Genomic DNA, 144,179 nt, shown 5'->3' with positions numbered 1-144,179 from the left:
TCTTTTTTATGAATAAACTTATGAAATACCAGAAATTATATCTTTACCAATTACGTACATCCAGTATATTTTCTCATCGCCTTTCTTGCTATATCCGATAAGTTTCAGAAACACAGTTATAACAGCCAGAGAAACATTAAGATAAAAGTGTTAAACTAAACTAAAGCAGCCTCTGATCTCTACGATGGTGAGGTCAAATGAAACATTTTTAATAAAAAATATATAAACCTCTGTTAATTATCAAATATTCTTGCAGATATGACAGAAATGAAGTCAAAGTGTTATCAGTGAAGCTGGTAATGCTGTTTGTGGAGTCGTTTAATCCTTGGTTTTAATTCGTTGGTTTTGTGTGAGGCTATGGCTGTAGTTTTATTTCTTGTTCTTTCTTTCAGTGATTGTGCTTGTTAACAGCAGGTCTTCATCAGTGTCTGAATTCACTCATTTGTGGTCATTCACATTGTCTAGTGGACTAAACTAATTGACTAATTTAGGGACTAATGAATGAGAGTGTATGGTGTTAATCAAGCTGTTAATCATTTAACTGATTTTCACTGTAGATGGTACAGACTTTTATTGTTAAAATCATGGACATTTATACAGTGTATGCTGAAAGTGCCAGCAAATAGTTTACCTCAGATCTTGAAAATAAAATGTTAAAATTGTAAAGAAAATCAAACATATTTATTCCATAACAAATGTGGTATAAGTTACTTTAGCATGAACATTTAGTAATTTCAAAACCCTGACCTGATGTAGGATACATATGCAAAACATGCAATTCACAAAAGAGAAAAATTGCAAGAACAACTTTGTTTGCTTATGTATCCCATGTCAGATTAGAGTGCCATTTTACTAATGCCAATATGCCTTATTATAAGCACTCCCTGACCTGACACGGTGGTTTTGGTTTCCTTGTTGAACTTTAAATGTATTGTATCATCATACAATGTATCAAAAATATCTTCATTTGCACTTTGAAGGTACACAAAGGTCTCAGGAGGAATGACATGAGGGTGAGTAATTACACTCGTTTCGAATGTTATCACTCGACTGAATGGGCATTATCAGTGATTATCAGCTGATAGATATGGGCCAGTAGGGACCAATTTGAGGTGGTGCAGTAGCGCAATAAAATAAAGATATTTTATATTCAATGCACACCTGTTCGTTTTTCCGTTTTTTTCATGCCCAACATATAGGTCTGGACATATCTCTCTGCCAACCCATTGGATGTCTAGGTACCCCAGTACTATGCAACACACCATTCCTTCTTACAAATCTCTGAAATCCATCTGAAGTAAAAGTGATTGCATTGTTCGTCACAATGTGTTCTGGCAATCGATATGCTGAAAACAATCGCTTAAGTCTGGTATTTGTAGCTTGAGATGTAATGTGTGACATTCGGAAGACTTCTAACCACTTTGAATAAGGAAGGGCTAGACATTAGTAAAATACAATTAATGGGAAATTTAATAAATAATATGAATAATTCTCATGGCTAATTAGCTATACTAATAGAGAAGACTCCAGATCCAGATCTGTTTTTACATTACTGTGACGGTTGGGTTTAGGGTTGGGGTAGCAGACCTGTAGCCAGCCTATTTTAAGCACTAATATTTGCTGGATTAGCTTGCCGGTTGGTGATCATAACCACACTTTTAGATGCAGCAAAAATATTTCCTACATTTTTGTCAAAGTGCCCATGCCATTTTAACACAAAGTGTTTATTTACAAATGTGCATTTAAACTGTACGTTACTACACTTTTATAAATAACGTAATGCGATTAAAATGTTAAAAAAATTAACATTAAAAAAACAAAAACATTAAAATGTTAAAACATTTTGAACAAAGAAAAATGAAAAAATGCTCATTTTTAAAATACTAATTTATTATTTTTATCCATCATAAAAAAAACAATTAACAATCTGTTCAAACTTGTTTTAAATTAAAAACTGAAGCCTATAGACAAATAACAAACTCTCCAGCTCATTTCCTCAGTCAGAATGTGCCTATTAAGCCGAAGTCTATTAGTCCATTAGTCCCTTTATCAATCTGGAGAGGAATGAACCACCAATTTGTCAATTTGAATAACAAATTGTTTTTTATTTGTCTTAAAGCCTTCTTCTATTGGATATTTTCACAATTTATGATGGCATACTGTCACAAATGGGACAAATGAGCAGCTTTGACTTTGTCAGTGGGGGGGTCTTTTGAACCACTTGAACACCCCGTGGCTACGGGCCTGGACGTTAATAAAACACAATAATGGGAAATTTAATAAATAATGTGAATATTTCTCATTAACTTCCGGCCGCAGACAAATGTGATCTATAGCTGATTCTGAGCTTACCAATATCTATCAGCTGATAACCACTGATAACGCCCATTAAATCAAGCAATAACATTCAAATCGGCTGGTCATTAATAACATGATTTTGGGTGAACGAATACTTTAACACTATCAAGCAAAAAAAGAAAAAGTCAAACCTTCCCAGCTTGTTAGAATAAACTTATCAAGTCTGTACGTAAGCAGTCTTTTACAGTCCTTTTAGAATCTGATGTAAATGCATAATGTATGCAATAGTAAGTGTGGTGGTGCCTTTGCGCTGTTACTCTGGGACAGCTTTATATCACACTATATTCACCACAAAAAAAACAGAATACACCATTGTCAAGCACAGCTTTATTCCATGTTCACAGTACAAAAGAAAATCCTGGTACTCTATACGTTTCACGAGTGTTACCTTTCCTGCACTCACTGTCATGTGAGACTGTCAGAGCTCATTCCTTCAGCTATTAGTGACTGTAAAGAATCACATGAGTGCTCTAATCCTAATGTTCAGAGAAAGGGCCTTACATAACTCTACAAAACCTGAATGGACTTTTTTTTTAAGTGGATAGGAATTTGTGAGGCCCACACACAGTCATGTGTAACACGAATACTTAAATCTGTAAAAGCGACCCTGTTATACAGTAAGTGTACAAAGCTCATTGGACAAAAGTTAATCTGAAACCCTGAATACCCTAAAGTTAAAGTATTTACTACAGTCATTCTTGTGGGAAAATCTTGCATTGTCGTTTACTATAACAGCAATCAATCTTAACCCAAACGTCATTTGTCATAGTTTCTAGGTGCTTCAGATGCTTCATAAGTATTTACATTTATAATAACATGTTAATAATACTATTAATACAGTAATGCTATTGCAAACCATGATCATAGTGCTTATATCCATACCCCAGTTAAATAGTCAGACTTTTTAACTTTCAGATTGTATCATAAGTCATTAAAATTATTGTGTCTAGATTTGTAGCAAACACCATGATTTAAAAAAAAAAAAAAGATCAATTTTGATGTGTGATATGCATAACATAACATGCATTCATTCACTGTCCTTTAGCTTAGTTTCTATTTCAGAGGTCGCCACAGTAAAATGAACCGCCAACTATTCCAGCATATGTTTTGCACAGTAGATGCCTTCCAGCCGCAACCCAGTATTGAGAAGCACCCATGCACACTCATTCACACACACACACACACACACCTATACACTACACACTGTAAAAAAAAAACCTAATTTTACAGAAAATATCTCTAAATTTTTTACAGTATTTTTTTGTCATTTCAAATTAAATGAAAAACTTAGTAAAATGACAAACAATCTTTCTAAATTAACAGTTTGACTGTCATTTTAGGTACTTTATCATTAAAAACTAATTACTGACATTTTTGTTTTTTATACAGGGAAATTACAGTTTTATTTATACAGTATTTTTTCTGTTATTTTAAATTATATTCAAAAGTCCGTAAAAATTACAAACAATATTTGTAAATTAACAGCTTGACTGTTATTTTATGTACTATATAATTAATGACAAATTACAGCAATTTTCCTGTTTTATACAATACAATTGCCATATTATTTACACTGTGTTTTTTCCAGTTTTTTTGAAGTACATTTAAAATTACGTAAAATTAAAGTAATAAATTGTAATTACTTGCTCTGTAAAAAAAAATAAGAAATCTTTTAAAAAAGGTCAAATGACTGGCAGCTACGGCTGCCAAACAAGAACCATAAAATTACGGTAAAATTTCTTTGCTGAAATAAAGTGCAAAAAATAATAAATCTACAGCTATTTTCATGAAAATGTTTACAGAAAAACATTGTTATTTTACAGACTTTTCCTAGATTATTACGATCAATTCTGTTCAATAAATAAAATAGATAAATTCCGCTCACATGCACCTGTTCCGGATTCCGCTGATTACACACACACAGTCGGAGGATCGTTAGGAACTGATTACATGAACTTTAAAAGCAGCACAGACGCACGCACCAATCGCTTAGTCTTGTTTTACTGTTACTGTGAACATTATGATGCGGTTCTCTTCTTTTGCCCTGCTTTGTTTGTTAATTGTTTATGTGGTTTGATGCCGGGACTGAGCATTTGGCTGTTATTTGACCATGACTCTGGATTCCCTGCATACATCTGTTTGCCCCTGTGTTGACTGTTGCTTGCCTGACCATCTCTGTGTAATAAACCTGCATTTGGATCTGCACTCCTTTGTCAGCATCCCCTTCACATTACAGTTCCATTTTATTTAAGATTTGTAACTGAATTATTCCATATAAATTAAACCTCTACATGTTTGATATAAATACTATTCAATAAAATGCAACAACTGTAACTTAAAGTTGTGAGAATTTTATTCAGTTGTATCTCGTTTGTTGTTTTTTCCAGACATTTTTGATCCAAAATAAAACTGTTCAATTACGACCATGAGCATGTCTTGACATTTTATTAAAGGTGTTTAATTGTAATGGTTGAGAGATAAAATTCTTTTAAATAACATAGTTTTCTCTTGAAATTTTAGTGCAGTCACTTTATTGATGGTGTTCGATCATAATAATCTAGGAAAAGTTTGTGAAATAACAGTGTTTCTCTGTAAAACTCTTATTGTGTAACTTTTTTGAACAGATTTGATCGTAATAATCTAGGAAAAGTCTGTAAAATAACAGTGTTTTTCTGTAAACATTTTAATGAAAATATCTGTAGATTTATTATTTTTTTGCACTTTATTTCAACAAAGAAATTTTACCGTAATATTATGGTTTTTGTTTGGCAGCCGTAGCTGCCAGTCATTTGACCTTTTTTTTACGATATTTTTTTTTACAGTGCAGACAATTTGGTTTATTCAATTCACCTATACCTATGTTTTTGCACTGTAGGGAAAACTGCAGCACTGGTCCAGCCAGGACTCAAACCAGCGACCTTCTTGCTGTGAGGTGACAGTGCTAACCACTGAGCCACCATGCCACCCATATGCCAGTGCTCATGAACTGCTTTTTTCTGGAAGCTTGAACCTGCAAACACTATTCCATAAGTCACAACTTAACAAGCGGCTAAACATAGCCAAGCATATACTCACATGACCAGTGGTGTGTAGTTAGTCAAGTTACGTCAGTAACGTACAGTATTGCATGGTTGGATGTGTGAATGTGCATAGATGGTCTAGTAAATGGTTCATTTAGTGTAAAGGAATGCACTATGAGTAGGAACTCCATTTTGGCTGTGATTTTAGCAGTAAAAAATTGTAAAAATGCTAAAGTTAAAATCTGTTACCTGGTAAGTTTTCTTAATACATAAGTTGAATAACTGTACATTGACTTTCCCAGATGTTATGTTTTTTGTTGACATTACTATGGTTCTTTTTAATATTTTTCTTCATTAGAGATGTAGATTGGAGTTTGTGCTATAATAATGTTAATTGCATTATTTTTGTGCCATGTTTTATTACTGTGATAATGTTTAGGAGTTGAGTAAATGACACTGAGCACCTTCTATATATTCTAAGGTGTTTGTAATCAACATTAGCTCATCATATGTCTCGTCACCTCCTGCATTAAGTTATGCATTAGTCTGTAACAAATGTACCAATGCGTAGTCTAAATGCGTAGATGTTTATACTTGTATTAACACAGTATAAAGTAATGAAATATGGTGGTTTACTGATTTTTTTTTCCCCTTAGGGGGCTAATTATTTTGTCTTCAACTGTAAATACTGTGTGTTCTGATAAGAATTTACTTGCATGTGACAAATCCACTTGGATACTGAACTTAGAAGACATTCAACAGCCGTGAAAACACCACAAAACTACATTTAAAATGATTTTAGTGGTACTTATCTGCTTCATGTAGGATTCAATTTAACACATCAGTTATCGTGACTAATTATTACCGCTCTGTTTCATCTTAACAGGACTGAATGCAATTCACCAAAAATACACTATTTAAATAATTAATAAATAAAATTATATAATAAGTTATTATTTTAATTTATTCATAAGTTATATTATGAATAAATAAATAAATAAATAAATAAATAAATAAATAAATAAAACATGATTTAAACATCCCATTTCAACAGAAGCTACATAAATAAATCCTGATGATCATGTTGATGGATGATTTGAGACTCTACCGCAGCTTGTTCCTCAAATAAAAACAGAACATCTGACCGTCTCCACAGAGATCAAATGCTAGATGCCAAAAAGGTTCCTATTGCACTAGTGACCTGGAAATACGGAAAAATAAATGGTCAGTTTCTGCATCCTGAGTAATCAATGAACTGCAATGGATTACAGCTTTAAATGGTCAATTATTTCCCTGTTTTGGAAGTGTTTGTTGAATATGCAGATGGGTTGATCAACATGTAATATAGAGGTTTATATTACTGAAGGCTGTGGCATTTGCTGTGTCAGTCAGTGGTGTCTGAGTGATATTTAAACCAGGTTACAGTAAGAAAGAGAGAGAGAGATAGGAGAGAGAGAGAGAGAGACAGAGAGAGAGAGAGAGAGAGAGAGAGAGAGAGACTGTGCGTGTGAGTGCTGGCAGTGGGTCGTGACTGCATTCCTCTACAGCAGCAGGAGATTTTCCACCAGACTTCAGAGCGCTCTCACGCTCAAACTTACACACACAAATGTCTAATCAGAAAATACACATACTGTACAGTGTACACAACAGAGAAATATAGTTTACAGAATAAAAAGATTATTCCTTTAAAAATGACCAATTAGGTTTGTGCATGCAGTCTACTACAACCTAGTTACATTTCAAAGTTATTCAGCTTTTATAATATGAACACACACACAATAAAACAAGCAACATGTAATCTCAGAAATAAACATACAAAATCTGGTACTTTATGAAAAAAAATATAAAAAATGTTATGTACTAATATGTAAGGTACAAATATATGTCTTTAAATATTGACTGTTTAGGTACAAATGTTTAGATTTATTTCTGTGAGTATATCTAATATTAATGTATTAACTATTTCTATTTGTAACACGTGGATGACAGAGACAACGTTAGATCCAAGTGCAGGTTTATTCAGTAGTCAGGCAAGCAAGGGTCAACACAGGTGCAAACAGATGAATAAAGGCAAATCCAGAATTATAACAGGCAAGAGGTTGGGAGGAAGGCAGTGAACATGGACAAATAGACAAACTTGGCAAGGGACAAAACACAAAGAAACAAGACTAAGGAAAACGTGTTGAATTGTCACTTTACAGGTAAACAAGACTCTGCAAGGAAGTGAGTGTGTGTGCTGTTAAAGTAGTGTGTGTAATCAGTCCAGAAGCTGCATCAGCTGTGGGAGTCTAATCAGTGGACACTTGAAGCAGGTGTGTGTGTGGCATGACTGAATATGTAGTCCATACATTGTAGTCCATGTGATCCAGCGATTATGAGGGAGGGATTATGATCCAGGGAGTATGATCGCTGGAAATAGTGACACTATTGAAAAAAAATGGTGGTGTAAAAGTAAATACAGTGTTGTGATGTATACCAAAAAGTGATATTGTTGAAATACAATGTGTGGACCAATGTGTGGACTTTAATATGGGTCCTTACAGCCTAGAATTCGATTACTAATACACAAAATTGAAATGTTTACATGCAGGTTTTGAAACATAATTTGCAGTCTATTTAAGTTCCATTTTTCCATTGTGTGGTTCCTGAGGCCAAAATTGCACTATAGAAAAATGCTGAATCAATTGAGCTAAAAAAAAACTCAAAATTTTTGCATAGATCATACACTGGTGCAATGTGGGAGCTCAAGTCTCACCAACCCACCCATTTGGAGTGGATCTGCACATATAAAAGCTGGCTCTGACCTCCATTTAAATTATTTCATAATTTGGGTTGATGCAAAACCCCTCTCTCTCTCTCTCTAAAAAAAAGCAGAGTGCTCTGATATCAGGCTTCAAAATATGCTTATAACAATTTTTGTTTTTCTTTCTGAAAACGCTATGGCCACCTGTGCATTAATAGCGGCATCGCTTTTATTTGATCAGTTAAAGTCCAAGACAATGCTCAGGAACATCATTATTAAATCATAACCAATGATATTTCAAGCATTTTCAGGTTTTTATATCAAAACAGCATCTTCAAGACATAGACTCAAAAATAAAGTTACATAAATTCTCATCTTCTTTCTTTGTGCACAATTTAAAGGTGGCATCAGGCCAATGTTTAAAATTTTGTCATAGATATTAAATCATAACTAGATTTGGATCCATGTGATTTAGATTGATCTGTAATCTGTCATATGTTTCAATGAATATGTCCCTCTTATTATATTATACATTTGCAAATCTTAAATGCACAGATAGATTACACACTATAAGGAAAATATTATGAAGCAAAATGGAGGGTCCCCACTTTAAAACACAACTTCCCTTGATTTCCCCCCTACTTTCTCTGACTAAAAAGCTGAATTTTCTTAATGAAAAAAAATATTAATAAGCAGCTGTTGAGCTGTGCAGACAGTATTTTACTGGTGCAGACAGTATTTTACCTGGTGGCTGCATTTTGATTAACTGATTGCCAGTTGACAAGTGAGAAAAGAAGAATAGCCTAACCATCACAAGTAAAACACGATAAGCCAAGCAATACAGACAACTTACATATCATATTCTATGATTTGGGCAAAACAAATATTTATAAAATTCCCTAACTCCAGTGTTTGGAACAGACATTTTAAAATTCCAGAAAATTCCAGAAAAACTTCTTTGGAACCCGGATAATATTAGCGATAAGATTTTTAATATTAGATAAAAAGTGATGAAGTACCTATGTCATACCCCAAATATTAAAATGACTATAAAAATAAATGGCTAAAGTGTGTGTTTAAATGTATTTTGGGTTGCTACATGTACATTCACATTATGCACGCAACTATAGGCAGACATATACTGTATATAGGCTCTATATCCTTTTAGTCCTCCATCTGGATAGTTAAACAGATGGATGAAGTGGCGGTGGAATTACAGATTCTCCGTAAATGGGATTACGCAAGCTTATTCCCTGTTCATTGAGATCTCATCACATTCATCATGACACGAAACCATTCATTCAATAACAGAAATTGCAGTCTAAAACACCCAAAGCCAACAAGATTAAAAATAAACAGATTATATCTACATCACGTTTAGGATTTATTCACAGTGAATACACCTTCACACGTTTCAAAGCTCCTTCTAGAGAATGAATGAAAGGTGGCAGAAGGGTATGAATGAACAACAGGAGACGTGTGATGGGGGTTATTTCTGAATGAACAGATTGCTTCAGGTGAGGGGATTGTAGGAATATTGTGTCCCACAAGACAGATGGACCACCAAACACACGCATGACATCTGGATGCCGCATAATGACGCAAAAAGAAGATTAAACCTCAGACACTTTTAGGAAGTATTATCAGTATAGTACATTAAACCCATCACAACATATTATTATTATTATTATTATTATTATTATTAATAATAATAATAACAATAATAATAATAATAATAATAATAATAATAATAATAATAATAATAATAATATAGTGATTATAGTAATTATTATTACCTAGATACTTAAATTTATCATGAGAGTGTCTGTCCTTATGCAGATCAAATGTTAAAACCATGAATATGACTTTTATATATTTGCAGAATTAATATATACTTTCTGAATATGTACAGCGCTCAGCATAACTGAGTACACATTGAGTATACATATACATATACAGTTGAAGTCAGAATTGTTAGCCCCCCTTTTTAATTTTTTTTTCTTATTTAAATATTTCCCAAATGATGTTAAACAGAGCAAGGAAATTTTCACAGTATGTCTGGTTATATTCTTTCTTCTGGACAAAGTCTTATTTGTTTTATTTTGTCTAGAATAAAAGCAGTTTAGTTTAGTTTTTTAAAAGGTAAAAACTATTAGCCCCTTTAACTACATTTTCTTTTGATAGTCTACAGAACTATTGTTATACAATAACTTGCCTAATTACCCTAACCTGTCTAGTTAACCTAGTTAAGCATTTAAATGTCACTTTAAGCTGTATAGAAGTGTCTTAAAAAATATTTAGTCAAATATTATTTACTGTCATCATGGCAAAGATAAAATAAATTAGTTATTAGAAATGATCCGAATTATAAACTATTATGAGAAAAGTGTTGAAAAAATCTTCTCTCCGTTAATTAATGATTCTGACTTCAGTTGTACATTGAGTAAATTTTAGAAAATTAATATTTGTATCCATTTCTCAGTGAATATGTATTTGGGTGCATTTAAACAAAGCAGATTTATTAAACCGATATATTCATTAAAATAATATTTTAGTCACCAAAAATATTTAAAAACAGAAAGATAATAGAATATAATTCTAGCAAAATATTGCAAAAAAAAAAAAATTACAAAATTTCAACAAATTTTTTTTTTTTTTTGCTTCTCTTAATTTTTCTTCTTTTTTAAATTTGTATTTAATATTTTTCTATAACATATAAATTTGGGCAACACAGTGGAGCAGTAGGTAGTGCTGTCACCTCACAGCAAGAAGGTCACTGGTTCGAACCTTGACTGGGTCAGTTGGCATTTCTGTGTAGAGTTTGCATGTTCTCCCTGCGTTCGTGTGGTTTTCCTTTGGGTGCTCTGGTTTCCCCCACAGTGCAAAGACATGTGGTATAGATGGATTGGGTAGGCTAAATTGTCCGTAGTGTATGAGTGTAAATGAGTCTGTATGGATGTTTCCCAGAGATGGGTTGCATCTGCTGCGTAAAAAAACATGTGCTGGATAAGTTGGCAGTTCATTCCACTGTGGTGACCCCAGATTAATAAAGGGACTAAGCCGAAAATAAAATGAATGAGTGAATGAATAAATAAATTTGGATGTATTAGTTTTTGGATCGTTATCGTAGGTTATTTTGTGAGATAAGCTCCAGATTTGGCTTCAGTACTGACTAATCTAATGTACTTTATACTGTATGCCCAAATATAATATTGTATAGCTTCCTATTAAAAATATGAACGTAAAAGATAGATTTGTGAGGGGTGTACTCATATATGCTGAGCACTGTGTGCACTGATTTTAGTATTAGGTTCTTCTGAGAAAACGCAGCCTAAAAATTTCAAGGACTGGATTTTCAAATTGTAACTCAAATGTATTTTTTTAACTGAAAACAGCAAATTCAAAAGCCTTTACTACCACATTATAAAAATGTAACTTTTATACATTTTATATCATAGTTTTTATAATTTTTTTTATCATAATCATGAGCTTACATTTCACAATTCTCAGAATTGCAAGATATAAACTTTAATTCTCGCCTGTAAAGAAAAAATTGGATTTCAGATTTTATATTAGACAGATCTGACTTTTAAGCTATGTAATTCTGACTTTTTGTTTATCAGAATTATGAAAGAATAGTACAAAACAAAGTATCTATTAAAAGTGTGATGTAAACTTTTAACAACAGAAGGTCAATTGTCCAAAAAATGTTATAATAATAATAATAATAATAATAATAATAAGAATAATAATAATAATAATAATAATGGGGCGACGCAGTGGAACAGTAGGTAGTGCTGTCGCCTCACAGCAAGAAGGTCGCTGGTTCAAGCCTCGGCTGGGTTAGTTAGCGTTTCTGTGTGGAGTTTGCGTGTTCTCCCTGCCTTTGTGTGGGTTTCCTCCAGGTGCTCCGGTTTCCCCCACAGTCCAAAGACATGCGGTACAGGTAAATTGGGTAGACTAAATTGTCCATAGTGTATGTATGTGAATAATTGTCCCAGTGATGGGTTGCAGCTGGAAGGGCATCCGCTGCATAAAACAAATGCTGGATAAGTTTAGGATACTAAAGGGAGTAAGCCAAAAGAAAATGAATGAATGAATAATAATAATAATAATAATAATAATAATAATAATAATAATAATAATAATAATAATAATAATAATAATAATTTAGAGCTTCACAATTTTTCCAGCCTCTCTAGAAAAAAAGTACATTTGAAATGTATAACAACAGGTTATTTTAATATGGGCTGCTTTTGGAGCTTCACACATTTTTTTTAAAGGTTATGTTTTCTTTCAAGAATAAGGTCCAAGATTTAGAATAAAAGTTAATTCATTCATTTCTTTTTGGCTTAGTCCCTTTATTAATCTGGGGTCACCACAGCGGAATGAACCGCCAACTTATCCAGCATATGTTTTACACAGCGGATCCCCTTCCAGCCACAACGCAACACTGGGAAGCACCCATACACTCCTGCATTCATGCACATACACTACAGACAATTTAGCTTACCTAATTCACCTGTAGCGCATATCTTTGGAGAGAACATGCAAACTCCACACAGAAATGCCAACTGACCCAGCCAGGGCTTGAACCAGCGACCTTCTTGCAACTTTCTGCGCCACAGTGACGCCCTAGAATAAAAGTTACTTATAAAATGCAGTAGCGAAAGATGACTTCACTTACACCTGAGTGTATGTTTTCCTGCACAGCTGGATGTTGGAGTCCTGAAAAATAATTGTTTGCATTAGCCAAAACTAATTAAATTAAGTCACACCAGAATTCGACTTGGTCTTAAAGCCTTTTTTGATGGGTTATTTTCACTATTTATGATGGCATATCAGTCAAAACAGACAAATGAGCACATGAACGGGACAAATTCATGATTTTTGTCAGTGAGGGATGGTTTTCTGAACCACCCGAACCCCCCCTGGCTACGGGCCTGAGTTAATCCCACCAGGGCCAATTAAATAGACAGTAGCATCATCACACAACAAACAACCTTCTACAAACTTTCGAACAAACTTTCTAAAGTAAAATGTACAATTAGATTATGTTGTTTGGGGCCAACAATATTTCTATAAGAATTATTCAGTTATTCGTTCATTTCTCTGCAGGAAGTTTAAAACCAAAAGTATATTTGTCAATTAACTAAAATAATAAAAGTAATCTTACTATTATGACACTCAGTGGTTGTGTTTACCCTGCTAAAATAGATGTCTCACTGGGGGAGCATCTTGTGGACGTGCATTAGGAAAATTAGGCCTGTTGATTTAGTTTCTCTTCCACATTTAAAACTAATAATAGCTTCATCTCCCACGGAGGGGTCTTTTGACAGCTGGTGTTGTGAATGCTCTTCACTGCTTGTTTAATGGCATGTGTTGTTTCCAAAGTTCATTCTTGACACAACAGGTCAGTCTTTTCCCTTGGTGGTTCAAAGCTGTTTCTGTGAGAACCTGTCAGTTGGAGAGCTCCGATCAATCCTGCTGGAACCTGAAATCAGTGCAGTCATGAGGCAGAGGAATGAGCTTCACAGATGTTCACAGTCTGCTATGTTCTTTTGTCATCACTTTTGAGTACATGAATTCATGAATTTTTTTTTTCTTGACTGAAGAATACAAATAAAAGTGTAATCTGCCTAAGAATTGCCCAAAGTGACTCAATGTCAAATGTGCCATTTGGCTCATCGTTTATTTGACGCATATACTGCACACAATAATTTGTTGTTAAGTCAAAGTCATGTTTTAGATTTCTTTAACTTTGCAAAGTCTCTGAGAATCTGACATCTTTTACTTCTGACTCCAGTGACCCATTTCCACTGAACGATATGATTTGGTACAGTACACTTTTTTGTCCATTTCCATTGTCAAAGGTACCAAAAAAGCAAATGGTACTGTACCACTTTTTGGTTACCCCAGGTACCTTTACCAAAGTGTACCAGCTCAATAGAACGGTACCAAAACATTTAAATGAAACTTTGAATTAAAAATTTTAAATACACAGTCAAGACATGACACTATATTCAAGAGTTCCCACTTAGCTGATTGGTAATAAGCTAGTTTGGCATGCTGTCCCGGGAGAGAGCCCTGAGCTCATGAGATCCTCGAGCCGGGGGCTCCCTCCCGTTTGCAGGGCGAGGGGGGAGTTTGAGCTCAGGTAGATCTCGAGAAGCATTAAGGAGGATCTGCTTAAGGATTGCTAAGGTGGTGTGTTGCTGGAGGAATTTGAATATGGTGCTGATTTGGTTTAGTCAATTTACTTATGTCTCATGTTTTTGGACTGTGGGAGGAAATCGGAGGACCCGGGGAAAACCCACACAAGCACGGGGAGAACATGAACTCCACACGGAAATGCTGTCCGGCCGGGTAGAGACCCGAGCCAGAGGTATTCTTGCTGTGGGGCCACAGTGCTGGCCACTGGGCCGCCATGCTGCCCTATAGAGGAAAAGAGGAGGATAGGGGGTGGAAGGGGGGATTCTTTGAGACGAAGATGACTAAAGGTAAGATGCTTGGTTATTTATACTGAGTTAGGAATCATCTGATTGGTAGTTTGTACATTAGCTTGACTCGGGGCCAGCCGAGTCAATCATAAGCACGTGATCCTCTCGAAATTAGTTTATAAATAAACTTCACTTAATACATACACCCAGGCTCAAACAAAAACAAACCAAGAACAGAATTTGCCATGTGTTCTCCAATAATGGACAGTACTGGCTCTCTAAAAGTGTGTGGAAAGCACGAGTGGTTTAACTTTCATTATTTGTGTGCGCTTGCTGCGTGTCTACATTTGAAATAATTAATTTGAGCTCATACTACTAACTTACACAATTATTAAAGTGCTTACAGTGCATTTAAAAATAGAAAAACATGAGAGTCAAGCATGAATAAAAGACAAATTATTCTTTTAAATGTACTAAACCGAACCGACCAATAAAAGCAAATGAGGCTGTCACGCTCACCAGCCATCCAGCCTGTGCAGATCAAATTTGCCACTTTAAAAAAACTACATATTTAGTCATGCACCACTCGCATACACCTGTTCCTTATTCGATTGATTAAACACGCATGACTGGGAGCTGCTCATGAACTGATTAGATGGATATTATAAACAGCACACACACACACTTCAGTGCTGAGTCTTGTTATCTGTTACATTATGACGCACTTGCCTTGCTTTGTTAGACCTTTGCTGTTTTATTGTTTATTTCTGTCTCTTGTCTGCCTTTTGACAATCCGCCAGTTTACTGACCATGACTCTGGATTTGCCTGTATACATCTGTTTCCCCGTGTTAACTGTTGCTTGCCTGACCATTCTATGCTGAATTTGGTTCCGCACTTCAGTAGTTAGCATCCAACACATTACAGAGGCACAGTAGGTTCCTTCCTTGTCATGCATATACTACCTTGAGATCATCTGACCTAAAATCTTCTCTAAACCCAAACAATAGTGTTTTCAAAAGCAAAATAATTACCTTGCGATTGACTGACCTAAACTCTTCCTTAAACCTAAGTAATAGTGTTTCAAAAGCAAACATCAAGAGAAATTGCATAGCCTCCACATACATTTACCATGATTTTACATCGCTTTTACCTGTTATAAGAACCATCCTTCATCAGACTCAAACCTGGTTGCTCCCCATTCTAAGTATGACGCTGTACAAGGTGAGCTACTGAGCAAACTGACCACAGCAGAATTGTTTTCCATACAGAAGGAAACAGGTAAGTTAAAAGCATTTAATTACAAGTCATAAAGGCTTTTAATATGTTTTTTGGCATCATAATGCCCCAGACCATTCCTTTTACCTACAAACCAGCATAAGTATATGTAGCCCAAGGCATGTATTTCCAATGAGCCTATATCGACACGTACAGTACAAACAAGTCCAATCAATATCTATGGCTTTTCATGACACAATGATGTCTGGTAAAGTGAGACGATTGGTCTGTGTAGGAAATTTAACATTACTCACATTTGAATATTATTTAGCTATAATATTCTAAAAATATACTAAAAGATCGGAGAAATCCTCCAATAGTTACTAGAGTCTATTAAATTGTTCCTTCAGTGCAATAGCTTAGTTCCTATAAGGTGTAATCTCTCTGGATCAGGGGCAACTCAAGACTCACCACCACCTTCTGCCAATACATCTAAGAAACAATGATAACAATCCTTTAGTGCATAAGCCTCCAAGGTGTAGTCATTTTGCATCATTGATCATTGGTGTTGCAAGCTGGAGGTGCAGAATCCACAAGACCATAGAGATTTGGAGAGTTCAAGTTTTGGGAGCACCATAACCTGATCTTTACTGAGCAGCAACCCACCCAAAGCAACATCTTCCACCCAGCCCAATTTCCCTACTACACCAATGCTTTGAATAAAAGCATTTGCTAAATGTATAAATAAATGTTAAAAATGAATGGCTTTATGTCTAGTATTCCACTTTTAAATGCTGACCTAAAAATGAGCTTACTACTGACAAGCTTGGTATTGTTCAAAAAAGTAATGCAACCCATATAATTTTAATGCATCTGGTTCACACAATGACCCCCTGCTGAACTTGATGTGTGTGTGTATGAAAGCTTTAGGTGACTGGGACTTTCAGGCAAATGGAAAGTCCACTAGTCTTGTTTCTATGGTTACTGGTGGCTCTTCTGCTGTTTGATATGGAGAGTTCCGGCAAATGGATTTAGCGCTTGTTACTCAATCTCCACTTAACCTGAATCTCCTTTGTGCTCTTGTGCTAAAGGTCAAGAGTCTCTGGACTTATTCACACTGACAAGTTAGAAGCACTCAAACAGGACATAGTCTTTAATTCATAAACAGTGTGGGAATATATTTGTAAAAATTAAATCAGCTTTATTCAAAGACATTCTCATGTTTATACTGTATAGAGAAAATCAAGATTTTAAAGAGTTTACTCAAGGATGAAAGCTCTTCCATCTTTTTTAAATGTCATTTGACTTTCTTTTCTTTTTTTTGTAAAACATAAATAAGACATTCTGGAGAATGTTGGTTTTTGAATATTGATTTTTGATTATTTTCATTTCTGAAACATTTTGCAACATCCACTCAAAACTTTCAAAACTTCTCTTGGAATCTTAATAAAATTAATAAAATACATGAAAATGTATAATATTTTTTATAATTTTTCATTTTTTTTCTTCTTGTCTGTTTATCATAATTGCTTTTTCCAAGTAATAAATGTGTTCCACCACCAGATTGCTGAGCAAGCAATGCTAAGTATATTCTAAATATGTGACAAACTGCAGGTATGAATGGCACGGACAGACTTGGCTGTAAAGGACAGTCAGATTTAATTGCAAATGACTTATTTTAAATAAATATAATATAAAACAACAGCAAACTAAATAAGCACTCCAACTACACATTAAACAATTGATAAGATCTGACAAATATTACTGACAAATTCCTACAGGTTTATAGTACATTCCATTTGCTCTCTGTAACTCAGTGGAACGGCAATAACCTGGATTTAAAAGGGTCAAACAGTAGTAATACTGTATTTTTTTTATATAATGTATTGATTTTAGTAGTAAGACAATGTATAGACCATTTCAAGGTGGTGATGCCATTGGCCCATGAACCTTTCCTGCTTGTTATCAAACTATTTCATATCTATAACAAGAGGCAATTCAATCATCACTTGATGTTATAACAGCAATCATAGCATTATTTATCAATATGTGGAACTTTTTGGATTTCAAGAAACTATAGAAATTAAATAAACAGGAAATACGTCAGAATCGTTGTTATTGTTTACATCTCTCAAAATGGTCTATATGATCAAATGGCTGTCTAGAACTTGGTTTTGATTGGCCAGTCGCGACATTCCAAGGTATGTTATGTTATGTTAATTAGGTATAAAGTACATTCAAGACTGAAGGGCTCTATTCTGAGAAAAAACAAACATCCTGAATGTACTTTATCTCTCTTATTGCATGGCTTCTTGCCAAAAAACAAAAAATTGACAGGAAACTTTGTTCTGAGCCATAATAGCTTATTCATTCTTTAACTAAATGCAAAGCTGACAGAAACAAAAATAGCTGGTGGAGTATACACTAACTTTCACATTATTCAGTCAAAAACACAAAGCTGACAGAGACGAAACCAGATGAATAGAGCATAAACCATCGCCAAACAGTCAAAAACCGAGGCGTAAGAGACAAGCAGATACATATGAATGTGGATGTTAGTACTGTATATGGATTTGAACATATTCACTGAAGGTCTTGGTGATTTGAAGTTCCCTGATGAACCAGCATTATTCAGCACGTGTTTTCTAGCACAGAGGGTTGTATGCACAGTGCTGGTTTGCAGCTGGATGGGCATACGCCAGTAAAACCAGTGTAATTGGTGGTTCATTCCACTGTGGTGATCCCTGATAAAGCAGGGAACAATCCAATAGAAAGTGAATGAGTGTTTTTATTCTGCATCTGTAAACCTAAATGTCATATTTTCTATTTGAACTGTACAAAATTGTATATTGTGGATGAAGTTCAATAATTTCATTCATTCATTTTCCTTTGGCTTAATCCCTTTATTTATCAGGGACCAGCGATAACCACTGAGCCACCGCATCGCGTTTTATCATTTTTTAATTGTAAATGAGAAAAATAAATATTATTTAATTTCTACAAACCTACCGTCAAGACAGATGCTTCATCTAAAGTGTCTAACATGTTTTCTTAAAGACATGACCCCAGGAAACTCCATTTCAACTTTATGGTGACATTTTCTAAGACATATTTCAGACATGACTCGAATGTACCAATAATACTAACAAAATATATGTATTTTTTTACAGATCTATTAAAAGCTTAAAAAAAGCTACATCTTTTTCTGGTTTTATGTCTTTGTAGTGTAAATAAAACAAAAGCAAGCGACCCGATGTCTCTGAATTCACATTTATAGTAGTTGCCAAATGTCTGTGTGTGATCTGAGTAGTACATGTACTGTACGACAGAAGTCATAGTATTCACAAAACGGGTTGAAAGTAAATTGATTACATAATACTTTCACTGAAATATATAAAATGGGCACTTTTAAACATGAAGTAACGCAACTGAAACATATAGGTTATATAACAGCTGCAACAAGACATGAAGTAGGCTACATTCACACACATTCAAACATACATAGATAGTAGGATGGGACAATTCATAAGAAAATGTAACTGTTCGTTCGTTATACATACATACATATATATAAGTTGCTGGGGAAGCAAGTGATTGGAGTGTTTCTGACTGTAATATGTTATCCTACAGTATGGATAGCTGCTGGCTGCAGCGCTCTCTGTGTTTAAAGTAATTTGTGGAAGAATTATTTAAGTGACAGCAGCCAACATTAACGCATTGACATCATTACCATTAATTAACAACATAAGATTTTTTTTTAAACTGAAAAACTCAAAATCGAATAGCTTGTCATTGAGAAGACTTTTTCTAAAAATACAGTGAATGGTAGATTATAAAGGCTTGTATTTTATGCTTATGTATGGTATTTCTAAATGGCATGTAAGTGTTACAAAACGGGATTTCTTTTACAATGTAAACCGAATCCAACCGAAAACTGACCACAGACAATTTTGTGAACCGTCCCACACAAGATACATATATAGGAAATACTTTTTTAATGGTCATAAGATAAGATACAAATGCCTAGTATTTTAATAACAATAAAGTTTGTAACTTCAAAGATATATATAAACCATTACAGCTGGTAGCGCCCAAGATAATGAGATCAAATCAGATTAGTCTGTCTGGTAATTCTGATATCTGACATGCCCCTCAATGAAAGTCACTTTGTCTGGCAGATCATGTCTGGTCTTCTTAAATGTGCTGTGTAAAGTTCGTTCAACGTTACCATGCTAATTTTCATTGTCTGAATCAGAAAGAGACTAACCACTAAACACTGAAATTTCTTTCACTGAAAAAGGCTTGTTTGCACTGCTATCGTTTGCCTGCACACAGGCTGCCTGTAAGAGAGACATTGTATTAGAACTGTGCTTCAATTGCTATGCTAATTGTAAGCTTATCCACCATGCACTAATTGTGATGCAGATGTGAAGAGACAGACCGGTAGAGGATTTGAAACACTGTGTACCGAACGGCCAGACAGAAACAGATGACAAGTCTGAACACTCAAAATGACTGTCCGGCTGGAAATAAAATTTGCTTTAAACTCACGCCAGACCTCCGAATAGACAGAAAACCTGGAAATAGAATAAAGTGTCTGCGGAAAATCATAAAAAGGCAAGCCACATTGATTTTACACTCTAAATCTTTCAGATGTATAGTACCGTGTAATTTGAAGTATGTCATTTTCTACACCATTGGAATTAAAATACGTTTTTTAATTTGTTTTGAGGAATGTGTATCTGGTATTTGTCTATACCACAATGCTGCCATGATAATAAAATGTGGTTGCTTTAAAATGCACTGCTATAATTCTAAACATTACATTAATATGTATTTAAGTTAAGACTTTCTCATGATATGCAATGCTGCAGTTCAAATCATCAGAATGGAGAAGAAAGGTGATTTAAGTGACTTTGAACATGGCATGGTTGTTGGTCCCACACGGGCTGGTCTGAGTATTTCAGAAACTGCTGATCTACTGGGATTTTTACACAAAACCATGTCTAGGGTTTACAGAGAATGGTCCGAAAAAGAGAAAATATCCAGTGAGCGGCAGTTCTGTGGGTACAAATGCCTTGTTGATACCAGAGGTCAGAGAATGGCCAGACTGGTTCAAGCTGATATAAAGACAACAGTAACTCAAATAACCACTTGTTACAACTGAAGTATGCAGAAGAGCATCTCTGAATGCACAACACATCAAAACCTTGAGGCGGATGGGCTACAGCAGCAGAAGATTAAACCGGGTGCCACTCCTGTCAGCTAAGAACAGGAAACTGAGGCTACAATTCACACATGCTCACCAAAGTTGGACAATAGAACATTGAAAAACGTCTGGTCTGATGAGTCTCGATTTCTGCGGTGACATTCGGATGGTAGGGTTAGAATTTGGCATCAACAACATGAAAGCTTTTGGATTTAGTACCAATTGAGCATTGTGTCAACGCCACAGCCTACCTGAGTATTGTTGCTGACCATGTCTATCCCTGTAATACCACAGTGTAGTGGTAATACCCACTTCCAGCAGGATGACGCACCATGTCATAAAGCACGAATCATCTCAGACTGGTTTCTTGAACATGACAATGAGTTCACTGTACTGAAATGTCCTCCACAGTCACCAGATCTTAATCCAACAGTGCACCTTTAGAATGTGGTAGAACCGTTTCTGTGTGGAGTTTGCATGTTCTCCCTGCGTTCGCGAGGGTTTCCTCCGAGTGCTCCGGTTTCCCCCACAGGTGAATTGGGTAGGCTAAATTGTCCGAAGTGTATGAGTGTGAATGAGTATGCATGTATGTTTCCCAGAGATGGGTTGCAGCTGGAAGGGCATCTGCTGCGTGAAACATGTGCTGGATAAGTTGGCGGTTCATTCCCCTGTAGCGACCCTGGAGTAATAAAGGTACTATCTATCTATATATATATATATATATATATATATATATATATATATAACAATTGACAGACATTTAGGGATAATGTATAAACTTTTAAGATCCCATAAATTCACATTATTTAAACTTTAAACTTATTCTTAATAGTCCATTAATAGCAGAATCTTAAGTGAAAAAAAAACATATCTATGATGCTGTACATACTAATGTACTCAGCCCTGACATATTGGAAGTTTGTTGTACATACATTTTAGTTACTTGTCCCTCTTGTAATTAGATTACAAATTATAAACACTGTTACTGTAGGTTGTTTTGTGGTATTTATTTGATATTGTGCAAAGAACAAAACAATAATCGTTTAGTAATGGATAATATATCCCTGTAACTAGTGGTAGGAAAAGCTATGTTTCTAAATGGCAAACCCACGTGATCCTACTGGATTGCAGTTCCTGAGACGCCTATTGAGCTGGGCAGTCCCAATGCTTTAAACTGTTTTGTTTGAGAAAGGCAAAGACTTGTTTGTAGACAACATGTTCTAGTGTTTCTGAAATAAATGGCAGGAAGGAGTCTGTAATTGCCTATTATAGCTTTTTTTTATCTAATTTGACTTTAATGTAGCATTTTAATATTACTTTAGAAAAGCTCAACCATCTACTATAATCCATAAAGAGATGATGGGTTATGTAATAAGTCATGAGGTGAATATTAAAGGCAATTATCACTACCAGAGGAAGTCTGAGATTCACTGATCAAAGCATGGCAGATGATTCCTGCTCTGGGTAATGTTCATTACTGATAACATGCTGACAGCAGTTAGAGTCATTAACTTTCACAACATTCTGTCCTAAGGAGAAATACAAGAATGTTCTGCAAAAAGTGGGGATTGCTGCAACATCCTCCTTTGAAGCACTAATGGACGGAACGTTCTGGTCTGTGGTCAACACTGCAGAAATACACATAATGACGAAATTATTTTCATTTTATTGTGTGCACTTGTTGTGTACTTCAAATAGATGAATATATAGCTGACGCCAAAATTAATAGTCTGTGAAGTTTTATTTCTTTTTCAAAAATTTCCAGAGTGCTTTTTGAAAAAAAAAAAAAATATATATATAAATTCACAGTATATTCCATTATATGTTTTCCTTTGAGGAAAGTGTTTTATTTTTGTTTGGATGGAATAAAAGCAGTTTTAACATTGTAAAAATATAATTTTAAGGTCAATATTATTAGCCCCCTTAAGAAAATATTACAGAACAAACCATTCTTGTCCGATGTCTTGCCTAGTTTACCTAATTAACCTACTTAAGCCTTTAAATGGTACTTTAAATACTAGTATATTGCGAAAATAACCAGTAAAATAGTATGTACTCTTATCATGATTGAGAAATAAATTAATTACTAAAATTGTTATTTTTAGAAAGGTTCAAAAAAACTTTAAAAATAAAATAAAATTTTACTGGAGGCCTAAAAGTTTTGTCTTCAGCTGTATAAATGTTTCAAATTGCAACGTCATAAGCTATCAAAAATATCAAATTAAATTGTTTAATATCAAATTATCAAATTATTTGAACATAATATTATATATTCAGCTCACATCTAGACTTTTGCAATGCACTTTGTGTTGGAATTAAAACTGGTGCAAAATGCTGCTGCTCTCATGTTGACCCATAGTCACAAATGTGAACACATCACACCCATCCTTACTCTCTTCACTGGCTGCATTAAATTTAGAATTGATTTTAAACTACTGTTGTTTGTTCCTAATGCAGTTTATGGTCTTGCACCTTCATATTTATGTGACATTTTAAATTTGCTTTTGATATTCGTTAGTATAAAATGCTGTTTTATTGACATGTGTGTTCTTACTATCTTACTGTATGTGTTTTAATGTTTCATTTTGCTTTTAGTACTGTAACACACTTTGGGAAGCCTCCTGGTTGTAATAAGGTGCTATAAGAGGATGACTAAGAATTCATGGGGTGTCTTTCCATTTCTTAGCTGATGACACCCAGATTTACTTACCTATTAAGAGGAATGACCCTTACCCTCTTAGTACCTTACTAAGGTGCTTAGATGAGATTAAAATCTGGCTGTCCCACAATTTTTTAACATTAAATGATGATAAGACAGATGTCATTGTCTTCAGCCCTACTGATAATGTTTAGGCCACATGCCTGGGCTGCTTATCTGCCTTCAGATCCCCCCGTGTGCGAAATCTGGGTGTCATCCTTGATGAGTCATTGAAACTAGACAAACAGATCAGTTTGGTTATTGGCTCCAGTTTTTATCAACTTTGTTTGCTGTCTAAAGTCAAACATTTCTTAAATCCCACCACACTAGAGATTTATTTTGTAATAGCAGAAAATATGACCGCATTACCCCTCTTCTAAGGGGCCTGCATTGGCTGCCCATCCAATTCAGAATTGATTTTAATGTGCTTTTATTGGAACTGTATATAAATCCCTTCATAATCTAGCCCCAACCAATCTCTCAGAGCTGTTGCAGTTTTACACTCCCGTGAGATCTCTTAGATCTAGCGATCAAAATCTTCTTTTAGTTTCTCAGTCCAGACTAAAATATAGAGGGGACAGAGCTTTCTCTGTGGCGGGTCCTCGATTATAGAACACCCTGCCCCTTGAGATTAGAATGGCTCCATCACTATCTATTTCTAAATCACTTCTAAAAACTTACCTTTTTAGCTTGGCTTTTTAATATTATTTTAATAGTCCTTTCTACTGCTACATTTTTACATCTTATTTCTATGTTTTTATATTCTGTCTTTGTATTTTACTTTGTCTTGTGTACAGCACTTTGGTCAGTCTTGTGACGGTTTTGAAATGTGCTCTATAAAGAAATGAACTTGAACTATATAAATAAAGTTTGAATGATTGATTAATAAAATGACCTCAAATAAATATAAAAAATGACATCAGAGCATATATTTGTTAGCCTTTAAGTATAGATTCAACAATTTACTTTAACTATTTTTCAAAGACAATATAACCTATTTAAAATTTAAATGTAAATATGCATTTAAGCCCCATTTAAGTTGATCAAAACACTCTCAGTTTCTCTAAAAGCATATATATATATATATATATATATATATATATATATATATATATATATATATATATATATATATATATATATATATATATATATATATATATATATATATATATTAACTACTACTATTATTATTATTAATTGTAACATTTAAACTATTATTTTATTTTTTAAATCTCTAAAATATTTTCATTCACAATTGAACATGCGATTCACGTTTTGCTTTTTACTCAGCCATTACTTTTTCACAAGACTTGCAGTTGGAATCAACTGAAATATTTTCTCTTATCCTAGTTCAATATGCAAAGTCAGAAACCAAAAATAGCTTTAATTAAGCTATTTAAAGGTTAACTTCTTTGCAAAAGAATAAATCTGACCAACATGTCATTGAGACTTTGCCTCAACTAATGTCATGGGTTCAGTGCAGCACGGTTTGTTTTTTTCTAACCAATTTAACAAGGGATTATTTAAAAAGTACACTTTAAAATGCATTCATTCAACTCTTTTATCAAAATGGACCTTCTAACTTAAAGAACTAATACTGTGTGAAGGCTGTACTGTTCTTGAATGGCCAAAGAATGATCTGTCACTGTACACTTAACCTCTATGTCATGTCTGAGTATCTCAGACGGTCAGTTCAGCTGGCAACACACACATGCTGTGTCACAGTACACAGTACAGTGTGTCAGGTGATAAGTCCATTATACAGGGATCGGACTGCTACAAATAACCTGGATTTATCCAGTCAGGTGACCTATAGATGCATGGAGAGGAACTAGCTTGAGGGAACACAATGGATAAATGAATGAATGGAGAGATGGCGCTAAGGAGTGGAAATGTGCTGATTGAAGAAGATGGAAGCAGGAAGGATTATTTCAGTGTTGGTGTCACACTACAGCAGAACATCCAGTCGCTAATGGTGGCTCATAAGGCCTGAGTCATCAGGCCACTATAGCATAAGCGGAGCGGGCATTACAGCGTGACTAAAAGACAGGAAGATGACACTGCAAATACAAGTCCTCCATGACGCCACTCATTACACCCAGTGATTGCCTTTCGTATATAATATTAACAGAGACAAACCAAACACTGTTCATGCATCAGCTGTGCAGTGTATAGCTCAGCACAGCCTAAGGGAAATACATTGCATAATGAATATTCTGAATCAAATACTGATTGTTGTACACCAATACTTCAAAAAGTACACTGAAAAAAATGATTAATTGGATTTACTAACTTTTTTAAGGTAAGTGGCTGCAAACAATTTATATGGGTGAATTTAAACAAACTAATTAAGTTGAACATTACTAAATTTAATTTGTTTGTTTAAATTCAGCCCATATAAATTGTTTACAGTCACTTACCTTTAAAAAAATTGTAATTACAATTAATCTCTTTTTTTTTTTCAATTTTGTATGGTTTTCTTCTTAAATTCCTTAGGAGAAATAATAGCCAGTGGTGTAAAGTAACAAATTACAAATACTCAAATTACTGTAACTGAGTACTTTTTCTCAGAAATTGTAATTTTAAAAATGTGTACTTTCCCTTGAGTACATTTTCGATACTTCGATCGATACTTTTACTCCACTACTTTCCTTCAACCTGCAGTCACTACTTTATCTTTTCTTGTCTATGGGGATTAGAAAAATCGGTCCTGTGATTCCAGTCCAATCACATGAACTACCTCAAGACATGGGCGATTTATAATTGCAGCAAACTGTTTGGAAGCATTAAAAGTGTCCAAGAAGATGTCCAAAATCATTACACGCAATGACCCAGAGACTGTTTAGATGCACGTCACTGATGAGAAGATGACGGATGTATACTGTATGATGATCGAAAAGGCGTTAAACACCCAGCAGGCACAAGACGTCAACATGATGCCAGATTGACATTGTACCCCAACATTTGGACATTGCATTTTGTTTGGGAATGAAAATCTGGTTGACGTCAGAACCCAATGTCAGGCCGACGTCGGTGTCCAACGTTCAACCTAAATTCAACCAAATATCAATGTCTAATGATGTTACAGCTTGACGTGTAGACGTTGCCACTATGCCGTCTATCAGATGTTGGATTTTGGTTGCCATATCTGATGAATAAATGTCAGTATTTGACATCAAGATGTTGGTATTAGATGTTGGTTTAAGATATTGGCTCGATGTTTGATTTTGGTCACACAACCTAAAATCAACCAAATATCAACATCATTTTACGTCGTTATTGGACATCAAAATAACATTGTCCCTAGATGTTGGCTATAGAACTTGAATTTTGGTCACCTGACATCACAACCTAAATTCAACCTAACATTAACATCTTATGACATTGTGTGCCCGCTGGGCAAGAACTAAATGCACTACAGAATGTTACGATTACACACATCCACAAATTACATGTAAATGCATCAGCTTTTTACAGCATAATACTCACTACTCTCAAGTACTTTAGCTCATACTTTTATTAATATTTACAACAGATACTTTTACTCTACTTGCACTACATTTTTAGGCAAGTAATGGTACTTTTATTTGAGTATGATTTTTCAGTACTCTAATAGCTCATGATATTTTGCCTATAGACATCATTCAAAATGTACTGTAGAATTCAGAAGTGTAAAAAGAGCAATAATATGGCCTTGATGGGAAACATTGAATCTGTACTTTCTGAGAAATGTTGAGATCTTTAGAGGAGATGTGAGATTACTATGCTTTTTTTTCTGGACAAACATCTGTGAAGCTTGAAGTGAAGTGCAGCTGTATTAAAGCATTTTCATCATGTTATTGTTTATTTTTTTAAAGTGAATGAGAAATTGTTGAGAGTTGACAACAATGAATCGAATATTGGTCATCCCAAACATTTAGTAAAAATAAATGAAAGAAAAATAAATGACGTGTCAGTTAGTTTCCCACTACAGGAACTAAAAACACTATTTATATCAGTGCTTTAAAGGCTGTTATACCTTTTTTCTAGGTGATGTAACAGAGTTGACCAGAATTTAGGAATAGACATTATTTTTAATATAACTGAAATGATAACACAGAAATAAAGATAGAAATGCTTTCTAACTAAGTAAAGTAAACACACAACGAATCTGAAAATTAGACCTAATTAATAATTCATTTTCTTTTGGCTTAGTCCCTTTAGTAATCTGGGGTCGCCACAGCGGAATGAACCGCCAACTTATCCAGCACATGTTTTACACAGCGGATGCCCTCCCACCTGCAACCCATCACTGGGAAACAGCCATACACTCTCATTCATACACATACACTACAGACAATTTTAGCCTACCCAATTCTCCTATACCACATGTTTTTGGACTTGTGGGGGAAACCGGAGCACCCGGAGGAAACCCATGCGAACACAGGGAGAACATGCAAACTGCACACAGATATGCCAACTGACCCAGCCGAGGCTCGAACCAGCGACCTTCTTGCTGTGAGGCGACAGCACTACCTACTGCGCCACCGCGTCGCTCTTTAGACTTAATTATTTCATGATGATTAAAGCTGAATATAAGACTCTGGACGTAGAACAAAAAGGTGTAGTGGAATTCTTTAAGTTCATTTTCATTATACAAACATTATTTTTTACAGATAATAGTAATTCTAGCAATAATCATACTGGCAAAAAACACGTGTAATGCCAGTGTGAAAAGATCTGCAAACGACCTATGAGGTCTGGCAAGGTCTTGATTTAAATTGCATTACAAGCCATCCAAACACTGGCAATACAAAAAAAGTGATTCATACATACAATACTTACATACAGCTCATTAAGGCCATAAATAGGGCCAGACAGAATCTGCTGAAATTTTTTGCTATTTCTGCACAGAATTTTGTAAAAAACTGAACTGTTATTATTGAACAGTTGATGGTAATGATCAAATGTTGGTAAAAGCCTTGTTGGTGAAATCAAGTGTGCATTGCATGTCCTGAAAAGGGATGGAAAAACATTTTGAGCACACCCTGGTGGCTGAATGCATATAGGTCAAATATTTCTTATCATACAAAAGTATGCTCTAGTCTTATTTTCAAAAATATTTGCTTTTTATAGTTATAATTTATATATATATACATAAAAATTGGGATGGGCTTTTATCATGGTTGTGCACCAATGCTTCTGCAGGAACTAAGTTGGGATTTTAACAACACAACAAGTTCAGTGCAGACTCTGGCTCCAAATTTAAAAAAGATATCAACTAAGTTGATACAATTTGGCTTCACTTTTTCTGCAAGAATCTAGAGATGTGTTGTCTATATTTTTTCACAGTCTAAAATGCCTGTGTTTTAGATGATTGTGTCCAATGTGCAGACTATACACAAGTTTAAACATTATTTCAAATGTCTTCTTTCTAGAGTTCCCACTTAGATATGCTTAGCGTTAATAGCAGGTTTGGCATGCTGTCCCAGGAGAGAACCCTGAGCTCGGAGATACTTGAACCCAAGCCTCCCGCCCAGTCAATAAGCATATAAGGGGATCCAAGATCAGGTAGGTCTCGAGAGTCCCCCTTATAAAAGGAAGGAAAAGGAGGAGATGGGGTGGAAGGGGGGATTTTTCCAACACTAAGATAGAGCAGTAGGAAGAAAACGATCCATTAAGCTTGGGTCACTCTGATTGGATTATTACTGATTACAGATGAGAAGCCAGTTGTGCTCAATCATATCACATGCTCCCCTCGAAATTAGTTTGTGAAACTTCACTTCATATTCTACAGAAGAAATGAAGACAAATGATGACAGAACTGTTAGTTTTGGGTGAACGCAGGAAACAAAACGCCACTAAAAACAAAGCTGTGAAAGAAAACAGTTGAATTATCAGCTTGTAACAGCCTGCAGGAGAGAAAAAGAGTGTGAAAAAGAAACTCTTGAGACAATATGAACCTGACTCTAGTTTCTCTTGTGTTCAGGGCCTGCTATGACACCATGCTACGAGACCTGTGTGCTTGTTTTTGCCTCATTTAATTTAATACACTGATAAGGTCAGCTGACTGGAATTTTATGAACCCTGATTATACGTCAATAAGACCTTAAACCGTTGATCTGCAAGTTTCCAAATCTTCCCAATGTTCTCCAGTTACACATGCAGCTGTGTACACGACTATCAGCAGTTCACCTCCCTGTGTCTCGCAGGGCATTCAGTGGAAAATTGACATCAAGGTCAACATGTTTCTGGTGTTATATTGAAACATTGCACTGGTGTTATATTGAAACACTGGCTTATTCAGGTGATTATGGGCACTAATGGTCAGATATCATAGATGTATTGTTGTATTCAGTTACTGAATATTCTATCTGTCTTGTTTTATTAGCTCTATTTTTATACACAATACTCTGTAATTCAGTTGGACTTTTATAGAAGTCATAAATTAAACTACTAACAAACAATGAAATGTGCTTTGTTTAGTGTGATCTTAAGTTCATATTACTAGGTTTTATTGTAAAAATTTGTAAAAGTGTTTTATTATAAGATAATGAGATACTCATTATATTTTTTTATTAATATTTCTAAGCTATTTGTAATTTTATGTTTTCCATTTTTTAAATAAATAAAACATTTAAAATGGCGTGTCTGTGTATACATAATAGTTTTAATAAAATAATGTTTTTATAGATAATATACATAATAAAAAAATGTTAATAAAACTTAAATAATTGAAAAAAAAAATGTAAAAACTAATTTAGGAACATAATAACCTAACCCCAAAATGGGTTTTATGTTTTAGTTAAGTTTGCTCAGGCTGTAACAAATCTGTAACAAACCAAATTGTGAACTAGTTGGGTCACAAAGTTTCAGCTGCCACAGATATATCACTATGTATTAAATGCTCAATCACTGAATGTTCTGTACTGCCTTGTATAATTGCAGTGTTTGTTAAAACAGTATTTGCAAAATTCCGTGACAGAACATCAATGAATCACCTTCTCCTAAATCAGTTTGTGCCCTCTTGCCCTTCATGTTGTTAAACACTGTGTTCCTCCCCCATTTTTTATCTGATGAGAGTTTGCCACACTCACACAAAGCCATCATTCACTGGCCTGCTTATGTAACTCCACGCTAAAGCAACTGCATTTATTCCGAGGCTGTGAGTAAATATAGTCTGAGCCAGTTGTGCATCATTTAACCTCCAGAATTAAAGTCACTGCAGGTGAATAGTGTACAAAATGTAATACTTATCAATATACTTCCTTAGTTGATTGATTGCATTAGGAATCAGTTTTCTACCTACCCTAGTTTCCTAACATGTTGTTTAAATATGGAAATAAAATTATGCACTTATTTACATAAATTTCTAGCACAAATATCAGATGAATTCAGGTTAAAAACTTTTGTTACATTTTTTATTTATTTTTTTGACAGTAGAATCAAAGATTTTACGGAGGGATTTTGGGAATCTCTTTTAATCATACTGTATATGTATATTATCAGGCAATTATGAAGATATTTTACTTTGTAAAACAAATATCAATAAAACTTTATAATAAAACCTGTTACTGTTTGTAAGTACTGCTGGAGATTTAGCTTCAGCACTTTTAGAAATAAAGGTAAAAGAGGTCATTTTTGATCCTAACTGGTCTGTAAAGGTACATATCAATACCCAAAATGTATAAATGTGTACTTTATAGTACCTTACAGGTACAAAAGTGAACCTTATAGGTAGGGATGTCTCGATCAGATTTTTTTGCCCTCGAGTCTGAGTCATTTGATTTTGAGTATCTACCGATACCGAAACTTGATCCGATACTTCTATAATACATAAAAAAAGAATAAAAAAGAGTGAAGAAATAGATCCAGGATGTTCCTTATTTTTTATTTAATTCACCTTATTTTAACGTTCAACAATTCTGTTAACAATCAGAGCACTTCTGTGAGGTAGCTTGAACAATCACGTAATAAATAACATCAATTCTTCACTTTTGGACTTTAGTGCAACAGTAAATATAAAATAATCTAATATAAAAACAAATATCACCTCAACTTAAAATACCCGGCAGACAATCCCAAGTTTACAGATCTTACAGTTTGCTAGGGCAATGTTGTCGTCATCAACTTTATAATATCTCCAGACCGCGGACACACTCGCGCTTTCCGCTTCAAGCTGCTTCCGTGTTCTACAGGATTTAAACAAGGTGAAGTGTAGATCAGATACGCGGCTGACTGGAAATGCGATATGCACATCAATTATAGCAGAATTTTTTTTGACACTGAATAACAATAATTAATATTTTTTTAAGTACTGTGACAGTTGGGTTTAGGGTTGGGGTGAGGGTAAGCGTTAAAAAATACAATTTATTGGGTAATTTAATAGATAGCATAAATAATACTCTGTACAGCTACTGTTTTTACATTACTGTGACGGTTGGGTTTAGGGTTGCGGTATGGGTAGATGTTAATGAAATACAATAAATGGAAAATTTAATAAATAATATAAATAATTCTCTTAAACTTTCAGGTGCCACCATATCCGATCTAGCAACAACCTTTTAACAATAGCGCCTCTGCAACACAGTGACGTCATGCCGCACGCATTGCTGTTTCTGTGTGAAGTCAAGAAAGAGGTCTAACTCTGTGCCATCACATAACTGTGTTAAAATATTGACAGTATGTAATATACATACATATTCGAGTCCTGATTGGGAAGTAACATTCGATACCGAGTCTGAAACTGCACGTGATCGGATCTGAACATCCCTACTTAGGGTACAAATGTGTACCCTAAATGTTCTAATGTCCACCTGTATGGTACAAAAGTTTTGAAAAGGTACCACCCCAGTGACAGATTTTGTTCCTTTTTTTCTGAGTGTGAGGGGAAAAACTCATTTTAAGATAACAGCCTTTAAAAAATGCTATCTACAAACCCAAATTGATAAATGCAACAACAGAAATAGGTGGCACGATGGTTCAGTGGTTAGCACGGTCGCCTCATAGCAAGAAGGTTGCTGGTTTGAGTCCTGACTGGGCCATGAGGCATTTCTGTGTGGAGTTTGTATGTTCTCCCAGTGTGCGTGTGGGTTTCCTCTGAATTCTGGAGTGAATTGGATGAACTAAAATTGTCTGTAGTATATGAGACAATGAGTGTATATGTGTGTATATGTGTGAAGAAAAAAAAAACTCAAAAAGGTTTGGAACAAGTGGAGGATGAGTAACGTGACAGAATTTTCATTTTTGGATGAACCATCACTTTAAATGTGTGTCTAGCGTGTTTTACATTACAAAACACACATGCACATGCACACACATGCACAAAAACTTTTATGCACACTCTCAAAAAGCCTTAAATCTCAAAATTGACAGGCATGATGCATGGAAAAACCCGCAGTGTCATGCTTTATACCAGCATCTATTAGGTTCTTGGAAAGTGACGTCTGACCTCGAGGTCATTGCTGCTGTCAGCAGGGTAAGTCCTACTGTAGGCGAAGTGCGTCACTTTAGCTGCGTTAGCTAGATTACTGCTCTTAATGGCCTGCAGAGAGAGACATCATCCGTCCTCTGGTCAGACAGCTCTAATCCAGCAACTATTTTAATGGCTCTTTTTTTCTGCGACTGGCTCATTAGAGACTTTTTGCGAAAGTTTATTAGAGAAGAACTTCTTAACTGGTGTGTCAGTGTATAAGACAGAAATATATTCCAGATCTGTTTCTAAAAGTTCAAGTGAAGTCAAGGGCTGACCTCGGAAACACTGCTCAATTCAGCTACATTGAAACAAATGAAATCCCCACATCATTAACTCTTTATAGGGCACTTATTGAAATACTAATCGGAAAATCCCTGGCATGTTCCTTGAGGTTATTACAAGACTTTTAAAATATATATATTGTAAGCAATGTCAATAAAATTGAAAATCATGGTCATTATTTAGTTTTTATAGTATTGAAGTAGTATTTTCACTACCGTAAATTATTGTGGGTTTAATAAATAAACATAATAACATGAAATTTAAATGCATACAATGTGCATAATAAACATACACTGAACTTGATATCATATAAAAGTTTTTATATTTGAGTCAGGTGTTTATATTATATATTCTAGGCTTGAACCAAACCATTAATTTAAAGTCCCCAAGAAATCAAATCTAACCATATGATTTTGTTAGCTCACATTGCTATAGTTTTATGGTGAACAACTCATCTGTGCATGTCATTAAGGGAAAAAAATGGTTTGCCCTTTTAATCTTTATTTGAAATCTGTAAAAGCACTTCCTGTTTGTTTTCAGTTAATTTGTCAGATAATGTATGTTAGGAATTGGGCGTGGCTAACGTATTTAACCACACTGCTGCAACTCTAAGTTTTGACAACAGACAGAAATGGTGAGGAGGAGTCTGTTAGGTTGTAATAATTCTTCTAAAACCCCTCTCCCGATCTTTCTGAATGAAATGCCTACTTTTCTACATCCATTCAGCTTGCAAGAAAAACAAGCCACGGCCACTGTTTGCTCATTTAATATTCGGTTTCCCTAGGATCACTGGATCACATTACGAAAAAAATAACGGTCGCAGCTTCCGGTTCATGGGGACTTTAAGATAGCCTACAATGAGAACTAATATGTACTATGAAAACTAAAATATTAATTTTGAATAAATGTAGATGGCTGTATATAGGCACTGGTGGGAGGCGTGCCTTATACAGCAATATCGCACTGCTACGAGTGTGATATTGCATTTATACAACAGTTCGACGGCATAATTGTGTATAAAAAAGAATATCAAAATTCTTTTGTATGAGGATCTACTTTCTTTCGCCATTCATTCACATCTGCAGCTGACGTCAGAACAGCAGAAACCGTTACTAAGTCACGACGTCACTTTAGAGCTAGTATTTGAGTGATTCTTATAATATCTAAAGTGATGACAAAACAGGGGATTTTACTCACATTTTAAGATTATAAGGCTGAACGGCATGAAATGCGATCAGTCTAGAAACATTTCCCAGTATTTCTCTGTTGCAATCGGGATTTCACAATAATTAACCCCGAAAAAACAAAGCATTGCAATCACTACCAGATTACTGTTGTGATTGCGATAAGGAAAAAAACGCTAAACACATGCAGGCATTTCTTCTTTCTTTCGTTTTACTGAACTAGTCTACAGTAACTAAAACATGAGACGCATTAGAAACAAACAGATGGCTGTCAACGTGTATCTAAGAAATTATAAATATTTAAAATACGCACCCTCCTTGTAAATAAATTGCATTTGCAATCTAAACAACTACATTCTCGATCATTATGTTGTCCAGCAGCTTGTCAAACTGTAGTGAGTTTATTGATCTGCTGTTACTCTATGTGGGCAGAGTAATACACAAGGGTGAGGAGGCTGTATGAGTTCTGATATTGCAAAATATCAGTCAAACAGCTATCAGCCAATCAGATTCTATAACCAGACAGAACTGTGGTGTGTATATGTATATATATATATATATATATATATACATATATATATATATACTATTATGTTTAGACACATATATAAACAGAATAGTTTTAATAACTCATTTCTAATAACTGATTTATTTTATCTTTGCCATGATGACAGTAAATAATATTTGACTAGATATTTTTGAAGACACATTTTGACCTTAAAATGGTACATAAAAAATTAAAAACTGTTTTTATTCTAGTCGATACCAAAACTACCAAAACTATGTTAAATACAGGTTGATTTAATCAGCTTTGAATGTTGAAATGTTAAGCAGACCTTGGATTTTTTTTTTAAAGCAATTAAATAAAGACTAAGAAAGTGAAAGTCTGTAGGCAGAGGGGAGTTTGCTGCAACTCCATCTGCACAAGAGCTTGATTTCATGACACAACACTGATGTCTGATTCTTGGCACAGTTGTATGTTGTCCCAATTTAGCTGTGTTGGCACAGTGCTGTGCGCTCTCATATTGCTGTGTGGCTGTCTGTGTTGTCTTATTCAAACCCTATGTGTCAACCTAAACCTTCCTCGTGTTTCAGCTTCAAAAACACTGGGCCATTGTGCTGCTGTCATGAAGGGCACATTTGCATAACCACTTGTAGAATGAGTGGACAAACAGTGACAGTCGGTGAGTGCAGAGACAGAAGGCACAGATTTCTCCTTGTCCTCTACTGGCAATACTGAGTTTGATTAGCACGAATTCTGGCTCTAATGCCTGTATTACTCAGCTCCATGTGTTAATTTGTGTGTAAAAGCCAAAAAATCATCTTCCAGAACTTTTACCTTTGTTCCTTGCTGGTGGATCGATCTGCATTCCTGACTATATATTTAAGAGATGGCTGAAAACTCTTAACTGCATAGCCTATTCTGAAGAAGACAAAGAAAGAAGAAAAAAACTTTAAAAAATAAATAATAATAATAATAATAATAATAATAATAATAATAATAATAATAATAATCTATAAACTACCAGTGCAAATGTCACAACTGTTTTCTAAAACTTACTATTCTACTCAAATATGATATTTGTTGAGAAGAGTCAATAGTAGATAGAAGATAGTATAGTAGATAGTATATACAAAGAACATTTGTATTGATACAGTACGTTTTACTTTGTACTAATTAACTATGTGTAAAGTGAAATCTTGCTTGTCCAATTACTGTACATTTCATATGCCTTACCACAATTAGCTGCAAAATAGCATTTGTTACAGTTTTTCTCGATTGCTTTAGCTCTATGGGCTATATGCACGTAACAGCAGGGAAATTTTCACAGTATTTATTCATTCATTCATTTTCGGCTTAGTCCCTTTATTAATCTGTGGTCACCACAGTGGAATGAACCGCCAACTTATCCAGCTTATGTTTTACGCAGCGGATGCCCTTCCAGCTGCAACCCATCTCTGGGAAACATCCATACACACCCATTCACACTCATACACTATGGACAATTTAGCCTACCCAATTCACCTGTAACGCATGTCTTTGGACTGTGGGGGAAACCAGAGCATTCGGAGGAAACCCACACGAACGTGGGGAGAACATGCAAACTCCACACAGAAACGCCAACTGACCCAGCCGAGGCTCGAACCAGCGACCTTCTTGCTGTGATGCAACTGCGTCACCTTTTTATAGTATTTCTGATAATATTTTTTCTTCTGTAGAAAGTCTTATTTGTTTTATTTTGGCTAGAATAAAAGCAGTCTTTAGTTTTTTAATGCCATTGTAAAGTCAAAATTATTAGCCCCTTTAAGCTATATATTTTTTGATTGTCTAGAGAAGGCAAAAGCCAACAAGAGCAACAGGGTGTCCACCAAGAATAATTTTTTTCATGGATGATATTGTGTAGTTTTTGTGTATTTGTGGTAACATAAGAAATATGAAATATACAATACAGCAATTGGACAAGCAAGATTGCACTTTGCATGTAATACTTTGTACACAAATAAATGTACTGTATAAATACAAATGTTCATTTATTTTTTATTTTATCTATACTGTTCACTTCTCTCAACAAATATCAGATTTTTTTAAACCTTAATTTCCATGGTTGACTGTCATATTGAAAAAACAACTAATGGTTTTGAGCAGTGTGGCTCTTATACAAATACAGTTTATGTTTTGCTGGCCTTGGCCAAATTAGTGACACAATAATTAGGTTTTGAAGCATGAATGAAATGTTTTAGGTGAGTAACTACATTTTAAACACATGCAATAAAGTTCTGAAATTTCAGCATACAGTTTTGTGATTTAGACTCACAGTTTCGAGAATATAAGACTGTTTTGAAAAAAAAAAAATGTGCCAAAGCAATTGAGAAAAACTGTAAACCTAAACTGTAAAACTGAAAAAAATAAAAAATAAAATAATAATAATAATAATATATATATATATATATATATATATATATAACTTTCGCTCTTGTTGGTCAGGTGAAAGATTTTCATCAACATTAGATTTGATATTTTCTATTGGCCTACACCCAAACCCTGCATTAATCAGCGGTGATGTCATCACATGCAGAGACATCAGAACTCCACTATTATCCCTTCTGATTCTTATGGATTTATTTTTCATCACTTCACAAAAGTTTTGATGTGTCTGTTTATGCTAAACATTATTTTAATTCCATTTGAGAATTTTTTATTTAAATTGTGGTGAAATAGCTGTTGGGACCTTCCTTTAGTTCCTCTCTCTCTCTCTCTCTCTCTCTCTCTCTCTCTCTCTCTCTCTCTCTCTCTCTCTCTCTCTCTCTCTCTCTCTCTCAATTCAATTAAAAAATTGCTTTATTGGCCTGACAAATGTTACAAATGTATTGCCAAAGCAGTTATAAAGTTTACATAAAAATAAAAGAACATACATATTTAATAAAAACACAGTAAACAGTAGTAGTAGTAGTAGTAAAAAAATGTATGCATATAATAATTAAATAAAAATATAAGTAATATATCATATTATTCAATATATCATATTATTATTTAATACATCATATTATTATTCAATATATCATTCATGTCATATTATTCATTTATAACAATAAAAATATTACTAGATTAGAATAAACTGTGCATTTAACAATCAACACATTAGGATAAAACAGTAATAACAGTAATAATAATACTATATTTACAATGATTCATTTATAATAATCTAGAGGTGTGTGTTTGTGTGTCTGTGTGTGTGTGTGTGGGGGGGGGGGGGGGGGGGGGGATACTTTTGCCTATACATGTTATTCATAATAAAATGGCGCTTGGACATCTCGTGTTTATGTGAAACTAGACTTTTTGATCATGACACTAAATTCCAAGACTCTCAGCAAGGAAACTACTGGATTGCCATTCTGTATATGACAGACAGACAGACAGACAGATAGGTAGGTAGGTAGGAAGGTAGGTAGGTAAGCAGATAGATAATGCCATGACTTAACGAGTAAAGTTTGGATTAGGCTATTTTATGTGTGATGCCAGCATGATTAATAGTGTTATGCTGCCCTCTTATGAGTAAACAGTGGGATTTTTCCATCGCCTCATTATACGAGCAGACAACTACACCTCACAGGTCTAGGTACAGTTCTAAATATAAAAGAATCAAAATTTTGAAATGATTCAAATTCACTGGAATCTGCAGGTTATTGTTAATTGTAGGCTACACATTGTATACCCTAATACATGAAGATATGTTGCTATGCTGTGAAAAATATTTCAAAATTGTGAATTTACGACAAGCCAATGATTATGCTAAAATCTCAAAGTCACTGCAGACCACTTTGACATAGAAAAATGAAGATTATTCTGTAACTGCCAATGTGCTGTAGGCTTAAGCAAATAATATAATTTGGTAGCTAATAAAATGTCTTAATAGCATTTGAAAGTTTGTGAAACCCATAAACCTGCATTGCATAGCTATTGTTATCTAGTTAATATAAACAGATTTGCACAACGTTGCAGAACAATGCGTCAAAACAAACAAAATAAACAAACAATTCCAGTAAATGATTTCGTTACAATACTGTATAGCCACTCAGTCATCTTACGGTAGAATGTTCACTTAAAATATTTAAGCTTTCTGTACTTCCCTGTGCTGTTCAGATGGTGGCAGTAACGCGCCAAATGCCCTGACCATGAGTGTCCGAAGAAGAAAAGGCGCCTTTCTGATGACGTGTTTTCCGGCTCGTTCTTTCACTGGGGAACTGCTGTGTGAGCTGGAGCTGTTTCGTTGCGTCTGTATTTAAAGGTGAGATTTGATTTTTAGTGTAGAGATGTTTCAGCATTATGCTTATTGTTTGTCTGGTTTAAAATTGTATGCAGGTATACAATGTTTTAAAGTTAGTTTTGCATGTAGCAATGTATATGCATTTAATTCAGTCATTAATTATAACGTTAATCAGTTTTAAGTCATTATTGTAAACGTGTTTTACTTCACCTGTTTAATGTAGTCTTATTTTAGGATTATTTGTAGATTTTAATAAGTTTTTCCGAGATATGCACGTGGCCACAAGCGTCCACGTGGGCCACACAGGCTATGCTTATTCGATAATTCGATTTAAATCTTTTTTTTTTTTTTTGATAGCTCAATTTTGCATAAAGAATTAATGTATTTTAAATCGTATGATTTGGATTAATAACCCTTATGCATATTTCTGGATAGATGTCCAGTTTATTAGTGATCTTTTTCAGCATCTTAGCAAACAATTGTTAGCCTCCATTGAACATTAATATTTCACTCTCATTTGCTTTCATTCATTTCGATCTAGGAAATGTTACAAAAAATGTCTCCAATCAAACAAAGAAACAAATAACACCTGCTTACCCGTAGTAATATGAAAAATACTACATTGTTAAATTATATAAACCGTTTAAAGTGTAAAATGATGATTTTTGAAACATTCTTTGTTGTGATTGAAGCTTGTAGTTGTAAGTTGGGGAATTGTGCTGTACTTCTGCAGGCTGTTCAGCGAGGCTGAGTCTGTTGTGACTCTGTCCTTTCCTTTATGTCTGCTAGATAGACGTGGAGTGGTTTGAGACCCTGTTGTCTACTAAATACAGCATGGTTATAGAAACTCCAGACAAACAGTCCTAAAGAAATGGGATTTAATGTCTCACCTTTGCTTGTGAAGTTATTCACTGAAGTTGTCTTTTCTCTTACAGCACACAATTTCCCCGAATTCTGTGCAGGACATCCTTTCTTAAGGATTGGTTACAAGTTGGTGAATCTCAGTTGCTGTGGGAAGAAGTAAGTCTGCTAAGTATTAGTTTATTATTATTTTAAAAAGTTGTTGCAGGCTGTTCAGCGAGGTTGAGTCTTTGTGACTCTTGCCTTTCCTTTAATGTCTGCTAGAGAGATTTGAGGTGGTTTGAGGCCTACTGGGATCCCCTTCCCAGTTTGGTTATGTAATCTTCAAACATTTGTAGTGTATAATTATGTGTGAATTGATCATACGATAAGATGTTACAGTTTTCTTCTTTCTTTTACAGTGAAAAAACTTTGGCTTTGCTGAGATGTTGGATCACAAATAGGTAATCGAGTAAGAGTGAATATTGTTGCATACTGTGAAATTGTTTATAAAATAATAATAATTATTATTTTTTGCATAATGTGTTGATTTTTAAATAGAAAGTTATATAGCAAGAAATATGTAATGTTAAATTAATTGCAAAGAGATGATTGTGTGGGTTAAGTTTTGCTGATGAAACTGTTCAAATAAAGGAGAAAAAATTTAAAAAGTTGCTTGTTCTCTGCTTTTTCCCCTTACAATTAAAAACATGTTTAAGTTGGATTTCTTCCTTCTGCATCTTTATCAAAAGTTTGTCTTGTTTTTGTAATCGTATGAGCTGACTTATGAATACAGTCTAACATTTTGGCAAACAAATGTGAAATTGAAGTTACATTCATGGTCTTCACCATGTAATATATCAAAGTGTCAATATTTTACACACATCAGGCAATTACTATAAGTAGGCATGGGCCAGTCTAAAATTCTGATAGTATGATAACCTTGGATAAACATATCATGGTTTCACGGTATTGTGATTACTGCTCTAAAATATATACTAGTCTGGGGAAGAAAAAAAAATGTTTTCCCCTTTGAACATTTATTTTTTTAGGAACATTTAAAAATATTTTGGAACTGTAAACATGTCAAGAGAAGTAATTCAAATGAGTCATTGACTTCTGCTGTCTTCATTAGTTTCAAAAACACTGATTTCTTTACAATTTAAAACAACATGTTTAGATATCTTTTCTGCTGGAGAAACTGTTCTAAAAAAATCTAAAAAATAAATGTAATAAAAAAAATCTTGCATATACCAACGGAACGAGTAGCAGTACAATTGGGAGGTTTTAAAATCTTGGCTTTCCCATTCCGAGTTATTGAAAACAGTTATCGCCCCATGCCTGAAAATGGTTAATACTTCAACTACAACAGTCACTGTATCCTAATTTTACATTGTGGATCCTGCAATAGAGCAGTCCTTTTTTTTTTTTTTTTAATGCACCACAGTTCCAGTTCTCTCCAGTGTGAGACTCTTCAGATCTGAGCCCAAAACAGAACAACTTTCCTTTAATAATTATAGAGCTTGTAGAGCATTTAAAATCTTGGCTGGCAACTTGGTATCATGGATTTAAATTGAGCACACAAGTCACAAAGGAATTGTATTCAAGTGAGCTGCAGGTTTTTTTTTCTACAAAAAAGTAAGAGGAGCTGGAAACCATGGGGCACAAATTACGGTAATGATCTACTTATGTACACTCGCTGTAGTTTCATCAATCCACAATGAGGATCTTACAGTTAATCAGTGGAATACCCCATTATTAGTTATAGCTCTTTTTTTTTTTTTTTTTTGGACCTGGTGTTATACTTTATGTATTTTATCCCTTTGCAAAATACTGTGAAATGTAGTACTTTGTTACACAGTATTACTGTTTAAGGATATTCTCAAACCAGAGTTCTACTGCACTAATCTGGTTTTGCTTACAGTACACACCGCCATCTAGTGGTGTTTGGGTGATGTTTATTAAAAATCTATATTAAAACCGTACTGTTTATTTTTACTCCGTAAGCTAGACATAACGTACAAAAGTGTTATTTGGGGTAAAACTACTTTATTTAAATGTGGCCAAGGGAAGATATAACAGGTGATGAATTTTACAAAATCAACTTAATCGTTTAAAATGTTGGATTAACTTTAGTGTAGATGACAATGAGGGAAAAGTGGTTATTTTTTATATACTTTAACATTGTTTTCTTTACAATAATTATTTTGATGACTGCCAAAATATATAAATTCAAATAATTTTATTCCTTTAAATTTGTAACTTATGTATCTTAAGCTAAAGGTTTAGTGGCTTTTATTTAGATCCTTTTCAATCTTGGGTAAGTCATTGATCAAATGCATTTATGGAAATTTTAATGCATTAGCTTTTTTTTTTTTTTTTTGCTAAATATATTTGGCTTTTTAGTCAAAGTTAATTATGTACGTATTAGGCCAGTGTTTTTCAACCCTGCTCCTGAAGGCACACCAACAGTCCACATTTTCAACCTCTCCCTAATCAAACACACCTGAATCATCTTATCATAACATCAGAAGAGACTCCAAAACCTGAAGTTAATGGGTCAGATAACGGAGACATCCAAAATATGTACTGTTGGTGTGCCTCCAGGAACAGGGTTGGGAAACACTGTATTAGGCTACTACGACCAATATCCTTAATAAATAAACGCACAATGGTTACCATTTTACTAAAACAGAAAGAGCACTATTTTGTAAATAATTTAAAGTAGACTACATAAGTGAACATTTTATAGGGTTTTTTTTTTTTTGTTTGTTGTCTGGCAAGTGGTAGCCTTTTTGTGAGTTTTCTACATCCCTATATAGTAAAAAGCTTATTCGCCCTTTGTCCTCCATTCCGCTGCAGATTCAAATACACACAGCTCATTAAAGGAAGTTACTCGTAATTTTTCTGTGAACTCAGGCACGCCCCTTTGTTGTCGTGACGCTCTGAGCAACGCAATTTCACTTTCGCTTCAAAACGAGGGAGTATTGCTTAGATTTTTCATCCTGGCGAACGAATTTATACAATCAACCACAGGTAAATTTCTAAATCTGGAATCCACCAAGAATCACCGTTCACTTTTACTTGTAAAACTATGGGATTTCCTCTTTCTATGGCGGTGTGTTATGGTGGAACGCCAGCTGTAAACTAGTTTGGCTCGTTTTATATCCCACCAGCTTTCTTTTTCTGTTACCTTAGCAACTAATTTGCGATCTACTCATAATTTAAACTATAATCAATCTCATTCAGTAATGTAACTAACAACAGAATTCTGAAATGTAAACAAACATGCACTAGCCACTCAAGGTCTACCATGCGACCTTACTGATGGGATTAGGTACATTCTGTTTCGTGTTGCTGAATTGTCGAAGAATTTAGAGTTTGTGAGGTAAATAAAGTTATTAATTTAATATTTTTTAATATTTGCACAAATGCCTTATTTTCTGAATACATTCAAACTGGTTTCCATTGTAATTAGTTTATTTATATTTTTTGTTTGTTGTTTAGACTATGAACATTAAATTTAGAAAGTATTCCCTTTGGCATTCAGCAATACTTTTTTTCCAATTAATTTTCCATACTATAAACAGATACCTAAACCTTTTTAACTAAAGAAAAAATATTGTTTATGTGTTGTAATAACGGATCATTTGTAACTTTTATTCACAATCATACACAATTATTTATTGCTCTAGTTCTAGGATGGACATGACAGAAATGGTTATTGAAGTGAATGGGCTCCCAGACAACTACCGAGAAGATGCTATGATTGACAAATTAACTATACATTTTCTGAGGCGCTGTAACAAAGGAGGAGATGTTTTAACAGTGATTTATCCCACTTCCAACAAGGGCCAGGCTTATGTAGTCTTTGAATCAGAAGAGGGTATGATACTATCCATTGTTATATTTTTTACCATATTCCCTGACAAACAAGTCTTGTGTTTTATTATTATTATTATTGGTGTTGTTGTATTATTGATATTATATCCAATATTTAGTTTCTGGAGTCTTGGAACACACACATGTTTTGCAAGTGGAGAGTCAGTTTTACCCACTGGTTGTTAAGCAGGTGGACCAGCCTCTGGTAAGACATTTATGTTTTAATAAATCATACAGAATTATGCATTTTACAACTTAATGTAGTAGTCAGCATGTCTCACATAATTTACTACTAATTCCTGATTATCATCTTGTTTTACTGTACATGTATTCTAAAACTAAAGTAATAGTAGATCAATAATTGCAAATATGTTTATCTGACATGCTTATGTTCCATTCATTTTCTCAGCTGGACATGCCGGCCGAAACATTTCTCGATATGAACCTGTTCTCCAGCCACAAGAAGATTGGAGAACTTCTTTATAACCATGGCTTTCGGGTGACACCAAACAGATCAGGGCAGCTGCATTTACAGGGTTCCTTTCTCAAGCTACAACTCATCTATCCAAAACTGATGCAGATTCTTGCAGAAGAAACCCACTCTCAAAGGACACCTCATTACACTAATGGCTACTCAGACTCTGCCTCCAGAGCTGGCTCAAGTGACTATGAATATAAATCCAGATACAATGTCTCATCAAGAAACAGTCCCAATAATGGCAGCTCAGTGTATGCTATGTCCAGAGGCACATCTTCAGGAGTGAAGTCCCCAAACAAGATGGCATTTTTGCAGACTTCCTCAGTTCACAATGGAAGCTCCAGCACAGATAGTTCTTTAAACAGTCCCTCCAGGAACTATAAAGATTCACCCATAAGCGTTCAGCGCTTGTCTCCCAGGAAAACAGAGGATTCCTTCCATGCAGATCCAGATGTGATGGAATACATAATGCATTTCAAGGAAGATTCTGTCGAAAAAATACAGTCAAATTACCACACTCGTATTAGTTATGATTCAGTTGTTGATTCAGAGGTTGTTATGGTTAAACTCTCTAGAGGAGACTGTGAGGAAGCAGCAAAAGAATTGCGTGAATTGATAGAAAACTTCAGGTCTTCTCTATGCACACAAGAAATAGATCTGAATGAACTGGATGACAGTCATAAAAAAGAGATTATCCAGAAAGCAAATTTAGTCCAAAAGATCTACCAAGTTTTAATTAGGCAGAAAGGTAGCATTATTAAAGTGGTAGGGTCATCGCAAAACAGTTATGAAGCAAAGCAAAGGCTTCTTAGAGAGAAGGTTGAAATTGGACCAGCAAAACCAATGGAGAAGAACTTTTTGCGACGCAGCAGTTCTTTGACAAGAAAAAACACAAGGCAGAGAATGGAGAATCTTGAACTTGAACGTCCTGTTGCTGTGAACGCTACTACTGTGAGTAGCTCTTCTTCCTCACGTTTTCAAAAGGACTCTGAGTTGCAGCTAGAAGTACCACAGGAAAGAGGTCGAACACCTAAATCCACGACACAACGCGGACGCTCACAGAGCGCCACTCGATCAAAACACAAATCTCAAGGTAATCAAGTAAACCGAGAGCCGTCAAATTATGATCAGCAGGATTCAAAACCATCTAATGAAGCCAAGAAATCTAACCCAATACCTAAACTCTTAGCTGCTCTTCGACCTGAAACAAATACAAAAAATCATCTAAAAATTTTCAAAAACACTAAATATAATAAATAAGACGTACATTGATGACGACTTCATTTTACAGGCAATATTTATTTGTTGTCTTAATTTGTAATGTTGCTGTGGCAAAGTTACAAAGCTCAAATATCAACTCCAAAGTGAGGTATTCCTTTTAAAAGAAAACCGTTTTGTGGCTTGTTTGGACGCCAATGCTTATTTTTTTTGGATTTGTGAATTCCAAAAGCCCTTCATTTGATAATTTTAGCTAACCAAACACACAAAAGAGGAAGGACTTGGTTAATCTAACAGTCTTTTAGGTTTTAGACATGTGTTGGTATCATGTTTAATTGCTTTTTTCACACTGGATTCAGAAGCAGATTGGTAGCAATGCAAAAATGTACATATACCAAACAAAAACAGCATGTGTAACATCTGTCACACACAGTTGCTCTGCAGCTTGTGTAATAGTCAGTCTGTTCTATCACCTTTTCATTACGTTTTGAATACTCTGTTTTGATGCAGTCTTGTTTCCCTTCCAATGACCAACACATAGACCTATATACTGTAGAACAGGCATGTCCAAACTCGGTCCTGGAGGGCCGGTGTCCTGCAAAGTTTAGTCCCAACCCCAATCAGACACACCTGAGCTAGCTAATCAAGCTCTTACTAGACTTTCTAGAAACATCCTTGCAGGTGTGTTGAGGCAAGTTGGAGCTAAAATCTGCAGGACACCGGCCCTCCAGAACCGAGTTTGGACACCCCTGCTGTAGAAAGATCTCTGTGATCTCCATGATTAATTTTACATGATCATAATAATCTTAAAGTTAAGGTATACAGTTGAAGTCAGAATTATTAGTCCCCCTGAATTATTAACCCCCCTGTTTATTTTTTCCCCCCAATTTCTGTTTAATGGAGAGATTTTTTTCAACACATTTCTAAACATAATAGTTTTAATAACTAATTTCTAATAACTGATTTATTTTATCTTTGCCATGATGACAGTAAATAATTTCTATACAGCTTAAAGTAACATTTAAAGGCTTAACTCGGTTAACTAGGTTAACTAGGCAGGTTAGGGTAATTAGGCAAGTTATTAAGCTTAAATTGGTTTAAAGGGGCTAATAATTGTTTAAAAACATTTTTTTTATGTTTTTAAAAATTAAAACTGCTTTTATTCTAGCTGAAATAAGACTTTCTCCAGAATAAAAAATATTATTAGACATGTTGTGAAAATTTCCTTGCTTTGTTAAACATCATTTGGGAAATATTTAAAAAAGGGGAAAAAAACAAAGGGGGCCTAATAATTCTGACTTCAACTGTACCTCTAGTTTCAATCATTCAGACATGCCATTTAGGTTAAGCCAAAAACCATAATTAGCACACTAAGCCAGCTAACCAAACAGAGCACATTTAGTTTTTTGGAAAGTGGGCATTCATAAAAACTGGAACTAAATGTATTTGAGTATTTGAGGCACACTGACAGGAGAGGTACTACAATATTGTTGAAAAATAATGCATTTTTGAAACAGCCAACCATTGAAATCCATTCCAGTGCACCCCAAAAACAAAATCAAAACTTTTTAAAAATACTTAAAAGGATACTTAACCCAAAAATGAAGGTTTTGTCTTCATTTACTCACTTCTTTTTTTTTCTTGAACACAAAAGAATAATAATTTTGGAAAGCCGTAATTTCTAAATATGTTTGGTGACTAAAATATCATTTTCATAAATGTATTTTTTTAATAAATCTGTTTTGTTTAAATGCACCAAAATACATTGCCTTTATTCACTAAGAAATATTTATATTGAGTTCAACAGAATAAAAACAAACCGAAATGATGACAGAATGGTCATATTTGGGTAAACTATCTCTTTAAAACAAACTCTTTTTTTTGTTATTATTATTATTAAGATTGGCCAGACCTTATACCTAATTAACCACACTTTCTCTCCACCCTCTCACTATTGTTAAATTAACGGATTTGAGTGTGTTGCTCTAAACGATTTTATGGTTCACAAAAACTCAGTGTTCACAAGATTGAGGGTAGATGATAGTTCAACATGATAGGTTTTAGGTTGAGGGTTATGATCATTTATTTTGACCAAAAAAATACATACAACACCTTTGAGCAAGGGACAAGTAAGACTCATGTACATGTGTCACTTAAGTCCATAAGACCAAGGTGTCCCATTCAACATTGTACCATTCAGAATTGAAACATGCATGCGAGCACCACATTGTGGCCTTTTATAATGGAGAAGATCATAATTGACAAGAAATGTTTAGGCAACTGTGTTTGAGCTAAAATCTGCATGAGAGTGGCCCTCCAACAGCAGGATTTGACACCAGTGCTCTTGGTCATGATCACATATATTTATTAAGTTCTCTTGAGCACTTTGTAAAAGCAACAATGATTGATTTGTAATTATTATATGATAAAGAAAATTACCAAATCCAATAAATTCGGCTTTTATGTAAATTTTTTACTTTTATTTCTTATGATTTGCACTTTTAGTCTTGCCCTGCATTGCTAATTTGTCAAATCTCCCCTGCATAACCATGGAGACTCGATGAGGAAGTGTCTTTTTCTGTATTCGACAGGAAGTGAGGCAGGCCTGTGGTTGACTTAAGGCTGAGCTCCTTACTGTCAGACTAACTGACAAAAGAAAGAGTTTGAATGTAAGAAATAGAAGTATTTTGCAGTGCCTTTTGTTTATGATTTATTAAATAATGATTTTAATTGACCTGATTTAATATTGTATTAAGTGAGATATGGTACTGAATTATTTTTTGAGTATTTTAATTACAGTTTTCTATAATCTCATCCTACTGTAATCACATGCTTTGCATTTGATTATATTTTGGTCATTATAATTTACTCTTTAGGGGCATTTGAATTCTTCAGGTATTTTTGTCATTTTAACACATTCTGATAATTTAGATTAATATATGATTGATGTTGACCTCTCATAAATCTGTTGTTGTTTATAATACCTGATTGTTAAAATAGTTCTTAAGCACTATGACTGATATAAGCTCATTCTGTTTTGTTCTCAAACTACTGTATTTGCATAAAGATTCCTTTTAATAAATGTTTTTAAAATGTTATTTCTTTGTATTGTCCAAAATTGTTAGAGGGAAAGAGTCTTTATTTTATTGAATTGTAACCTGTATTGACATCATAGCAGAATAAATTTGATGGAAATCAGTGGCTACCAGTTTGCAAGTTCTTCTCACTTGTTAGTGCTCAAACGTCTTTCTTTTGTATTTGATTCTGAAATGCTTTGGTTGCCAGTTATATGACAACTTTAAATAAACAGAATTTGGTCATAATAGCAAGTAACTTGATTGAGTTGATGTGATTGAGTACATAATTGAGTGGGAGATTGCTAATTTTGGAATGAGTCATTCGGCTTAATTGATAGCGTCATTGCTGATTTCTATCACATTTTCTCCCGGCACCCCCTCATTTCCCCTTAAATGGTGTGTTGTGCTTCCTTTTCTGTCTGTCTCTTGTTTTATCTGTTGTTTATGGTTGTGAGCAGATTTTTTTTTTTTTGGAGAACTGATGGTACTGATCCTAGATTTAGCATGTGTGGGCAGCACAAACTCAGACTGTGTAAGATCAAGATCTTGACAGTAGTTGATGATCCACACTCCCCCATACAGAACCAGAGGAAGCGGGTGAGTTTTTTCAGAAATACCATTCATCTTCTGATTCCTCTTGTATGATAATGATCTTATTTGTCTTGTATTGAATAAGCTAGACAAACCTGCATAGTGTATTTCAAAGCATTCTGAAAGGACCCAAAGCACACAGTGAAACCATTGTAAAAAAAAGTGTATTTTCTCATGCTTTTATCGTGTAGCGTACTTACATTTTAAAAGAGCAGTCAGCTTTAACCACTTAAAGGGATAGTTCACTCAAAATTTACTCACCCTGAAGTCATTCCTGTAACCATTGACTTCCATAGTAGGAAAAACGGATACTATAAAATCACTAGTTGCAGGTTTCTGTCATTTTGTCGAAATATCTTTTTTTTTTTTGTGTGTTCATCAGAAAAGGTTTGTGATGTCAAAGTTGAGTAAATAATAAAATAGTTCGTTTTGGGTGAATTATCGTTCATTTTAATTTGTATCACATTTTAAATTGACTAAATGCAACTGATTTTTTTAAACCACTTTCCATTTGGGAAACGTGATACATAGTAATAAATACAATTCACATATATAATAGTTCATGTTTAAATTTGAATTAATATAAGCAACATTAAATATAAAACCTGAATTATGTTTAATGTCAGTTAACACAAGCACAAAGTTAATGTCATATTTAGACAAACTAAATACATGCAACATGTAACTGATTTTAAATGTATCTTATATTAAATGTGACTTTAGTATATATATATATATATATATATATATATATATATATATATATATATATATATATATATATATATATATATATATATATATATATATATATAGGTCTTATTTTTTATTTTTGCTTCTGGTGTTTTTAATAAATGCTAAATGTTTTGATAAGTAATTAATGTGAGCTAAATTATACTGTAATGTCACTAATGCACTTAATTGCACCATTACAAACTTAATGTAACCACGCTTATTTGTAACTTATTTCAAATGTATCACAGATTAAAGAAGCTCACGTAGTGATCACTATTGACTTCTATATAGTATTTTGAACATCAATGTTGACCATCCACTGTTTGGATACCAACATTTTTCAAAATATCTTCTTTTGAGTTCTACACTCAAATAATAACTGTTGCTGTTTGCTTGTTAAAACTACTTTTTAAAAATGAGTTGAAACAACACAATTCTTAGGTTTTTGGGATAATTCTTTAAGTAATTTAATCTTTTTATTTTCAATAGGTTTGTAAAAACTTAATTTGTGTTGCTACAACATGAAGGAATTGTATTTTTTACTGTGTACACGCTGTAATAAATGCAGTAACTGTAAATGTCGACATAAAACAATTAAGTTTCCTCCAAAAATGGCCAGAATTGTTTTGTTTCAGCTCATTTTAAATATGTAGTTTCAACAAGCAGCAAAAATATTTTTTGCGTGCAGTGTTTTTTTTACAGAAACCCATGCAGGTTTTAAACAAATGGAGGATGAGTAGAAAATGACAGAATTTCCATCTTTTAACTGGGACTTTATTACAATTTTATATTCAATTTAATTCATGTTTATTTGTATAGCACTTTATAAAGTAATTATTGTTTCAAAGCAGCTTTGCAAAAGGTGCACATCATTGCATACAATCAAATTAAGTTAAAGTTACAATAAAATATAAGTTTTATATATAGTTAATTTATTATATTGATGTTTAATGACGTGTATTTGTGAATAATGTGTATGTTTTGTCCTGGAAGTCTTCGATGGTCGGGTCATCTCTTCCAAGAGCTTGGATCCCATCAATGATGCTGCACAACCTCTAGAGATCTCAGGATGGGCATCCCCAGGTGGAAATAAAGAACAAAAAAAATGAAGAGTGTAATTGCCATTCATAATGTATTTGAACAAGAGATATACAGTTGAAGTCATATTTCCCAAATGATGTTTAACAGAGCAAGGAAATTTTTACAGTATGTCTGATAATATTTTTTCTTCTGGAGAAAGTCTTATTTGTTTTATTTAGGCTAGAATAAAAGCAGTTTTAATAAAAAAAAAATCTTCAGCTGTATGTATTATTATTATATGTATTTTAATAATTAATTCAGTGTATTTAAAGGTACATTAAAAGTTATTTTTCACAAGGGAAGTAACTAACAAAGTATCGTTAAAAAAAGGCACGCTGTGGCTCACACAAATGTGAAAAAGCATTCAAAGATAGTTCCTGCCAATGAGTGAACAAAAATACACTGATAGAAGATTGTTCTCTCAAACAGTATGACATGCTGGAACCTGAAGACCGCAGTGACTTCACTGAGAAGTGAGCACTTAGAGCATGCAAAGACCAAGACTAAGGCCACTCCTACTCCACATTTGTCTACCGGTTTCGAGAAGAGTGCAGTCAGTGCTTGCCTTCCATCATCCACTTTTCTCTCCATCATCTGTCCTCCAGATAGACTCCTGCTGCAGGGATGGCGGAGCTGGAGGGCTTGGAGTTTGGAAAATCAGACTTTGTGCTTCTAGATGAAGTGACTATGGAGCAGTTTATGGAGAATTTGAAGTTGAGGTAAGAGTTAAGTGTTTTACATTAAGCTGTGATATGTATGGAGACTCAATGAACTATTACAAAGACCTCAAGAGGATGTAGAAAATGATACTTGGTGTAGATGTTGAATAGTTTGGAATTTGGAAGCTTTGATAACATCTTGAATCTGTAGAACTTGCCTATGAAGTTGGTTTCACTATCAAAAGTGAGTTTACTTTTTATTAAAAGTAACGTTTTATTTGCTAATATTTATTTACTAATGTTTTAATACCGTTTTTACCACTTCCCTCTTGGTGGACAAATTCACAGGCAAGAAAATGTCAGATTTTTAGAAGAAGAGGTAAAAAAAAAGTTGAGGGGAAACAATGTGTCATAACACTCATGACTTTCCCGCTCACAGCTGAAATATTACTTTTAAGTGGTAGATATGAACAGCATGAGACAAATAACAAAATAAACATGTATTAACACAGCTGATAAGGGTCAGCCAGGATGATCTGATCCTTTCTGGTGATGAAATTAGTAGTTTCGAGTTCTCCATTCCTTTAACATGAATGATTGACTCCCAAGTGTGGCATCTGAGGTCATCGGGTTGAATCAGATGACCTTTTCGCAAGATTATTTTACAGTTAAAATGTGTTTGTTTGCAAGTGTCATTGTATCTTTGATTTGTCTGTCAGAGATTATTACGTATTTGAAACCACATAGGGGAAAATGCCTGCTCCTTGTACATTTTGTGCTTTTCGTCAGCTGAGGTCTGACCAGGCCTCATATGACTGTGTAGCAAATCACACGTCAAAACACTAATAGTTGGCAGAGGGAACAAACTGAATCTTTAAACATTAGATTTGTTTTATTCGAGTTATTTATTGAAAAGTACTAAGAATTCAAAGTATATTATATTGACTCCACAGTAGTATTGACTCCACAGTAGTATTGACTCTACACTAGTTGTAGTGCTCAACCAGGAAGACGTAGCATTTAATTTATGCTTAACCAAGATTACACTATATATTTTTGTGTTGTTTGAAATTTAGAAAGCGAGTCATCTTGAGCCTACTGCACTTCCTGTTCTCACTTCCCAGCCTTGTATCATTTCCTGCTGATTATGGGCGTGTGTGACATTGAGAAATATACTGTGGCTTATAATACCTAGCGTGAAGTCAATTGTTTCCTCTTGTTTAAATTTCTCAGTTGTCTCCAGAAGAACTGAATAATTATATATGATGTAATGGACATTTAAATAGTGCATTTGACAAACAGTTAAAGTGCTTTATATTTGTGTGAGGGGGTCTCTACACACCACCACCAGTGTGCAGCATCCATCTGGTACTTCAAATATAAATGATACTTAAAATATACAGTGTACAACCCCCCTGGTTATTTTTTCCCCCAATTTCTGTTTAACGGAGAGAAGATTTTTTTAACACGTTTCTAAACAAAATATTTTTAATAACTCATTTCTAATAACTGATTTATTTGATCTTTGCCATGATGACAGTAAATAATATTTGACTAGATATTTTTCAAGATACTTTTATACAGCTTAAAGTGACATTTAAGTTAGTTAGTTAGTTAGTTAGTTAGTTAGTTAGTTAGTTAGTTTATTTGTCCCCGTAGGGAAATTTCATTTGCAGCATACACTCACAGAAACTTCTGATATTTCACATTTGGCATATATATATATATATATTTGAAGTTGGAATTATTAGCCCCCCTGTTTATTTTTTTTTCCCAATTTCTGTTCACCGAAGAGAAGACTTTTTCAACACATTTCTAAACATAATAGTTTTAATAACTCATTTCTAATAACTGATTTATTTTATCTTTGCGATGATGACAGTAAATAATAGTTGACTAGATATTTTGTGAGGACACTTATGTACAGCTTAAAGTGATATTTAAAGGCTTAACTAGGTTAATTGGGTTAACTAGGCAGGTTAGGGTAATTAGGCAAGTTATTGTATGCCGATGGTTTGTTCTGTCGAAAAAAATATAGCTTAAAGGGGCTAATAATGTTGACCTTAAAATTTTTGTTTTTTATGTAAAACTGCTTTTATTCCAGCCAAAATAAAACAAATAAGACTTTCTCCAGAAGAAAAAATATTATCAGACACACTGTGAAAATTTCCTTGCTCTAGAAATATTCCTTCATATGGGAAATATTTAAAAAAGAAAAAAAATCAGAGGGGGGCTAATAATTCTGACTTCAACTTTATATAAATAAATCATTTATAAACACGGTACCCCTACTCAAAATAAATATCCAGTCTACTTGCCATCAACTGAGGGAGGAGGAATTAAAAAACTTAATTGCTTGTGGTATAAATGATAATTTTGTTCTATTTCTTACACACCTGGAAACAAAATATCGACAACCTGATGGTAACAATTTGAAGGTGTTTCTAATGGATGTCTCTCATCATTTACAATCATAATAGCCTTATTTAGTATCTTCCTTATATACTATCAATGCTCTTTAGTTTTATTCCCAACAATTTACTGTTGTTACCAGCTTCCCCATTGACCACTACTGGGCCTCAGAAGCATTTTCATACCATCAGATTACACAAAATGTTGCAATAGTTTCAATAAAAGCACTATAAAACATGATCAACAATGTGTTGTCAACATTAAAAGACCATAATGTCTTTAAGAAATGCATTCTCTGTTGAAGCTTTTTGCTTACACAGTCAGTCCATACACCCCACTTCAGTTTATTGTCCAACATCACACCCAAATATTTATAATTTGTTACTAACTGAATTTACTCCCCATTAATTAATGTGTGATGATGAGTTTTGCTTTGTTCTCTCTTTAAAGTCAATAACCATCTCCTTAGTTTTGAAAATGTTTAAGAGAAGGTTTAACACTTATTTAAAGGCTTAGCTAGGTTAATTAGGTTAACTACGCAGGTTAGAGTAATTAGGCAAGTTATTGTATAACGATGGTTTGTTCTGTAGACTATCAAAAAATATATAGCTTAAAGTGGCTAATAATATTGTCCTTAAAATGATTTTTATATAAAATTAAAAACTGCTTTTATTCTAACCGAAATAAAACAAATAAGACTTTCTCTAGAAGAAAAAATATTGTCAGACATAATGTGAAAATTTCCTTGCTCTGTTAAACATCATTTGTGAAATGTTTAAAAAAAATTCAAAGGAGGGCTAATAATTCTGACTTCAACTGTAAATGAAAGCTATATATTGAGACAGGGTTTTTTGCTATTTTAGTAGGGTTTATAAAGGTTCATATAAGATTATTTAAAAACTTCTGAAGATCAAGCATGGGAAATTAGGGGAATAAACTGAATGGAACAGAATTTGTCAATATGATATATAAGTAAAATGTGTTATTTTGGCAATGAGTTTTAAAAATAGAACTTTCAACTTGTCGTCATAGGCACCGCAGTGGCGCAGTAGGCAGTGCTGTCGCCTCACAGCAGGAAGGTCGCTGGTTCGAGCCTCGGCTGTGTCAGTTGGCATTTCTGTGTGGAGTTTGCATGTTCTCCCTGTGTTCACAAGGGTTTCCTCCGGGTGCTTCGGTTTTCCCCACAGTCCAAATACATGCGGCATAGGTGAATTGGGTAGGCTAAATTGTCCGTAGCGTATGAGTGTGTATGGATGTTTCCCAGAGATGGGCTGCGGCTGGAAAGGCATCCGCTGCGTAAAACATATGCTGGATAAGTTGACGGTTCATTCCACTGTGGCGACCCCAGATTAATAAAGGGACTAAGCCGAAAAGAAAATGAATGAATGAATGAACTTGTCGCTATTACTTTTTGAATTAATTTGACGAAAAAAAAAGAAATTTTGAATATTTCTGTTCTATATCACTTTAAAATTTCAACTTACTGTATTTTTGAATCATCTTCAGACATGTTATTCGTCAAAATTGTTTGTCTTATTTTTCTAAGTCAAGATGCAAAATACATTTACTTGGGAAACAAAATTACATGAGATTTTAAAAATGAATATGTTATGTATATTATGGCTATGTATTTTGGTGTATTTAAACAAAACAGATTTATTAAACCGATTTATTTATTAAAATAATAATTTAGTCACCAAACATATTGAAAGATAATACAATTAAATTCTAGCAAAATATTGCAAAAATAAATTACAACCTACAAAATAAAAATAAAAAAAATCTATATTTTTGCTTCTCTTTTTTCCTCTTTTTTTAAAATTTGCATTTACTATTTTTCTATAACAAATAAATTTGGGTGTACTAGTTTTTGGACCATTAGCATAAGCTATTTTGTTAGCTCTAGATTTGGCTTCAGTACTGACTAATCTAATGTATATGCACAAATGTAATATTGTACAGCTTCCTATTAAAAATATGAATTTAAAAGAGAGATTTGTGAGGGGTGAACTTATTTATGCTGAACACTGTACAATAATTTTTTTGATAAAACAACAAACACATCTAATAATATTACTATATGTATAATGGACTTATTTGGTCATCAGGAACTAAACCAGACCAGCATATACGTGGGAGGAAAACAGTCTAGTCTTGTTAAAGCTATTTCTGCCTGTTCAGCTTGACGTATATGGCTGTTGTTTTCAGGTTTGAGAAGAGTCGTATCTACACCTTCATTGGAGAAGTAGTGGTGTCCGTTAACCCCTACAGAAATTTGGATATTTATGGGAAGGATGTCATTGAGGACTACAGGGGAAGAGAACTGTATGAGAATCCACCTCACCTCTATGCTGTCGCAGATGCAGCTTATAAAGCCATGAAAAGACGAGCCAAAGACACATGCATTGTTATTTCAGGTACAGAACTTATACATCTGCACAGACATTAGAAATATGACATTAATCTCCTTGTTAAATGCACTGTAGCTCAAAAATGAGAATTTGCTGTTAAATTACTCATGCACCACCAGCAATCTCTGTGACTTTTTTTTTTCAGAAGAAGAACTTGTATGGTCCTTGTATGGTCTTAGTCTTATGGTCTTATCCTGTTTGTCCTAAGGGTCTAAAAATGACGTGTTCGGTGTAGATGTGTGTGCCTGTAGTTTTTGTGGTGTAAAAATGTTTTCTATAGCTGGTGGGTCAAAAATTACCACTAAGACATATATATATATATATATATATATATATTATTATTATTATTATTATTATTATTATTATATATTATTTACTGTCATCATGGCAAAGATAAAATAAATCAGTTATTATTAGAAATGAGTTATTAAAACTATTATGCTTAACAATGTGTTGAAAAAATCTTCTCTCCTATGAACAATATATATATATATATATATATATATATATATATATATATATATATATATATATATATATATATATATATATATATATATATATATATATATATATATATATATATATATATATATATATACATATATATATATACATATATATATATATACATATACATATATATATATATATATATATATATATATATATATATATATATATATATATATATACATACATATATATATATATATACATATACATATATATATATATATATATATATATATATATACATATATATATATATATATACATATATATATATATATATATATATATATATATATATATATATATATATATATATATATATATATATATATATATATATATATATACGGTGGCCCAGTAGTGCAAAACACAACACATTATACACACACACATACAAATTATATGTAATTTCTTGTTTTCTAATGTTTTCTAATGTTGGGGTCATTCTAGGAAAATTTATGAATCTGTAAAATAATTTTCAGCATTTATTTTTTATTTTTGCTGTGGTCATTCAACTCAAGGGTTAAAGAAGATTTGAAACTGAAAAAATATACATGTACAATACAAAAGTAGTGTTGCTTTTAATTCTTCGTGCTGCTTTAAGTAAAACTATAGAACTATCAGGACCAACACAGTGGAATTATACTGTGTGATTAACCATGTACATAGTTTGCTCAGTACATTTTATGAGTTGAAATAAAACTGATAAAATCATTTCCTTGTGTTTCAGGTGAAAGTGGAGCAGGCAAGACTGAGGCAAGCAAGTATATTATGCAATACATAGCAGCGATCACCAACCCTACCCAGAGGGCAGAGGTCGAGAGGTCAGATTCCTGGAGATTTTGACAGCTCCAATAGTTTTTGTTTTGTTTTTCTTGAATCATCTTTTCAATTACTTATATAAATCGGTTAATTGGTTTTATTTCACTATATTATAAAGTAAAACAGATTATTTAAAGACATATGTCGCATGTTTAGCTATTACTATTATTTATAGATAAATTCGCTTTTAAAATGTTTCACATTCAAACAAGCATAAAAATAATATCTTCTGACTGTCGTTAGATGGCAGTATAACATTTCTCAGTATTGCACACCGCATGTGTACACTAACTGGAAAAACACATTGATTGTTTTTACGTATGACTTCATTTGTATCCTGCCACAGTGTGAAGAACGTGCTCCTGAAGTCCAATTGTGTGTTAGAGGCCTTTGGAAATGCAAAGACCAATCGCAATGATAACTCCAGTCGTTTTGGGAAATACATGGACATCAACTTCAACTTTAATGGAGATCCTACAGGAGGACACATCAACAATTACCTGCTGGAGAAGGTGAGAACTTCAGTATTGCTTCAATACAAAGCATCATATCAAGAGCTTGGCATCTGAATAGGAATTTATAATTTTTTTAATAATAACAACAATGAATTATTAGTTTTGAATGTGACCATTGACTATTTTCATCTAATTTATTTGTTTTGTTAAAGCACCCAAATAGGTAGGCTCGCTACCTTGTTGTTGTTGTGATCAGTAGAACACATTTTCTTTACAGTCATTGAGTAGAACACTGAAGTAGATTTTTGTTGATCTTTGTTGTTCCAATGCAAGCCAACGCCACCTTCAGAGCCATGTGTACAGGCCAAAGAACATTTTGTGGCATAATAATGTACTGTATGAATGGAATAGCCTAATTGATCTATTTGTGAAATATATAAAAATATACTGAATAAACATTCTTAGTATAATTTGCAGTATAAAACAACTTTTCATGTTTGTTTTTATGCTAACTGCTGACAAAAACTGTATGCTGGTAACGTATGTTTTATGATGGTTTAAGCTGGTTTGTTTTTTGTTGGCCACGTGTTGGTCAGGACCAGCGACAAAATTAAAGAAAAAACAGCAAGAACCATCATAAACCAGCAAACAACATACCTTACCATCAGCATATGCTTTTTCAGCATTGTAATTATACTAAAAATACTGTTTTTGGATGTTCGATTGATGTTAATTTGAGTAGCTTTCATTTTTAGGATTTGCATCCTTTACAAAAAATAACTGAGATTTGTTTTGGCACATTCATCTTTACTAATTGTTTAACAAGTTTTTATTATCAATGTAAGATACAGAAATACCAATTTAACATAAATGCTATGCTGTTTTTACAGTCAAGAGTTGTTCAGCAGCAGGAGGGAGAAAGAAACTTCCATTCATTTTATCAGGTGAGACCTTTTGCCAACATATAATAAATGAGAGTGTATGTTATTACTCAAAGAGTGCCAAATGCTGCGCAAACTGTTTTTACATTATTCAGTATGTAAATTTATGTTCATGTGTTGTGTTTATGCAGTTGTTACGTGGAGGGTCTGTTGATTTGCTCAAGTCCTTATATCTGCAGAGAGATCCTGCAGAATATACCTACACCAGTCAAGGAGCTTCTGTCACACTTGTATGTACTTATCTAAAACTACAGTATAGTTTATGAATGTTATCATTCGAGACTGAATGTATAACTCACAGGTTTTTTTAACCATCATTAGTATTGAAAATGTTGTTTTTATGTCTTAGACATTCTTTTTTTCTATCTCCTTTGCAAAAAATCATCATCAAAGGCATCCAATAATGACTCCCAATGTCATAAAGCTGTGATGGCTGCACTAAAGGTGATTGGCTTTACTGCTGAAGAAATCAGCTCCATCTACAAGACCCTCGGTACCATCCTACACCTGGTCAGTCTTACAGCACATGCTGTGAAAAATTGCTTTCCACCATTTTTTCTTTCCTTTTATAGCTTCTAATTTGATGTTTTGGTAAATCAATTCATGGGGACCAAAAAAGTCACTTCCGCTATGCTCCCCATCATATTTGTGTCCAAATATGGTCACACTCACAACCACAGCTATTTAAATGAGACTAAATTAAATCAATATTTTTCTAAAGAATAAACAAATACTGGCTATGATGCTTCTGATGATACCTGGAACAGTTTTTTTAATCTGCAACAAGTCTCTCAACTTCCTTTTCTGTACATTCATTCATGGCTTCACTACTAAAATTCACCCAAAAAGGTATTTAAAGAAAATAAATTCTGATGATCTGCTGGATCATAATGTCTAGTAACAACTAAGTTGTTCACAGTCCGCTCCAAACAGGACAGATCTGTCCATTCCTGGACAAATCATTCACCACAGTGATCTACAGTATGAGTGAGTGACGGTCTGTTAATCAAGTTACAATCAGGCATTGAACTATACACCTTTGCATTTTTTATGACAGTGAAAAACCCAGAAGTAGCAGCATACTCCATCCTTTTTTGGTTGTGCAAATAAGAGTAAAATATTGATTAAAAGTTAAAGGACTATTTTATGTATTTAACTGTGATTGAAACAAAAACACTGTGCTTTTATTCGGTAATAATGAAGGTCAACAGTGTGGTTTATGCTGCCACAAATGATTAACATTAGTCGAGTGATCACGAAACTGGATAGCCTGTTGGTAAAGCACATTGTTATCAATTACATCAGGACACATTTATGTAATGAAGGGTAGTTAAGTTTACTGCCACTACTGAAGCAACATAACAAAATTAAACTATTTCAGCACCACAGCAGATGGACAGCATAGTACATTTCAGGCACAAATATGGCAGCCGCACCACTGTGTGACTTCACATGGAACCTAGGGATATTCAAAGCAGTGGTTCTCAACTAGGTTGACCCAAAGCTCCATTGTTTAAAAAAAATAACAGAAGGCCCAATATAAGAAAATGAGAAACTACTGTATAAATGATGATAAATTAATAAAATAATTAATTTTCATAACTTTTCTAAATACATTAACGCTGTTGTTTTTTTTGTGTGTGTTTTATTGCAGATGAATTTGAATGCTTTGTGATAACACTTTACAAAATGTCTTATTAAAGGTTTTAATGACTATAGCTTTTATGACTTTAGGTCTGCAATGTCCACTTTATATTTCCCTCTTTATTCCCACTTTTGATATCTTATACATTACAATGTACTCACATTGTCCAAGATTATATTAGTTGTTCTAAGTTAAAATAGGAAGCAACAAGGCATCAAATTAAGTTAAGAAATCAGCATATTTACATACATGGCCAAAAGTTTGAGTACACTCCAGTTTTGTCAAGGCCACTGTCATTTGTTTGTCTTTTTTTAATGCTGACCCACAGTTCAAAAGCAATACCTGATTTTAATTAGTTTATTTTCAGTAATGTTTCATTAACCGTTCAGTTTTTTCAGTTTCAGTTTTTCTTTCTTCAGAGTAACAACAGTTTTGTTCATGTCTGTAGTTATTTTAGCTTAGTTTATATATTGTTTTAGTATTATTTGAAATCATTTTATGCTGGGGATTATTTATCTAAAGATTTTGCGTTGTTATCGTTTCAGGGTAACCTTCAGTTTACAAGTGATGGTGAACATGTCGTGCTGGTTGGAGAAGACATGCTGAAAAACATTTCTGAGTTGACGTCCACAGAGCCTGAGAACACCAGGAAAGCATTGCTGTATCGCACAGTGGCTACTGGGGGTGGAGAGGTCATTGAAAAAGGACACAGTGAGCAGGAAGCTAGCTATGGAAGAGATGCTTTTGCCAAGGTATTGAACAAAGTTAAAGAAACTTCATTTGTGCCTGTCTCATTATTCATATTATGCAAGTACTCTTAAAGAGGTCATGTGAAAATTGTCACTTTCCTTTATCTTTTGAAAAACAACAGTTCCAGCAGTGTGTTGTAAACATCTAGTAACTTTCAGAACTCAAAGTTCCTCTCCATAAAGACAGACTATTTTGCTGCAGAAACGGCTCATTATGAAACTAAACCGTGACATCAAAGCATGAATACATTAATGTCTGAACACCCACAATGCTTCAACCGATGCCTGTTTAGTGTGGAAAGGGTGGAAAATGTAAAACCGGCTATTTTGGTGCTAAAACATTGCAAGTGGAGCTTAACGGGAATCGATTTAATGTCTTTGCTATATACAGTTGAAGTCAGAATTATTCGCCCCCCTTTGAATATTTTTCTTTTTAAAATATTTCCCAAATGATGTTTAACAGAGCAAGGAAATTTTCACTGTATGTCTGATAATATTTTGTCTTCTGGATAAAGTCTTATTTGTTTTATTTTGGCTAGAATAAAAGCAGTTTTAAATTTTTTAAAAGTCATTTTAAGGTCAATATTATTAGCTATTTTTTCTGTAATCTATAGAACAAACCATCATTATACAATAACTTGCCCAATTACCCTAACCTGCCTAGTTAACCTAATTTGCCTAGTTAAGCCTTTAAATGCCAAATATATCTGTCATCATGGCAAAGATAAAATAAATCAGTTTTTAGAGAGGAGTTAAAACTAGTATGTTTAGAAATGTGCTGCTAAAAACTTAAACAGAAATTTGGGGGCAAAATAAACAAGGGGGGCTAATAATTCAGGGAGACTTCAACTGTATATAGCAAATAACATAAGTAAACTTTTAGTGTAGCAAAATAATGCGGAATATGTTGCTACCATGCTTGAACTACATAAAAACATTTAATTTCTTTTTCTATTTGTTGTGAAACCAGGTTTGTATTTTCAGAAATTATTAGGGTCTTATTTTTAGAGATTACAAAGATGGATTTTGGTTATCAGTGTGAGGACATTTTAGCGTGAACACCCACAATACATCAACAATGCCTGTTTAATGTCAGGAGAGAGTGGAAACTAAAATATTGTAAGTGGAGCTTAGGGGGGGAAATGTTAGTATGATTTGTTGTAAACATATCAAAGAATATGTTGTACTTCTGACATGACTTTCATTTTTAGGCTTTATATGAGAGGTTATTTGCATGGATTGTTGGTCGTATCAATAGCGTTATTGAAGTGAAAGACTACAATCCTGCCATCCATGGGAAGAACACTGTTATTGGTGTGCTGGACATTTATGGCTTTGAGATCTTTGACAATAACAGGTAAGTGTTATTTATACACTGTGTAGTTGTTAACCCTGTAAGGCCTACTGTTTTATTCATTTCAAAACAAACAAGGTTTCTAATGGTACCTTAATTTACATAACTACAATGTTGTAAAAATGATCTACATTCACACAGTTTACACCGCAAGAACTTCTAAAAATGCTGTGTTATGCATGCCAGGCCAATAGATGGCGGTGTTACATTGGAGAAACACAATATGTGAAAAGAACATAGAAAAGAACAGTTTTTGAAGTTAAACCAAAGAGTTAGAATCACCAAGATACGACACTCAATAGAACGTTCCATTGCAACAGCGGCGCCCAGCAGCAGCCTCGTGATTCCGGATTCTGATTTTGGAGTGAAAAAGTTTGTCCAAAGTCATTTAATTCTGACACAAATTCATCATACACGCACACAAACACACACACACACACACATACACATCTACAGTATGTTAATATATGTCTCCTGATCTGAATCCAATTAAACACATATGGGAAATTCTGAAGTGACATAATTTAATCATCGTTTGAGCAACTCTAAAAGAGGGGTCATTTGTGAAGAATGGAAAAGATATATGTTGCTAAATGAAGCCCACTTGTTCATTCTAAGCCTAGAAGTCTTGGTGCTTGAGTTTTCGATCATCACATCATGCATACGCGAATGATTTAAATATCAGTGTTCCTGTTCAACACAAAAATGTTTGTCCAGAAAACTCATGTACTTAACATGTAGACATAACATTTTAGCGAATATTGTTGACAACATATATTTTTATGTAGATCAATAGTTATTCACAATTCTTAGTATATATGACAGAAAAAGTACAGTGTGCTGAACAAATGGTGATTTTATTTTTTACAGTGCAGCTGAATCGGAAGTTCTAAAACAATCGCAAAAAACACTCACATTTCCGCATTGAAGAATAAGGTCAATAGTCTTGGTGTTAACAAAGAGCTTAGAATTACCAAGAGGCGAACATTCCATTGCAACAGCAGCGCCCAGCAACAGCCCTGGATTCCGCCATTTTGAAGTGAAAACGGTCGGCTGTCCATTGGATCTTATTGCTGTCACGATGGCAAACAGCTGCTTTGTTTTTTATTTATTTATTTAAAAAGCGCATTAAAGCTGAGCAACAACCTGAAAAATCCAGCTTAAACCAGCTTAGGCTGATTGGCTGGTTTTAGCTGGTTGACCAGCCTGGTTTAAGAGGGGTTTTGGCCAATTCCAGGCTGGTTTCCAGCCATTTCCAGCCTGGTCTTAGCTTGACCAGCCTGGTTTAAGCTGGACATAGCTGGTTTTGGCTGGGTTCCCATCCTGCCTAGGCTGGTAGGCTGGTTTTAGCTCGTTGACCAGCCTGGTTTTAGAGGGGTTTTGGCCATTTCCAGGCTGGTCAAAGAGCTAAAACCAGCCAACCAGCCTAGGCTGGTTTAAGCTGTTTTTTTCAGTAGGGATATGACAATACAACACTTAATATCACAATCATCAGCACTTTTAACAGTTTATTTTACAGACTTAAAATATGCTGTTGTTCTATTGGAATTTTCATTACAATATGGCCACCGCGCCATCTAGTGGCTGTTTCCCAAATCGCACTAGAGTGTCGCCTCTTGGTGATTCTATGCTCTTTGGTGTTAGTTATCATTTTTGTGCAAATGAATGTTCAAAGCGCATGAAAATTACTTTTTTAGTTTAAAAAAGTCATGTAAACAAATTAATCATCATAAAACTTTACTGAAAAACCAGTTGAACACATTCCTCTGTCATTCCCTCTACCTTCATGTCATGACACACACGTCTTGTTGCTGTAAAGTCTTTGCTAGAATCTAATACACATTACTAGCTTATTATTAACACTGTTATGAACACATTATTAACATATTATTACTTTGTTAGAAATAATTCAAGATCAACACTTACTAGACTGGTTTTATTCAATTATTATCCATATACATTTTTTGTCATACATATTAGGCTTTACAGGGTAATATCGCTGTGTTAAATTCTACAAATCCACTGAACTTCTTAAAGAGCTTAAGGTGATTGATTTGTTTTATTTTCTAACCGCAGCTTTGAGCAGTTTTGCATTAACTACTGCAACGAGAAGCTACAGCAGCTCTTCATTGAGCTAATTCTGCGACAAGAGCAGGAAGAATACCAGAGAGAAGGAATCATGTGGCAACATGTGAGTATAATGCACAAATACATAAAGTAGCACAACTTAATCCAGGTTTCTTTTATTTTTAACTGGACTATGGTTTTTCCTCAGATTGAATACTTTAACAATCAGATCATAGTGGAATTAGTGGAGCAGCCTCATAAGGGGATCATCTCCGTTCTGGATGAAGCCTGTCTCATTGCAGGAAAAGTCACAGATACAGTTTGCCTGGACAGCATGAACAAAAAGCTGGGCCAGCATCCTCACTACACCTCCCGGAAAGTAAGCACTCACTCTTTCATTATCATTGAGTGTAGTTAGAAAGTAATTAGTTACTCTAATTGAAGTCTATAGACTTTTACAGGGACTTTGCTGTAATTAAATTACTTTTCTTTTAAAAAGTAAAAGGATTAGTAAATTACTTTTCATTTGCACTACTTAAAATGTACTTGTCTTAAATATTGTAAAAACACACTCAAAACATGTTTTATGTTGAGTCCACTTAAATTAGTAAAAGAATTAGGTTAATTTATTTGTTTTGTATTTTGACAACATGAAGGAAATGTGTGGTATTCAGCAATTTTTTACAGTGTAGTTTTGTATAAATAGATTTAGAGAAGTAGAGATGTTTTTTTAGTCAAATTTCAGATATATTTAGCAGATTAATTACACACTCACTGGCCACTTAATTAGGTACACCTGTCCAACTGCTTGTTAATGCACATTTCTAATCAGCCAATCACATGGCAGCAACTCAATGCATTTAGGCACGTAGACATGGTCAAGTCGATCTGCTGCAGTTCAAACCGAGCATAAAAATGGGGAAGAAAGGTGATTTAAGTGACTTTGAACGTGCCATGGTTGTTGGTGCCAGACCGGCTGGTCTGAGTATCAGAAACTGCTGATATACTGGGATTTTTTTCATGCACAACCATCACTAGGATTTACAGAGAATAGTCCAAATAAGAGAAAGTATTCAGTGAGCAGCAGTTCTGTGGGCGCAAATGCCTTGCTGATGCCAGAGGTCAGAACAGGAAACTGAGGCTACAATTCGCAACAGACTCACCAAAATTGGACAATAGAAGATTGGAAAATGTTGCCTGGTCTAATGAGTCTCAGCTTCTGCTGCGACATTCGGATGGTAGGGTCAGAATTTGGCATCAACAATATGAAAGCATGAAGCCTGCATGAGTTGTGGTACATTTATAGTTAACATCGCTTTCCTTATTGAGTTCTTGTAAGATGGAGTTTAGAAAAAGTGTCAGGTGCATAAGAGAGAAGAGTGTTTCTACAGGTGGTTTGTCAAGCCCACTCACATCGTTTTGCATATTAACCTGATTTTTCTAATTAAAAACGCTGGATTTATATAATTGCACATGCTTAACTATCAATGAAATAGGGAATTTGTCACTATATGGTATGAATGAAACATGGTGCCATTCATTTTTTACGCCATTAAAGCCATTTTTAGTGTTATTTAAAAAAAAAAGCTCAGTCACTGCTTGACTTAAATGGAAAGAATTCAAATTAGTTTCATTTCTATGCATTGAGGTTTATACTTATATAAGAAGTATTAAGTCCAACAATTAAATGTTTTATTGAATAATTAAGTTACGTTTCATTTTATTGATGTAATTAATTAGTAATTCATTACTTTTTAAAGTAAAGTCCTGCCTCAGCACTCCATCAGTCGTATCACATCAGCATTTGTTTGTAGGCCTGTCTTGAATTGAGGAGCAAAACTGCTTTCTCTTTTGACCATACTTGTACAGTAGTTGCCTTATTTGAACTGCACACTTCTGCATTGTGGCTGCAGGGTCAGAAGGTGGCAGTGCTCTTACATTCATGTAGTAACAAACACATGCAGTATACGCTGATGTTTTGACCACTGAAATTTACTGTTTTTTTTTTTTTTCTTTTTAGCTCTGTCCTACCGACAAGACTATGGAGTTCAATCGAGATTTTCGTATCCGACACTACGCTGGAGATGTAACGTAAGTGTTAAAAGTTCTTAATGTGACAAGTAAAATCTGTATTTTGTGAAGAATAGATGAAAGCTACATAAGTTTTACAAAACAAGGTATCAATCTCATTGTATACCAGATCATCCATTCAGTCTTTCAAAAAATAAATGAGAAAAAGGTCAAATGAGATTTGACAATGTGACATAATCAAAGTTCATTTTCAGTAACTGTTGAGAGGCGGGGCTTGATTGTTATCTTTTGCAATTGATTGGATAATAAAAAGTGGGATATTGTTTATTTTCACCAGTCCACAGTGCATTCATCAATATGGCTTTGCCGAATTAACCCAATAAGACCTGAAAAGTTGTAAGATGTATTAGGAATGATTGGTGTTTGACATTTCAGCACTTCAATGTGATGTACTTGTTTAGGGCTAATTTGTGTACATAATGTGGTTTGAATATGTATGTTTGGCTCAGGTCTCGCATAGGGTTTTTCAATTTTCTTTTAAATAAACATATATTTATGCATTTCCCAGAGATGAGTTGCGGCTGGAAGGGCATCCGCTGCGTAAAACATGTGCTGGATGAGTTGGTGGTTCATTCCGCTTTGGCCACCCCAGATCAATAAAGGGACTAAGCCGAAAAGAAAATGAATGAATGAATATATTTATGCATTTTGTTAAGAACTTATTCTGGTGGAACGTGGAATAGAGAGATAATTTAGTAAAAAAAACTTTATTAACAATTAACTTCATGAGTATACATACATTACGCTGGCAGAGAGCTTAACGTGCTGCAATTTTAAAAAAACACATGCAATTAGAAAAAACGGCAGCAAATTGAGATAAGATCTTAGTCCATTGGACAGCACACGTGCTGCAAATCTTCACAATGCTTACACATTAAATAAAATGCTCTGCATTTTCCCACAACACAAACAAATTAATAAAACGCACTGCATTTTCCTACAACACATACAAGTTACGAAAACATGCTGCATTTTCTCACAACACTTGCAAAAACAATGGAACACAACAGTAAAAATGTTTTAAGGGGACTCAAAAACGTGACAGACACTGCTGTTTCTTGACTATAGCTGTGTCCAAAATTGCCTACTACTCAGTAAGTACTGCATTTGAATTTAAACGTACTACTTGGTCGTTAAAAAGTATGTTCTATACAGTATGAATGTGAGCAGTATGAATGAAACTCGGACATGCTACATCCGCCATTTTGTCATGATCTCTGGCATGAGTTGCGTCCATCTGATGCGCACGGTTGTTGCTAGATCGGATATGGTTATGGCCGTAAGTTAAAAAAAAAAAAAAAAAATTCCTTACATTTATATAACGCTTTTCTGGGCACTCAAAGCACTTTACACATGGGGGGGAATCTCCTCATCCACCACCAGTGTGCAGCATCCACCAGGATGATGTGACGGCAGCCATTTTGCGCCAGACCGCACACCACACACCAGCTGATTGGTGGAGAGGAGACAGAGTGATGAAGCCAATTATGATATGGGGAGGGTTAGGAGGCCATGATGGACAGAGGTCAGTGGGCAGATTGGCCAGATTGCCGGGGTGAAACCCCTACTCTTTGTCGTAGGACATCCTGGGATTTTTAGCGACCACAGAGAGTCAGGACCTCAGTTTAACATCTCATCCGAAAGACGGCGCTCACTGAGCAGTATTCACCCTTTTCTCTGCGTATGAGCGGGCGCAGCCATTTGAATCATTTTGGCTCGAGACTTCCGGTCTCATTCACTTCCATTCATTTTTAGATGTTAAAAACAGCTCGTTTTGCTGCTTGGTGTTGCAAACTAATATTTTCTTATTATGTTATTCTGCTTTGTCTGTATTGTCATGCAAACACTTGTTTGTAGAGTAAGTAGTTTGACCGTTTTCTGCCGTTTATTATTCCTAGTCATTTCTCCCATAGGCAGCTGAATCGGAAGTTCTAAAACAATCGCAAAAACGCACGCAATTCCGCATTAAAGAATAAGGTGAATAGAGTCCCCGTCACTATACTGGGGCATTAGGACCCACAGACAGACAGGATCTCACATCAGCTTTAAATGTTTCTAGGTGTGACCAGTATACTACAATCTCTGAGTCATCTTGTTATTATATTGATTTCAACATAACAAAGCATGGGTAATGAGACCTTCGAAAACTAGGACATATTAGAAAAAGTGAAGAGGATGAGTATTTCATGTTGACTTTAGCTATGGTTGTGAAGGTGAAGTTTCTTCAAAGGTTGCAGGGTGCATTTCTTTTTTTATAAATATACAGAATCGCTGCTGGTGCAGATGTTTTGCAGTTTGCTGTACCTCAGCAAAGGCTGTGTCCTCATTTAGAAAATAGCGAGACCTTTTTCTCATTGAGGAAAGAGGAGCAGAACGAAGCTACTGGAGGGCTTAGCTCTGAAAATAGATGACACATTTTTCACTTCGCTTTCCTTTTTGCTCTTTAATGAGCGTGTGCTCGAGTGTAACTGCGGAAGTAACCGATTAAAGCTAAATTGTCTTGAAGTGAAGTTTCAGAGTGCTTTGCTGCAATTTTCTTTCATGTTGAAACTGTTTTCAAGTCTGCGAGTGAGTCTGAGCGAGTAAACCATGAAAGCAGTAGGAAAAATTAAATTGTACATTCAGCATTTCTTTGGCAACTAGTCCAAGAAATGGGATAAACTGTGTCGACTACCACGTGGCGCATGCTTGATAATTGGGTCAAGAGTGCAGAGAACTCATTCCATAGCATTGAATGGCACTATTATGACAAGCCTGCATGTTAAACCACCAAACATGCTCACAATTCTGTGACAATCACTTTGGATCTGTCTGAGAATGCATTGGCGACACAGATCTCCTAGATGGATCCCTGACCACACTGAACTGAGCTAAACTGAACTGAACTTAAACACTACAAACTGAACTACACTGTTCCTATTTACTGTGACCTTTTATGTGAAGCTGCTTTGACACAATCTACATTGTATAAGCGCTATACAAATAAAGGTGAATTGAATTGAATTGAATCCCTGTCTCTCTCTTTATCATGAAGACAAGCAAACGAGGAAGTTCCCTTAGGATGAAGACTGTCAAAAAATGGCATGTCAGCCCTCAGTCACACTTTCAAACTCAAATCTGTGAGATCCCTCAGGCTCAGCCGTGTCAGTGATGGAGGAAGGTCTTGCTAAATATACACCCTGACCAGACCCTCATCAAACCCCCCTGAAACCATGACCTATTTCCCTCACTCTCTCTCTCTCTCTCTCTCTCTCTCTCTCTCTCTCTCTCTCTTCCCACTTTTCTCCTCTACTTCCTCTGCATCTCTCCTTTTATGTTGTCTGTTTCTTGGGAATAGCATATTAACATAATGTACTGTTTCTGCAGCACAATACAATGAGTATTGTTGCAATGATATCTAGTTGCACTGAATATATACTTATAAGTATATTTAAAGTATATGTATATGTAAGGTACACCTTACTAGTACCGGGTTGGACCCCCTTTTGCCTTCAGAACTGCCTTAATCCTTCATGGCATAGATTCATCAAGCTACTGATAATATTTCTCAGAGATTTTGGTCCATAGCATCACACAGTTGCTGCAGATTTGTCGGCGCCACATCCATGATGCGAATCTCCCGTTCCACTACATCCCAAAGGTGCTCTATTGGACTGATTTCTGGTGACTGTGGAGGCCATTTGAGTACAGTGAACTCATTGTCATGTTCAAGAAACCAATCTGAGATGATTCACACTTTATGACATGGTGCTTTATCCTGCTGGAGCCATCAGAAGATGGGTACACTGAGGTCGTAAAGGGATGGATAAGGTCAGCAACAATACTCAGGTAGGCTGTGGCGTTGACACAATGCTCAATTATTACTAATGGGCCCAAAGTATGGCAAGAAAATATCTCTCACACTATTACACCACCACCAGCAGCCTGAACCTTTGATACAAGGCAGGATGGATGCATGCTTTCATGCTGTTGATACCAAATTCTGACCCTACCATCAGAATGTCGCAGCAGAAATCAAGACTCATCAGACCAGGCAACGTTTTTCTAATCTTCTATTGTCCAATTTTGGTGAGCCTGTGCGAATTGTAGCCTAAGTTTCCTGTTTTTATCTGACAGGAGTGGCACCCTGTGTGGTCCTCTGCTGCTGTAGCCCATCTGCCTTAAGGTTGGACGTGTTGTGCGTTCAGAGATGCTCTTCTACATCGCTTGTAACGAGTGGTTATTTGAGTTACTGTTGCCTTTCTATCAGCTCCAACCACTCTGGCCATTCTCCTCTGACCTCTAGCATAAACAAGGCATTTGCACCCACAGAACTGCCGCTCACTGGATATTTTCTCTTTTTCTCACCATTCTCTGTAAACCCTAGAGATGGTTGTGCGTGAAAATCCCAGTATATATTAGTTTCTGAAATATTCAAACCAGCCCGTCTAGCACCAACAACCATGTCACGTTCAAAGACACTTAAATCACCTTTCTTCCCCATTCTGATGCTCTGTTTAAACTGCAGCAGATCGTCTTGACCATGTCTTCGTGCATAAATGATTTGAGTTTCTGCCCTGTGATCACTGCTTAGAAATTTGCATTAACAAGCAGTTGGACAGGTGTAACTAATAAAGTGGCCGGTCAGTGTATGTATATATGTATATATATATATATATATATATATATATATATATATATATATATATATATATATATATATATATATATATATATATATATATATATATATATATATACACTTTAAGTTTTTTTCATATTTCATTAGCTTTTTTTTTTTTGGAAAATTTGCTAGTTGTTTCCAGATGTCATGCTAATTAGCATATCCCTGGTCTCATACCTTTTTATTAGCCCATTGCAATTGTTTAGTATTCATACAGCCCATTCCTAGCTTACTATGGCAAGGACGAGTTTTTAAAACGCTCCAACTACTTAAAAGCGCAGAAAGTGTGCACATTTCACAGTTACAGCAGAAGCCCATTTCACTGTTATGGAGAAACTGAAAGTAAACTAAATTTCTCTCTCTCTCTCTCTCTCTCTCTCTCTCTCTCTCTCTCTCTCTCTCTCTCTCTGTCTCTCTCTCTCTCTCTCTCTCTCTCTCTCTCTCTCACTTACTGTGGACCTTTGACCTGCTGTCGTAAGGTAACTTCTCCTCTCCTCTCGGCTATTACAGCGTTACTTCTGGATACAGACACGAGCGCGTGTCTGCAGAGCGAATTTTATCCACCGTATTTATGTCTATCATGGATCAGCTGTGATCGCCGCTGCCGTTTATCAGTGTCACTCATTGGTGAGCAGCACCAGAGCGTTAGAGCCAAACGCAGCCCTTTCTGTTGAGCACGTGACCAATCATAGGGAAAGGAACTCACTAGACAAGGCTCAGAAAGCGAGCGGGATATTTATATTTGTTTATTCGCTATAAATGCTCATGTTGTTCTGTGCATTTATTTGAGTTTTTAAAGGTACAGTTCTTGTATCTGTCTGCTTGTATTAAAGGACAAAATTGTATTACAAATAGTATATAAATATATTTATACATTTTAATACAAGACTTGCTGTGCTGTGAAGTAAAATAAAAAATTGTGTATGGAAAGCATCATCAATGCACCGTAATGCACCGAGATATCAAATTGAACCGAATCGAAGGCATGATAATTGTAACCGAACAGTGAGACCAGTGTAGGTTCACACCAAAAAAAAAAAACGTCTTAATATATTTAAATTCTACCAAAAAAATCTCTATGTTGCACATTGTAAAAAGCAATATTTTACTTTGAAAAAGTGAGTAAACCCGTTGCCTTAAAAGCAACACGTTGGTTTTACTTTAAAAAGTGAGTAAACCCATTGACTTTTATAACAATACACATAATGTACTGTTTAAGACTGTAATACTGTTTTACTACAGTATTCTTGTTAAACTGCTTTACAGGTTATTAAAGTTGCACTGAAACAGAAGCAGTGTTAGATGTTCCATATTCTGGCATGCATCCAAGATTAATGCATTATCAATTTAAAAAAGAAAAGGCCTTGGTTCCTCCTGTTGATTGGATGTTCAGAGATGGGCATGCCAGAAGATCATATACTGATAAAACAGATTAATTATTCATTACAGCATGTCATTCATTCATTCAGTTTCCTTCGGCTTAGTCCCTTTATTTATCAGGGCTCACCATAGTGGAATAAACCGCCAACTAATCCAGCATATGTTTTACGCAGCGAATGCCCTTCCAGCCACAACCCAGTACTAGAAAACACCCATACACTCTTGAATTCACACACAAACAATTTAGTACGGCCAATTTAGTTAATTTAATTCACCTATAGCACATGTCTTTGGACTGTGGGGGAAACCGGAGTACGCATTCATGGGGAGAACATCTAAACTCCACTCAGAAATGCCAACTGACCCAGCCGGGGCTTTAACCAGCAACATTCTTGCTTTGAGGCGACTCCAACATATTTAACTTGTTTAAAACATTAGTGAATGTGTATTTCTCCTTGTGATTCAGCAATAATAAGTGAGCTACTATTCCATTCCAACATGCTTCCTTTTTTCTCTTCTGTCATTCGTTCTACAAACTCATCTCATGGCCATTTTTCACACTCCATCTAATACTGTGTAAAACTAGCAACATACTAGCATGTAGCAATAATACTAGCATCATACTGTATCGAAAATGAAAATGAATACAGATGCCGAAAATGCGGCAGATGCATTTTGAAAGCACTATTTTTAGCTTCCATCAAACAAACTTCCTCTAGAGCACTGTGACTTGAGAATTGTCACTCTTTGGTTTGCTTTGAATGTTACAAGCACAGATTGTTCCCTTAGAAGCTTGCGGTTTTACCCTGACTTTCACCCTGTTTTCTGGAATTGGCCCGATCTACTGCAGAATGGGCCACAGGGCAGCATCTGTCCTCCCAGAACTGCTTTTACCCTAGTGATATTGCTATTCCACAGCCATGTGTCCTTGCACATGTTTGATTGTGTGTGTGTGTGTGTGCGAATAAATGTGCAGGTCTTTGGCAAATGTGTAAGCAAATTTATATGCGCTTGCATGTTGTTTCTACTTGAGTGAAAGAACACGTGTCTGTGTGCGTGGGTTGGACTGTTGGTGTGGCACATCTGTGTTGCTAATCCGGTCCACAAAGCTGCATGGATTCAGGGCTGCTGTGATTTTGTACCTGGCCAGCACATGCAGTCCTTCCTCTCAAGCATCACACTTTATGTAACAAACAAATCACAGCGAATAGCTAATTCTTTTGTTTGCTGTTAGAGCTTTCTTGGCACATTCAGCTGAATTTAGGATTGTCGCTGTGTGGCATTCTTGGCATTCATGGTGAAGTTTGGGGTCAGAGAGATCTTTTAGATTTAGAGGTTTATCATTAGCAGGTTCGTTAACATTAGTTTTGTAACATGAACTAACAATGATTATATTTAATAGCATTTTATAGTATTTTTTTACGTTTGTCAATGTGATTTTAAAACAAATGTGTTGAACGATTAAAAGTAAGCAACACGCCAAGTTTTTTTTTTTTCTGGGAAAAAAATGTTCTAAAGCAGCTGTTGACATGGAATTGAACCAGATTTTGGTAAAACCCCAAACAATACAAACATAATAATATAAAAAAACAAAGAAATCTGGAAATATTGTTATGTGTAATAATGGAAGGACACAAGGATAATGCTGAACTACTGGAATGTATTTAATACTTTATATAAAAGGCTTTTTTGGTGATGGCAGCTTAAAGATGCCTCTCAAATATAGAATGAAGTCACATGCATTGTTCAGGTGTGACGGTTCTGTGGGTCTCGTCTATCAAATCAAATCTTTATTTTGTGTTTTCTATTGGATTCAAGTCAGGTGATTGGCTGGGCCATTCTACAGCTTGATTTTTTTTTTTTTCTTTCAAAGCATTTGAGAGTTTCCTTGGCTGTGTTTTAGATCGTTGTCTTGCTGATATGTTCACACTGGTTTCATCTTAATCATCCTGGAAATGTAGATGTTGGACTGAAGCAGCTGATATTAATTTACAGTGACAAAGAGCAGAGGGTTACTGAATAACTACTGAGAGATTTCAGCTGCAGTCTGGGCTTTCACTGCCCTTCTACACCTCACTTTCTTCATGTGTTCAATACTTTTCTACTGTGGCATTTCATTTTATCACACATAACTTTGTAAACTAATTAGATTTGCTTTCTTTGCATATATGTATTTCTTTGGTGGTTATCAACATCTGGTGAAAATTTCACGTCAACAGCACCTTTAGAAATATGTTTTCTGAGAAAAATGGTGATGTGTTGAATACTTATTTCCTGCACTGTATCATTAGGTAAAGATCCAACACTATCTCACAGCAAATTAGTAACTTTTTGATTTAGTGGCTAAGTCACATGAATTCGTGCGATCTAATTCTTACAATTTAGTACGATTTGCTCATCCCCCAATGACGGTTGGGTTTAGGGGTGGGGTTAGGTGCCACGCCTCCTTTTTAAGCGAATTAGCCACTAAACTGACAAAACATAAAATACTTACATTGTCTTGTGAGATCAGGCTGAAACATCATGTTCCTTGAAGATGTTTGTAAGTTTCCTACTGTAATAACATCAAAACTTATTAATTGGTAATGTGCATTGCTAACCACTTGATTTAGACACCTTTAAAGGCAATTTTCTCAGTATTTAGATTTTTTTGAACCCTCAGATAACAGATTTTCAAATTGACATATTTTAGCCAAATATTGTTCAATCATAAAAAAACATACTGTACATGATTGGAAAGCTGATTTATCCATAAGTATGAATGTGTATCATGTATATGTATGTCAGTTTATCCAATATATAAATTTATTCTGACTGGTTTTGTTGTTCAAGCTCATTAATGTTCATGTTAGTTGTTAGTTAATATTATTTTAAAGAAATTGTCATACAGGGGTGCGTTTCCGAAAACCATCGTTAGCCAACTAAGGTCGCAAGTTCTGTCATTACAAACAGGGTTTGTTGATTTGGCGTTTCCAAATTCCATCGTTCCAACGAACATTCGCAAACTTTATAGCAAACCTCTAGAGCTGTAGTTAGAAGCATAGTTCCTGGTTGTGTTCTGTTCCCAGTTATCCCCCTATGCCCTATTTATTCAGAAAAAATTCAGATATTTATTCAGATAAAAAAATTTAAGTTATCAATTTAGGTGTAATTTGCTTTCAAAGTATTTTTACAGTTCAGTTTCAGCAATCTTCACAATGACAATTGCACTCGCTTGGCAGTGCACTTTGAAAACATTTGTCTTTTTAAACGCAGCCATGGCTCATGAGTCATGACAAAAGCTACAGGTGATCTATTATTTAAAAGCGGAATATACATTACGTCTCCAAAGCTTGTGAAAACAAATATATATAGCATACATTAATGCTTTTAATTTATGGTTGGTTATTTATTAAAAAATGTGTCTGTAATGTAGGCCTATGACATGGGCCTGTTGGTTAGAACATTTCTGCAGTAGTTTGAATGTGTCAAATTGTAAAAGTAGACTTTAAAAATAAACAATATCCTACTTGATAATAAAAACAATATTAATAAATTAATAACAATAATAATTGGGCAGCACGGTGGTGCAGTGGGTAGCGCTCTCACCTAGCAGCAAGAAGGTCGCTGGTTCGATCCTCGGCTGGGACTGTTGGCATTTCTGTGTGGAGTTTGCATTTTCTCCCCATGTTTACATGGGTTTCCTCCGGGTGCTCCGGTTTCCCCGCAGTCCAAAGACATGCGGTATAGGTGAATTGGATAAGCTAATTGTTCGTAGTATATGTGTGTGAATGGAAGTGTATGGGTGTTTCCCAGTGATGGGTTGTAGCTGGAAGGGCATAAAACATATGCTGGAAATGTTGACAGTTCATTCCGCTGTGGCAACCCCAGAATAATAAAGGGACTAAGCTGAAAAGAAAATGAATGAATGAATAATAATAATTATAATTATTATTATTATAATTAATTAGTAGGATTTTTTTCTTTATAAATAGCCTACTGTAAATTACAACCAATAGCCTAACAATTTATATAATTTATATATGAGATTATAATACATGTTAGCTAAGTGGTTTTATGTTTTAGAATAGAATATGGAATGTTCTCTATAATATTTGTAAAGTAAACACAGGCCCTAGGCTACATGTACTGTTTACATAAATTTCAATTAATATGGAAAGCGAGTGCATGTTTTATTATATATTTACATATATTGTATTTTTTTAAATGCATGTGCGTATAAAACAACATAATTTGCACAAAAAAGTATGGGGTTTTTCTCTAAACAAGTTGTTACTCCACCCTATTTAGAGCATCATCATGGAAATTTTACGTTATAACTAATGTGATTCAAAGAATGGATCTGCGACAAAGCAGCTACGGTTTTGAGAAACACTCGTCACTATATAGTTCTTTTCCCATACTATGCATTGTACTGTCATAGTTCAGCCAAAAGTTATGTCGTTGTTTGGGAAAAGCACCCCAGGTTAAGACAAAGATGTACGGATGATTGGTTAAACAAAGAATACAATAATAATAGCACATTAATAAACTCAAAATAACTCAGTACACTTAGAAATAAAGATATATTTGTATAATCTTAAAGAGACAATCCACAAAAAAATAATTATAATACTTACTTTCCCTCCATTACTTCCAAAACATATTTTAGTTTCTTTCTTCTGCTCTGTTTGAACATTATATTCATCAAAAAAAAAAAATAATAATAAATGTTTTACAAAATATTATTTTAGATCATGTGGCACTATAGACCAGAGTGATGATCCTGAAAATTCAACTTTGCCACCACAGACATAAACTACATTTCAAGAGTTCACACTTAGCTTGATGATTGATAATAAAGCTTGCTTGGCATGCTGTCCCATTAGAAAGCCCTGAGGTTATGAGATCCTCGAGCCCTGGGCCGGACTCCCTCCCGTTGGCATGGCGAGAGGGGAGTTTTAGCTTAGGTAGATCTCGATGAACTCCACCGGCTTATTTCTAGCTAAACGACGGATATGGATGAATGAGGAGAAATGCATGCATGTTGTATGTTTTTGTATTTTGCACTGTCTGTATTTTGCACTGTCATTGTATTTGCACTGTATTTTGTCTGTATTTTGCACTGTCTAGAGCCAGCACCTAAGCTTTTCACTCATCACAGCACACGTGCTGCTGATGATGTGACATTAAAAGTGATTTGATTTGATTTGATTTGATTTGATTTGATGTACTCGATAAGAGCTTGACAATGGTATCAATTTTGTGTGTTCAATTTGCTTAGGGTGCGTGTTATTTGGACTGTGGGAGGAAACACTGTGGGCGCAAGCACAGGGAGAACAAGCGAAACTCAGCACAGACATGTCATCTGTTTTAGTAGGGACTTAAACCAGAGGCATTCTTGCTGTGAGGCAACAGTGCTAATCACTGGGCCGCCATGTCGTCAATCTGAAAAGGAGGGAAAGTAAGGGTGGGTGGGGGGATTCTTCAAGACGAAGATATTGAGATAAGAAAACTCTGGTTATTTATAGTGAGTTAGGAACCATCTGATTGGATAATCGATCATGAGCTGTTGCTGGAACAGCTGAGAACAATACTAAGCATGTGATCCTCTCGAAATTTGTTAATAAATAAACCTCACCTAATAAAAATGGTCAATCTCTTGTTTTAATTGTAAAAATGTTTCATAATATTATTATATAATGATACTGTATATTGATCAAATTAATGAAACCTTGTCAGGTAGTCCAAACCAAGCCTATAACCACAAACTTTTGATAGGTGATAGATATACCAACAAATACAAATGTTAGCATCTTTCTGTATCATAATGTACTGTATTCCCTTTGTAGCTATAATTTTACTCCTCTACTTTTTCGTAAAAAGTTATTTGCTCCAAACGTCTTATCACATAAGCCAAGAGGTTAGCATTTGCACAGTGCTTAGTGCATTGCCAATTGCCCTACATAATAGAACTGCCCCATATATAGATAAAAATGGTATTAAAGCCAGTGTCACATCTACGTAGAGATGGCATTTGAATCAGACTGGCATAAAATGGAATCGTGTCACGTCCTGCTCAACCCTCCGCATCACATCCTGTTCTATGTCTGCTCTCGTGTCTATACAAATGTCAAAAAGGTACCCGAATGAATCTTTTAAAACAATCTTTTAATAACCGGCTTCGCTGAAGTAGCCGTCTGAAACATTTTGTTCGTGTCATGCTGTTAAGATAATGGTCCAGGTGTTGGTTTACCTGCTTGCGGTGTGAGTCATCTGTGCTTATGTGAACTGAGTCATAGATGAAGGACTGTTCGCTGAGTGCTTCAGCCTCTGAGTCAGTCAATTAATGCAATTTCCTTGTCTATCTCAAGCCTGGCGCTAATTTCTCTCTTTTCGCTTTCCTCTCAGGTACTCAGTTGATGGCTTTCTTGATAAGAACAAGGACCCACTTTTTCAAGATTTCAAGCGACTGATGTACAACAGGTAGTGGTTTTAACCTTTCTTTCAACGAAATAATCAATATATCCAAAGGAGAACATCCTGTCGTGAGTTATTCATCATCATGTCTTACACAACCTATAAGGATGTGGAAGAAAAACATGCCATTGAAGTATGTGATGTAGGGTGTATTTGAAACGCATCTAATGTCATACAATGGCTTTATGTGACAAATATACTGAAAGGGGTAGTTTAACAAAAAAAAGAAAATGTACACTACCTGACAAAAGTCTCGTCGTCGATCACAGTTGTAAGAGCAACAAATAATAACTTGACGTCTTGACGATTATTTGAAAAAGTGGAAGAAGGTATATTTTTGATGAATCATCTGTTGAACTGCATCCTAATCATCACAAATACTGCAGAAGACCTATTGGAACCTGCATGGACCCAAGATTCTTATAGAAATCAGTCAAGTTTGGTGAAGGAAAAATCATGGTTTGGGGTTACATTCAGTATGGGATCTGCAGAGTGAATGGCAACATCAACAGCCTGAGGTATCAAGACATTTGGGCTGCCCATTACACTTCAAACCACAGGAGAGGTTAAATTCTTCAGCAGGATAGCGCTCTTTCTCATACTCCACATCAAAGTTCCTGAAAGCAAAGAAGGTCAAGGTGCTCCAGGATTGGCCAGTCCAAGTCACCAGACATGAACATTATTGAGCATATCTGGGGTAAGATGGAGGAGGCATTGAAGATGAATCCAAATAATCTTGATGAACTCCTGAAGTCCTGCAAGAACGCTTTCTTTTGCCATTCCAGACGACTTTATTAATAAGTTTATTGAGTCATTGCGGAGATGTATGGATGCAGTCCTCCAAGCTCATGGGAGTCATACACAATATTAATTCTTTTTCCACTGCACCATTGCTCTATATTCTGTACTGTACATTATTTCTCTTAAGTGACAAGACTTTTGTCTAAGCAAAGTCAGACCTTACTGTCCTAACTAAATAATTAAAAAATATTTTATTTTGGTAAAATAAGCCTAATCTATAGCTCTTTGTCTTTCGTACAAGCCACTTCTGATACCAAATGATCAACTAGAAGTCAAGTTATTATTTGTTGTTCCTAAAACTTGGATAGGCGACAAGACTTTTGTCAGGTAGTGTACTATTTACTCATGCTCAGGTGGTTTCCAATCTTTATTTGCTTCTCTTTTACTGTTAAAATTAATAGAAGATTTTTTTTGAAGAATGTTGGAAACCAGTAGCCACTGACATTTATAGAAATTGTCAGTAAAGAATATTTATAGTTTGTGTTAGTTTGTGTACTAAAAAAATGAAACTCAAAATGTTGGGAACAAGTGAAGAATGAGTAATTGATGACAGAATTTTAATTTATGGTTGAACTTTAACTCACTTTACCTTTAATTGAACATATCCATTTGACATTTTTTATATAAACAGGTGTGAATGAATCGATCATTCATAATGATAATAAACCTTTCAATTTTTTGGTGAACCATTCTTTTTTACATAATATGTCAAAGCAATCATTCTTCTCAAAATGAGAATTCTGCAATTATTTATTCAGCCTCTACTTTCTAAACCTATTTGAGCTTCTTTCCTCTGTTGAACACAAAGATATTATGAAGAAAGCTGGAATACAGTTTGTGCCATTGACTTCTATAGTTCTTGTTTTTTTTTTTTTGTACTATTGAAATCAATGGTAACTGCTTTGGTTTTCAGCTTTCTTCAAAATATCTTCAAAATATCTTAAGTGTTCATTAGCATAAAGAGATTCATAAAGCTTTGGAACCAAGGTGAATAAATAATGAGTACTTTTTTTATTTTTTGGGTGAGGTATCCCTTTAAGGGTGAATACATGTTGAGAAAAGTTTCACTTTTGAGAGAACTATCCCTTTAAGACTGTGTATTCAAAGACTTGCTAAAGTAGGGCACTTGTGTTTTTTATGATGCTCCTCTTAATATTCCAGTTGTGCTTGTTGTTTTCAACAAAATAATTTTTCACCTGCTGGTTCATACAATACATTTTTTTATTTTTAAAAACTTTTCTCCTAGTTCTGACCCCGTCCTCAAAGAAATGTGGCCTGATGGGAAAATGAGTATTACAGAGGTGACCAAACGGCCTCTGACAGCCGCTACACTCTTCAAAAACTCTATTATTGCTTTAGTCGACAAACTGGCTTGTAAGGTAAGGTGCTGTAAATGTCATACAATGACTTCCAAAAAATCATTTGGACTTTTTTAGTACATGTACATACAGTACTCAACATATATGAGTACACTCCTTAAAAATCTCTCATTTAAATTAATATATTCTATAGGAAGCTTTACAATATTATATTTGTGCATATACATTAGATTAGTCAGTATTTAAACTAAATCTAGAGCCTATATAACAAAATAACTTATGGTTAAAAATTAGCACACCCAAATTTATATATTAAGGAAAAATAAAAAAATGTAAATTTGAAAGAGCAAAATTCAATAGACACAAAACATTCATAAAATTTTGTTGAAATTTTGTAGTTTGTAATTTTCCCCCCAATATTTTGCATGAATTTAAATCTATCTATTTCTAAAGATGTTCTGTGACTAAAATATTATTTTAATAAATATTTCTGTTTAATAAATCAGCTTTGTTCTAATGCACCAAAATATATTAACTACATTCACTAAGAAATGGAAAAAATATTCATTTTCAAAACAGGGTGTGCTTATTTATATTGACCACTGTATTTATACACATCATTGCATTGAATCATAAGTCAAACCAGCAAAAGCTGCCCAAGATTTCTCTAAACTAAATTCACTTTTCGAGCAATTATTACACCTTTTACTGATATACACTCAAAAATCACATTTGCTATTGGTTCAAAGTACTTATTTAAAATGAGCTGAAACAACACAATTTTTTTGGGACAACTTAATTGTTTTAGGTTCATTTTACTTAAACTTAACTTCTATGTTCTCACTGCACACTGCAGACAAATGTGGCCCGAATCTGATTTTTTTGCCCACATGTGACTCAGGTAAGGACAGTGTGAACTGCCCATACTGCATGGAATCTGATCTTTTCAGTTCTGATTTGTGCCACTTTAATATGTAGTATTAAATCAGACACAGATCTGATGTTTTGCAATGTGTTCAGTGTGAACGGTAATGATGGATTCCATCTGACTTTTAAATAATCTTTAAGCGACATGCGTCATCATTCTGTGCTGCAAACATCATCTACTCCTCAGCAGCATGCATAGTAAAATGACATACAGGGCAATTACTTTACCACAGAAAGTTGGTTGTTCATTTTAAAAAAAAATTTGAAGGCAAAACTGGTGCCTGGTGGTGCATGGGTTGATCGCGAAGCTGAAAAGCATCCGGGGGTATTGCGGATAGGGGATTCGTGCGCAAAGTCTCTGAGAGAAAAAAGGGCAGGTGCTCAAGCACCCAAACCCCCCTTCTGTACGTGCCTGTTGTTTATAACAAAGTAAAATGAACTAATTCTGCAAACGGAGATAAACCAACTCCGCCTTCAAAGTTCAGTCTGCGGCTGCTCATTAACCTTTGATGAGTTCACTACACCGGTGGTCAGAAAGACGCGCACTGCAATTGTCATAATTCACAAATAATCAGTGTTTTCAATCACAAGAGACTTATTTTAGGTTTCAAATGCTGATATACAAACTAGTAGTAGCAGAACAACCCTATACAGTTCATGAAATACACCACGGTTGTCTGTGAAAAGAGCAATAATCATATTAAGCGTAATCTGACAACATGCTTCGTACAGTATACACATTGTGTGCATAATTAGACATTTTGTGCTGTCCGTAATTGTACTTTTGTGCATGCGGGTCAGTTTAGGACCACTGCAAATCTGATACTGGCCACATTTATAACAACAGTGTGAACAGCTATGCAAAAAATTAAGATCTGAGAAAAAAAAAATCAGATTTGAGCACTAATCCTTGCAGTGTAAACGTAGCCTTCATGAAGATGTTGTCTCAACACAAATCAAGGGTATGGAACTGATACCCTCGTACTCAAACATTTTTTACAGTGTGTAGGTTTCGTAAAACTGTCCTTATTTTAAATGAATGTCACTTGGTTTGACTGTTGCTACAGTGTATAATGCATGTTTAGCTGCTTGCCGCTTAACCTTTTCATTCATCTTTTTATCATAATCCATGTCAATCATTTTTCATCCTTATTTAAGGATTTCAGTTCATTTGTGCACAGTTTCCAGGCCAGCTTAGCTTGTTGTGTTTGTCGTTTTAAAATCTCACACATTGGTGTAGACAGGGGCCATTGTGGTACAGTATATTATGTCTTCAAGAGCATATGTTGTCTGTCGAATTAAGCATGGATTTAATCTAGGCTTTTTAATACTCTTTGCTGCGGAAAGATGAAATGGGGGTCTCTCAGAATAGCTCAGGTAATCTCTTATGTAGACGTGTTGAAAAATGTAATCTTTCTAATGGAGACTGTCTGTATTTGATAAAACTGTTAAGAGCAATGGAGCACCTGCTAAATCTGTGAGCAGCTCTCCTCTCCTCTCCTCTCCTATCCTGTTAAAGAAACTGTGACATTTGGTGCTGTTATTTTAGGATGACCCAGTGCATCCATGAAGGTTTCTGTGTCTGCAAGGCTGCACGTGTGTGCGTGTACACGTGTGTTTGTGTGGACAAAGTGGGTCTGCATCCAGGGCAGCTTCTGCTTTTTTAGGTCACAGTAAAAGACTGGCTGGCTTCCCTCTGATCCTGTGGGGACACCTGTACCTCATCTGACCGCTCACCCTGTCCAGCCTGTCTTCATATGCTGGCTGTTCAGTAAAAAAAAAAAAAACAGAATAAAAGAATAAGTTTAGTTGGTGCCTTGCTGTGTCTGCCTGATACAAACCTCAAAATTATTGTTGTGGTAAGTGTAATCACCGCAACAATAATTTAGTTTGATTTAGTCTTTTCCCCATTTTTTTTTTTACCAAGTTATTGTTGATGTACATCAGAACAGACAGATGGATAGTGAATATACAAATAAATGGATGGATAGATGGATTTACAATTGATATACTGTATGATGGATGGATGGATGGATGAATGAATGGTTAGATAGATGGATGATAGATAGGTGGATATATGATGGATGGATAAATGGATTGGTCTATAATAGATGGATATATGATTTATATATGAGAGATAGATGGATGATAAGTGGATGGATGATAAGTGGATAGATGGAAGGACAATGATGGGATGGGTGGGATGGACAAATAAGACAAACAATTAACAGATGACAGACAGACAGATAGATAGATAGATAGATAGATAGATAGATAGATAGATAGATAGATAGATAGATAGATAGATAGATAGATAGATAGATAGATAGATAGATAGATAGATAGATAGATAGATAGATAGATAGATAGATAGATAGATAGATAGATAGATAGATAGATAGGTTGGTGGGAAATGATGGATGGATGGATGGATGGATGGGTGGATGGAAGATGATAAATAGATAGATGGATGGAAAATGATGATAAATGATGGATGGATGGACGGACGGACAAATAGACACACAATTAAACAATGAGCAGATAGACAACTGATTGATGGATATATATATAGAAGGATATATAGATGGATGGAGGGGTAGATGAAAACATGTGCAAATGAATGGGCAGACAAAGAACAAATAGATATAGGAGGGACGGTTGAACACAAGCATGTATGGATGGATAATCGGACAGAAATGGATGGATGGATGGATGGATGCATGGATGTGCAGATGAGTGGACGTTAATGAACAAATAGATACAGTACAGAGGGTTGTACAGACAGACATTTATGGATGGATACTTGGACAGACGGATGGATGGATGGATGGATGGATGGATGGATGGATGGATGGATGGACAGACAGACGCTAGGTCAGATGGTTGAATTGATGGATGGACGTAGATAGATGGATACAGTAAAAAGAAGAATGGATAAACTATCAAGCAAACATGATTATTAGCATACATAAATTATGTAGAGATAGATAAACGCTTGGAATGATGGACAGACCAAAAGGATGGATGAATGGATTAACAGATGAAGTAATGAATAAATAGTAGATGGACAAATACTTGGATGGATGGATGGATGGATTGATGGATAGATGGATAAATGAATGGACTAAAAACAAAGAAACAGATGGTTGGCATGAGAAGGCTGTGTTGTGGAAGTTCATTAGGCAGAAAAATGCAATGGTGTTGCTCTCAAATGAAGTGGAAAACACAGAGTTCTTGGAACTGACGTAATCGCTGTACCATGGCTCAGTCTTGAAGTGAGCTTTCGGTTTCTAAGAATTAAGGTCAGCGAGGAAAAGTTTTATTGATTCATTCTTGCCTTTTCACACTGCAAACCATGTAGTATTTACCTAATGATACTTTCTATTATTGCTCTCTGGGTGTCTGTTTTTATTAACCCAGCTAATGAATTCAAGTCATATATTTTCAAATGACCTACTTTAGCAATTCCTGTAAATGAATTGAGATGAATTGTTTAAACAGGAGCCTTACTATGTGCGCTGTATAAAGCCAAATGAGGTGAAGTCTCCCCTGCTGTTTGATGATGGACGCTGTCAGCACCAAGTGGCATATCTGGGACTGCTGGAGAATGTCCGCGTGCGTCGAGCTGGATTTGCCTACCGACAGCCTTATGCACGCTTTCTGCAGAGGTGAGCTATGTTGCATTTGCATTATTGTTCATACAAAAGACATTAGAGGTTAGTGCTTCATGCAATACAATATTCAGATGCCCCCAACATGTAGGTTGCACCTGATGCTCCAGATACAATGACTAAGTTTTTATATTTTATAGTGTTAATCTTTTGCTATTATTAAATTTAATGTTTGTTATAGTTAACTAAAACGTTTTTTTTATCATTATTTTTTTTTTTACTATAAATAGAAATAAACAAATGAAATAAAAAAAGTAGTTTGTTGTTAGGACAACATTTATTTCAAATTGTAGTTTTGGAGCAGGGGTACCCAAACTTTTCATATGAAGGGCCAAAAACCAAACTTAATTGAGACTGGTGGGCCCAAGGTAAATATAGGTGGGGTAACTTACTATGGCTAATTCCCTAATTTATTTAATAATGTTTTAAAATGACTAGAAATCATTGGTTTATATTAACTAATACAGTATTTTTTACATTGTATAATGAACTTATTACAGTAAAAACAAAACAATCTAATTTATAACAGAATTACACCACTTTTGCCTTGATTTGCTTGGCAATGTCTTCTGCATAGTTCTCTATTCGTCAAGTGACAGTTGTTACATTTTGAAAAATCTTAGTTATTTACAAAATTTAATTGAAAATTTTAATTTCAGTCTGGATTTTTTGTAGGTCAGCAATAAAACAAACAAAAAAGGTTGCGTCAAATTAGAAATTACAATCTCTGTATTAAGGCATTTACCCCAACCCTCACCATCATACTCACTCTCCTCTAGGATGGTGGGCCAAATCAAAGGTTACAATGGGCCAACTTTGTCCCGTGGGCCCTATATTGGCATCTCTGTTTTAGAATATGTTTTAAAAGGGCTAAAACAGTAATAAAATTAATAAATACTATATACAGTAGACATATTAGAAGAAAATGTATTTTAAAAAGGCAAACGCACACAGCAACAAAAAAAAAATTGAGGAAAATTTGAAAGTTGATTCACAATATCAATAAAAACCCAAATAACACAGCTTTCTAGAGCTTGTCAAAAAGAAAGCAGAAATAAATATGAGTAAATAGTGTAGAATTATGTTAAATATATTTGCTATCATTTAATTGCTAACGCTTTCACACCGAAAGCAGCGAGAGCATTAAAGTTACCGGAAGTCACTTGTTTTCAATGGGAGCCGGTGGCGATAAGCAGCAAGGAGTGTTGTAGCAAGTCTTTGCCAGTGTGGGCGTCGAGGGGAAAAGGGATTACAGAAAAGTCTGCGCTGTTATAATTCACTTACCTTTTAATACGTTTTGATGCAATTATAACCAGCTATTTAAAAACACGGCAGAATGTTTTGAATGAAAAGCTGTGAAGTAGCCGTGGATGGATGAATTTTGGTGTGGCGCCCCACCATGGAAGACCGAATGTAGTGAAAACCATGCTAGTAGATCCCAGCCACCTTTTTGATGACCACTGGTTAAGATGCATTGTTTATTCTGACATAGTTAATTTTGATTTAGTACTGGTCAAGTTGGTGAACTGGTCGAGTTTTATACAAACTAAATAAAAACACACATTTATTAAACTGCTAGTGCTATAAACATTCACTAAACAGTGTCAACTGTGTGAAATGCATCACATTCTCTAAGCATCTGCAATCCAGCTTCAAGCTAAATGCACTAAATACAATAAATGGTAAATCAGTAATTCTTTCACAGTGCAATATGACGTCTTCATTCTCAGGTACAAGATGACCTGTGAGTACACATGGCCTAATCACCTGATGAGCACTGATCAGGAGGCTGTGGAGGCCATAGTGAACCAGCACGGCTTTGAGGATGATGTTGCGTACGGCCTCAACAAAATTTTCGTCAGAACCCCTCGCACACTCTTCACCCTGGAGCAAGAGAGGGCCGCGCTTATCCCCATATTAGTGCTGTTCTTACAGAAGGTGACAGACACTCTTTTCACGTCTCTTTATCTGTCTGTCAGTTTCCTGGGGCACTTCAGGTCTCTGTCTGTCAGTGTTGTTTTCTTGTTGTCACCAAGACTGTACCACTTCTGCCTTCTGTCTTTCTTCTGTTTCATTTCATTGTTTTCTTGCTCTCTGTGTAGCTGTCTAACAGAATCATTCTTGACTTGCTTACTTTTTTATTGCGTGTTTAGAGGTGACAACAATGTGGAGTGGGATCACAACACCTAGACAGCGGATCTCTATGTACTTTTACTTCAGTCACTCTATATAATATCAGGCAAACAGAGTTTTGGTCTTGCAGAGCATAAATCTATATTTACATTCTCATCTACATGTTTTAATACCATTTTTTAGGGGATACACAGAATAAAAAGAGAAATCTGTATGTAACGTTGTAGCTTTAGGACGCTGGACGACAGAGTTGACGATCCAAATGCAGATTTTATTAAGAGAATGATCTAGCAAGCAAGGATCAAATCAAGAACAAACAGGTGTATGCAGAGTAATCCAAAGCATGGTCGGTAAACAGGCGAATGGTCGGTGCAGGCAGCAAACTACGTAAACACAGAAACAAAGCAAAGGTCAAACACGGCAAGTCACACGTGTCGTAATGTTCACAAAACAGTATAACAAGACTCAGCAATGATGTGTGTGTGAGCTGTTTATAGTCCATCTGATTAGTTCTGAGCTGCTTCAGCTGTGTGTTTGAAATCAAGGGGAATCTGGACCAGGTGTGAAGTGAAGTGCATGATGGCATTTGTAGTTTATTAAAGTGTCAGATTTGTAGTACTTCAGCCATCTGCACTGGCTGGATTGCTGGTGACCGTGACAATTGTATATAAGAACAGCTTAAAGGTGCAGTCTGTAGGATTGACAGCTAGTGGTTGAACTATGTATTGCGGCCCAAATTTGAAATGTTGGATAGTGTTTTTTTACTCAGATCCTCCTCCTTTGGGGGACATGCAGGTTGCCAGATTGACAACACAAAAACAGGAGCCTGCAAATCGAACCTGACACTATAAGCTGCTCAGCTAATGTTTACATTTATAATATTTTTATTGACAAATTAAATAGTCCCATCGTGCATTTTTATCATTCTGAATATGCCTCTTATTTCGAAGGCTGATACTGTCCTCCTGTAGTCATTGTGTAAACTGGCGGTGGGCGGAGTTACACAGACCAAAACAAAGACAGAAATTCTGACACGCAATTGACTTTTTCAAAGGAAAATAGCTTACTGTAGCACTGTTTATCAGATTATCAAATATATTCCCTTGGCATGTTTCTTAAATATCTGCAAGGACATTATAATATTTTGTGGTTTAGAAAGGTCAAAAACTTTTTTAACACCTTTAAAGCAATATTTATCTTTTTATGATACAGAATCTGCTGTGATAAGATATAAAAATAGTAATGTTCTGCTCATTATTTCTAGGTTTTCCCACTCATTCATCTAGTGTGTAGGCTGTATGTGACTCTGATAACTGTTATTGTGATAAGGATTATGATTGTTGAAGTATTCTTGTTGCATTTTAATTATTTATCTGCAATGAGATTTGCCCCGATTTTACTGCTGACCCACTTAATGCTGCCTGACTTGAACTGGAGAAAAACTCGACAGGGACACTCAGTAGTGCACAGCAGATGAGACCACCCAGCAGCTGACATATATCTGCGCACATGACCCTGACTCACTCACTCACTCACTCACTCACTCACTCACTCACTCACTCATTCATTAACTCTTATTAACTCTTCTCAATCACATGAACTTCCATTCATTAGTTCATTCATTCACTCATTCACTCACCCTCTGATTTTCTCACTACCTTAGTTGCACACTTGCTTACTTTCTTATTTGTACACTCACTTGCTCACCCAGCAGCTGACATATGTGTACTGTACATGACCCTCTCTCTCTCACTTACTCTCTTGATCTTTTACTTTCTCCCTCATTCACATTCTCAATCACTTGATTTCATTCATTCATTCATTCATTCATTCATTCATTCATTCCTTTACACACACTCTGAATTACTCTGTTACTCACTTACGTAATATTTCATTCATACACTCACTGCTTAGTCCCTCTCTCATTCACATGCCTACTCATTCTCTGACTCACTCACTCACTCACTCACTCACTTATTTGATCTCTTACTTTCTCCCTCATTCACATTCTTAATCACTTGGTCTTTCATTCATTAATTCATTCATTCATTAATTAATTCATTCATTCATTCACTTGCTCACACTTTGTCTTCCTCACTCCCTTACTTACATGTTTAATCTATCATTTGCACTTCCTTGCTTAGTTCTTGCTTATTTTTTTACATTTCCACTCATTCCCTCATTAACTTACTCACTCGCTCACTCATTCATTCATTCATTCACACACACACTCAGACTTACTCACTCTGTTACTCACTTATAGTCTTTCATTTCTACACTCACTGCTTAGTCCCTCTCTCATTTACATTCCCACGTATTCCCTCAATCACTCACTCACTGACTCACTCACTTATTTGATCTCTTACTTTCTTCCTCTTTCACATTCTCAATCACTTGATCTTTCATTCATTCATTCATTCATTCACTTACTCACACTTTGACTTCCTCACTCCCTTAGTTACTCACGTTTAGTCTAACATTTGCACACTTACTCCCTTGCTTAGTCCCTTATTCCTTCACATTTCCACTCATTCCCTCATTAACTCATTGATTCATTCACACACACACACACACACACACACACACACACACACACGCACACGCACACGCACACGCACACGCACACACACGCACACACACGCACACACACGCACACACACGCACCCTGACTTCCTCACTCTGTTACTCAGTCTTACATTCGTACACTTACTGCTTAGTCCCTCTCTCGTTTACATACTCACTCCCTCACTCCCTCACTCACTCACTCACTCACTCACTCACTCACTCACTCACTCACTCACTTGATCTCTTACTTTCTCCCTCTTTCACATTCTCAATCACTTGATCACTCATTCATTCATTCATTCACTTACACTCTGACTTCCTCACTCCCTCAGTTACTCGAATGTTTATTTTTTCATTTGTACACTTACTAACTTGCTTAGTCCCTGACTCATTTACATTCCGTTCATTTTCCTTCCTTCCTTCCTTCTTTCCTTCCTTCCTTCCTTCCTTCCTTCATTCATTCATTCATTCATTCATTCATTCATTCATTCATTCATGACTGCATTCAAGTCCATATTTTTGCCCTTCCCTCGCTAATTTCCCTCAAATTTTTTGGCTTCTTAATGTATGTCATGATAACATTATGAGTGCCCTCTACTGGCGGAGCATCTGATAATGGTTTAAATGGAATGCCCTAAGCCACTGAGGACTTGGAAACTACTGTACTATACACAGAAAATGCAAGCCACTGTTGTAACATCAAAACCATGCACACTTATCAAAATTCAGTTTAATTCACCTCTATTTGTATAGCGCTTATACAATGTAGATTATGTCAAAGCAGCTTCACATAAAAGGTCATAGTAAAATGAAGGGGTTGAGGGTCTATCCGTGTAAACTTCAAAATGGCAGCAGTAATTCCCTTGTGGGGAGGTGCTTAAGGAAGTTCATGAGTGCGTGTCTAAAAGGAGAGTGGAATTCATCCTGAATAACTTGCTCCAGCTGTGTTTCCCACCCTGTTGTCATTTTCAAGTGCAGTCTACTTCAGCAAATAGAAGTGGGAAATATACATGGACAGACCGTTGACCCTTATAATTTGTAGCTCAATTGAACAATTGTTACAACACATTTGTAAAATCTTTGATATTTCAAGAAGGATTATGTAATTTCTTCAACTTGTATGTCTGGTTTTCTGCAGGTTTGGCGAGGTGCATTAGCACGTATGCGATGTCGAAAAATAAGAGCAATTTATACTATAATGGGATATTATAAATGCTATAAAGTGAAGGCTCACTTCTGGGAAGTGGAGAGACGTTTTGCTAGCGTTCGAAACATGGCAGACTATGGGAAGAGTGTGGAGTGGCCAACACCACCTGCAGCCCTGGCACAGTTCCACAGAATTACACAACACCTGTACCGCCGGTATTAGCATCTCTTCATCTTCACAATGGGTTTTCTTTCTTTTCTTCTTTTATATTTTAGCCTTTCTCTCATACTTCCACTGCTTCTTTCTCAGGTGGTGGGCAAGGCAGCTGATCAAAAACATTCCCCCATCCGACATGGCTGAGGTGAGGGCAAAAGTAGCTGCTTTTTCAGCTCTGAGCGGGGAGAGAGTGGACTGGGGCTACAGCCGTTCCTGGGAGAGAGACTACTTAGCCAATGTGAGTTTTTCATTTGGATGCTCATTTAGAATTTTTACTTTGCTTAGTGTGCAGATTTTTACATAAATTTTACACTCCTCCAAGATAAAATAACCCTCAACCAATTTAATTGAAAGGATTAACAAGGCATCTTTCACACTGTAAAAATAGCATAATAAGAAGTCACAACAACGTATGTGTTTACATTACAACTTCTTGTAGAAAGTGAATCAGGTTTCAACTTCTTTTATGTTAAACTGTTATTTTGTTCTTGATCTTTTTCAAAGGTTCAAGACACGCTGGAGTACTTTTTTTTCACGATTTGTGTGTGTTGAGCATCAGTTAAGACAACGTTAGCACCTGACTGCTTTAATTGTGGGGAAAACTGGATAATTTTGAGCTTTTGTCAGCTAATTTCATCTTCCGGGTTTAAATAATATTTGGGGCAGGATCAAAATTGGTGATGTACCACGAATCTGCTAGTGGAGTGATGACTCGTGGGTTTCTCATTATTATTCATAGTTTTCTTATCCTATTAAAAGTCCCTGCTTCTTAATTATTCATGACTGCATGTGCTTTCCTAAGGCAAGGCAGACCTGCCAGGTTGTGAGACCTAATGACTGGGGGAGACTGTGTCTGCATACAGCTTAGGTTGTATGTAGTTGTTTTCATGATACATAGGGTTTGTTGCCTGTTTTTCCCTGCGATGATGTCTGGGTCGATACAGCAAAGCTGTTGGTTTACAGTAAGCATTTTTGTTGAGAATTGGAGAATGGCAGACTTTGTCTTTTATCAGTTGAGTTCGTTACCATTCAGACACATCACCTATATCTGTGCTTCTGTGTTCGCACATGTTTAAAATCCTCCAGATTACCGGCAGAGCTAATGGTTGGAATAGATAGGGCAAGAGACCTGCTGCACTGCTATCCACTGTGTCTGCATTCAGACCTGGGGATTGAAGAGGAGAGAAGTCTTCATGAAATTACAAATAATATATGTAGCAGGGCAATAAATTACTAACTGTTTATTTCTTTGCATTTTAACTTTGTAAACAATAAAATCATGGGTCTCATTTGGTGAGCCAACTGACAGTTGTTCGCTCCCCTCTTTTTCCCCTGCTCTGCCGGCCACGCCCACTCCTCCCTCTACTTTTGGCGCTCCACGCCCATCATGAAGCATTTTTTTTAAAATTCTGAAGTAGACTTGATCCCGAAGGCGGGGGTTTTATGGCCCTTTAAGGCAGCTTAATTGATGCAAGTAAAAATCACTTGTAAAATAAATTGATTCAACTTAAAAATTTTGTGAGCAACATATTTTTTGCAGTGCAGTTTTTGAAAATGATTTTGACAAACGAAGAATGATTATTTTGCACGTGTTTATTTTAAAGTGCAGATTTCCTCATGCTGTGTGTATGCATGTGTGTTTTATGCACTGACACTAGCTACAAAGTGTCATTTCAGAGCTTTCAATTTCAGAGGTTTCAACTATGGTTGAAACCAAGCATTTCATTCTAAGGGTACTTTCTGTGGCTGTAAATAAGCTTATAAAACCTATTTATGGAGTTTGAACTTCCTTAAGCCATAATACCTATTATGTAGATATCATAGAAAAATTTTAAATATTAAATCAATGCACTCTATGGCACCTTTAAATAATAGAACAAATTTATCATAATGTTTATTTTTGTTGTGTATGGAATTCCACTAACAGCCCCTTAAAGGAAAAAGGATTAGGCCTATCCACTTGTTAAGTCGTGACGTATCGAATACTGTTTCCAGGTCCAAGCCGATACTCATTTGAATTGAGAAAATATTTATTTATGGCCACTTTTTTAATTCATATCACACATTAAAGTTAATTTTATATAAAATCATAATGTACACATCAGTCTCTGCACTTGCTGCATCACAAATACCAAAATTGTAACAATTTATAAAAAATTAATCACTTTCTGGCCATCGGATATTGGGCATGCATATATATTGCCATCGTGAAGTATTACAGCACTTTGTAAACATTTATTATTACCATTTGATGATTCTCCCCATACAGTTTGATAAAGCGCTTAAACTCGAAAGCCACTTCGCGTGACGTCACACTTATAGCGGATTATCATTAGGCCTATTTTTATGGTTCAGTTATCATTTTGTCCTAACCAAACTGTTTTTGTTGTTTATCAACAAATGGCAGGTCAGCAGATCTAATTTGCTGCTTGTTAGCTGAAAAATCAAACATTAGCCTGCTTTAACCCTCAAAGCTCCGCCTCTGTGTTTGTCTCTAACCTTTTAAATTACTGCCCATAACACAGATTGGTCTGTATGGCTGGGGATATTTCAGATGTGCTGTTGCACATGGCCACCAAATTTAGCTGTTGTTTTTTGAGTGAGAGACTTTTGCGGCACAGGAGGTAACAGCATTCATGAGACCATCCTCATGCCCTGATTCCACTGAAAAGGTCACCTTAGATCAGATGATAGTCCTGGCATATTTATGTTGGCATGATCTTTCCAGAGAATCTGGTTTACCAAAGGGCTATTGTCAGTTAACGGAATAGTTCACCCAAAATGAAAAAATCAAGGTCTTTTGCTCAAATAAGATTAATAGGAAATGTCATTTCCATGTCCTGAACTCTTAAATACATATTTCTACTATAATTAGAAATTTTAAATATGTTATCCTTTTATATAATACCCTTTTAAAATATTGCTTGCTGTTTGTTGCATTATTGTGCAGAAAAATGAACATTTCTTGGCTTGTTCTTTGCATTTTAAAAACTTTCAAAACGGCATATTATGCTCACTTCAGTGTCCTTGAGAATGTTCTTTACATAGTATTTCAATGGAAGAGTATTCTTTTATTCATACAAATTCTCTTGAATTTCATAACTCATTGTGATTTCTGTATTACACAACACATTTTTAAAGCAGAATGTACGCTGAATCCTTATTCCAGTCTTCAGTTTCTATGAACGATATGCTTTCAGAGACCTTTGAAGTTTTCAGATGGTCTAAATGAGTCAAGAGCTTATTCATGAAGCACAGTTGAGAATCTGTTGTTGCAGATAAAGTGTCAAATCTGTTTGACGCATTGCCGAAGTGGGCTGGTGACGATGATGCCAGTGTTTTTAAATCCGTCATGGATTGATCTCAAATTGTCATAAAGGAAACCATGGAAGCAGGAGCGTGCATGCTGTTTGTGTTGCTGCTGTGACTAAGCTTCTCAGAATCATCAATCCAGCGATGTGTTTCTTCACTGCAGGCTAAAGACTCTCCTCTGACGAGCTCCAACTTTGTGCGCATCACTAAAGAGCTGAAGAACAAAGACCAGTATGGACAGGTCCTCTTCTCATCTGCTGTCAGGATGGTAGGCTTTTTAAAAATTCCCTACAACTGTTTACACAGAAAAGTGCATACAGTAGAAGCATTAAATGGATAGTTTACCCAAAAATGACATTTTTCCTTACTATTTAATCACATTCAAGTGGTTCTAAAGATTTTTGAATTTTTTACTTAACAAGATATTTTGAAGAATAATCGGAAAAAGCAGCCACCTGAAGAAAGAAAGTCAAACAGGTCTGGAACAAGTGGAGGATGAGTAAATGATGATTTTCACAATAGGCCTAATTTAAATGAGCAGAGTGAAAGAGGTACATTATATAAACAAGTGCAATAAAATAATTTTGATGTGAAAGAATAAAGGTTAAATTACTAAACAGAGTAAAAAAGTCATATACAATTTTTAATAGTTATTAACAAGCGCCTGATCAGCTAGCTCAGCTAACGTACCAAGCATTGCGTTAAAAACCTTGAGGTTGTAGATTCTAATCCAGCCTAGGCCAGCTTTCGTTGGTTTGGGGTGGCACGGTAGCTCAGTGGTTCGAATGACGGCTGGGCTAGTTGGCATTTCCATGGGGAGTTTGCATGTTCTTCCTGTGTTCACGTAGGTTTCTTCCGGGTGCTCCGGTTTCCCCCACAGTCCAAAGACATGCGGTATAAGTGAATTTAATGAACTTGGCCCTAGTGTACAGTATGTGTGGATGAGAGTGTATGGGTGTTTCCCAGTACTGGGTTGCAGCTGTAAGGGCATCCGCTGTGTAAAACATATGCTGGATAAATCGATAGTTCATTCCGCTGTCGCAACCCTTGATGTATAAAGAGACTAAGCCGAAGGAAAATTAACAAGCAAAATTAACTATTAAAATAACCATAGTGTAATAGGTGTAAACAGGGGATATTATAAAATAAAACAATAGTATTGAATAAGCAAACTATATTACACAAACAAGTGCAATAAGATTATTTTGGTCTGATAGAATAAAGTTGAATAACTGAACAGAGTAAAAAAGCGATATTAGGAATGTCAATGACATTGTTAACAAACAATATTAACAATTAAAATGATGTGATTGGTGTAAACAAGGAATATTATGAAATTAAACATTAGTATGTATTTTTATTACTGTATTCATCCATTCATTGATTTTTCTTTGGCTTAGACCCTTTATTCATCAGGGGTCGCCACAGCGGAATGAACCGCCAACTTTTTTCAGCATATGTTTTACACAGCGGATTTCCCCTTCCAGCTGCAACCCATCACTGGGAAACACCAATACACCCTCACATGCACACACATACACTACGGCCAATTTAGTTTATTCAATTCATCTATACCACATGTCTTTGGACTGTGGGGGAAACCGGAGCACCCGGAGGAAACCCACACAAACACAGGGAGAACATGCAATCTCCACACAGAATTGTCAACTGGGACTCGAACCAGTGATCTTCTTTTTGTAAGCCGACAGTTCTAACCACTGAGCCACCATGTCGCCCTACAAACTGTATTAAGAAATAAAATAAAACAATATTAGTATGAAATAACAAGTAAGGAGAAGAAATAATAGAAAGTATAATAACAGAATAAAGTAAACAAACAACATTCCTAATTAAATTATAATGACAGCAGCACAAATGCAGTAAACAAGCAACCTAAATTGGAAAATTAAAGGAAATGAAAAATGTAATAAAATTTAAAAGAAATTAAATAAAAATAGCACAAATATGCAGCATTTTAAAATGAAATAAAGTAACAAAAGAACAAATGGAGTAAATAAGCAATACTGTTAAATAAATTTATATCTCCAGTAAACAAGCGACATTATAAAAACTAATAAAATGACAATACTGCCAATAAATTTATTCATTCATTCATTTTCCTTCGGCTTAGTCTCTATTTCAGAGGTCACCACATATTATAAAAATCAATTAAATAACAGTAGTGAAAGTGAAGTGAATAGGTAATATAGGCAAATATAATAAAATAGCAGTCCAACTAAACATACCAAATTCAAAATTAAAATATTAAAACAAGCAATATTAGGAATTTAAATAGTGTAAGAGTGGTATGAATAGAAAACAGTGTCAGATTTGCAAATAAATAGTGCAAAATCAGTTAAATAACACTGTTTAAAAAATATGTGAGTGACAGGAGATAAAAAAAGCTAAATATATTTAGATTAAATGTAAGAAACCAAGAAAATAAAAGACAGCAAACTTATTTAATATTTGAAAAACATATTAAAGTAAATACAGTAGTAGTTTTAGCCCCCCTTTGAATTTTTTTCTTTTGTAAATATTTTTTAAATATTTCCCAAATGATGGTTAACGGAGCAAGGAAATTTTCACAGTATTTCCGATAATATTTTTTCTTCTCAATAAAGTCTTATTTGTTTTATTTTGGCTAAAATAAAGGCAGTTTTAAATTTTTTAAAGCCATTTTAAGGTCAAAATTATTAGTCCCCTTAAGCTGTATTTGTTTTGGATGGTCTACAGAACAAACCACTGTTATACAATGATTTGTCTAATTACCCTAACTTGCCTAATTAACCTAGTTAAGCCTTTAATTGCTCTTTAAGCTGAATACTAGTAAAAAATATCTAGTAAAATATTATGCACTGTCATCATGGCAAAAATAAAAGAAATCAGTTATTAGAAATGAGTTATTAAAACTTATGTTTAGAAATGTGTTGAAAAACGTCTTCTCTCTGTTAAACAGAAATTGGGGAAAAAATAAACAGGGAGACTAATCATTCAGGGGGGCTAATAATTCTGACTTCAACTGTAAGTAGCATACAGTTTTTAAACACGTTTTTACTTAAGATAAACCTGACACATATAATATAGACTATTTTTCAGTTCACCAAGCCTCAAGTCACAGAGTCTAGTTCACTTCCTCATATTCTCACATATAAATTGCTCATTTGACCACAGCCAATGTGGAGATCACAAGCACAGCCCAATGCTGGATGTTTGACTGCCTTGAGCAAAACACTGTAAAATACACACACCATCATAGCACTGCAGCTAAAGATGCAGCTACCATTGGTCCAGTTTATCTTCCCTTCCCAGCGAGACTCAACCGCACCACCAACCCAATTTCACAGCCTATTTTTATAGTCTGGAACATTCTGTACAATAGAGCTGTACATAAACCCACCAAACAGTGCTGCTGATGCAAAGGTTGCATATGAATTTCAAAAAGTCCTGAATTACTTATTATTGTAGTCAAGTTCAGACAGAGGCAGTTGGTTTACCTGGTTTTCTCTCTCTCTTTTTCTCTCCTGATTTGTCTTTTGTTCAGCTCAACTGGTTCAACAACACAAAGGACAGAGCTCTACTCATTACCGACAAGCATATTTACAGACTGGAGCCCAAAAAACACTTTAAAGTGCAGAAACGACTAGCGCTTGATTCGGTAAGTGTTTCATATACACGGATGCTCTCTTCACTGGTATTTGCAAATAATTGATGTGTAACAAACACATGCACACACAAATACGTATTTATGGTCTACTCTCCATGGGCGTAATATATTTTAGATTGTAAAAACTGCTTGTTATATGGTCTTACCCTACCTTTACCCCTAAAACCAAATTTGTGGCAAAATTTTTAATGTCAAAAGACCCCATTAGTCTGATTTGAAGGGTTTTGTATTTACAAGGCATGTTTTTGTTTCTTCATAAATAAATGTGAACAAATATAAATCAAAAAAACACACACAGACCCATTCTACTGCATATTAAAGCCTAAGGATTTAGATTGAGATGTCATCAGAGTTCATGTACATAGATATATACTCTAGATGTCACGTAGGCTATTGTATGTTGTAAGGAATGCGTGAATAGAGATGCCATCTTGGTACAAGGTAGCACTCCTTTGAAATGAACGTGGGACAGGTGCAGTGGCGGACTGGCCATCTGGAGCCATAGATATATACATATATATAATCTGTTTATACAGTTTTACAGTTTATTACAGTTTTCCCGTTGGTTTAAATTACGAAAATCATAATCTTACATCTCTTTTCTACATTGATGGATGTTAATCGATCGCACATTGCCGACAAAGAGCATGTGCTTGTGTGCGCATGCAAATGTATTATCCTCAGTGTTGGGCAGTCGCGTCGCTAAAAGTAGTGATGCTACTAGCTTAACTACATTTCTCAGCATGCCGGTAACGTCGCTACTTTCTAAATCAAATAGCTTTTCAGTAACGAAGCTATTATTTTAAGTAAGTAGCGCAGTAGCGTCCACATAAGCTACATTTACCGATCGCGATCATTAAGTGAAGCTGGTGTCTGATATGATAGCAAGAATGGCGAATTCTTCTTCTTTGTGATTTACAGTGGTCTTAAACAAACTTTTTAGTGAGTTACTGCCACCTCTTGCTTCGATCGTTGATGTGATGTCGCCAATCAATCGTTGTGCTGACACGAGAAACTTGCTTGATCAAGCAAGTTTCTCGTGCCAGCACAACGATTATATATATATATACATACATACATACATACATACATACATACATACATATATATATGAAGAGTTCAGATGCAAAAGCCGCTAAACACCATTTCCGCCAAAAATGAAAAAATTACATTGAGTGAATGCTTTAGGCATGTAGTACATGTTCAACATATAGTTTTGTTCGAAATCATCTAAATCACAGCATCAGTGCATTTAGAAATAGCAGTTTGTTTGCAAAAGCCGTTAAATATGGTTATATATATATGTATATATATATATATATATATACATATATATATATATATATATATATATATATATATATATATATATATCTCCATAAGCGTTCAGATGCAAAATCCTCTAAATCCATCAGACCTCTTTTCTTGTAAATGAGCTTTTTCTATCAGGCTTCTCTGATTAGGTTCAGAAGTTTCATTTTACTTGTAATGATATGAGGTTATTAGCTAGTAAATAAAATACCTTTTTTTCATAAATGTCACTTTAGACAATTCTCTGTTTTTTAACAAGATAAATTTACTTTTGCGTCAACCAGCTAAATCCACCTCTGCTTTTTATGCAAAACTTTCTAAATCCACCTATTGAGACAAGACAGTGTAATTAGTTGAAAAATAACTAAAGATGCAATTAGAGATTATTTTACCAAACATAAAACACATTACACCAACCACCTAAAATTAAAAATACATTTGTCAAGTAAGTGGTGGTTCATTCCACTGTGGTAGCCCTTGATAAACCAGGGACTAAGCAGAAGGAAAATTAATGAATGAAATCTGTCAAGTGCATTAATCAATAACATTAAAATTGACATTAATTAAATTTTAACAATCTATTGTCATTTCTGATATTTGGGATTTGGATTTAACGCAAGTAGAGCAATGTAAACAAGCTTGTTAGATTCAAATAATGTAGTGTAAAAACATTGTGAAACATCAATATCTGTGCATTGTCCATTACTAAAAAAAATCATATAATTTATTGAAGTAATATAAATAAAGTATTGTGTTATACATTATATTATCTTTTAAAACATAGCTTGCATTAGCAAAAAAACAAAAACAAAGTAGGCCTAATGTGCAAAAAAGAGGATGTCTCTCAGAAGCTGTCATTTATTCATCCTCACTATACTCAAGATCTTGGTCTCTTTTTGGTCTCTTGTTTATCCTCATAGCACCCATGCAGAATAAAAGAACAGCATCTTAACTTCGTCTTTTGTGAAATGGAGTTGCTGTTTAATGTATAGTAAATCAGACTCATTAAAAGTAGCGCCGCTGTGCAAACAAACGGTATGAATGCATGCTACACTTCCGACTGTACATTGTGTTTTCTGTTTCTTATAATGCACAGAGTTTTGAGGTAAGGGACGTTTTCATTTGCCATTCACTGACAGTCGGACAGACTCATGCAGCTCATCAAACTCCGTCTTCAAAAAATCAAAAATTGAAATCAGAAGCAGAATAAAACACTCTCCTCATAAAAGCCGGCGTATCAGCGCACTGCTACATTGAAAACATATGATTCGATTTGTGCCTTCTTATTGGTTATCGGGATATATCAGCTTTTGCTGTTAAAGGCAAGTGGCTTTTATCGGCTTTTGCAAACAAACTGCTATTTCTAAATGCACTAATGCTGTGATTTAGATGATTTCGAACAAAACCATTTGTTGAACATGTACTACGTGCCTAAAGCATTCACTCAATGTAATTATCTCATTTTTGGCGGAAATATATATATACACAGTGCATCCGGAAAGTGTTCATAGCGCTTCACTTTTTTCAATTTTTTTTTAAATGTACAGCCTTATTCCAAACGGGATTAAATGTATTTATTTCATCAAAATTCTACACACAATACCCCATAATGACAATGTGAAAAAAAGATTTTTTGAAATTGTTGCTAATTTATTAACAATAAAAAACATGAAAAATCACATGTACATAAGTATTCACAGCCTCTGCCATGAAGCTCTAAATTGAGACATCCTGTTTCCGCTGATCATTCTTGAGATGTTTCAGCAGTTTAACTGGAGTTCACTTGTGGTAAATTCAGTTGATAGGACATGATTTGAAAAGGCATACACCTGTCTATATAAGGTCCCAGGGTTGATAGTGCATGTCAAAGCACAAACCAAGCATGAAGACAAAGGAATTGTCTGTAGACCTTCTAGACAAGATTGTCTCAAGGCACAAGCTGAGTGATTGGGGAAAAAGGGTCTTAGTCAGGGAGGTGATCAATAACCCGATGGTCACCCTGTCTAAGCTCCAGCGTTCTTTTGTGTAGAGAGGAGAACCTTACAGAAGGACGACCATCTATGCAGCAATCCACCAATCAGGCCTGTATGTTAGAGTGGCCAGACGGAAGCCACTCCGCGACTGCAATTTGCCAAAAGGCATCTGAAGGATTCTCAGACCATTAGAAACAAAATTCTGATTTGATGAGACTCAAATTGAACTCTTTGGAATGAATGCCAGGCATTACATTTGGAGAAAACCAGGCACTGCTGATCACCAGGCTAATACCATCCCTACAGTGAAGCATGGTGGTGGCGGAGATGTTTTTCAGCAGCAGGAACTGGAAGACCAGTCATGATAGAGGGAAAGATGAATGCAGCAATGTACAGAGACATCTTGCTGAATGAATGAAAACATGCTTCAGAGTGCACTTGACCTCAGACTAGGGTGACGGTTTATCTTCCAGCAGGACAATGACCCAAAGCACACTGTCAAAATATCAGTGGACTGGCTTCACAACAACTTGGTGAATGTCCTTGAGTGGCTTAGCCAGAGCCCAGCAATTGTATCTGGATGCAGCCTTTATGATGCTAGCTGAGATTGCATCTCTCAGCAATGCAATATCAGACACAATGCACTCAATGGAGCTAGTGACATCACTGTGATGGGTTGGGTTTGGTGAGCCCATTAAAAAGCATTGCATGCAGCTCAGATTGCACTGCACCAAGTCTGCAGCCATACCCCTCTCGAGCCCAGAGCTAAATCCTGTTGAATATCTCTGGAGAGATCTGAAAATGACCTTTTGGCAAAGGTCGAAGTGCCTCATAAATTGAGTTATTGTCTCCAAAAAGAAAACAGATTCAGAATTGCAGATAGTTGTCAGTATTTTCAGCTTTACTTCCTGTATACGTCGGTTTTTAAATCAAATTTGTCATTTAAAAATGCCATTCTGTAATCTTCATTTTCTGCCTGCGAACATTGTTTACTTTGACCCTCAAAGACTGTAGATGTTTGGTTTGTGTTGTTGACATGTCAGTATGACACATGCTGCATCCCAATTCGCATACTTTTACTACACCCTAAAAGTATGAACTTTTTTTTTAAAGGAAAAGTACACACTTTTGAATGTGTAACAGAAGAGTATGCAAGCTTTTGGGACATACTACTTCCTCATTAACAGATCGTTGTGTTGCTTAGTTACGAGCCCTGTCAATCATCCACACATCATTCACATGTCTTTCATATTTAATTTCCCACCCTATTGGAGAAGCAGCAGCAGCAGGTTAATCTCCCATTCAAGAGTCTTTCATGCAGATAAATCTCCTCAGGTGTTTGGATAATTCTGCATTCAGACGGTAATGTCCAAACACGTCTTTATATAAGTTCAGTATTGTTGTTGCTGATGAAATATAACACAGAAAACGTGATTAAAACATGTTCCAGTGGGCTAGATATTAATTAACAGTCATACAAACATCTTTACCGAAGCCTCTGTACTTAACAGTTGGTCTCGCGTATCCATCATGTTTGTAGTTTGTTTACACTTTTCACCCGCGTTTGTAGTTCTAAATCGAATTCACATCCTACGCACAATGTATTGTGGGCAATATCAGCGGTTAGAGTATGGACGCTTCTACACTTCGAGGTTTTACCGGATATAGTAAACCATACGGGAACCTTTGGCATACTCTTTTCAACATACTACGATTTCGGTAAAACTAATTCTACTTTCAAATACTATTTAGGATGGATAGTATGCAAATTGGGACGCAGCAACAGTTTTCTGTGCTATAAAAGCAAATATACTTTGCATTCTCTTCCGAAGGACTTGGATTTTGCTTGAATTGGTAGTTCAGTAAAACTGATACCACTATTTGTATAACTTAAAAGTGCAAAAAGGAAGCCTTCAAAGCTGAAATCCAGATATGGTAATATTGGTTAAATTTCCACCATGTGCTTTAAGTAATAACAACAAAGACAGCAGCAGCATCTGACCAATCAGAGCACTGTAAGCTCATAGAAAGGCATGGTTTAATAAGGCCGGATCCTCAAACCATTTTAGACAGGGAGATAAAAGAGCTGCTAAAATGTATATGGCAACACATTAGTTTAGGTAGCAGTTCTCACTATTAACTAGTGGTTTATTACAGGGTCAGGCAGAAACTACAGTTCTTTTTTGCTATTTCTGCTTTCTAAATAATCTGCAGATTTATGATTAAGAGATAATAGAAGCTGATAACCAAACACACAAAAAAATGACTTTTATTTAATATTATTATCAAAAAAAATCCAATGAAAACACCTCCTTTAATATCAGGAATTCTACCTTAAAATAAAGGTGACCAGAAAATTAAACACGTTTTTGATGTTGGATGGATTCAACCAGCTGAACAAAAATTGTTTTTGAAGACAATCACCTATAGAATCGTATTCAACTTTGAAATGTCAAATTGATAATCCATAATAAGTGAGAAGTCTGTCATTTCAGCCCTGTCCTAGTTAAACTGAGAACGCACACTAAAATGAAACCTGAAAACAGAAACAACTTGGTGTCAGTCACTGTCTTTGTTTGTTTTTGTTTTATGCAACTGTGCAAATGTGGGTCAAAGCGTTAGCGTGCTGCAGTCACGCTGGATTTTTAGCATGTCTTTAGTGCATAGAATTTTGCTTACAACAGCCAACTGAGCTCTTTTATTAGATGACAGCTCTAATACTTCATAAGACCAGCCACGACAGATGATTTAACAGGGTCATTCGCAAACTTGTGGCTGCGTCTGAGTGAATTCAGTGACCAGAACAGTCTGTGTGTGAGGTGTCTGACCTACATTCAGTCTACAGTCTACATTCTCATATCCCATACAGTGAGGGAGGGATTTGGTCACACACTGCATCACAGCGGTCTGAGCTTCCCTTTAACAATACACACACACATTAAATCTGCAAATTGATCCATATCTGTATGTTTTACACGTCTCTGCCGGAAGCAGGGCCAGACGTCTCAGAAAGAGAGAGAGGGTAAGAGAGATGAAGAGAAGTGATTGGCCAGTTCAGTAAGAGCTGCAGGATAAACTGCAGTAAAATACTCAATCATCCCAGTTATGCACACATATACACACTGCACAGAGTTGAAGATCAAAAAGATAACAGAATGACACAAGAACATGATGGTTTGTGTGGTTTGTCAATCTCATGAAAACATAAATCATATGGGCCTGTAACTTCTGGTTATGAATGGTTCTTGTTTTTTATGGGATAAGCTGAAAAAAGTAACCAGAGATTAAGAAAATAAAGAGAAAAAACAAACAAAGAGAAAGAAAGAATGGATGGATGGATGGATAAATGGATTGATGGATTGAATGAAGAGTGAAAGGATGGATGGATGGAATGAAAAGAGGATGGATGGATGGATGGTTGGATGGATGGAATGAAGAGAGAAAGGAGAGAAGGAAAGAAGGAAGGGAGGATGAATGGAAGGATGGATAGATGGTAGAATAAAAGAAAGAATAAAAGGAAGAAAAAATCGAAACAAATGGATGGATGAATGGATAGATTGAATGAAGAGTGAAAGGATGGATGGATGGAATGAAGAGAGAAAAAAGAGAAGGAAAGAAGGAAGGGAGGATGGATGGAAAGATGAATAGATGGTAGAATAAAAGAAAGAATAAAAGAAAGAAAGAAATCGAAACAAACAAATGGATGGATGGATGGCTGGATGAATGGAATGAAGAGAGAAAGAATGGATGGATGGAATAAAGAGAAAAAGGATGGATGGAATGAATAGAGGTAGGAAGGAAAGAAGGATGGATGGAGGGATGGAATGAAGAGAGAAGGGAGGAAGGAAGATGGATGGATGGATGGATGGAAGGAAGGATGGGTGGGTGGATAATAGAAACGGATGGATGGATGGATGGATGGATGGAATGAAGAGAGAAAGGATGGATGGATGGATGGAATGAAGAGAGAAAGGATGGATGGATGGATGGATGGATAGATGGATGGTAGAATAAAAGGAAGGAAGAAGCAAAGTGGTTGGTATAAAAAAAGAAACAACGAGAAATAAAGAAAGGATAGATAGAATGAAGGAAGGAAGGATGGATGGATGGATGGATGGATGGTAGAATAAAAGGAAGATTGAAGCAAAGAATGGTTGGTATGAAGAAAGAAAGAAAGAAAGAAAGAAAGAAAGAAAGAAAGAAAGAAAGAAAAGAAAGAAAGAAAGAAAGAAAGAAAGAAAGAAAGAAAGAAAGAAAGGATAGAATGAAGGAAGGAAGGGTGGGTGGAATAAAGAAAGAATAAAAGAGAAAAAAAAAGTTTTGCTTATTAATATATTAAAGAAAAACTTATTAAAATGTTGGTTTACATGTCTTAATTTCAAATGCTGTTTTGTTTAAATATCAGCATATTTTAATAAAGTTGAGTTACTTTATGTTGAAGTGCTGATTTACTGTAGTACAGTACATTAATTTATTCAAATGAGCAATATTGCCTTGGACTCTAGCTGAAAAAATTATAATAATAACAACAACAGTAATAATAATATTAATAAGTATTAGTATTATTATTATCATTAATATTATTATTATTACTCATATTATTATTATTCATATTATTTGAGCTATTTCATTTATTTATTTGTTTTATTTGTTTGTTTGTTTTTTTAAAATGAGGGACATTGTACACTTATCAATATTATTCAAGAATGTAAATGTAAACAACATTAGCCCAAAGGCTGGTTTCCATAGGTAGTCTCTTTGTCAGATGTTATAGGTCTAAACACCAACAAAAATACAACTCTACAATTATAGACCATATTCAAATATACAAATGAGCAACATGTTATACAAAGTTAAAATAATAAGAAAACAAATAAACAAATGTTCATAATGTTGATATATGATAATATGCCCGAGACAGATTTATGAGATTTGCTGTATTATAATCTCCTGCCCGACTGACAGCCCTGCACCACAGGTTACTATCCAAGAGCACAATATGAACTTTCACAACCCCCTCTGCTCAGACCAGAGCACACTGGATGGGTTCAGGCCGTCCCAGACTAGGATATTGTTTTGTGACAGCCTAGTTTACTGCGCTTTTAATCTCATTTCACCATAGACTGACGCACTAGGACTCACTAATGCAGCACAGGGGCTGATTGTGTCTGCTGATGTTCAACCTTATGGCCTTTTACACTTACACTCTTATAGCAAGACACTAAAGGTTCAATAAATGTGCCTGTCAATTGTGCAATTTTTGGCTTTTCATAAAGTGATTTATTTTCAGTCCAATAGACAGAAACTACTTTTAAATGTTTCTTGTCAATTTCAATTGCAATACATATACTTCTCTTGCACATAAATCTTCACCTCAGCAGCACTTACAAACACCAAACTTCACTGTTTTGTTCTGTATTCTGTGTTACCAAACTCCAAACAACAAACTCGCTGTGCCACTTTATTAGGTACACCTGTCCAACTTCTCTGTCCTCACTTCTCGTGCAAATTTCTAATCTGCCAATCACATGGCAGCAACTCAAATCATTTAGGCATGTAGACATGGTCAAGACGATCTGCTGCAGTTCAAATTGAGCATAAAAATTGGGAAGAAAGGTGATTTAAGTGACTTTGAAGTATGTCATGGTTGTTGGTGCCAGATGGGCTGGTCTGAGAATTTCAGAAACTGCTGATCTACTGGCATTTTCACGCACAACCTTATCTAGGGATTACAGAGAATGGTCCGAAAAAGAGAAAATATCCAGTGAGCGGCAGTTCTGTGGGGGCAAATGCCTTGTTGATGCCAGAGGTCAGAGGAGAATGGCCAGACTGGTTTGAGCTGATATAAAGACAACAGTAACTCAAATAACTGCTTGTTACGACCGAGGTCTGCAGAAGAGCATCTCTGAACACACAACACGTCAAACCTTAAGGCAGATGGGCTACAGCAGCAGAAGACCACACCGGGTGCCACTCCTGTCAGCTAAAAACAGGAAACTGAGGCTACAATTTGCACGGGCTCACCAAAATTGGACAATAGAAGATTGGAAAAACGTTGCCTGGTCTGATGAGTCTCGATTTCTGCTGTGACATTCAGATGGTAGGGTCAGAATGTGGTGTCAACAACATGAAAGCATGGATCTCTTCATGACCACATCTTCTAATGGCTACTTACAGCAGGATAAAGCACCATGTCGTAAAGCGTGAATCATCTCAGACTGGTTTCTTGAACATGACAATGAGTTCACTGTACTCAAATGGCCTCCACAGTCACCAGATTTCAATCTAATAGAGCACCTTTGGGATGTGGTGCAACAGGAGATTCGCATCATGGATGTGCAGCCAACAAATCTGCAGCAACTGTGTGAGGCTATCTTGTCAATATGGACCAATATCTCTGAGTAAGATTTCCAGTACCTTGTTGAATCTCTGCCACGAAAGAATAAGGCAGTTCTGAAGGCAAAACCAGTCCAACCCGGTACTAGTAAGGTGTACCTAATAAAGTGGCCGGTGAGTGTAGATTTTCTTTCTGGCTCTTTGCAGTGTTTTTTAAATTCTGTAAAGAGTTCAGATGTAAAAGCCTTTAAATGTCTTCTAAATTTTTATCAAAAGATATGTTTGTTTGTTTGTTTGTTTGTTTTTTTTGTTCAGGCTTCCGTGCATTTTTTGTATTTTCACTTTTATGGCAGCAAATATGTCCATTTCATGGCCTTTAAATTAAAATACCTGAACAATAAACACTGGTTGTTGATTTAAATGCTAATTTTAGAATAAAATTTCAGACTGCACTTTTTTTTTGCATCTGAACTCTTTATGTGATAAAATCAGATATGCACAATCCCCTCTGTAAAAACATTTGACTGATATCCCAATAAACAAACCTGACCTCTTCAAATGCTCAGATTTTTGTTCTAGAAATGTTTTCAACATAGCGCATGCTTAATTAAATAATGCATATTTAAACATAGCATCAATTTTATTTTTTTAACCCTGTAACTTTGTTTAAATTGACAGAACTTTTTAAAATGATAACCAGGCAGTTATGATGCCAGTAAACCATTAATGCAATCAGTCAACTAGGGATTTATTGTGATTATTAATTTATCATTATTTGCGTTGAGGGTTCCATGGAGAAGCTTTAACATCTGTGAAAACATTCTACAAAAGGGTTTTTATAGTACAAAAATAATAAAATGCTCTTCATATTATTGAAATCTATATAATATTTGACTTTGAAGAACTAAAGGGTTCTTTAGGGCAGTGTTTCCCAACCCTGTTCCTGGAGGCACACCAACAGTACATATTTTGGATGTCTCCCTTTTCTGACCTATTAACTTCAGGTGTTGGAGTCTCTTCTGATGTTATGATAAGTTGATTCAGGTGTGTTTGATTAGGGAGAGGTTGAAAATGTGTACTGTTGGTGTGCCTTCAGGAACAGGGTTGGGAAACACTGCTTTAGGGAACCAAGAAAAAAAGTGTAAAATTGAGAAAAATCTATTTTTTGTTCTTCTTATATCCTTTATTTTTTAAAAATATGCAATGATGACAGGAAGTACAGCATTAAAACTCACAATGACGTATTAATAACAGTTAATCATGTGTTGCATTCTTGATTTCAGAGCATTCTGGGATGGCCTACGTTGCTCTTTGAAAGTGAATTCAAAAATGCTATTTAGGTCTTTGCGTGTGTCTGTGTGATTGTATTTTCTGGTCCACCCTCATTTCTCTTACTCTCAGACAGCAAGGTCAGCCGCGTGTACTGCAGGGCACAGAGCGATTAACCTGCGCGCGCATGTGTGTATGTGCATGGGCGCATGTTTGTGTGTCCATCCAAGTGGCAGTAAAGAGGCTTAACGCTGCCTGATCACTCTCTTTCTTTCAGGCACTGCGGTGACGCACCGACTGTTCATAACTGTTCACGTTCATGCATACTTTAAAACACACACCAACCTTTAATGAACCCTCATGCACACAAGACCCCTTAAAATCTGTTTGTGTCTCAGGATTTGAAGGCTTGTGTTTTAAATGGCCTTAGGCTGCTTTAGTTACATCACAGCAATGCACAAATTTTGCCATTGCAGTACACTAAATATATACAGTTGAGGTCAGAATTATTAGCCCCCCTTTGAATTTATTTATTTATTTTTTTTGGGATATTTCCCAAATGACATTTAACAGAGCAAGGAAATGTTCACAGTATGTCTGATAATATTTTTTCTTCTGGAGAAAGTCTTATTTGTTTTGTTTTAGCTAGAATAAAAGCAGTTTTACATTTTTTTAAAAACATTTTATGGTTAAAATTATTAGCCCCCTTAAGCAATTTTTTTAGATAGTCTACAGAACAGACCATCGTTATACAATAAATTGCCTAATTACCCTATCCTGCCTAGTTAACCTAATTAACCTAGTTAAGCCTTTAAATGCCACTTTAAACTGTATAGAAGTGCCTTGAAAAATATCTCATAAAATATTATTTACTGTCATCATGGCAAAGATAAAATAAATCAGTTATTAGAAATGAGTTATTAAAACTATTATGTTTAGATATGTGTTGAAAAAATCTTCTCTCCGTTAAACAGAAATTGTGGGAAAAAAATAAAGAGGTGGGCTAATAATTCAAGGGGGCTAAAAATCCTGACTTTAACTGTACAAGCACAGTTTTTTTTAGGTATAAAAAAGATCCATGAATCCCATAGAACATGATATTCTGCTTCCAGATAAATAAATAAATAAATAAATGGATGTATATGTGTATACAACAATTCTGTCTGGTTTTCGCATCTGATTGGCTGATAGGCATGCAATATCAGCACTCCTACAGCCTCTTCATCCTTGTGTATTACTCCGCACACGTAGAGTGACAGCAGATCAATAAATTCACTATAGTTTGACAAATATTGCAGCTGTTGAACAATATAATGCACTTTTGAGGCTTTTTGGATTGGAATGTAGTTTTTTTAGATTGCAACTATGCAGTTTATTTATAAGGAAAGTGCTTATTTTAAATATTTATAATTTCGGAGATGGCCAACGCGGTGGTGCAGTAGGTAGTGCTGTCACCTCACAGCAAGAAGGTCGCTGGTTCGAGCCTCGGCTGGGGGAGTTGGCGTTTCTGTGTGTAGTTTGCATGTTCTCCCCGCGTTTGCGTGGGTTTCCTCCGGGTGCTCCGGTTTCCCCCACAGTCCAAAGACCTGCGATACAGGTGAATTGGGTAGGCTAAATTGTCCATAGTGTATGAGTGTGAATGAGTGTGTATGGATGTTTCCCAGAGATGGGTTGCAGCTGGAAGGGCATCCGCTGCGTAAAACATATGCTGGATATGTTGGCGGTTCATTCCGCTGTGGCGACCCCAGATTAATAAAGGGACTAAGCCGAAAAGAAAATGAATGAATGAATTTCGGAGATTCAGCATGTTGGCGGCCATTAGCCTGTCATTTAGCAGAGAAAAGAGGGTTGATGTTCCACTGCAAGATGGCGATAGAGACCACATAATTCATCCTCAGGGGAGGAAAAACTGTCAAATTACAGCTGATCAAATCAGTATAAAACTGGTACAAGTTTTAAACAAGTGACACTCTTAAGTCGATGTCTTTCTTAAATATGTTGCTGTATTTATACCATAGTAATCTGGTAGTTTTTGTTTTGCTTTGCTCTGTAGACTGATGGCATTTTATGCCGTTCAGCCTTATAATTTTAACATGTGAGCAAAACCACCTGTTTTGTCATGACTTTTAGACATTACGCTAGAGAATCATTCAAACACCAGCTCTATTGTGACGTTGGTGTATTAGCAACGGTTTCTTTTTTTTTTTGCTTTATTAAAATGCATAATGTGATGAGGTCTTTAAACACGTCAATGATGGAATTATGCCCAATGTTTCATTTACTATTTTTAAAACAGGATATAGCTTTGTATCCTAGTAATAAACATATATTTATATTTGTTTGTTGTAAACACATTAAAGCTACACAGTTTAAATGATAAGAATTTTACTAAAATAGAGAAACAGTGGATTTGAGTGGCAGTAGATTTAGGTTCCGTTTACACGTCATTGATAATGCCAAAAACTGAAAGATTTTCCTTTGTATTTTTAAAACGTTTCACATATACTCAACATTTTCAAAAAAATCTGCATTCATACATATACAGGAATACAGCCAGAATGATGTATTATATATGCCAAGCCAGTATTTGTTGCTGTAGGGATGTAACTGTATGTCTGGGTGTCTCAGCATTGATGTTTATTTAGACTTTGCTGTATGTGCATTTATGATGTGTTTTCGCTTTTGGTTCTAATGTGAAATAAACTTTCCTGATAAAGCATTAGCAAACACTTGAGTAACAACAACACTACAATGAAATTCACTATTGTTTTGTATGCTTGTTTTTGTGCTTGGCTTCCATTGAAACATTTCTAAAGCTACAGTACTATGCATGCGCATGGACTCAACATTTTCAGAGGTGACCGTATTCGGGTGTTTACACCCAAATTTATGCATTTTCAGTTACCAAAATGCTGTCGTCGTGTAAGCAAATTTTGTCTGAAATTGTGTAAATTGCTTTATTTACAAAAACTGTGATCTAGAATACATAAATCAAATAATATAGTTCAAAAGTAATACCAAAACTGAGAGTTTAAAAACGTGTCTAAATGAGGAACCAAACAAAGCACAGGTGAACACAATTAGAAAAAAAGTGTTTGGGGCCAAGGAACAAGAACTAAATGTAACACAACATGAGAGCCTACAAACAGAATATAACTTTTTTGGGACTGTTTACACAGACACAACAACGATGGTGTTTTCAAAAACTTCCACTTTGAAACCGTTTTCCAATGTATGCATTTTCAGTTACCAAAACGCTGTTGTCATGGCAATTTTGTCTGAAAACACTGAATAAATTACACCTTACTTTCATTACAAAAACTGATGATAGTCCACAAACAGACCATAAGTGTGTATCAAGCTTAATGACATTTGAAATTTGCAGGGAAGCATTTGATTGGACGAAAGTGCGCACAGTGCAGTATGAGTCATCAATACACTTTCCCACGAAATACTTAGTGCATGATTTCCTGGTTTCTTTGAAACATACATGCATAAATACACACATACTACAAAAAACAACATAAACGCACATGGATATGCACGTTCACGTACATGCAAACAGCATCCCCAGGACTGTTTCTAATCTCAGAGTCATGTGCACCAGCCACACACACACATTTTTTTCTGACGCACAACTTTGATTGGTCACACTCTTTGAGTAATTGCAACAATCAAGCCATTCATTCATGATTATTTCCAGCATATTACTCATTCTCAAGGTTACCGAGTCAATCATGTGCTAAAGCAAAGAAAGTGATTGCGCTGTTAGTGAGTTTCTTACTCTGGGATTGCAAAGGCAAAGGTTGACTGCATATCAGTAGTTGGTAGAAAAATGCATCTGTTAGAAAAAAAAGATGGATTTATTTTGACACAAATGCTTTGGCATCACTGTACAACACATGCTTTGCAACGTGTTTTCACAAGTTTTAAGTGCTCTTTTATTCTCTTCTCAATCTTACAGGTGGTTGGTTTAAGCGTAACAAGTGGCAGCGACCAGATGGTGGTGCTACACACTGCCACTCAAGATGACTTTCTAGTGCACCTGCAGAGGGGTCAACTGAACCCAAATCAAGACCGCATAGGAGAGTTGGTGGGCGCCGTTACGGACCACTTTACACGGTAAAATTCCAAACCAGTTCTGTACACTTTTGCACACTCTGACAGGCACGTGGGAACAGTGGGTGGGGAGAACTAGCATTAAAGGCACAGCCAACAAAAACAGCTACATTGTGTTCAGAGCAGAAAATCCAATATTCTTAAAGGTATAATAAATAATCTGATGGGTGTTTTGAGCTGAAACTGACACATTCTGGAGACACAAAAGACTTCTCTTAAATCTTGAAAAAGGAGTAAAATAGGTGCCCTTTAAGCTAAATACTAGTATGCTGCAAAAATGACAAAATGGTAAAGACAAAATAAATTAGTTGTTAGAAATTATTTATTAAAAAATAAAAAAATTATTTGTTTTATTTAAAAATTCTCCATTAAAAAATTACTTTGGAAATATAAATACAATCACAGGAGGGCTAATAATTTTGTCTTCAACTGTACATTAAATTACATATAAACACTGATCAGCAAACTAGAAGATCAACCATAATCGCTTGACAAGTGGAAACAAATTTCAGATTCTGGTGGAAGCTGAAACGTAACATGAAGCGCAAGAATAAAACTTTGGTTTCCAGTCATAAGCAAGCATGCTTGAGCTTTCGTGAACAAATCTGAATCCTTAAAACATTGTTAGCCGATCAGACTTTTTATGTTATTAAAAGATTAAATTAAATCTGTTGATTATAAACATTGGTCATGTTTCTTCAGAAGACTTGGATTTGGATAATTTTTGGATTTGTGATCATCTGTGAGTGTCAGAGATTTGAATGATTGGCATTCAAATGGCATTTTTAAGTAACTAACAATGAAATTCACACAGACATTTACTTCTATGTTGAGCATTTAAACTAATTGTATTTATTTTTTTACTGGCAATATGGTGCTAAATATAGCCAGTAAAAAAAAATTGGCGCTAAATAAACTGTTTAAACATCATAGTTTTATAATGAACAATACATCATAATTAATATGTGTGATTTTAAAAGAAAATAAAGATTGTAAAATAGTTTGTAAATAATTTGTGATTCATAATATTTTCTTAAATGGACAGTTTGCCTAAAAATTCTAATTCTGCCATCATTTACTTCATTTAGAAAATATATATTTACATATAAATTAAGTTTATAGTCTCATCAAGGCAGTGTATATTTGATTAAAAATAGTGTAGTAATATTTCACATCACTTTTTTAGTGTATTTTTAATTAACATACTGTATATTCTGCCTTGCAAAGTGAACATTACAGATACAAACCATTTTTTACAAATGTCACTAATTTCTTACTAAAAAACACTAATATACTCTCTTGAACATTTAAACTTAGTTAATAAGTTAAACATACGCCTTCATTTCATCATAACATTTTGAAATATGGTACCTCGTAACATTGTTTTGTTGTTAAAGCATTCACACATATACATGTGGCTTCATGTTATGAGAAGTTCATTCATGCGATGGCATTTTCAGGATCCTCACAGAACCTTCCCCAAGGGAGACAACATTAGTGCTTGTGTCAGACAACAGCCTGGTTGTGTATATGTTGTGTGTGTATGTGTGTGTGTGTGTGTTTATGTATAGCAGGTGTGGGCAGTGAGTGTGTGTGTAATCACTGCTCCTCCATGTCTGCTTTAAAGCCATTGTGCTGCCATCTGCGAGTCAATGTGCAGGTCATGCCCTCTTTAAGACATCATCAAAAGGAGACGTCAGATACTCCGGGGAAGTGTGGAGGAAGCCAAATGTGTGCCTGTGTTTGTGTGGGTGTGAGGGGGTGAAGACACATGCACGTGCATTTCATTCACTCGCTGTAATCAATGTAGCACCATTCCCATTGTTTTAAGTATGAATTACTTTTTAATGAATGAAATATTGATGTTTTTGATGATGTTTTAAGACAAGATTTAGATTTCAAAAGTCAAATGTTTGTCAGAAGTTAGTACATTTTAAATATATTTCTTTAAAATGATGTTTAATGGAACGTTTAAAAAAATATTTCCGATAATATTTTATTTCTGATGAAAGTCTTATTTCTTTTAATTTGGCTGAAAAAATATTTCAGTGTAAAAAAATCTGCTAAGTTCAATATTATTAGCAAGATTTTTATTTTCAACTGACTACAGAACAAACTATTGTTGTCCAATGACTTGCCTAACTAACCAAACTTTAAATTATTAAATAAATTAAATAAATTCATCTTGTTAAGCCTTTACATTGTACTTTAAGCTGGATACTTTCTTGCTAAATATCTAGTAAAATATCACGTACTGTCATCATGGCATCATGTCTTTTCATTTCATTCACTTGCTGAGTCTATAGCATTGATGTAGCACCATCCCTATTCCTTTTAATACTATGGATTCTTTTTCATAAAGGAAATATTGATGTTTTTGATGATGTTTTAAGACAAGACTTTAGATTTTAAAAGTCAAATGTGTGTCAGAAGTTAGTAGATTTTAATGATATTTCTTTTCCTCACAAAAGCATTTATTTGATCAAATATGCAACAAAAATGTAATATTGTGTAATTTCATTGAAAATAGCTGTTTTCATGTTTTACGATGAATGAATGATGATTCAATGCTGAATTTGCTCTAGTCTTCAGTTATCCATCAGAAATCTTTCTAATATGCTGATTTGCCATTATATTATAATACATTTTTATTAGTACATATTCTTAAAAGTATCAGTGTTTTCTTCATATTTTCATATTTTTTGTGGAAACTGATACATTTTACTTTTTAGGATTCTTTGATGAAAAAAGTTTAAAACATTAACTTTCATTTAACAGTTGAGTTTAACATTGTGAATGTCAGTTTTGTTTTGTTTTGTTTTGTTTTGTTTTGTTTTGTTTTGTTTTGTTTTGTTTTGTTTTGTTTTGTTTTGTTGTGTTTTTTGTTTTGTGTTTTGTTGTGTTTTGTTTCGTTTCGTTTCGTTTTATATATCTACAGTTGAAGTCAGAATTATTAGCCACCCTTTGAATTTTTTTTTTCTTTTTTAAATATTTCCCAAAAGATGTTTAGCAGAGCAAGGTATTTTTCACAGTTTGTCTGATAATATTTTTTCTTCTGGAGAAAGTCTTATTTGTTTTATTTTGGCTAGAATAAAAGCAGTTTTTAATAAATAATAAAAAATAAAACCATTTTAAGGTGAAAATTAGCCCCTTTAAGCTATATATTTTTTCCAATAGTCTACAGAACAAACCATCGTTATTCAATAACTTGCCTAATTACCCTAACCTGCTTAGTTAAGCCTTTTAATGTCATTTTAAGCTGTATAGAAGTGTCTTAAAATATCTAGTCAAATATTATTTACTGTCATCATGGCAAAGACTGAATAAATCAGTTATTAGAAATGAGTTATTAAAACTGTGATGTTTAGAAATGTGTTGAAAAAATCTTCTCTCTGTTAAACAGAAATTGGGGAAAAATAAACAGGGGAGGCGAATAATTCATAAAAAAAAATTACTTTGGAAATATAATTAAAATCACAGGAGGGCTAATAATTTTGTCTTCAACTGTACATTAACTCACATATAAACGTTAATCAGCAAACTGTAAGCTCAACCATAATTGCTTGACAATTGAAAACTAATTTCAGATTCTGGTAGAAGCTGAAATGTGGCATGAAGCACAAGAATGAACCTTGTGGTTTTCAGTCATAAAGCAAGCATACCTGAGCTTTCGTGAACAAATCTGAATCCTTAAAACATTGTTATTAGAAGATTAAATTAAATCTGTTGATTATAAACATGCTCTGGTTTCCTCCACAAGTCCAAAGACAAACGTTGTAGGTGAATTGGGTAAGCTAAATTGTATGTGGTGTATGTGTGTCGACTTGTGGTAATCTGTTTGATTGATTGGCATTGAAATGGCATTTTTGGAGTTGGAAAAATCTTTATTTATTTATTTATTTATTTATTAAGAAAGAAAGAAAGAACAAAAGAAAGAAAGAGAAAGAAAGAACTGGCCTTGATCTCGGATACTTCACGAAGTTCAGTATGGCTCATTATTGAAGTATTAAAGTAAGTATTAAGTATGACAGGAAGCCATCTCTTTAGGAAAATAGTTTTTTGAAGTTGTAATGCATTATGTTAATTGTTCCATTTTATACAGCTCCCACACTTTTTGAATCCAGACATTATATGATGGAGGTTCAGAATTTAGCCATCTGCATGTGATGCACTTCAAAGCTGCAGCAAATAGAATTTGTAATAATAAAGCTCTCAGGGCGTACACCTAGCAGATAATGTGTGATGGAAGATTTCCTTAAGAGCATCAAATACCTCTCTCCAATAGTTATTTAATTTACGACATGACCACAGAATATGGGTGTGGTTACCAATGTTCAGTAATCTTGTCAAAGCAGGAAGGGTTCCGTTTTGAAAACAGTTGTGGAGTTCCAAAAAATCTAGTTATAACCTTCCATTTGAATTCCCTCCAGATATTAGAACTGGTCACAAAATGTACTTCACTGCAATTTGTTTTATTCATTTCAATAAAAGTAAACATATTTTAATCGTACTTTTGAACAGTACTAAAGTATCACAGCTTCCATAAAAATATGAAGCAAGCAGCCACATATTTTTGAACACAAATAATAAATGATTATTTAGCACTAAATTATTCAATCAGAAGAATGTTTTGGTGACAGTGAAGAATTTTTGAGAGTTTTTGCTTCATTTTTGATCAGATAAATGCAGCCTTGCTGAGCAGAGTAAACATATTTTAAATACATTTTTTTTAAAATCTTGTAGTTGTGTATACTGCATGTGAGGTATTTCAGTTGAACAGATGCAAAAATAACTCTCATCAGCACTCAGCACTAAACAGAAGGTGATGGTAATTTTGCCAAGTAGGCCATGCTCTTGGAACAGCATGTCTTGTTAGTCCTGATACAACTTTACTCAAAAATAATGTAGTCTGATATCTAACCAAATAAATACTTAACAAAGGTCCATCATTAATTTACTGTAAATATTAATATCTTTAGAACTGCAAAAGTAAGCATATAATGGAAATGGTATAATTAGCTGATAATCAAACACAGTGATAACAGAATGGGATATTTTTGTAGATTTGTTTTTCCTACAAATAGTACATACTATATTTCATCATGTGACATAATGTTCATATACCAATATACAGTGCTCAGCATAACTGAGTATACCCCATTTTGAAAATGAATATTTTTTTATCCATTTCTCAGTGAATATAGGCAATGTATTTTGGTGCATTTAAACAAATCAGATTTATTAAATAGATATGTTTATAAAAATAATATTTTAGTCACCAAACATATTTAGAAATTGAAAAATAATACAATTAAATTCAAGCAAAATATTGCAAAAAAAAAAAAATGAAAACTTACAAAATTTCAACTAAATTTTTCCTCTTTTTTTAAATTTGGATTGAATATTTTTCTATAACATATAAATATGAGTGTACTAGTTTTTGGACCGTTATCGTAAGGTTTTGGTAGATAAGCTCCAGATTTGGCATCAGTACTGATTTATCTAATGTATATGTACCTTCCTATTAAAAATATTAATTTAGTCGTTGCCAATGGCGTAGTGGAAAAGTGCACCGACACATGCACTCCGGTGTTCGTGGCGACCCGGGTTCGATTCCCACCTCGAGGTCCTATGCCAATCCTTCCCCTCTCTCTGCTCCCCACACTTTCCTGTCAGTTCTCTATACTGTCCTGTCCAAATAAAAAGGTGAAAACCCCTAAAAAATAATAACTATATATATATTTCAATTTAAAAGATAGATTTGTGAGGGGTGCAGTCATATATGCTGAGTGCTGTACTTGCCAAAATGCATAATGGAATATTCTTTCATCAAATGGCATAAAATGTCACAAATAGCCAATTAGTTAATTTTATTGCCAAAAAAATACATTATATGGGGCAAAATGATAAATTCACGATAATAAATAAAGATGATGTTCGCAGAATACATTTTTTTTACTTAAGTTTTCTACTGTAAATATATGAAAAGTTAATGACATTTTTAATTAGCAAGTCATTGGAGCATTTTTATTTTTTTATTTTTTTATTTATTTATTTATTTTTTTAATCTCTGATTCCTGATTTTCAAGTAGTTGCATCTCGAGCAAATATTGTCCTGACATAAAAAAAATCAAACATTAATGAAAAACATAATTATTCTTTTTATCTTCTTTTTTTTTTTTAGCTTTCATGTAATACATAGATCTTAATGTTAAAAAAAGGATACTTTGTTTTGTGGTCCAGGGTTACATGATTTCTGTTTAATTTATAGCTTTAGTAAAATATATCAATTTATTTCATCATTCATTCATTCATTTTCTCTTCGGCTTAGTCCCTTTATTAATCTGGAGTCGCTACAGGGGAATGAACCGCCAACTTATCCAGCATATCCAACATATTAACATGTTGTTAGCATGATTCTAGCACGAATTAACATGATTTTAGCATAAATTAGCATGCTGTTAGCATGTTTCTAACATCAATAAGAATGTTTCTAGAATGAATTAACATGTTAGCATAATTCTAGAATGTAACTAGCATGAATCAGCATGTTGTTAGCTTGTTTCTAGCATGAGTTAGCATGTTTATAGCATGAATCAGCATGTTGTTAACATGATTCTAGCATGAGTTGACGTTTCTGGCATGAATTAGCATGTTGTTAGCATGAATTAGTATGTTGTTAGCATGAATTAGAATGTTTGCATTATTCTAGCACGAGTTAACATGTTTCTACCATGAATTAGCATGTTGTTATCATGTTTCTAGCATGAATAATGTTGTTAGCATGGCTCTAGCATGAATTAGCATGTTGTTATGTTTCTAGCATGGGTTAGCATGTTGTTAGCATGATTATAGCATGAATTAGCATGTTATTAGCATGATTGTAACATGAACTAGCATGTTGTTCGCATGATTGTAACATGAATTAGCATGTTGTTAACAGGATTCTCACAATTAAGTTGTCATTTAATAAGAATATGAATAAGAATGTGTTGAATAAGATCAGTTTTGACAAAAATGTCAGATAGAACATCATACGGTAATTTCTATTATTTGACTTATAAAACTGATGAATAAACAAAGGCTTTGATTGGTAGTAGTGCAGTGCATAATATAATATATGCATCTTTTCTTAATAAAAAACGACCGTGTTTCACTTTTTCATATAATCAGTGAGATGATGATCAACTAAACCTGATTTAGTTGATAAAAAGTCTGAGCTAAGAATCCATCTTTAAAAGCTCAAAATATTCCTTTGTATTCCTTAATGATGATTATACAATATTTAATAATTACTGAAATTAAGATAAATGAGTCGAGTTGATTTGTTGGAGACCTCCTGGACGATTTGTCTCAAAAGTAACAGTAACTCTGCTTTCTGACAGGATAAAATTAATATTCTCCCAATATATAATATGTATTTCCAGATTGGTGTATAAGATATACAGTATGTATGATCTCTGGGTGATTTGTAGTAGACTTATTGAAGTGTAATTCACACAAGAGTAGTTCAGTGCTTTAACAAAAAGTCACAAAACCACCAACACTTAATGCAATTTATTTTATTTATTTATTTTTTTTTTAAATCACTGAATGAAATCATTCTCTTCATAACCATGTTCCTCTTAACTCAATCCACTCTAATAATCTGGGATATAATTTGAAACTGTTTAGTTTTTTTACATTCGTGTTCACATTTCCTGTTGTGTTCATGTTAAATGCTGTTCAGACCTAAACATCTTCATTCAGACTCTTATCGTGTGTGTCTTCAAACTCTGTGGGCTTTCCTGTAGGTCACGCACCCTCACCTGACTCAAGCAGACATTATGACTGGGTCATGTGTGTTTGTTTGTGCAAACCCAGTGTGTGTGTGCTGGGTGGTTTAAACCCCTCTTTGGCCATCTGGTGAGACAGCTGTGTGTGTGTGTGGGTTGTGTGCATGTGTGTTGGGGACGGTTTGGCCAAAGGCAGTGTTGGTTTAGATCTTAGGATCTTTTTGTAGCTGTGGTGTGTGAGACTCTGAGAGCTTCTGGAGCCGAAGGGGTTTTAAAGATGTTGTTTGTCATATTAGCAATCTTCCAAAATCACCAGTTGTGAATTGTCTTTCACCTATGTAGATAAATTATTTAGTATAGGTTTGCAGAACTCAGAAGTATTATTATGATCAGAAATCAGAGATTATAATTTACGCACGAAAAATCAATGAGCCAAATGAGTCATTTGAACCTAATTTTGAGTAAAATATGAATAAACCAAACCAGCCTCATTCTGAAAATGTAGTCCTGTGGATGTTTCTGGAGACCGCGAAATACGTCCCGGGAGGTACGTATTTCTGCACTTTTTGTTTTCATGAATCCACGAGAGGCAGCTGTGTGCGCTATTTCGCATCTCGAGCATCTCTCGCCGAGTGCCGTTCGCGCCCACGCTGTTCTCGCGTAAACCCACCAGAGGCCACTGTCGAACGACCGTCTGTCTGTCTGACTGACTGAATGATTGACTGGGCGACCGGCCAATCGATCGACCCACCCTCCTCCTTCCCTAAACCCAACCAGACCATGATCATTGAGTCGTGGTCAGCTCCTCTCTTGCATCTCAAGTCCGCCGACATACACGTCAAGCTAACCGGTCAAACTGGTTGCGGCGGAAAAGCCCTGCACGCGGAGGTAAGTGGTCAGCCAGTAAGCGCTAAAAGGAATGGCATCATACCGCCCCGTAGCGTTCGCTTAAGAAACGAAATGCAGCCGTACGTACCTCTGGCTACATAATTCGCAGTCTCCAGAAACATCCGCGGGACTATGTTTTCAGAATGAGTCTGGGTTGGTGCGGTGGATGGATGAAAGGGAGCGGTACGGGGGTGTCGCGAACGAAAGTGAAGAGTGTTGGGGAGTCGTGGAAGAAATCAGTAAAATGAGGTGCTGGATCAAATTTTAGAGGTTCCGGATCCGCATCCAGCGTGTTCCGGCACAAATTAAGCCCTGCTTATGTCCTTGACCAGCAAATCAGAATTGTTCGCTGGCCAGCAGTTTTGGTTTGGTTTACAGAGCTGCTGTGAACTCCAGTCAAAAACAGCGCTCAGTGCAAAGTGCGGAGTTGGACAGTTCCATTTTTGTGCGGAGGGGGACTTTAAATTTGATTGACAAACTTACAATAGCTAAAGTGTTGTGTTCATCAACATAAATTACATTCATATACCGCCTTACACCCTTTCCATGTTTTCAACGCATTTTTTTTCTTTGCTGCTATCTCCATGGTCTCTGGCCGGGGGGAGGCTAAGCCTTTCCCAGCCTTACACACGCTCTGCTCATGATCAGAGAAGAGATGTTGACAAGGGAGGGGAAGTTAATTTGATAATTCATTCATTCCTTTATTCATTTTCTTTTGCCTTATTTCCCTTTATTAATCAGGGGTCGCCACAGCAGAATGAACCGCCAACTTATCCAGCATACGTTTTACGCAGAGGATACCCTTCCAGCTGCAACTTAACACCAGGAAACACCCATACACTCTTGCATTCACACACAACACTATAGTCAATTTAGCTTATTCAATTCACCTATGCCGCATGTCTTTGGACTTGTAGGGGAAACCGGAGCACCCAGAGGAAACCCACATGAACACGGGAAGAACATGCAAACTCCACACAGAAACGCCAACTGACCCAGCCGAGGGATGAACCAGCGACCTTCTTGCTGTGAGGCGATTGTGCTAACCACTGCGCCACTGTGACGCCCCATTAATTTGATTAAAGATATGATAAATATAGTATTTATACATCTGAAAAAAATATCTATAATATTATGTATAATATTAATAATATATAAATTTTGCTTATGTTTAAGCTTTTAAATTTAAGCATTTAAACTTAAAAGCTTATCAACTTATAGGAGAAATAGTTTATTTACAGTGGGGTAGCATGGTGGCTCAGTGGTTAGCACTATCGCCTATCACTATCGAGTCCCGACTGGGTCAGTTGGTATTTCTGTGTGGAATTTGCATGTTCTCCCAGTGTTGGTGTGGGTTTCCTCCGGGTGCTCCCCCACAGTCAAAAGACATAAATTGAGTAAAAATAAATTGACTGTAGTGTATGTATGTGAATGTGAGAGTGTATGGGTGTTTCCCAGTACTGGGTTGCGGCGGGAAGAACATCCGCTGCCTAATGCCATATTATTAATGATCATGATATAAAGAAGGGTCTTATAATGTTATAATGTTTATACATTGACAATTGATTGGATGCTGAATTTCAAGACATTATCGCAGTAAAATTTCTCTATTCTCTTTAATAATACACCATGAAACCTGTTGATTTCAATGGGCTTTAGTGGAATAAAAAGGGATTGGAAATAATCTGACAAATTACACAATTTTAAATGATAGCATACCTTTCAAATATGGGACTAATAAGATTACTGTTTTATTTATTTAATATTTATTTTCTGTCTAAATGATGAAAATGTAAGTTGTTCCTGTGATGTCAAAGCTGAATTTTCAGCATTAGTCTTTAGTGTCACATGATTCTTCACAAATCATTGGAATATGCTGATTAGTTCAACAAGAACCCTTTTTTGAGTATTATTATCATGTTGAAAACTGTTTGCACTACTTTATATGTAGATTTTAATTCATTGTTGTTTGATGAATATAAAGAAAATGGACGTTTAGACGTTTTGTTAGATTAACTGTCCTCTAAATACAATTCGTCTGTTGGTGGACATCCTACACAATGTGTTTGTGTGTGTGTGAGTATGTGTGTATGTGCCACTCGGGCAGGGGGGTTAACAGAGTTTGTGTTTATGTCATCTGCAGACATTATGACCAGAATAATCAGCTCTATTGTTACCAGGTGTGACATCATCCCTGTTGTGTGTGTGCGTGTGTGTATGTGTGATGCCATCTAATAGGAAGGAAGAACCTGTTGTGTAATTCTCCACTGGTGAATGCTGTGTATCAATACTCACTCGGTTGGTGAGCAGCTTATCTCGGTCTATCTTTCCAAGATGTACATTCAGTGTCACTGAGGCTTAACCAGGCTACAAGTAATCTATGAGATGAACTGTATGATTATATAATCATTACTCAAGGTGTTACTGTCTTCGTTAATTTACTCTGGCCTCTATTTATTGAGTCATTTCAGAGTTAATTCCCTCTTAAATTTGACCACTAGATTTTACAATTACATCAGCATACTGTCCTAGAATTTCACATAATAATAACTAAACATTGCACTTGAAGGGGAAATGAAGCACTCAGTCAAGTTTACCTTATTTTGTACATTGGATTCCACTAATGAAAATATATTAAACAAACTCGATTAATGTAACCATTTAGAAAAACACGGCATCTTTTACTATAGATTTTAGACCTAGGGCGCAGCCATCTTGGAATGTCATTGTGTCTGATGTCACCGGGTTGGTTGAGTTGCCTCCGCTGAACAGAAAGTAAAGGAGACTCAAAGCCTAATTTAACCCAATGCGTGAAGTTGTGGACGTGGAGCTGTTGCAAATACAAGCATCAGATGTGTGTCTATTATAAAAGCATAGATATTTATTCTATTTTTCTTTTTTTTCCCTTTTAATTACCGTTCATTTAATGCGCTTTGATTCACTCTCTGTGTTACGCTGCCTGACAGACTGTCTGGGTTTCACCCATGATTGTAACGGACTGAACACAGAGACACAGAGTTTAGCCCAATGCATGAAGTTGTGGACGAGCATCACAGAGCTGGTGAAAATACAACAAATTCAAGCATTTTAGAGTCTTCAGTTGTGTCTTTTTCTTTTGTTAATATTGTTTGTTTGATGCGCTGTGATCCTCTCACGCTGCTCCAGCTCCTGACGAGGGGATTTACATTCAGTCCAATGTAACAATTAAAGTCATACATGACTTCACACTTTACTAAGGCACGTCTGTGTGGGTTATGTCAAGATATCTTCCCTTTATCTTAATCAACTCTATCTCTCAACGTGTATGACGGATAAAAACCTGCCATAAGAAACACCGTGCTGATCTTAGTTTGGTTTGAACACGAACGGAGGTGAGGGGCTGTAGCAGTAAAAAGTGAAAGTACCTGCCCCCATTACGTCAGATCAACACAGTGTTTCTTATGGCAGGTTTTTATCCTTCATACATGACAGCCTTGTAAAACAAAAACACGACATGGCAGATTTTGTTCTTGGCTTTGTGGCTGTTCATAAAGACATTGCCCAGGTTTGTTTGAGCTCAAGTCGACCATAGCTCATTATTATATGCATATAGTATTACGATGTAATGTCTCGGCTTTGTAATTAAAAATGGAGGTTCCAAGCCTCCTGCTAGTGTTTGCGCTAGTGATGTTTCTCTGTAAACCAATAGCGTTCAGCTGCAAGTCTAGCACCGCCTTTGGTACCGCTTTGTCGTGCTTTTATGGCCGTTTCCACTGTCAAAAGATTCCAAAAAGTGGTACGGTATGGCTTTTTGGTACCTTTTGACAGTGGAAACGGCCATAAAAGCGTACCAAACTACCGTACCGTACCACTCAGTGGAAACAGTCCATTAAACAATGAACAGTATGAATTTCACACATTAATTTTCAGGTAAATCCTCCATGCCAACACACACGCCACAGACTCATCACACCCCTACTGAAAAAAAACAGCTTAAACCAGCTTAAGCTGGTTGGCTGGTTTTAGCTGGTCAACCAGGCTGGTTTTAGAGAGGTTTTGGCCACTTCCAGGCTGGTTTCCAGCCATTTCCAGCCTGGTATTAGCTGGTCAGGCTGGAAAATGGCCAGCTAAAGAGGATGACAAGCTGACAAAACATTGCTGTCACTCTGATACAAGTTTTATTTATGGAGAAAAATACAAAGCACTGCAGTGTTGGGGTGTTCTGTGTTTGTCTGAGATAATTAGTCCACCGAAATGTGTATATTCCATACAAAGTATGAAGCTAATTGGTCAGTTCTTGTCACGTGACTTCTGGTGCGTTTGTAGTATTGCTTCAACTCGTTGCATCTGGAAGTTACCTCCACCTCCATTGGAAATAACGAACTTGCGTAAACTCTAGAAAAGAGATATGTGAACGGCTCCAACGCTACCGTCATTTGCGATCACCAGCGGTTGATCTTCTTGCACAGACATGAAGGTTTCACCTGATTTGTTGCAGTTGTTGGTTGTGGATCCATTCCTTGGCAGCTTGTTGGTCCTTCACTGAGCCTTTTCCCCTAAGCAAAGAAACTTTCCAAGGGCGTCTGTTTCTTTCTCATTTTGCTGCTTGTGGGTTAAATTTAGGCACTCAAGTGACCTAGATGTAAGCAAGAGAATACAGTCATTTTTCAAAATAAAAGACTTTTCAGAATAAAAGATTGTTCAGACTCAGATAATAAATGAAATGGAAATAATTAATGATTTCTTGTCAGCCCGGTACCAATTGATCCACAGACCAGTACTGGTGATGAGTACCTCCCAGAAATGTTGGTGAGCATACCTGAAGAATCATTTTCTGACTAAATCAATTGCAGCGTAGCTTTCATGTCTGACTTCATTTTGATTAGGATTTGATTAGGATTGCGTGGGAAGCCTTCTTCCTCTCTCATATATTGGTGGTTGGCACTACCACTACCAAATTTTACGGGTGTGTGGAGCATGCCATTTACTTAAACAGCCACAACAAAGTAAACAGGAGGATAGCATAAAAAGACAGGGTTACTATAATTGAGTTAACAAATGAAGTATAGATTTTATTATATAAAAGGTATATCTGTGTATAAAGTATCAGTGTTATTACAATACAGTATCCGCTCTCGCCCACTCCCATTGACATTTTTTCTTGTCCCGTACCAATCACGTGATTAATAGTGATTTAGTTTCCATGGGACTCATGGAAAATGTGATTTTAAAGTGGTTCCTCTGTATAAATATGAGTTAGTGAACCACTTTGAGCATAATTTAACACACTTTTTATTTGATTTATTTATTTTTAATAAAGAGAAGCTTCAAAACTAGTCACAACTAGATTATTGGTTCTGTTGACTGAGTTCATAAGTTAATTTTCTTTTGTCTAAATCATACATTTTGACATATTCAGATGCTCAAGATGTTTTCCCCCAGTTTTGACGTCAGTGACACCAAATAAACATCTTATGGTGTTACAAGTATAAATATTCAGAAGGGTATTAGAGTAGGGTGACAATTTCAGTGAATAATAACTTAAATTTCAGTTTTTCTATCAATTGGCAACTGACTTTTAGTTTGTAATGTTTAATTATTAGTTTAAATCTCCTTTGTGAAAATGATAGTATCACATCACATGGAGGATCTGCAGGCGTTTGGCCCCGTTTCCCCTCACTCACACTCAGTAAACCAGTTCAGCTTGTTCCTCTAGACCTCAGTGGGACGCAGATGCTGCTGTTGCCCCGACGATAGTTGCCAAGCAGCTGAGGAATCGCTAATTAGGATTGCAGGAGAGATGATGGAGAGCACTGTGTTTGTGTGTGTGTGTAAATGTACACGTGTGGCTGAGTGCGTTATAAATGGGCTTTAATCTGCGGACTCTTAATGGTTCCTCATGGAGTCTTATGACTGCTGTGGTTGTTTTAAGGGCCCTGAAGGCTTTTACTTTGTGCATACAAAAAGCTATATTACAGGGGAGAACCTGTTTATGTGACCGTTTGGTATTCTCCTCCTATAATACTTTTTACAGAGTACTTTTTGGTTTAATAGTACAAGTGAATGCAGTGGACTCTTGACTATGCAAGTATTTTCATGATTACATGTTATTTATTCTCTAGTGCAGGTTTTATGGTTTATATCAAATGAAAATATAACATTCATTATTCATTAGTGGATGATTTAGAGCAGGGATTCTCAACCTTTTTCACTTCGAGGCCCTCCTCTTTCTGTTTGTTATAAAACACTCGCAGGACATTAATTTGGACAATGCAGATATTTTAAAGTGTTCACACAAAGAGAACACGCATAGTTTGTGAATCAACGGACTCATCCGACTCTGACACAGTACGAGTCGCAGACCTGAGGTACGCGAGAACTGGTTATTATAACTGTAATCATCGTTATCTTTACACCTGCGTGATGGTTTGCTTTATACCACTGAGAATGTAGTCATAGTTGGCGTGCAGTAGTTGGACGTTTAAACCATAGACTGCAAAAAATATGGACGTACTATCTGTGGCGTCAGGTTTCTGAACAGTGCAAATGAAGCAACAAGTAGGCTTGGCCAACCGTCGCCATTTTGTTCGCGCGTCATTGCACCCACCGGGGGTGACCAAATAAGGGCAAAGAGGCGGAGCATCAGTGGAGCTAAAAACGCCTGCTAGCATTTCGCTTAGACAGGGTTTTCTTTGGGCACTGTACTTATAACAGGGTGTCCGCAGGGTCTTAAAAAGTATTAAAAGTTGATTAATCAATTATGAGAAAATTAAAGCTCTTCAAAGTCTTAATCGAGTTTTTATGAGGTCTTAAATTTATTCAAGCGTTGTCAAAAGTGTTTGACTTCAAAAAAGCATAAATATATTTATTTTCCTCTTAATATTAACAACGAGGTGCTCGATCCATTCAATTGGTTCAGGCCGGGGCGCGTCAAGCCAAACTCTTCAGTCCGGGTGAGGTGACGTAATTTGCAACAAATGCAGGAAGATGATGTGACGTTCTCCACATGTAGTGAAACCATAGAGCCAAACAGATGGCAAAATGGGAAAATGTTCATTTGCGTACTCCTGGTTGGAGAACAGTTTAAACAGTGGCTGAAGCCTGTCGCTGAAATCAACTACGTAATTTTTCAAGCTTTGTTTCTTCAGTGCTTATCTGAGTTCTGTTGCACAGTTGTGCTCCACTGATTTATTTAACTACAACTGTTTATATCAACTGTTTATTAAATTAAAGGTTTGATACTGATTAAAACTTGAAGTGGCGATGTGGTCTTAAAATACCTTTAGGATTCCTGCATATACCCTGTATGACATTTTTCTACTGGAGGAAAATGCTAATTACTTTCAAATACTTCAAATATAGTCTGTGTTAGTAAATGCAAGGCTATTTATGAAATCCAGACATAACACTGTATGACAACGTTTTAGATCACTGTTCTATAGCTTACAGCTAATCAGTCTGTCAGATTTTGGAGTGCATAAAAGTTCTTAAGAAAATTATAAATGATAAATTATCTTAAATAAAACAAATGCATTTATAGAGATAATTATATAATTTCACTCACCTGGGAAATGGAGGCAACTTGAACGGTTTGTTCAGGATAGTTTGTGAGCACAATTAAGTGCACATGGCATGCTATACTATCTGATAATTGTAGGAAATAAATCCAAAAGGCAAATTGACTGTGTAAACCTACATAAAACAAAACAAAAATATGATGAATATGCCGAGCTAAGTGGCTAATCAGCCGGAATCAGCTGAGGTGACGAGACGGCGAGCAGCGAGACTTAGCTGTCACTCAAGTGGCCATGTCCTTAATTATGCAGACTTAATAAAACTTAATAAAAACTAAACAGATGAGTTATTAAAAAAAACAAAGTCACCCTCCTCCCAGTTTTCATGAACAGTAATATTACTGTAGCTATATATACCAAAGCCATCTTTTGTACCAGGCTGTAAACATGTTTTTATCAGCTGTAAAATTGGCCAATTTACCATTGCAGTCAGAAATCATCTGGAGTTCCTGGAGCCAACCCTCAAAGCAGAGTCGATGAATTGCAGTTTTAGTTACTTCCGTATTGGCTTCCAGTAGAAGAGCGGGAGGTTGCCGCTTGGTTTAAACCCACAGTTATGTCTGTATTTAACAATCAGGCTCTTTTTGCACTGAGTCCGAATAATCAATCACAGAACACAGGAAATACCATTACTTTGATCAATTTAATATGACATATTTAATAATGAAGTCAAATAATTATAGCATAATGTTTAAGTTAACTGTAAGGTATCTCGCAGACCACCTGCAGGATTGCTGCGGCCCACCGGTTGAGAAGAACTTTTAAGAAATCAATCAAAATTAATAAATAAATTGATATAAAGAGAAAAACATCTTAAAATTCTAAATAAATGATCCTTTGAACTTTTTTCATAAAAGAATCCTAAAGCAGATGTATCACAGTTTTAACAAAAATATCAAGCACCAATTTAAAAAAGGTCATGTTAATATATAATAATAGATTGACACGGAAGACTGAAGAAATGCATCTGAGAAATAAATTATAATTATAAAATAGAATAAATGTAATTATATTTTAAATATAAAATGTCAAGTATATTCAAATAGGGAATGTTTATGTAAACATTGCATTTAAATATATCATGTTATTACTGATTTTACAGATTTGGAAAATCAAAATGCAACCCAACATATAAACAGTTGATAATGGGTAGATAAATGCAGAATTGATTTGTATAAGAGACTTTCAAATACACACAAATACAATAAAATCTACAGACTTGTCTGAAGGTTGCTAAAATAATATGCCCAAACTTGGGCTTATGGCTTAAACTAACATGGCTTTCACTCACTTCAGTGTGATTTATCATTCTGAAAGTAATAGTACTTTATTTTAGCACGTTCTGACACCTGTTATTATATCCCGTCCTTTCCTTCTCTCAATCACTCAATCTCCTACTTTGTTTCTGTATGTCTGCTTCCACCTTTTGTTTCTCTGAGAGAGTTTGTCTCTTCTGTCTGGTCGTTGACAGATGTGCATTCTCAGGTCCTGTCCTGAGAGTTTTCCCCTTCAGGGAAACGGATGACAGTTTTAAAGAGGCCAAAAGAAGTGTGAGTTATGGATGAATGCCTGAGGTGAAAATGATTTTAAAAGCAACGGAGATGCAAAAGTCTGTTTAGTTCAGGATGAAACTGAGTGATGGTGGCAGAGGGAAAGGTGGAAAAGAGTTTCACTCACCTTGGATGACTTAGTGTTATTAATAATCTCCAAGAGTAATAGCATTACACTACAAAAAATATAGATGAATAGTGTATAAAGTTGAGGAGAGACATATGTTGCATATGCCAATTTTAACCTTAACAAAAGGATGTTTTCACTCCTCTCTGAATCCCTAAACTGTCTATACAGACAATTTACAAAGAATACAAGAATAATACATTGAACTGCTGTGTAAATGTATCCAGTAATGGCGCAAATACATAGGATCGTCACTGTGGTAATTAATCATACATGGAAATGTGTTTTATATTTGATGTAACCCAGTGGGCACCATGATGTCAAAACAACATCAAATTGACATCAAGCATGACGTCAAATCAGACATAAAAACTGCAAATTGATTTGATGTAAAAACCTTGACATCCATTTGACATCCACACATTGATGCCCACTTGACCACCAAAATAACAACGTAAAGAGTATTAAAAGTAAAGTACGTTTTATTCGTCTGAAAGCTTCAATTCAAAAGTACAAATTTGCAATGGTGTTTGTAATCCTACAAAGCATGTAAACTACCTTGATGTCAAAATTATGTCAAATTGACATCCAACATTGCTGTCAAAAACACAATTTAAAAAAAAGGTCTTTGCATTATTACGTTTTTTATTTTTTTTACGTCAGTGTTAGATGTCATTTTTAAGTTCTTAGGCAATCAGGTTAGTCAGTTGACATGTTTAAATATTTGTAAATATGAAGGTGCCGCTGGACGTACACTCACCGGCCACTTAATTAGGGTCACCTGTTCAACTGCTTGTTAATGCACATTTCTAATTAGCCAATCACATGCCAGCAACTCAAATCATTTAGGCATGTAGACATGGTCAAGATGATCTGCTGCAGTTCAAACCGAGCATCAGAATGGGGAACAAAGGGGATTTAACTGACTTTGAATGTGACATGGTTGTTGGTGCCAGATGGACTGGTCTGAGTACTTTATAAACTGCTGATCTACTGGGATTTTCATGCACAACCATCTCTAGGGTTTACAGAGAATGGTTTGAAAAAGAGAAAATATCCAGCGAGCTGCAGTTCTGTGGGTGCAAATGCCTTGTTGATGTTAGAGGTCAGAGGAGAATGGCCAGACTGGTTCCAGCTGATAGAAAGGCAAAAGTAACTCAAATATCCACTCGTTACAACCGAGGTATGCAGAAGAGCATCTCTGAATGCAGCTAAGAACTGAAGCTACAATTTGCACAGGCTCACTAAAATTGGACAATAGAAGATTGAAAAAACGTTGCCTGGTGTGATGAGTCTCGATTTCTGCTGTGACATTTGGATGGTAGGATAAGAATTTGGCGTCAACAACATGAGAATGTGGATCCATCCATAAAGTGCAAATCAACTCAGACTGAATGAGTTCACTCTACTCAAATGGCCTCCACAGTCACCAGAACTCAATCCAATAGAGCACCTTTGGGATGTGGTGGAATAGAAGATTCACATCATGGATGTGCAGCCGACAAATCGGCAGCAACTGCATGATGCTATCATGTCAATATGGACCAAAATCTCTGAGGAATATTTTAGGTACCTTGTTGAATTTATGGAAGGAATAAGTCAGTTCTAAAGGAAAAAGGGGCCAACCCAGTACTAGTTCAGTGGCCAGTGAGTGTCCTTAAAACACCTGTTATGTTAATCATGTATGTATATGAAAAAAAAATACTACAGCAATATTATAGTAAAATCAGTAGGCATTTCTATGATTGTGGTCAAAATAGCAATATATATATATATATATATATATATATATATATATATATATATATATATATATATATATATATATATATACAGTATGACACAACTAAAGTACATAACACTGTACCTTTCTACAGCTAAAGGCTTTATAACAGTTTATCAGTTCACTATCAATACTACCATATGATGTAGCATTCATTAACAAAGTGTTGTAAATACTGTGATATATAGAGTATAATACACTTTGCTATAGTATGGTCCAAAAACACTATAGTATTTACTATGAATCACTATAGTATTTGTGACATCAAACTAAAATTCAGAATAATTACAGTTGCATGTAAACAGAGTGAAAATGTTTGCTCATATAATCTAATAATCTAGTCCTTACAATTACTGGTGTTTACTTCATGTAAAACATACTCCAATAACATTTGACATCCTTTTTTCTCAGTGTATGACACAAATATCATGAGGCTATTATGTTATATGTATTGTTCTTGTTTCTACTAAATCTCTTCATTTTTGGGACAAAAGCACATTTTTAATTACAACACAGCAAAATTGAACATTGTGCGTTAATTGGAACATTGCTGAGTTCTTTAGCTGGTGCCGCACTTAACAGGCCATTAGGAGGAGACTGCAAACAAACGCACGCAGTTGGAGCCCACAGGGGCCCAAACTCATGGTGTGATGGTAAACAAAAAGTACACACTGTGACAGCGGGGCCCCGGGGACGCACACTGCCGCAGTTGCGTGTGTATTCTTGAGCTGGTTTCCACTCTTAGGGACCGGCTTGCAGGAATATTCAAAGAGAATAGAGTGTGTATTGAGTGTGTGTTTTAGGCATGGCCCGAATGTCAATGATTCATTGTAATGGACATTGAGATGTACACTCACATGTGATTTATAAAAGCTGAATGAATCAAATGTAGGTGGAGCGCAATAACCTTACGGAGTTACTGCTGTGTCCCAGTTCTGTCCTATGATTTCCATGAAAATAAATAATGCAGCCTGACTGCAGCATCTTCTCATTGGTCGGGACGTCATGTTCCTGGAAAAAACAGGTCAAGTCAAACACAAATCTGCACCAGTGAGGAAGCATAAAGCTGCTGAAGTTCCTCAAAGTTAGCCAATCATAACCAAGTTCTTCTGGAAATTGTAACCCACAAATTTAGGAACACTGGCTTAATGGGGAAAAAACACATGCGTCTACCAACATTGTAGTAATACTCTATCATACCTGTGAATTTAGTTAGCTGCAGATTCCAGCTAAAATGAACTCTAATGGCCCGTTTCCACAGAGTGGTATGGTACGGGTCGGTACGGGTCACCTTTATCAGGCTTGCGTTTCCACTGCTAAAAGGTACCAATGGTACCCTTTTGGTGGGCACGGGGTACGACAGAAAGTTTCAGTCAATGTCATTTTCGCTCAAATGTCTACAGTAAAGCTGTACTGGTCGTTCACAAATCATATGAGAAGCACTTCTCAGAAAACAGATGCTTTATACACATAAATACTTCTGTATAAAATGTTTATTACTTACTCTTCTATGATCATGATTTGATTATAGCTGCTGATCAATGACAGTGTGAAATAGCCTACTGTAATGTCTGCAATTACATAAAATAAATAAATGCAGCATGTATGAACACATACAGACCCTTACAGTCTCCGATATGTTACCAATAACAGAAACACTACACACAACATACATTTAGACCTTATTTAGGTTCAAAAACAACACAAAATATAGCCCACATTCAGCGCAAACCTCTTATATGTGTCTTTAATCTTCAGCAGCATGTGTAACCTCTTGTTAGAGAATAATTCCATCATTCATAATAGTCCAAAAGGTAATAATATTAGTTAAACATGGCAGTTTGTTCACGTTTGCTGAAAAAAGAATTTGCTCTCTTTTTTCTGGCTTCTCCTTTGTTTTTTTCGCGCGTCACTCTCGTGTTTGTCCGTTTCTGAAAAGAATCGGGTTTTCAAAAGCACGTCAATAATCAATCGTACGTTATTATCATCAGCTCAAGAAGTTTTTTTCAAATATAGACGTGCACACGAGCGCAAGCAAGAAAGCGAAACCGCTCATGCTTCAGACTGGCTCGTAAAAAACCACAGGGCACAGGGTAGAATCTTCTTGGCTTAGTGGCTGTTCATCAAGACGACGACAAGGTTTGTTTGAGCTCGCGTCGACCATGGCTTGTTCATATATGTATATATTATTACAGTGTAATCTCTCGGCTGTGCATTTAAAACATGGCAGTTCCTTTGTTTTCATTCTGGCTTGTTGCATGAGCGAATGACGTATCTCTGTAAACCAATAGTGTTCAGCTGCACGTTTAGCTCTGCCTTTTGGTACCCTTTGCAAAGGGTGACCAAAAAGTGATACTGTACGGTACAGTTTGCTTTTAGGTACCCTTTGACAGTGGATATTGCCATAAAAGTGTACCGAACCGTACCGTACCGTACCGTACCACTCTGTGGAAACGGGCCATAAAGGCTGTTAAAAATTTGCTAATTTTATTCCTTTTCACATAATGTGGGATTACTATGCAGATTGTTAATTTATTAGCATCAATAGAATCATAATTGATTTAATAGCATCCTTGTAAAATTAGCCCTTTTTGTGTGTATTTCCTCTTCTTGTTGAATTGCTGAATGCCTCCTCATTTATAAGTCACTTTAGACAAAAGTGTCTGCTAAATTAAATGAAATGTAATGAAGATACATTTTCACATGGTTCAGAGCACAATGTTAAGACTTTAAAGCACCTACCATGGTGCATGATTTGTAAATTACCACATTTAAACAGTCCATCAAATATCTCTCTCCTTGTGTATATATATTTATATGGCTTTTTTAATGTTGCAAACTTGCTTTGTAGCTTACCTGGTGCATTCTCCTGTCCTGTGTTTTGTGAAACAGGGTTTTACAAAGCCATGTAAAAACAAGGTAAAATAGCATGCACTGTAACACAGTCAGTGTTTGAGTAAGGTTTAGTGTACACTGTAAAATCGGTTGCAAAAAAAAAATGGCAGCTGTGGTTGTCAAGGTTTTGGCATTAGAAATATGATACAAACCATTAAGGAAATGTCTACATTTTATAGTAAAATAATGCATTACTACAAAAACAACCAAAAGCATGCGAGGATGAGAAAGTCATATGGTGAACCAAAACTCATCACAAACAGCTTTTCCACAAGCAGAAAAACACACTAAAAGGTGCTAAACACCATCATGGTAACACATATGACACTAGTAATGCTATAAACAGTATTTATTCAAATAAGATGTTACATAAAACTCTAATGCGTGACATGAGAAAAAAAGAAACAAATTAACCTCAAATTTTTTTAACATATATAATTCTTTTAAAACATAAAAGTAAAGTTTTATCCAAGTAATTCTGGGAGGGTCAATTTATGGTTATTTACTGTTATATTAAGGAAACTTACTGTTAACCCGGTAACAGATTTTATCTGTAGAATTTGAAGTTTTTTTTTAACTGTTAAAATCACAGCAATTTTTAGTGTCTGTGAAAAAAAGTGTTAATATTTAATATAAGTCATTGGAATGATTTCACATTAAAAGTGCCATGAGAAGTAGAAAAGTAAAGATTTTTTAAAATAGTTTATATTAAATTAATACATGTTTTGAAATCAGAGAGATTTTAATTAATTAAGTAAGAGTCCAGCTAAGCAAAACCAAGGCCAACGAATAAGCAAAAATCAAATCTGTTTATGATATAAAGGTATCATAGCTCTTCACTGGGATATGGTTACTAATTTAACCTCTTAGTTTACATCAGTGGTCTCAAACTCAATTCCTGGAGGGCCACAGGTCTGCATAATTTAGCTCCAACCATCTCCAAATCAAACCTGCTTAATAGTCTCTAGTAGTCTTCAACACCTTGATTAGTTGGATCAGCTGTGTTTGATTAGCGTTGGAGCAAACCTGTGCAGAGCTGTGGCCCTCCTGGAATCCATTTTGAGACATATGGTTTACATAGATATATTTTATGATGCCTTAATATTATTTAACATTTTTATCAGCTGGACTTTCAATAGAGAGGGGAACATTTTCAATTTCAATAAAAACATATTAATGTGTGGTTTAATGATGAATTAAACTCTTATAGAATAATGTGAAGTAATAAAAGATGATAAATCTAAAGTAAGAAAGTAAGAAAAGATTTTAGGGAGAAAATGTTTCTTTGCTCTTTAATCTTACCCCATGGAGATCCACAGCAGTTACTGTCCTCCAGTTGGTGAATCAGAAGAGGGTCAGTGGGTTGGTGGGTGTGTGGACTGTGGCTTTTAGGGTAACAGCTGGGTGGAAAGAGAACAAGAGAATGAGGAATTGCATGACCCACAACCGGCTTTCTCAGCGTGCTGTCCACCTGTTGAAGGGCTTATGAAGAAAGTTTGATTGATTCTTTGCAGGGTTTGTTGTAGGATAGAAGGACAAAACCTGACAAAAAGACTAATTCTGCTTCATAAAAGAGGCCACTAAGTTTATAAGGCCAAAAATTAAATACGATTTGCTTTTAAAGAGGAAATGATAAAATCATAAAGAATGTTATACACTAATATTCAAAATGGCCACATCTGTATATTTGAAGTAGTAAATACATTTCATCTTCTCTTTAAATAGTTAATAATAATAATATTTCAATACTCGGAAGAGGATTTAGCATTTTGAGAACAGGGACAGGATCAGACAGCAGAGGTGTCTCTTCTCGTCTTTTCTGTCCTACATACAACATTATTTTTGACTCCATCAAATGGGACTTTTTAAGCCCCATTTCCTGTCTCTGAACCACTTATGTAATAGGTTGACAAATCCTGGATGGACTTAAAATAACATTTAGGTTTAATTAGATATAATATAGATACATTAGCCTAGTTTTTTGTGTAAGAGACCATACTCCAGGAAATCTGCAGAAAATATCCCCTTTGCTCTCCTTTGATGATGACAAAATATTTCCCATTGGAAACAAATCAATTAAACTTGCTGTCATCATTAAAGTGAACTTTCGACTAGTCCTCTGTCCACACATAATGCTCATCAGCAAAGGTTAGACTGGCCTTGTGATTCTCTGATGAGAGTTTTGTTCATTGCAGGGCTTTCACTCCAAATTCTATAAAGCCCAGGACACTCAGACTGTGTTGTCCCCTTGGATCAGCTGCCTCTGTTTCCATTTCAGCCAAAAAGCTGCACATGAACACACCAGACAGCTGACTGAAACTACAGTGTCTGCGCCTGCATTGGAGAAAATACCACTCCATAGTAGTTTGTATTGTCTTTCCACATAGGGATACCAGAACTAGTGTTCCACACATACAAGCCATAAACAAAGCAGAGTTTGTGTACCAGACACTGTATGTTGAGATCCTTACCTTTATCAAGGCTGAACTGATAATCAATTCTAGCTTCAGTGTTAAACCGATTATTAATTGAGATTTTTCACATTAAGGGAGACACAGTTGCTTGGTGGTTAGCACTGTTGCCGTACTCCAAGAAGGTTGCTGAGTCCCGGCTGGGCCAGTTGGCATTTCTGTGTGTAGTTTGCATGTTCTGCCTGTGTTTGTGTGGGCTTCGGTTTTCCCCACAGTTCAAAAACATACGCTATAGGTGAATTGAATAAACTAAATTGGCCATAGTGTATGTGTGACTGCGTGTATGGGTGTTTCCCAGTACTGGGTTGCGGCTGGAAGGGCATCCGCTGCGTAAAACATATGCTGGAATAATTGGCAGTTCATTTAGCTGTGGAGACCCCTGATAAGTGAGGGCAGTGTATCCGTAGAGTCTTAATAGGTTTTAAAATGTCTTAAATCTCAAATACAAAATTTTAGGTCTTAAAAAGACTTAAATTCACTGAAATATTGTGTTGTAGGTCTTAAATCTTTTTAAAACAGGCCTTAAGTTTCCTTTGTTCGTGTATTGCTACCCAATTTGGACAACAGCCATCCAATCACCAACAATCCATCTCAATAAAACTTTAACTTTTTATTTAAGAATATAATTTTTAACTCCATTGACCATAATAGTTGAATTATTTTCCTTACAAGAACACTTTTTTAAAAAGTTCTCCATGCATTTACTACTGAGAAAGCTGGCCTAGACAGACTCTTGTGCATACATTTAGTTTATTATAGGTTTTAAAACCTTTAAAAAATTTTATTTTAGTTTTTAAAGAAAGGTTATGTTGAAAAAAGATGTACAGTTGAAGTCAGAATTATTAGCCTCCCTGAATTATTAGCCCCCCTATTTATTTTCCCCCTAATTTCTGATTAACTGAGAGATTTTTTCAACACATTTCTAAACATAATAGTTTTAATAACTCTAATAATTTCTAATAACTGATTTATTTTATCTTTGCCATGATGACAGTAAATAATATTTGACTAGATATTTTTCAAGACACTTCTATACAGCTTATGGGGACATTTAAAGGCTTAACTAGGTTAATTAGGTTAACTAGGCAGGTTAGGGTAATTAGGCAAGTTATTGTATAACGATGGTTTGTTCTGTAGACTATCGAGCTTAAATGGGCTAATAATTTTGACCTTAAAATGGTTTTTAAAAATTAGAACTGCTTTTATTCTAGCTGAAATAAAACAAATAAGATTTTCTCCAGAAGAAAAAATATTATCAGACATACTGTGAACATTTCCTTGCTCTGTTAAACATCATTTGGGAAATATTTAAAAAAGGGGAAAAAAACAAAGGGGGCTAATAATTCTGACTTTAACTGTATGTATATAACTAGAGCTTGCTTGTTTTGACACAATATTTCAAATATTTTACTCAGAATTAACTAAACTACTTTTTTTTTAATTATTAAATCATTATTATTATTGTATTATTCAATTTAATAAATTTTATATATATATAAGTTTTAATGGGGCAAATAAAAATCTTTTCCAACTGGGCCACAGCGTTTAGCACTGTACGAGTCTAAAATTTCATTCATAATGGTCTTAAAATTTCAAAATCTTCAAAATCTTAAATTTAACTTGCTGTGAAACCCTGCAGGGACTAAGCCGAAGAAAAATGAATTAATACATTTTTTACATTATTCACTCAAAAATCTGCCGTTTGTGGATGACAAGCCTTTGGTGGGGACTAAATGAGTCTTTGACAATGTAAAGTAATATTCTAGAAGTCACATATATAAAATAACCAGCATCTCTTGTTGTGGCTGAAAGGTTCTTGACCTTCATCTGTACAACGTGCTGTCAGATGGTTTCAGTCCCTTTTTAAAGGTCATCTTGCAGAGTCTGTGAAAAATGGAAAGTTATGCAGCCATGATTAAGGTTTGTCAGATAAAAAAGGAACCTACCAGCAGGTGCAGATTAACACCAATGTTCTCTCATTTTGATCAGTGGTGTTTTTTACATATTCACATACAGGTTTTATGCTGTGCTTCAGAATATCATAATATACAAGTAATTTAAAAACTTTTGAAGATTGTAGGTTGTTCTCTAATTTTGTTTCTAGGTTGTTCTTTGCAATATATATATATATATATATATATATATATATATATATATATATATATATATATATATACATATACTGCTTGGATTATTATGGCAGAGCAAGTACCGAGACTTGTATATAACACGCTGCTGCTTTAATCATATATTTAACTCCCGAAGCAGATCTAAACACAGGTGAAGCTGGGGTAGAGGAGGGTCTCTGAAAACATGCTGCAACATTACAGCGTATAACATCAATGATCATTAAAAACCTGTGGAGAAAGCTAATTGGCTGCAGAGCCAACAACAACCAATGTCCTGCACCATGTACTTGATAACATAGAAGCAGATTGGGTGACCTATCAGCCTGCATGTGCATAGTGTTTGATAACAGAAATTTGTATATGTACAGTGGAGATCATATTGGAAAAATACGAAAAATATTAAGCTTCTACTCTGGTTTCTCATCATAAACTACTAGAACAAAGGAGAAACACGATTTTATGTGAAGCTTTGATCGCTTTTTTATAGGCCACATGGAGCCGTCACAAGCTATTTTTGGCACATATTCAGCATTGTCCAGAATTGAGAGTAATTGTGTCATGTTTTTATTTCAGCGTGAAGAGTACTCCTCTGCCAGTGAAAGTGTGCTCCACTGGACTCCAGGCACAAATGGGCGGCAAACCAAAAAGTGTCACTGTAGAAACCAAACCAGGACAGACAATCGCAGACTTCAAGAAGAGTCGAACGGGATTCACCTTACTGTTGCCCCAGTAACCTCAGGGCTTCGCAGGAAATTGTGTAAAACAGTATTCACCCATTCAGTCAGAGATGGGACCATGACTTTCTTAGATTTTACATAATTATACAGGACTCGATATTTAAAAGTTTTTTTTATTCTCACCATATTAAGCAATGCACTTTGTTGTTTTAATAGAGTGCTACAGTGATTGCATATTGTTGTAGGCCAACCATTTACGTCATCCTCATCATCATCACAATTCCTGAGGAAACATTTGGACGAGGTTTAGACTATAGTTTTTTAGGCTTGGCAATTGAGGGCTTAACATTGTTTTTTGACATCAGCCTTGATTTGTTTTGCAGAGGTTCTCTTATTAGCAATATTAGTTGGAACATCAGTCGCACAGTTTGCTGGCACTAATAGTGTAACCATTTTTTTGAAACCCTTCACATAAAGATACATTTATTACTCACTATAGGCACCACATTTGAAAAAATGTCAATCTGTCCACATTCTGGATCTATGTAGCCTTACTGGCAAGTTCAAATGACTGGTTTTGTCAGTAATAAGGACTATTCAAGTTGCTTTTTGATTATTACAAAATGTACGCTCTCTGACCAACAAATGTATTTGGTTATTACAAGTTTTGTTCATCATGGGAACCCTTTATTTTATGGTCTTGTTACGCACGTTCCATGTACTTACAATAGTAGAAACAATACATTATACACAATTATGCAGCGACTACACAGTGTCCTAACTACACGAGACGCAATGCTGCAACACAAGGTGTTTTTTCCACGTTAAAAGGAGTTTAGTGTGCAAAGGCGATGCATGAAATGTCTGCAACAGTATAAACCACTATGACAATGATCACATCAGTATGTTCTTTATTCACTTTATATGTTAACAGCATGAATACCGTTTTATGTGACATTTATTTTTATACTGAAACATATGACGTAAATATTAAAGATGTGCGCACACCAACAAAAACAGTAACTCAGCATGTACTTTTAATATTATTGAGGAGATTTAATATTCATTAATTAGATTCTAAATCAATTTGGGAGTGTAGTGCATTATTCTGCTCTTCTGAAAGGCTGGTAACAGTGAAAAACACATTGAATGAGTCAACAATGCATTTTTCTTTTATGCAAAAGTCATTGATGTTTGGTTAATTCTCCTCATTCAAACTCAATTTGTTTAATAATTTTAATTAATAATTAGTTATTTGGTTAATATGTATTAAAGCATCACTTTAATGCAACTTAATAAACAACATTAAAAGTGATTTTCTCAGTATTTGGATTTTTTTTTTTTTTGATAAAAGCTTATTTATTCAGTTTTTATATAACAAATAAATCTCAAAGAAATCTTGAACGATTTTTTTAACTTTTTCATTGTAATGTGGTCCATGGTCTTGTTTAAATGTTTCTGTCATGTGACAGCCAAACTGTTTGTTGCTAAAATCTTGTCTTGTCGTGTGTTGTTAGGACACAGTGTAAGCCTACATTTGGTACTTTTCATTAAACTTTATTACTCAGTATTTAAATGCACAGATTAACATAATGTGTAAGCAAACCTAAAAATAATAACACAATTGTATTGTGTACGGTAAGAATTAAATCAGGCTATAAAATATA

The 144,179-nt window shown here is 35.2% G+C and overlaps 2 protein-coding genes and 2 non-coding genes across 6 annotated transcripts; all 4 read left to right on the top strand.

Annotated features, from left to right (window-relative positions):
- The first annotated feature begins 39,318 nt into the window (after nucleotides 1–39,318).
- Nucleotides 39,319–47,463, top strand: si:dkey-154b15.1 (uncharacterized). 3 transcript variants are annotated; one of them, XM_056479072.1, is made up of 6 exons: nucleotides 39,325–39,394; nucleotides 40,309–40,393; nucleotides 40,636–40,677; nucleotides 43,909–44,099; nucleotides 44,215–44,300; nucleotides 44,505–47,463. In XM_056479072.1, exons 4-6 carry the CDS (start codon nucleotides 43,916–43,918, stop codon nucleotides 45,831–45,833), a joined length of 1,599 nt encoding a protein of 532 aa, XP_056335047.1. In that variant the 5' UTR covers nucleotides 39,325–39,394; nucleotides 40,309–40,393; nucleotides 40,636–40,677; nucleotides 43,909–43,915; the 3' UTR covers nucleotides 45,834–47,463. The 3 variants fall into 3 exon arrangements, with proteins under 3 accessions (XP_056335046.1, XP_056335047.1, XP_056335048.1); XM_056479071.1 differs by having other exon boundaries at nucleotides 39,319–39,394; nucleotides 40,309–40,677; XM_056479073.1 differs by lacking the exons at nucleotides 39,325–39,394; nucleotides 40,309–40,393; nucleotides 40,636–40,677 and adding an exon at nucleotides 43,163–43,249.
- On the top strand, nucleotides 40,101–40,232 carry LOC130247329 (small nucleolar RNA SNORA9). The gene has a single exon (XR_008839537.1). It is a non-coding gene; the product is annotated as a small nucleolar RNA SNORA9 (small nucleolar RNA).
- LOC130247330 (small nucleolar RNA SNORA9) lies at nucleotides 40,437–40,568 on the top strand. Its single transcript, XR_008839538.1, has one exon. It is a non-coding gene; the product is annotated as a small nucleolar RNA SNORA9 (small nucleolar RNA).
- Nucleotides 47,464–51,846: 4,383 nt separating the features above from the next.
- Nucleotides 51,847–143,710, top strand: myo1g (myosin IG). The gene is made up of 22 exons (XM_056480396.1): nucleotides 51,847–51,993; nucleotides 56,554–56,762; nucleotides 58,003–58,096; nucleotides 58,441–58,606; nucleotides 59,440–59,493; nucleotides 59,622–59,720; nucleotides 59,884–60,000; nucleotides 61,681–61,887; nucleotides 63,096–63,241; nucleotides 65,315–65,429; nucleotides 65,514–65,684; nucleotides 67,326–67,396; nucleotides 79,830–79,904; nucleotides 81,946–82,078; nucleotides 86,447–86,613; nucleotides 88,347–88,554; nucleotides 92,453–92,676; nucleotides 92,771–92,915; nucleotides 96,153–96,257; nucleotides 99,534–99,647; nucleotides 114,510–114,667; nucleotides 142,409–143,710. The coding sequence occupies exons 1-22, from the start codon at nucleotides 51,899–51,901 to the stop codon at nucleotides 142,566–142,568; spliced, it is 3,033 nt and encodes a 1,010-aa protein (XP_056336371.1). The 5' UTR covers nucleotides 51,847–51,898; the 3' UTR covers nucleotides 142,569–143,710.
- Nucleotides 143,711–144,179: the final 469 nt, after the last annotated feature.

The sequence above is a fragment of the Danio aesculapii genome, chromosome 19, assembly GCF_903798145.1.
Source record: "Danio aesculapii chromosome 19, fDanAes4.1, whole genome shotgun sequence".
NCBI classification, from domain to species: domain Eukaryota; kingdom Metazoa; phylum Chordata; class Actinopteri; order Cypriniformes; family Danionidae; genus Danio; species Danio aesculapii.
This window is presented reverse-complemented; position numbering and strand designations above follow the sequence as displayed.

Coding starts and splice junctions, on each gene's coding strand:
- si:dkey-154b15.1 (XM_056479071.1), top strand. CDS start 40,607: ATGTTACAGTTTTCTTCTTTCTTTTACAGTGAAAAAACTTTGGCTTTG. Junction 40,678..43,908: donor AGATGTTGGATCACAAATAG/GTAATCGAGTAA, acceptor TTATTGCTCTAG/TTCTAGGATGGACATGACAG. Junction 44,100..44,214: donor AGTCTTTGAATCAGAAGAGG/GTATGATACTAT, acceptor TCCAATATTTAG/TTTCTGGAGTCTTGGAACAC.
- myo1g (XM_056480396.1), top strand. CDS start 51,899: ATGGCGGAGCTGGAGGGCTTGGAGTTTGGAAAATCAGACTTTGTGCTT. Junction 79,905..81,945: donor AAGCGACTGATGTACAACAG/GTAGTGGTTTTA, acceptor CTTTTCTCCTAG/TTCTGACCCCGTCCTCAAAG. Junction 96,258..99,533: donor TCTCATCTGCTGTCAGGATG/GTAGGCTTTTTA, acceptor TCTTTTGTTCAG/CTCAACTGGTTCAACAACAC.